A 133121-nucleotide genomic window follows, 5' to 3' on the forward strand; every position below is an offset into this window, starting at 1 on the left:
AGCTACCATTTCGACTGGGACAGCAGCACCAACATCCTGGGACAGGCCAAGCAGAGACAGGCACGGGAGCACCAAGGCGCCAGGTACTCCGTGAAGGAAGCCATGAATAAACACAGAGAGCTCGACCCCATATACACTCCACAATGAAGGAAACCCGGGAGTGAGGCAATCCAGCTCGACCGACACCAGAGTTTAAAAACCAGGCAGGAAAACATGCCAACGCTTCATCGGAGGCTGCACTGCAGATGTTACCCAGCAGGGTAATGAAACGTCTGTGAAACAACAAACCAGCTCAGTGATCCAACCAACCTCAAGACCCACAACCCAAGCTACAAATCAAAACTTTTGAGACGTAGGAGTATAATTAGGCCATTCAGCCCATCAAGTCTGCTCCATCATCCAAACATGGCTGATGTTTCTCAACCCCATTCCCCTGTCCTTGATTCCCTTAATAATCGAGAATCTACCTCTGCCTTAAACACACTCAATGTCTTGGCCTCTATAATCTTCTGCTGCAGTAAGTTCCACAGATTAACTCCCCTCTGGCTGAAGAAATTTCTCCTCTTCTCAGTTCTAAAGGGTCGCCCCTTCACTCTGAGGCAGTGCCCTTGGGTCCCAATCTTTTCCATATCTACTCAATCCAGGCCTTCCAATATTCTGTAAGTTTCAGTCAGGTCCTGTCTTATCCTTCTCAACTCCACTAGAACAGACCCAGAGCTGCCAACCACTCCTCATATGATGAGCCCTTCATTTCTAGCATCATTTTTGTAGACCTCCTCTGAATCTCTTGCAACATCAGCACATCCTTCCTCCAACACAAGGCCCAAAATTCTCACAATATTCCAAATGTGATCTGAGCAGAGTTTTATACAGACTCAGCAGTGCATCTCTGCTCTTGCATTCTAGCTCTCTTGAAATAAATGCTAACATTATATTTGCATTCCTAACTGCCAACTCAACCTGCATATTAACCTTAAGACAATCCTTGACTGGGACTCCTGAGTCCCTTTGTGCTTCAGATTTCTGAAACTTTTCCCCGTTTAGAAAATAGTCTGTGCCTCTACTCTTCCGACTTTATACATTCTCACCCAGTATCCCATCTGCCACATCTCTGCCTACTTTGCTAACCTGTTCAAGTCTTTCTGTGGCCTGCCAGCATCCTCTACGCTAACCTATTGCTCCACCTATCCTTACTTCATCTGCAAAGTTAGCAACAATGCTCTCAGTTCCTTCATCCGCATCATTGACATATAAAATGAACAGTTGTCCCAACACTGAACCCTGTGGGACTCCACTAGTCACATAGAACATAGAACAATACAGCGCAGAACAGGCCCTTCGGCCCTCGAGTTTGCGCCGACTTGTGAACTAATCTAAGCCCCTCCCCCTACACTATCCCATCACTGGCTGCCATTCTAAAAAAGACCCCTTTATCCCCACTCTCTGCCTTCGGCCAGTCAGTCACTCTTCTATCCATGCCAGTACCTTACCCCTAACACAGTGGGCTCTTATTTTGTTTAGCAGTCTCCTACATGGCATCTTGCCAAAGGCCTTCTGGAATCCAAATAGATCATCTCCACTGGTTCTCCTTTGTCTAACCTGCTCATTACCTCCTCAAAGATTTTTTTAACAGATTTATCAGACATGACCTCCCCTTAATGAAATCGTGTTGACTCTACCCTATTTTACGACGCACTTTCCAGTACTCTGCAATCTCATCCTTAACAATGGAATCTAAAATCGTACTAACGAAGGAGGTCAGGCTAACTGGCCAATAGTTTCCTGCGTACTACCTCCCTCCCTTCTGAAATGGAACTGTTACATTAGCCATTTTCCAGTCCTCTAGGACCCTCCTTGATATCAGTGATTCCTGAAAGATCACCACCAATGCCTTTTCAGAAGGTGCACGATAAGTCGACTCGGATTGGGCGTGGTGTTGCTGTGTAAGAAGCTGTGGGCAAGCACAGGGTCCCCAAGGTAGCTAGGTAATTCCAAAGGGTGAGATCTCCAAACATATTGCTTTTGTTTGTGGATAACGTGTCCCTGTGTGTGTGTGTTAATTGTGTAGGGTTTGTAACAATGAGCCACATCATGAACTTGGCTGGTTGTCTTCAACATGTTATAGGCGGTTACTTGTAATGATCAACCACAGGAGCCTGCACAGGGTTCTGATCGTTTATTTAAATATGCATAGAGACAGAGACCATTCCAAACGAGTTAGAATGGAAACTGGAGGAACAGAGGAAAATGCAGTAGCTTTGAATCATCTCCACCCATATAAGCATCCTGTTATCCAAATTCCAATCTCATTTCACACAAATTCTGAGCATTGGATTAAATTTGCTATTGTCTTCTTGCCCAATCAAGATTCCATTAATCTTTAGCTTGGCACTGTTATCCCCCATTCTACATCACTTCCCTCTTTCTACTTCCCTTGTGACTTCAAAGCCTCTGGGATTTTATTTTGCTAATAGTGGCTCTGTTTCGTACGATGTTCATGTGCAGAATCCTGCTGAAACTGGTCTTTAGGGTTTACGTGGGAATTATTCACTGCTACAGAAGAATAATTATTTAACCCCTGCTCCCCTAACCACAGTCATGAGTACCATTATTGCCACAGTTGGATTGTTCAACAAATGCTACTCAATTACAGAATCCATCACATTGTTTTTTGGGATTTGCAAGTATGGGCTGGTCGAGTACAGTCTGTGCTCTGCTAATTAGGAACTTGACTCAGTCAGCCAATTGCTGGGATGTATATTGGGAGTTTGGGAGTGTAGAGTTACTCGTTGCAATTGGTAATGTCATTTGAGATTTGGCTTTCTCATGTTTGTCCTGACGACTGCAAAGACCATGACCTTCGGCATTATCTGGTTTCAGTTCAATCCTTCCAAACTTCTTCCGTCTTTTCTGATTGGCTGTTGACACCTACAGGAAGCATCGATGTGATTGGCTCATTCGGGACACTGAGTACTTGGGTTACTCTTCTTGATGAGGTCATTGAGGAGGTCACGGAGCTTCCGCGAAATAGCAACCTGGAAACAAAGGAAGGACTTTCACTGTTGTGGCTCCCTTTCACACTGGGAGAGCATCCCAGGACCCTTCACAGCCCATAGGGTAAGAGCTGAGGCTCAACAGCCAATTTATACAAAGCAACCTGCCGTGGATAGCAATGTAACTGTATCATGACAGAGATAAACATTGACCCGGACACTCCTGTTTCGAGTTAGTGCTGCTGGCAGTGTCACTGTCCGGCTGATAGGACCCAGGGCTCTACTCCAATGTCCATTCTTAGTTCCTTCCTCATGAATGGCACAGGAAGCGTTGTCCTGGATTATATCCTCACGTGGAGATAGTATAGAGTCAGAGATAACACAGTGGGCCAGGCAGCATCAGAGGAAATGGGGTCTGAAGAAGAGTCCCGACCCGAAACGTCAGCTTTCCCGGTCCTCTGATGCTGCGTTTCTCCAGCTCCACACTGTGTCGTATCCTCGTGTCCCTGGAGTGGGAATCAAATCTATAGTTTACGGATTCCAGGGTGAGACCGCTAACCCACTGAGGAGCAACTAATCCAGATGCGGGTCATGGGGTCATTCCCCTACCACTGTGAGAAGTTTGGGAGTGAGCTTAAGAGGACCCCTGGTAAATAACCCCACCACCAGTTCTGGCTGAATTCCCATCTGCCAATACCCAAACCCGGAGTTTAAACTAGGGGGTGATCGGTGCCTGCGGAACAGAACCTGATAAAGGCCACATTTACTGTGAGGATCCTTCATTAACAACTGTCTAAAGTAGAACTTACAGCTGCAGGCTTCAGCTCTGACCTCATACCTGGTAGGGAACAGGATCCTGAAGATGCTTGTGTTTTGGAGCGAGGTTATCTAAGGAGTTCTGGGCATGCGTCCTGATCTCGGATGTTGTACAGAGGCTCTCAGAAAGCTAAATAAAACCCCAAAAACAGATGGTTAGGGATAGCCTGGATACTCGCGTGTTCCATCCCATTCATTTTACAGTCTCTTCATTGCAAAGCTAACCCAAAATCCATTACTGTTAAGGACAGCAAGGCACAGAGGCATAATCTACAGCACAGAAAAAGGACTTTTGGCCCATCACTTCTTGCCAGTCAATCCACTAGGGGTCAGAATTCAAGAAAAAGCCCTCACCCTGGCATTCCTTAAACAAAGGGATGGGCACACTATTCTTAGGGCATTTTAGGGGGCTCTTGCTCTAGATTGACCCAACGCTTTAGGTGCAGTGCTGTGTACGGTCGCGTACAGGGTGGGTTGTGTTTTATCACATCTGTAGCCCTCTCCCGCTGATTCCATTCACAATTCACTACATCAAGGTAGTGAAGAGGCACCTTGAGGAGTCAGGGGATGGGAGGTGCCAGGAAGATGCTGCTCTGACAACTCATCCACATCAAGGAAGACCGTGCATCTCAACAGTGGCGAAGGCTGTAGGGGGTGAGATGGTTCATTGTGAACTGACCCCCATCAACACAACCTGGTCACTAATCCATCCAGACTGAAGGCCCCAGTGTCCCCATCAGCCATAAAGTCAATGCTAACTTTCACCAGAGTCCATTTGCAAGGTCCACTGGCTGGGATGAACAGCTTTGGGGAGGGGATCATGAACCAGTGACTCCAGGTCAAGGGTCGGGACACAGGGAGAGAAGCATGAAGCTGATTGGATCTGTACTGGGACAGGGCAATTTGTCATGCAGCAGTATCTGTCATGGAGCATACCCTCTGCCCGCGCGAAATAGGGAAGGGGCTTGAAAAAGTGCTATAGAAATGCACTCTCTTCCAGGGCAGAGAATCCCATTCTGTGGGGCCACCACTGACACGGCCAAAGGAAAAGTTGCACATTTTGCAATATTAAAGCATCCCTGAATAATTTCTGGAATGACCATACTGTACCAGACGGATTATTGAAAGGCTCTGAACTGGCATTGTTAGCCTCAATGAGGGGAAAGAACAGTGGACTTCCAATAGCATCATTGCTATCAGCTCTTCTGCCTTGACCCTCAACTCCAATGAGGTCAAGGAAAGGTTCTAACCTGACCTTTGAACTCCGCCTTCCCAAAAGATGATGTTTCTTGGGAAGGGAGGGGTGGTAAATTCAGCGGGTGGTGGGACATGATTCCAATATCTGAGGAGGAACCTTCAAGGAAAGGTGAACACCATCAATGTGCCCAGCACTGCCTCAGTCTAACAGTGAGCTGTTTCAACAGACAGATAAGCCACACTGGGCCAGCCCAGATCCCACCTGTGTTACGTCATTGTTCATATCAAAGATCTAAATGTTGTCTGTATCACTCCAAACATGTGGGGATGATGGCTGCTGGATAGAACAACTTGTCCGATCAGTGACGAACAGGTTTTGTACACCTCACTAGAGGGGATATGGGTGGCTCAGTGGCTTAGCACTGCAGTCTCACAGCGCCAGGGACCCAGGTTCGATTTTAACCTCAGCGACTATCTATGTGCAGTTTGCACATTCTCCCCGTGTCTGAGTGGGTTCCCTCTGGGTGCTCCGGTTTCCGCACCCCCCCCCCCCCAACAACAGTCCAAAGTTGCGCAGGCTAGGCGCATTGGCAATGGGGGTTAGAGGTATATGGAAAGGAGCAGGGTCTGGGTGGGATGCTCTTCAAAGGGCTAGTGTGGACCGAATGGACTGAAGGGCCTGCTCCACACTATAGGGATTCTATGATTCTGATTAAGAAATGACCAGGCTATGACTATCACCAATAAGAGACAATTTAACCACCGCCCCTTGATAGTCAAAGGTGTTACCATCACTGAATCCCCCACTATCAACATCCTGGGGGTTATTGTTGACCAGAAACTCAACTGGACCCAACACATAAACAGTGACTGTAAGAGCAGGCCAGAAGCTGGGAATACTGCGGCGAGAAACTCACCTCCTGACCCCTCAACTCCTGTTCACATCTACAGCGGACAGGTCAGGAGTGTGATGGAATACTCCCCACTTGTCTGGATGGGTGCAGCCCCAAAAATACTCAAGAAGCTTGACACTGTCCAGGGCAATGCAGCCGCTTGATTAGCACCACATCCACAGCATTCACTCCCCCCACCACTGACACTCAGTAGCAGCAGTGTGTACCATCTACAAGATGCACTGCAGAAATTCACCAAAGACCCCCAGACAGCACCTTCCAAACCACTTGCATCTAGAAGGACTAGGGCAGTAGACATATGGGAACACCACCCCCTGCAAGTTCCCCTCCAAGCCACTTACCATCCTGACTTGGAAATATATCACCGTTCTTTCACTGTCGCTGGGTCAGAATCCTGGAACTCCCTCCCTAATGGCATTGCGGGTCAACCTACAGTAGTTGGACTGCAGCGGTTCAAGCAGGCAGCTCACCCCCACCTTCTCAAGAGACAACTAGGGATGGGTAATAGATTCTGGCCCTGCCAACGACACCCACATCCCGTGAACAAATTTTAAAAATGGCAAGATAACCCTGAATGGGCTGAATGGTCTCCTCCTGTCTGAACGGTCATATCGCGCCATGATCTGGAATTTGAGGCATGAACAGGGTGAATAGAAAGCAGGTGTTCCCCTTTAGTCAATAACAAGGAGGCATCATTTTAAAGTGTAAGGCAGGAGGGAATTTCACCCAGAGGGTAGTGGGGGATGGTCTGAGTGCAGTGCCTGGAAGGTTAGTTGAGGCAGAAAATCTCACAAAAACTTTAAAATGTATTCGGATGAGCTCTAACTTTCAAGGCTGAGGACCTAGTACAGGAAACGGATTAGTGTAGATTGTAGCATACTTCTGGTGGTACAGAATGATGGGCCAAAGGGCCTTTGCTGTACCTTCTGTATGAACCTCAGGGATTTGAGGATTGCTGTCTAATACAACGCTGTGAGCCATTCCCTGGAGAAAACCTCCAAGGCCTTTGGAAGAAACGGCCGCTGGAGGGGAAAGACTGAGTGAAATGGCTCAGTGAGGGAGTACCAGGAACAGCCTGTTGATGGGGCCATTGGTAGCTGGAGGTGGCCCATGGTACTGATCCCTCACCTGGCCGTGTTGGTAGTAAACCTGATGGAGGGTCCCCACTCGAGCAGCCGTCACCCGGAAACCAGCTTCTCTCCTGGTCAGAGCATGACACTCAATCTCCTCGTTGGCCTTTGGCTCAGGTTCCTTCAACAGAGTCAGGAGATCGAGGAAGGGGCTCCCTGAGGTGGGAGAGCGGGAGGACAAACGAGGGTGGGGAGAGGAGGAATCAAGGTTTGGGGGAGGGTGGGGAGAACAGGTGAGGGTTGAGGGGAACGGGGATAGTGGGGAAGGGGATGGGCATGTGGGGGTGACAGGAAAACAAGGGTAGTGAAGGAGAGAGGGAGGGGTGGAGGGAGGGAGGGGTGGAGAGAGGGAGGGGTAGAGAGAGGATGAGAAAGATGAGGTGGATCCATTGTTTTAGACTGATCGCTTATCATTCTCACTGTAAGACATTTCCCTGACATCAGTCTGGGTGTGACCGACATCCAGAAATAGAGACAGACAAGGCTGTACAGCTAACATAATGTTCAAGATTGAATATCTCTCTTCACCAAAAGGTACATTTATCCTTCTAAGCCCGTTGACCCCAGGTTTCTCTGTCTGTCCCTCTCTACAAACAGAAGTAGCAACTTGTCTCTTCAAGCCTGCTGCACCATTCAATAAGATCTGGGCTGATCTGAATTTAACCACTATTCCTTCTACGTTATCCCCTGACAATCTTTCATTCCCTCAGTAAACAAGAATCTATCTCCTTCTGCCTTAAAACTACTTAGAGATTCTGCTTCCACTACCTTTTGAGGAAGGGAATTCCAAAGACTCACAGCCCTCTGAGAGAGAAACATGTTCTTCGTCGCTGTTTGAAATGGGCACCCCCTTATTTTTAAACGATGACTTTTAGTTTCAGATTCTCCCATCCCAGCTGCTCAAGCCCCCTCAGGATCTCTCTGTTTCAGTCACCTCTGATTCTTCTGAACTCCTGAGGATACAGGCCCAGCTTTTCCTCTGACAGCTCGCTGAGGTTATGAGGACCAAGTGGAGGCAGTCTAGAGCCATGCTGTGCCACAGCAAGGTGCCAATGATGCTGGGGGGTGGAGGGAGGGGGGAATTTTCGGGGAAGCTGTTTCTTTCAGTTGACACCAGGTGAGTAGAGCGAGCAGTGACCAGGCTTCCTCTGTGCAACTGGGCTGCACTATGGCCTCCACAAGATTTCCGCCCTTGTTGTGGGAGGCGGCTGGATAGACAGATGGTGAAAAAGGGAGGGAGGAGGCTGTGCTTGGGGGGGGGGGGGGGTGGTGACCCTCACCCATTGCTCGGCGTAACCATTACTATCGTGGCATTCTAAATGCAAGTAAACGTCACATTTCCAATCAACCAATTCACCTGAGAAAATGGGAGTGCCGTTTCATTGAAGAGGTTTGGGAGTCTCTGGCCTAGAGGGCCCGAGGATATGAAGCTGCTCACTCGAATCCAGAACCCCTTCACATGGTTGATGTTTTGGGCTGAATTCTGCAGACTTGGTGGGGAGGGGGTGTCTGAGGATTATCCACTATCCCTGGCAAATCCCCCCCATATGCACCAGAGAATAGAATCCTGCACAGAATGATCCCAGTGTCTGAGAGAGCTGACCAAGAACAGCCTTGTACCATTCGAAATTCTAACAAGCTGTGGAGAGAGTCAAACCGGTTTAAAAAAAACATCGATCAGTGCATTTAACCTACATTTATCCCCCAACCCCCAGCTGCCGTTGCAGAGACCTGCAGCACAGACCTTAAACCCATCTGTGCTGGTGAATTAAAGCCAGCAAACCATCCCATGCACCTCTCACTTTCTCCTCAGACATCTGGGCAACATTTCGACTTGAAATGTTTCCCTTAATGTCAAGGTAAGAGGTGCAGCAGGTCTGCGTTTGATTGTACTGGGCTGTTTTTGATTGATGCCCACTGTGCTTAACTAGTTAAGCCTAGGGGTGGACTCAAAAGTTTAAAAAAAATCTGGAGTTGCAGAGATGCCGGTGGTGGACAGGGGAGACCAGGTCAGAAATCACACGACATCACATTGTAGACCAGCATGCTTATTTGAAATCACAAGCTTTTGAGGCATTGCCCCTTCATCAATTACTTTCCCTGACAAGGGAGCAATGCTCCGAAAGCCTGTGATTTCAAATAAATCTGGAGTTGCTGGAAGGTAGAGCTTCAAATGTGGACCAGACATTCTAAAACATTGAGGAATAAAATGTTGTTACGCAACAAAAAACTCGTGTTGGGTCAGTGTAACTCCATCAGGTTCTTCCAGCTACAACACTGGTATCTACCTGACAATGTGGAAAATTGCCCAAGTACGTCCTGTGAACAAAAAGTAGGACAAATCCAACCTGGTCTATTGTCGCCCCATCAGTTTCCTCTCGATCATTGGTAAAGTGATGGAAGGTGTCAGTAACAGGGCTATCAGGCAGCACCTGCTCAGCAATATCCTGCTCAGTGACACCCAGTTTGGGTTCCGCCAGGGCCACTCAGCTCCCGATCTCATTACAGCCTTAGTCCAAACATGGACAAATGAGTTGGGTTCCAGAGGTGAGGTGAGAGTGACAGCCCATGGGCGGTGGGGTGGGGCTACTGGAGCCAGTCATTATTCCCAGTTCCTCGGTCTCCTGACTCAGGCCTGTGCTGATTCTCACCGTCAGGGCCGTACAGTCTGTAAACGGCTTTCTTTCCCGGGAGAGTCATTTTCCCTTCGTCTTCCGTCACTTTGACCCGAGCTTTTCCATCGACCTGGCTCAGCTGCAGGGTAAAGAGCAGTGAGTGTTAGATCCCAGTGCAAGGGTCGGGACTTAGGGAGGTCCCAGATCCCAGATTTGTGTTTGTTAGGGAAGTGAACAGCTAAGATATCTGCCATCGGTCAGTGAATCCAAACAATGACAGCTCACAAGGGACAAATCTCTCTTAATCTCAAATCAGAGGAGATCTGTCACAGGGATCGGTCTGAGGACAGAGCTGCATCATGGAGATTGGTCTGAGGATGGAGCTCCATCGCAGGGATCAGTCTGAATCACAATTCCGTCATGAGCATCGGTCTAAGGATAGAGCTCCATCATAGGGATTGGTCTGAGGATGGAGCTCCATCACAGGGATCGGAATAGGGACTTAGGTCGATTACAGCCATCGGTCCAAGCAGAGAGGTCCATCGGTCTAGGTATGGAGCTCCATTGCAGGGACTGGTATGAGGATGGAGCTCCATCACAGGGATTGGTCTGAAGAGAGGCAGCTCAGTTACAAGAATTGGTCTGGGAATGGACCTCCATCACGGGGATCAGTCTGAGGACAGAGCTCCATCACAGGGATCTATCCAGGGACAGAGGTCTGTCACAGGGATCAGTCCAAGTATGAAGCTCTGTCATAGGGATCGGTCCAAGCAAAAGCTCCGTCATAAGGATCAGTCTGAGTGCAGAGCTCCATGGCTGGGACCAGTCTGATGTCATGTGACTCCAGACCCACAGCCATTGGCTGACTCTGAAAAATCTCCTGAAACAGGTGACCAAAGGGAAGATCAAAGGGCAGCCACACACGGACAGCAAACAGCGATTCTCATGCCCCGTATAACAACAATGGAGAGTGTAGGTTCCCACTCTTTTAATGTGCAGCATTCAACATCTCACTCTGTACCTTATAGACACAGCCCAGGGATGGCTGTAATGGGCACGTCACCAGGTTAGTGCCCACACCGATACAGTCCACTTCGTTATCCTGTAATAGAACAAACTGGGCAATTAATACATCAGGGGCTCAGAGAGATTAGAATGAGGGCAGTAGAAGGTGTCAGACTGTGCAGTCTCACTATTCCTTTGTCCCTGTCTCACTACTGCCCCTGTCCCTGTCTCACTCACCCCCCGTCCCTGTCTCACTCACCCCCCCGTCTTTGTCTCGCTCCCTCCCATCCCTGTCTCACTCACCCCCTGTCCCTGTCTCACTCACCCCCTGTCCCTGTCTCACTCACCCCCCCTCCCTGTCTCACTCACCCCCCCTCCCTGTCTCACTCACCCCCTGTCCCTGTCTCACTCACCCCCTGTCCCTGTCTCACTCACCCCCCCTCCCTGTCTCACTCACCCCCTGTCCCTGTCTCACTCACCCCCCGTCCCTGTCTCACTCGCCCCCTGTCCCTGCCTCACTCACGGCCTGCACCTGTCTCACTCACCCCCTGTCCCTGACTCATTCTTCCCCCGTCTTTGTCTCACTCCCTCCCATCCCTATCTCACTCACCCCCCATCCCTATCTCACTCACCCCTCCGTCCCTGTCTCACTCATCCCCCGTCTCTGTCTCACACACCGCCTGTCCCTGTCTTATTCAACCCCCCCCGTCTCACTCACCCACTGTCCCTGACTCACACTCACCCACTGTCCCTGTCTCACACTCCCCCTGACACTGTCTCACTCTCCACCCCCACCGTCCCTCTCTCACTCCCCTGCATCCCGTTATCACTCTGACCTGTTGCTGTAAGTCAATGAGATCATTCAAACTGATGCTGTTGCTGATGATGATGGGTACAGCTGCGAGCCAGGAGACCCCGAATCTGTGGACGAATAACCTTGTGTTTGTGAGCAGTTCATTGGAAGAGGCGCTGAGGTAGATTTGTGAACGACCATGAGAGGGTGTGGGGAGTGTGAGGATGAGACTTACTGGTTAGCACAGGTCCGTAGGCAGCCCCGTATCCTGAGTGACTGCTCGAGCAGGTCACCACTGTCCAGCCGCAGACCCCTCGCCCTGTAGCCCAATTCGTGGAGGGCCAGGGAAACAGCACAGAAGTTGGGCACTCCGCTGCTGTGAGGGAACAAGGGGAGAACTCCATGAGGAACTGACACTCTTCATCTTCACTACCATCCAGCCCAGAGTGAGCAGGACCCACACCCCATCAACCCCTCTCCACGTCAGGGGCAATGACAGGACTCACACCCCATTACCCTTGGCATATCAGGGCCAATGGTGGGACCCACACCCCATCACCCCCTGCATATCAGGGGCAATGGTAGGACCCACACCCCATCAACCCCTGCATATCAGGGGCAATGGTGGGACCCACACCCCATCAACCCCTGCATATCAGGGGCAATGGTAGGACCCACACCCCATCACCCCCTGCATATCAGGGGCAATGGTAGGACCCACACCCCATCACCCCCTGCATATCAGGGGCGACGGTAGGACCCACACCCCATCACCCCCTGCATATCAGGGGCGACGGTAGGACCCACACCCCATCACCCCCTGCATATCAGGGGCAATGGTAGGACCCACACCCCATCAACCCCTGCATATCAGGGGCGACGGTAGGACCCACACCCCATCACCCCACCAAACCCTCACAGGACAGGGGCAATGGAGAACCTGTGGAATTCTCAACCACAGAAAGAAGTTGAGGCCAAAAGCATTAAATATTGTCGAGAGAGTTAGCTATTGTTCTTAGGGCTAAAGGATCAAAGTGTATGGGGAGAAAGCAGGAGCAGGGATTGAGTTGGATGATCAGCCATGATCATACTGAATAGTGCTGCAGGCTGGAGGGACCCAAAGGCCTCCTCTCGCCCCCATTTTCTATATTTCTAATCCCAGCAGGTACTGGATTACAGGAGAAGGGTTGCACTGACACCATTAGTCAGTCAAATGCTTCTTGCACCGGGATCATCGGAACAGATTTTCCCAGCTTTCCAGGCAGAGGCCACAGATGGCAAGAGCTGGTGGAGAGCCAGTGCCACTGTGCTGCTCATGGACAGATGTCCTCTTGTCTGAAAGCCAATTGAGCCATGTGAGTGGGAATTAAGGGCATCTTCCCACCACCGTTCCCCTGTTGCCCTCTTCCCCGTGAGGTACCCCAGTACCAACTGTGAGTAGTGTCCATCCCTCACCATACTCCATATCTCTAACCCCTTACAGTGTATTCCCCCATGTAAGGACAAAGACCTGGTTAGGCACAGGAAGAGCCCATTAGAACCCGCCAGCCCGCACCAACTCTTTGTGGAGCTGTACAAATAGTTCCTGGATCGAGAGAGTGGGCGATTATCCTTGGCACGTCAAAAACTTCCTCATCTGCCTAGTCTCAGAATTAAGGGGCATTAATTTAAGACTGAGGTGAGGAGGAATTTCTTCTCTCGAGGGTGGTGACTCTTTGGAAATCTTTGCCACAGAGAGCCGTGGGGACGGAGTCCTGGCCAATATTTAAGTCTGAGACAGAGAGATTCGTGAACAGTCGGGGAATCAAGGGTGACAGGGAACAGGCAGGAAAATGGATGTGTATGGTTTAGGAAGCTGACTTCTTTCAGGGCCCATGAAGAATATAAAGAAAGCAGGAAAGAGCTCAAGCAGGGGATCGAGAGAGCAAGAAGGGGCCACGAAATGACCCTGGCAAGTAGAGTTAAAGAGAATTCCAAGGCATTCTATAGATACACTAAAAACAAGAAGATAAATAGCGAGAAGATTATAGGAAATAAGATTATAAGAAATAGGATCAAGAGTAGGCCATTCGGCCCATTGATCCTGCTCTGCCATTCAATAGGATCATGGCTGATCCAATGCTGTTCATGCCCATGTAGAACTCAAGGATAAAGGAGGGAACTTGTGTTTGGAGTCCGACAATGTGGGTGAGATCCTAAATGAGTGTTGTGCATTGGTATTCACCCAGGAGAAGGATATGGAGGGTAGTGAAATTTGTGTGCAGCGTGCTCATGTGCTCAGGCACTTTGAGATCAAGAAAGAAGTGGTGTTGGGTGTCTTGAAGAGCATTAATTTGGATAAGTCTACAAGGTCCGATGGTATCCACCCCAGGTTACTGAGACAGGCAAGAGAAGAGATTACTGGGGCCTTGACCAAGATCTTTGTACCTTTGCTAATCGCTGAAGAGGTCCCAGAGGACTGGCAAGTAGCTAATGTTGTTCCTCTGCTCAGGAAGGGAAATAAGGATAATCCAGGGAAATCCAGGCCAGTAAGTCTCATTTCGGTGGTTGGGAAGCTATTGGAGAGAATTCTTAAGGGTGGGATTTATACGCATTTGGGAAAGCATGGCCTACAATATGGCTTTGTGAGGGGCAGAACATGTCTTACTGAAATTTTCGAGGAGGTGATGAAGATGATCAGTGAGGGTTGGGCAGTGGATGTTGTCTACGTGGATTTTAATATGGCTTTCAACAAGGTGGGATTTCATAGGGGGTTCATCCAGAAGATTAAGCTGTGTGGGATCCACGGTGACTTAGCTGAGTAGATTCAGAATTGGTTTGACCGTAGAAGACAGAGTGTAGTGGTGGAAGGAGGATAACAAAGTGTGAAGCTGGATGAACACAGCAGGCCCAGCAGCATCTTCGGAGGACAAAAGCTGATGTTTCAGGCCTAGACCCTTCATCAGAAAAAGGGGGATGGGGAGAGGGTTCTGAAATAAATAGGGAGAGAGGGGGAGGAGGATCGAAGATGGATAGAGGAGAAGATAGATGGAGAGGAGACAGATAAGTCAAAGGGTTGGGGATGGAGCCTGTAGAGGTCAGAGTAGGTAGGGAGGTAGGGAGGGGATAGGTCAGTCCGGGGAGGATGGACAGGTCAAGGGGGTGGGATGAGGTTAGTAGGTAGGAAATGGAGGTGTGGCTTGAGGTGGGAGGAGGGGATGGGTAAGAGGAAGAACAGGTTAGGAAGGCGGGGACGAGCTGGGCTGGTTTTGGGATGCAGTGGGGGGAGGTGAGATTTGGAAGCTTGTGAAATCAACATTGGTACCATTGGGCTGCAGGGTTCCCAAGCGGAATATGAGTTGCTGTTCCTGCAACCTACGGGTGGCACCATTTTGGCACTGGACGCCCATGATGGACATGTCATCTGAGGAATGGGAGGGGGAGATGAAATGTTTTGCGACTGGGAGGTGCAGTTATTTAGTGCGAACCGAGCATAGGTGTTCTGCAAAGCGGTCTCCAAGCCTCCGCTTGGTATCCCCAATGTAGAGGAAGACACACCGGGTACAGTGGATACAGTATACCACATTGGCAGATGTGCAGGTGAATATCTGCTTGATGTGGAAAGTCATCTTGGGGCCTGGGATGGGGGTCAGGGAGGAGGTGTGGGGGCAAGTGTAGCACTTTCTGCGGTTGCAGGTGAAGGTGCCGGGTGTGGTGGGGTTGGAGGGGAGTGTGGAGCGGACAAGGGAGTCACGGAGAGAGTGGTCCCTCCGGAAAGCAGACAAGGGTGGGGATGGAAAAATGTGGTGGGGTCGGATTGTAGATGGCGGAAGTGTCAGAGGATGATTCGTTGGATCCGGAGGTTGGTGGGGTGGTACATGAGGACGAGGGGATTCTCTTTTAGCGGTTATTGCGGGGGCAGGGTGTGAGGGATGATTTGCAGGAAATGCAGGAGACATGGCCGAGGGCGTTCTCGACAACTGTGGCGGGGATGTTGTGGTCCTTGAAGAACGAGGACATCTGGGATGTACGGGAGTGGAATGCCTCATCCTGGGAGCTGATGCGGTTGAGGTGAAGGAATTGGGAATGGGGATGGCATTATTGCAGGAAGGTGGGTGGGAGGAGGTGTATTCTAGGTAGCTGTGGGAGTCGGTGGGCTTGAAATGGACATCAGTTTCAAATTCTATCCCCTATTCCCAATTCCTTTGACTTGAGTCAAAATGCCGTTGGGTGGGTTAGTAAGTTTGCAGATAATATAAAGATCGATGGAGTTGTGGGTAGTATCGAAGGTTGTCAAAGGCTACAGCAGGATATAGATCAGTTGCAGATATGGGCAGAGAAATGGCAGATGGAGTTTGATCCAGGTAAGTGTGGGGTGCTGCACTTTAGAAGATAAAGTGTTAAGGAAAAGTATATAGTTATTGACAGGACCTTGTATAGCATTGATGTACAGAGAGATCTTGGGGTTCAGACCCAGGGGAGGCAATGACCTAGTGGTATTATCACTGGAGTGTTAATCAGAGACCTAGATAATGTTCTGGGGACCTGCGTTCGAATCGCACCACAACAGATGGTGGAATTTGAATTCAATAAAAATATCTGGAATTAAGAGTCTAATGATGACCCTGAGCCCATTGTCAATTTTTAGAAAAAACCCATCTGGTTCACTAATGTCCTTTAGGGAAGGAAACTGCCATCTTTACCTGGTCTGGTCTACATGTGACTCCAGACCCACAGCAATGTGGTTGATTCTGAACTGCCCTCTGGGCAATTAGGGATGGGCATTAAATGCTGCCCAGTCAGGGACATCCTTATCCTGTGAATGAATAAAGGAAAAAGTAAGTCCATAGCTCCCTAAACGTGGTCACAGAAGCGGATAGGGTGGTAAAGAAGGCATATGGCATGCCTGCCTTTATTGGATGGGGATTTGAGAGTCAGCATGTCACGTTGCAGCTTTATAAGACTTTGGTTAGGCTCACTTAAGAGTATTTTGTTCAGTTCTATTTGCCACAGTACAGGAAGGGTGTGGAGGCTTTGGAGAGGGTGCAGAAGGGGTTTACCAGGATGCTGCCTGGTTTAGAGGGTCTGAGCTATAAGGAGAGGCTAGAAAAACCTCGGATTGTTTTCCCTGAAATGGCGCAGGCTGAGGGGAGACATGAAGTCTATAAAATTATGAGATGCCAAACCTTCTATCCAGAGTTGAAATGTCTAATACTAGGGGGCATGCATTTAAGGTGAGAGGGGGAAGTTCAAAGGAGATGTGAGGGGCTGTTCTTTTACACGAAGAGTGGTAGGAATTGGGAATGCGCTGCTGGGGGTGATGGTGGAGGCAGATACGATAGGGACATTTAAAGGGCTTTTAGATAAGCACAAATATGCAAGGAGTGGAGGGGTATGGACCGAGGGCAGGCAGAAGGGATTAGTTTAATTTGGTGTCATGCTAGACGCACCATCGTGAGCTGAAGGGCCCTTTCCTGTGCTGTACTGTCCTATGTTCTATGTTCCATGTTCTACATAGGCATGAACAGCATTGGATCAGCCATGATCCTATTGAATGGCAGAGCAGGATCAATGGGCCGAATGGCCTACTCTTGATCCTATTTCTTATAATCTTAAATAACCCCACCCTACTGCCTTTCCTCTATAACCCTGCATTTCCTCTCATCACCCCTTTGGGGAGCGGTTTACTGGATTAAATACGAGTTTTCTTTTTAAGAAAAGATAATGGAGAAAATGACCACTAAGGAGTGTGCAGAATGGGGGTGACACAGTGAGTCTGTGGTTAGCGCTGCTGCTTCACAGCCCCATGGAGTTTGCACATTCTCCCTGCGTCTGTGTGGGTTCCCTCCGGGTGCTCCAGCTTCCTCCCATAGCCCAAAGATGTGCAGGTTAGGTGAACTGGCCATGGGAAATGCAGGATTACAGAGCATAGGGCAGGGGAGTGAGGCTGGGTGGAATGGTCTTTGGAGGGTCAGTTTGGACTCGATGGGCCGAATGGCCTGATTCCGCACTATAGTGATTCGATGATGGTTCCAGGCCCAGGATATCAAAAGAAATAGATAGGGAAATTCTTGATATCCCAGTGATAATCTTCCAAACTGTCTCAATTCAGGAACTGCCCTGAATTCAATTAGAAAATCCCCAATCTCACTACAGTATTGGAGAACGGTGGGTGGGCAGGGAGCGGGGGAGCGGAACAAGAACTTTCCAGATCCATATGCTACTTATGGGCAGCTATGTATGAACTGGGAGCAGGCCATTCAGCCCCTTTGAGCCTATCCCACCTGAGGAGAAGATCATGGCTGAGGTGATCTGTGGCCTCAACTCCACTTTCCCATGATCCTCTGACTCTAATGCCCATCCCCACCTTAAATGTATGCAAGGAGCCCGCCTCAGGAGAAGGGAGTTCCATAGACTCTGTTTGAAACATGAGAAAGCTCCAACAGTGCAGAACAATGCAGAGTTGTGGAAGCATGGAATGCGTTGCCAGCAGCAGTTGTGGAAGCAAGGTCATTGGGGTCATTTAAGAGACTGCTGGACATGTATATGGTCACAGAAATTTGAGGGTGCATACATGAGGATCAATGGTCGGCACAACATTGTGGGCTGAAGGGCCTGTTCTGTGCTGTACTGTTCTATGTTCTAACTCCCATCAGCCTTGACTGTGGTTCCCCAGGCCGCAGAGCGGGCCCTGACCCCATAACCTTTGACCTCTGACACAGGACCCCCCCAAGCTTTAGGTGATGAGCTGGCCAGTCACCAATCCCCCAACACCGTGGTTACTGTTTGAGATGACCTGCTGTCTGCCCACCGCTGTAAGAGACTGTGCCCAGTGGATACCTCAGAAGAAAAATGACCAACTCCACTCTCTACCTCATTACGCTGTACGAGTCGACCAGGGCGATGAAGTGTCCCGGGTAAGTCATGGCGTAGGAGATGAAGGCTGCAAACTCCGAGGAATTGGTTCGATTCTGAGGCATTTGGAGAAGGTGGCAGACCTGAAAGAGCCACTTCTCGCACAGAGAGACAAAATTCACCTCCGGCTCTCCCTCAGATGCAGGTTTCAAAGTCTGTTAGCAGATGAAAGGGGACAAAAAAGTTGTTGTGAATTCCCACATTGGAAATGTGGTAGTTTTTCAGGCATGACACAGACTACTAAAGGGCCCAAGGTGTGGCCAACTGTAGAAATGCTACAGCCACGGAAGCACACCAATGCCTCTAATTCCTCAGGAGGTGAAGGAAATTCAGCATGTCCACAACTCATCAATTTCTATAGATGTACCATAGAATGCATCCAATCTGGATGCATCACAGTGATTTAGAACATAGAACATTACAGCACAGTACAGGCCCTTCAGCCCTCGATGTTGTGCCAACCTGTCATACCGATCTCAAGCCCATCTAACCTACACTATTCCATGTACGTCCATATGCTTATCCAATGACGACTTAAATGTACCTAAAGTTGGCGAATCTACTACCATTGCAGGCAAAACGTTCCATTCCTTTACTACTCTCTGAGCAAAGAAACTACCTCTGACATCTGTCCTATATCATTCACCCCTCAATTTAAAGCTATGCCCCCTCGTGCTCGCCGTCACCATCCTAGGAAAAAGGCTCTCCCTATCCACCCTATCTAACCCTCTGATTATTTTATATGTTTCAATTAAGTCACCTCTCAACCTCCTTCTCTCTAATGAAAACAGCCTCAAGTACCTCAGCCTTTCCTCGTAAGACCTTCCCTCCATACCAGGCAACATCCTAGTAAATCTCCTCTGCACCCTTTCCAAAGCTTCCACATCCTTCTTATAATGCGGTGACCAGAACTGTACACAATACTCTAAGTGCGGCCGCACCAGAGTTTTGTACAGCTTCACCATAACCTCTTGGTTCCGGAACTCGATCCCTCTATTAATAAAAGCTAAAACACTGTATACCTTCTTAACAGCCCTGTCAACCTGGGTGGCAACTTTCAAGGATCTGTGTACATGGATATCGAGATCTCTCTGCTCATCTACACTACCAAGAATCTTAATTTTGGCCCAGTACTTTGCCTTCTGGTTACTCCTACCAAAGTGCATCACCTTACACTTGTCTGCATTAGACTCCATTTGCCACCTCTCTGCCCAGCTCTGCAGCTTATCTATGTCTCTCTGCAACCCACAGCATCCTTCGTCACTATCCACAACACGACCGACCTTAGTGTCGTCTGCAAATTTACTAACCCATCCTTCTACGCCCTCATCCAGGTCATTTATAAAAATGACAAACAGCAGTGGACCCAACACCGACCCTTGCGGTACACCACTAGTAACTGGTCTCCAGGATGAACATTTCCCATCAACTACCACCCTCTGTCTTCTTTCAGCAAGCCAATTTCCGATCCAAACTGCTATGTCTCCCAAAATTCCATTCCTCCACATTTTGTACAATAGCCTGCTGTGGGGAACTTTATTGAATGCCTTGCTGAAATCCATATACACCACATCAACCGGTTTACTCTCATAAATGGGAACTGCAGATGCTGGAGAATCCAAGATAACAAAGTGTGGAGCTGGATGAACACAGCAGGACAAGCAGCATCTCAGGAGCACAAAAGCTGACGTTTCAGGCCTAGACCCTTCATCAGAGAGGGGGATGGGGAGAGGGTTCTGGAATAAATAGGGAGAGAGGGGGAGGCGGACCGAAGATTACAAGAGAGTTGCAGTGGGAGAGAGATTGCATCACAGTTTGGTATGACAACTGCTCTGTCCAAACCTGCAAGAAATTACAGAGAGTTGTGAATGTAGCCCAGTCCATCACTCAAACCTTCCATCCACTGACTCCATCTACACACCCCACTGCCTCAGGAAAGCAGCCAACATCATCAAAGACCCCTCCCACCCTGGTTAGACTCTCTTCCACCTTCTTACATTGAGCAGAAGGTACAAAAGTTTGAAAACACATTACAACAGATTCAAGAACATTTCTTCCCTACTGTTATCAGACTTATGAACGGACCACCCATGTATCAGAGTTGTTCCTTCTCTGCACGTTCTCTGTTGCTGTAACACTATGTTCTGCATTTTGTTCTATTATCCTGATTTACTTATGTAAGATATGAGATGGTACTGAAAAAAACATCGAGGAAGAACGATGAACAAAACCATTTGATATATCTAACTGAATCTTTTTAGCTCGGACAACCAGCAGATTATCTCATCAGAGAGAGGCTCTTCTTGAGCATGCAAGATCCTTTCATGAGAACATGTCTACTGTGAGAAGAGAAACATAATCTCAAACTATTGATACGCGCAGCATCCCTGAGCTTATCAATCGTCTGCTACCGCTCATTAATGGAGAAACAGATGAGGTTTTGCAATACACTGAGAGATATTCTAGGTCCAGAGAATAAGATGTTGAAAAACATCTTATTGCAGTAAAGCCAACTGAAAGACCAAGGCCAGATGTCCTCCAGCTCAGGCTGAAAGTCAAGGAGCTGGAAAAGACAGTGAACAAATTGCACTGATTGGATTAGCAGCATTGTGCCGCTGACAACATGATGCACTGAAGCTGCTGCAAGTTAAGGACACTGATGACGTGCTGACAGAGAACCCGTGGCTGTGTGGGGTGGCATCAAGAACACGCTGCTGAGGTTTCCTGGAGAGGGAGCTTAGCGGCAGCCTCATCAAAGTATGTTTAACTTTTAACTTTGTTCCTTTATTTTTCTAGTTTATATTAAAAAGGACCTTATTGTTAACTATTATATTTCTTCATTTTTCTATTTATTCTATGGAGGTAATGCTTACATTTTAAAAATTGTTTCATTTACTACTTTGTACCTAAAGGTTTTGTACGTAAGTACCTAAATAGCTCAGAAAGCCCAGTGGGTGGTGACAGCATACGCTTCACTGTACTGCTATACTTCTGTACTCAAGTACGTTGACAATAAAGTCTAAATCTAAAAAGCGAGAAAAGCAGAAACCCAGATTCTAACAAGGTGAGATGCAAGCAGAATCATAATTTTTTAGATTCGTGAGCTACCTTGCCTAATTTGCCCTCAGAGTATAAACTCATGGGCGAGCTCACTGCTAAGGATGTGCAATGGTGCTGGGGCACAGGACAAAGGAGCCATAGAGTCAGAGAGCCATGCAGCAGGGAGACCTGTTAGCAGATGAAAGGGGGCAAAAAAAGTTGTTGTGAATTCAGGCCAAATATAATCCCAGCCTAAACTAATTCCACCTGCCAGCATTTGACCCATATACCGCCAAATGTTTTCTATTCATGTACTTATCTAAATGTCTTTTAAATATTGTAACTGTATACACACCTACCACTTCCTCAGGAAGTTCATTCTACATGCAAACCACCCTCTGTGTAAAAAACTTGCCCCATGTCTTTTTCAAATCTCTCTCCTCTCACCTTAGAAATGTGTCCCCTACCCTTGAAATTCCCCCATTCTAGGGAACACTCACCCACCATTAGCCCTATCTATACTCCTCGTGACTTTATATGTGTCCAGAAGGTCACTTCTCAGCCTCCTACACTCCAATTAAAAAAAAAGACCCAGCCTTTCTTTATAACTCAAACCCTCCATTCCTAGCAACATCCTGGTAAATCTCTTCTGAATCCTCTCCAGCTTAATCATATCCTTCCTATAACTGGGTGACCAAACCCAGATATGACCTTCACAAAGCCAGCTCCGGACCAAGTTAGAGGCCCAAACCTACCAAACGGACTCCCATTGCCTACGGCGAGGCCTAAACAACATTATGGGATACAAAATGAGGCAGAGCAGGACACCGGACAAAGACACATCCCCTCCCAGTCGTGCTCATGCTTCCTATGCTGGGTTTGAGCAGAATGCCAGCGGGTATGGTGACTCCTGCCCCAACATACTGTTCCCTCTGTCACTGCTTTAGATGTCAGATTGGTTTTCCTGGGAATCAACCCAAGGAAAGTACAGGCCCAGACAATGTTCCCAGCCGAATACTCAGATCGTGTGCGGACCCACTGGTCGAGGAATTCACCGACATCTTCAACCTCTCCCTCCTACAAGGTGAAATCCCCACCTGCTTCAAGAAGACCACCATCATCCCTGTACCCAAGAAAACACATGCAACATGTCTTAATGACTACCGCCCAGTGGCTCTGACCTCAATAATCATGTAGCACTTCGAGAGGCTGGTCATGGCCCACATTAACTCCAGTCTCCCAACCTGCCTCAATCTCCTGCAGTTTGCCTACCGACATAACAGGTCCACAGTAGCTGCCATATCCCTAGCCCTGCACTCATCCCTGGAACATCTGGGCAACAAGGACACCTACCTCAGACTCATGCTCATTGACTACAGCTCCACCTTCAACACAATTATCCCCTCCAAACGGATCACAAAACTCTATGACCGTGGTCTCAGTACCACCCTCTGCAACTGGATCCTCAGCTTTCTGACCCACAGACTGCAATCTGTGAGGATGGACAATTGCCCTCACAATAACACTCGGCACTGGGGTGCCCCCCCACCCCGTCCCCCAGGGATGCATCCTCAGCCCCCTAATGTACTCCCTGTACACCTACGACTGTGTTGCCACATTCTGAATGAACACCATCTACAAGGTCCCCGACAACACCACCGTAGTGGGACGAATATTTAATAACGAGTCAAAATTCACAGGGGAAACAGACAGCCTGGTCACTTGGTGCAATGTAAGCAATCTGTCTCTCAATGTCAGCAAAACTAAACAACTGATCACTAACTTCAGAAAGAAAGGAGGAGAACACCTCCCCATCTACATCTGAGGCTGAAAGAGTGAAGAACATCAAGTTCTTGGGAGTGATGTTAACCGACGACCCATGCTGGATTGCCCACGTAAATGAGCCAGTCAAGAAGGCACAACAACACCTCCTCTTCCTCAGGCGGCTCAGGAAATTTGACATGTCTATAAGATCCCTCACCAACTTCCACAGATGCACCACTGAAAGCAAACTGTCCGGGTGCGTAACAGCCTGGTACGGCAACTGCTCTGCTCAGGGCTGCAAGAAACTACAGAAGGTGGTGTGCACAGCCCAGACCTTCAGAGAAGCCAACATTCCTTCCATGGGCTCCACTTACACAGCTCGCAGCTGCAGAAATATGCCCAACATCATCAAAGACCCATTGCACCCCAGTAATGCTCTCCTACGGCCTTTTCCGTCAGGCAGAAGATACAGAAGCCTGAGCACACGTACAAGTTGGTTCGGGAACAGCTTCTTTCCATCCATTTTCAGACTGTTGAATGGACTCCTGCTTCAAATAATGTAACTTGCAATGTAACCTGTACGCCTCTAAGTCTTTTTGATCTGTACATCCTTTGCTTACAATGATCTGCCTGTACAGCTCGTAAACAAAACTGTATTTCATACATGTGACAATCAATCTCAACATGGCCCAGAAATTGTTGACCCAGAAGAGACACAGAGTTGAAGCTAATGCTGAAATTGAGCAAACTACACAACGCGATACAACTGTCCAAGAGTAAGGAAGACAGATGGAAAGAATGCCTGAAAGCATCAAGGACACATGTGTTGCTCTGAGAGAGCATTTGGCACACCAAGACGAAAGGATAGGTGGCATCTTGTAAAAAAGGAAGGACGATCACTATCCTCAAGGAGATGAGAAAACAGATGGTGAAGTGCATCCATGCAAGGCACAAAGGAATTAAGTCTGAGGGCGGTAACAAAATGTTCAACTGGCCAGATATGAGCATTGAGATTTGGGATCACCACAGCCAGGATATTGTAGCGACACTGAAGAGACCCCCTCAATGATGCATGAGATCCCATACTGGCTATGGATGAAGCTCAGAGTGGGCACCTCTTATTGCTCACAACTGGTCATCTTGTCACCATCGATTACTACCCTGATAACTAGGAGCTGATGATAACAACAACTAGAGATTGTAGAAAGCCTGAACATACCCTTCAATCATTACAACATTCCAAGTACCATTATGAACAACCACATCCCTGGAGTCAGGGGCAAGTGAAAGGAAGCACTGACCTGAACCTTGACTTCTGACATTGAAGTGAAAGAAGTGATGTAAGAATGCGCCATGGATCCAAACAGTGGAATGCCATACAGTTTCCCAGCGATGACATTACTAGTGCCGTCAAATCCTAGCGACAAACAGGTACAAACAGAAAAATACACACACAAATCTGAAAGCCATTTTTAAAGGGTTGGAATGTAGGGTTCGTAACTGGAATTAGGATTGTGGTTAGTGGCATTGGGTTATTTAAGCTGTGATTTAGAATTAGTTTGGGAAGAAGCCTCAGTTGTTCACGCAGCTATATGTATGAGTCAGGAGCATGTATAAGCCACTTGGCCCATCAAACCTTCTCCATCATTCAGGTCATGGCTTATTTTACATGTCCTCCAATAATCTTTCACCCCCTCACATAACAAGAATCTATTGACTTCTATCTTAAAAATCTTCAAAGATTCTGCTTCAGCGAATTCCAAAGAACGTCAGTCTTCTCACCACTGTTAAAAATGGGTCATCCCCAAATCCCTTGTTCTAGGTTCTCCCATAAGAGGAAACTTCGTCTCCAGTTCTACCTTGTTAAGGGTCCCAGAATCTTCAGCGTTTCAATCAATTTACTTCTTAGTCTTCAACAGATATAACACCAGGCTGTCCCAGCATCCCTCAGAAGGTCAGAGAGCCATACACAGCTTATGACACAGAAAAAAAAGCCATTCAGTCCATAATATCTGTACCAGCCATTCTGCCCATTCCAGGCACTAGTCCAACTCATTTCATTGGAACACTTCCAATGGATTCATATTCTTTCTTAAATCTTGGGATTGTTCTTTATATTGGGATATTGGTTGAAATTAGGGTTGGGATTCGGATACTGGTTGGATTGGGATACTTAGCTGGGTTTGGAGTGAGGATTTTGAGTGGGTTGGGTTGAGTTTGGGATTGGGATTTTGGTTGGGATTGGAGCTCAGTTAGGACTTGATTGATGTTGAGATTGGGATATTGGGTTTTGGTTGGGATTGGGTCTATATGGATTACTGGTCAGGATTGGGGTTTTGAATAGAATTGGAGCTGTTTCTAATTGTTTCAAACTCACAACCTGCAACCCTTTGTAAGCTCACCTCCGCACGTTCACCGCAAAAGAGACTCAATTTCCGTGAACATACTCAATGACCCAGCCTTGACAGCCCTCTGTGGTAAAGAATTCCACAGATTCATTATCCTCTGAGAGAAAAAAAAATTCCTCCTCATCTCGGTTTTAAATGGATAACTCCTCACCATGAGATTTGTCCACTGGTCACTGACTCTCACACAAAGGCGAAGGAATCGCGTACCGGTTAAAGTCATGTGTGTGTGTGCCTCTAGTTAGACCTACATTTGTTGGGTTAAAATTGAGATGACGGCGGTAACTGTGAGAGGTACTTTCGTGGACAGTTTGTGTCCGGTGTCACTGCATGCACAGTGGGCTATCCAGTGTGATCTAACTGTTATACACTTACAGTTATACAGTGTTATACAGTTAAGAGGCAGCCACATTACTGTGGGTCTGGAATCACATGTAGGTCAGATCAGATAAGGACAGTCCCTCCCTGGACCCTATGTACGTTCATGACCATTTGCTAGTTCAATGATTGTTATGAATCAGACAAGTATCTGATTCCAAATGTATTATTTGATGGGATTCTAAACCCCCAGGGACTGTGCTGGCCTCTGGATTAAACTGCAATATCCCACCATCCCCAGGTCCAGACCCCACACTCAGAATTCCCATTGTAAACCTCTACATCCATCTGTAAGATCCTGTTTAAAATTCCACCTCTTCAACCAAACTTATGGAAACCTCATTCAATCATCCATCTTTGATTTTACATCCATTGTTTGTCCCAGTGAAGGGTCTTGGCAGATTTTCTACATAAAATCTGCTTTATTGAGACACTTTGCAGTGGCCTTTCTCTTTGCTGGTTGGGCTCAGATTTGGTTTAAGATTTGTGTTTAGTTTCCAAATGGGATCTGGTTTTGGGTTTGGCAATGGAAATCTCTTCAGGTCAGGGGCTGGATGGCGATTGAGAATTTGATTCAGAGATTGGGATCAGGTCAGGGCTGGGACACTAGATTGGCATTTGGATCAATTTTCGTGCTGGGGCTTGGTAAAGGAATTCGGGATTTGGATTTTCTAAAGAAATACAATTTTATATTAGGATTTGATTAGGGAATAGAATTTCAGTTTGGGATTCAATCAGAGAATTGGATTTGGGATTGGAATTTAGTTGGAGAATGGAATTTGGCGGTTGGGATTAGGATTGGGATTGGTTGGGGATTGGAGTTTAGAATAGGAATTAGATAGGGAATGGATCTTGGTAACGGAATGGGTTTAGGGATTTGGATTTGTTTAGGGAATGGGATTTGACATTGGAATATGACTAGCAGATGGGATTTAGTTAGGAAATGGGATTCAAGATTGGCATTTGGGATTAGGATTATGAATGAGAACGAAGCCTGTGATTGCAGACGAAGAATTTGAACATGGACATTATCACCCCAACTCTGCTACTCTGAAAATCCTGAAAAATACAGCAGTTGCCAAAATTTCGGCCTGAGAAACCCATCTGTGAGAAGCAGAGGGTGTGTGTGCTCGAGGTGTTGTGAATACCCCTGGAGGGGGAACAGAATGAGTACAGCCAGCTGCCTCACCTCCAATGTAGGAGTACCTCGAGGCTGAGAGGCCTCCGTCCGGGCCCTGTGCTCTCCTCAAGCCGAGTTCTAGCAGCCGCTTCCTGGGTCCAGCAGCCAGCCTGAACCTGGCTGCGTTGGTGGCCACGAGGCTGTAGAGACAAAGCAACGTCAGCCATTTCCAGCCCCTGCTCAGGAAACTGCTGACTCCCTCCCGGGACAGTAAGAACCTGAGACACACACACACACACACACACACACACACACACACACACACACACAAAACATACACACACTCACTCACACAGGATGAGGGTAAGTGACTGATGGCAGGAATAGCGTTTAAGTATGGATCATCCCTGGGATCGATTCCTTTGGAATACTGGGAAGACAGTATATGGTGATACAGGATAAACAAGAGAGCATGTAGAGCATGGAATAAAGACCTGACAGACACTGGGGTATAATTCCATTGTGATTGTTGTGTCTTTAGGGATGGAGATGGGTGAGGGATAACATAAATATTCCCTCTGAGTACCGGGAGTGCATATCTTCACAACAAAAAGAATTTACATTTCTCTATTAAATAAAAACTGGAAGAACTGTCGACGCTACAAATCAGGAACAAAAACAGAAGTTGCTGGAAAAGCTCAGCAGATCTGGCAGCATCTGTGAAGAAAAAAATCAGAGTTAATGTCTCGGGTCCGGTGACCATTCCTCAATTCTGGAAGGGTCATCAGAGCCAAAACATTAACTCCGATTTTTTTCATCACAGATGCTGCCAGACCTGCCGAGCTTTTCCAGCAACTTCTGTTCTTGTTTACATTTATCTAGCATTTTTCAAGACCACAAAATGTGTCAAATTGCTTTCTAGACACATTCCAATGTGCTGCAAATTCCCACAAACAGACACGTGCCAGTGATCATACATTCTGTGCTTGTAACGGTGACTCAGGGACAAACATTGTGTCAGATCCCAGGAGATCTCCCCTGCTTTCAGGCTGGGGTGTCTTTCCCATCCAGTCAAGGCAGGGGGTGCAGGGCTGTACTGGGAGAGGGTGAACCCACACCTTCATTGCCACCACACCCCTGTCTCTCCAGCCTGCAGGCCGGTTTGCTCTGGAGAAGGCCAACACTCTCCTGTAAGGAGTCACATTTTGCCCCTCAGCTCCTGCTGCACGGTACGGGTTACAGGTTAAATGGCTCGAGAGGCAGCTCCTCAGCGCCTTCCCAACGGTTAGCTAGGAACAGGCAATAAATACTGGTCCAACCAGCCCACACACGCTCCCAGGGTGGGAACAGAAAGGCTTGCCTCCAGGGAAATCCAAGGGAATGTTGGATTGTGGCCATAAGACTGTAAACATGTGGCCACTGGGGGCATTCGACATGTGACCAGGCAATGATGCGACAGGTGGATGTATTGTCATATGACTGTGTGATCACATAGCCAGGTAATCATGTGACTGTGTGATCATGTGACCAGACAATCACATGGGCGGGCAATAATGCGACAGGGACAGTATGATCATGTGAAAGTGAGCAAGTGACTGGGGGACTGTACCCCTGTCCATTGGGAGATGTCACAGCAGCCAGAGGGAGAGCACGGCAAACTCAAAGCTGTAATGACAGAGTGCAGGGAGTTTGCTCACTGACCTGGCGTAGTTCACCAAAGTGAGCAGTGGGGTTTCCAGTAACTGAAGAATAGCCAGAGGCCCCTCAACTTCCAACAGAGCAACCTGGAAAGAGAGAGAGGGTCACATATTAACACCCACAACAGTGATGGGAATGCCATTCAGCCCATCAAACCTGCTCTGCCATTTAGTCATGGCTGATCAAACATTTCCACACAACATTATCTCTACTCCCTAACTGTGTCCCCAGTTCTGGGCTCCCAATCAGATGAAACATCTACGCTGCTTCTACACTGTCTGTCTCCTGTATTATTTGGTAGGTTTCAATGAGATCACCTCTCATTGTTCAAAACTCTAGAGAAATATATACCCAGTTTGTCAAAACTCTCTTCTTCAGACGGTCCCATGGTCCCTGGGACAAGTCTGGTGAATTTTCATTGACTTCCTCTATAGTAATAACATTTTTGCTGAGATAAGGAAACTGAAACTATATTCCAGGCGCAGTATAAACAAGTAATAATATAACTGACGGAACACTTCACTACTCCTGACAGAAAGTCACACACTGGCAAAAATATAAAACAAGATAATGTTGGATGCTGCAGATCAGAAATAAAAACTGAAAGTGTGGGTGAAACTCAGCAGGTAACTCACACAAACTACAGTTGCACATTGATGCCTCACCCTCTGACAGTGCGGCGGTCTCTCAGCACTGACCCTCTGACAGTGTGGCACTCCCTCAGTACTGACCCTCCGACAGTGCGGGCCTCCCTCTGATAAAGTATTGGGGAAGCAATAATTATAAGTTTTGCTGAAATACCGATGTGTTCATAACAAGCTGAAGGTTGCAGCTGTTCTTCCCATGGCTGGGGCTGTTTCCTCTACTCAATGAAACATTGTTAACTACACTGCCTACCTGCTTATGACAACGTAAACAGTATGGGATGTGATAACATTTGGTCATGTCAGGTAGAGAAATATGTATGTTAATCACACAGGAGGGCTACAAATGTACTGCTTTTATGCTGTACACAGAGGTCTGATGAGAGTCCACCAAGTGGGTTACTCTGGTGTTGACTCCAAACCTCTCGCTGGCTAAGCTAAAATAAACAAGTTAGTGGAACTCTTGTGGGATCCAGATGTTTTTGAATCAACACCTCAGTACTGACCCTCCGACAGTGCAGCACTCCCTCAGTACTGACTATCCGACAGTGTGGCACTCCCTCTGCACTGACCCACCGACAGTGCGGCACTCCCTCAGCACTGACCGTCTGACAGTGCGGCACTCCCTCAGCACTGACCCTCCGACAGTGCAGCACTCCCTCAGTTGTGACCCTCCGACAGTGCAGCACTCCCTCAGCACTGACCCTCTGACAGTGCGGCGCTCCCTCAGCACTGACCCTCCGACAGTGCAGCACTCCTTCAGCACTGACCCTCTGACAGTGCGGCACTCCCTCAGCACTGACCCACTGACAGTGCGGCACTCCCTCAGCACTGACCTTCCGACAGTGCGGCACTCCCTCAGTGCTGACCCACTGACAGTGCGGCACTCCCTCAGCACTGACCCTCCGACAGTGCGGCACTCCCTCAGCACTGACCCACTGACAGTGCGGCACTCCCTCAGTACTGACCCTCCGACAGTGCAGCACTCCCTCAGCACTGACCCTCTGACAGTGCAGCACTCCTTCAGCACTGACCCTCTGACAGTGCGGCACTCCCTCAGCACTGACCTTCCGACAGTGCGGCACTCCCTCAGTGCTGACCCTCCGACAGTGCGGCGCCCCCTCAGCACTGACCCTCCAACAGTGCGGCACTCCCTCAGTGCTGACCCTCCGACAGTGCGGCGCCCCCTCAGCACTGACCCTCCAACAGTGCGGCACTCCGTCAGTACTGACCCTCCGACAGTGTGGCACTCCCTCAGCACTGACCCTCCGACAGTGCAGCACTCCCTCAGTTGTGACCCTCCGACAGTGCAGCACTCCCTCAGCACTGACCCTCCGACAGTGCAGCACTCCCTCAGTTGTGACCCTCCGACAGTGCAGCACTCCTTCAGCACTGACCCTCTGACAGTGCGGCACTCCCTCAGCACTGACCTTCCGACAGTGCGGCACTCCCTCAGTGCTGACCCTCCGACAGTGCGGCGCCCCCTCAGCACTGACCCTCCAACAGTGCGGCACTCCGTCAGTACTGACCCTCCGACAGTGCGGCACTCCCTCAGCACTGACCCTCCGACAGTGCGGCGCTCCCTCAGTACTAACCCTCCGACAGTGCGGTGCTTCCTTCGCACTCAAATTTGAAGTTTCTGCCTTAGAGTTAGCTTTGAACCACACAACGACAGACCTAAAGGTGCGAATGCACACACAGACACACACACACACACGTACACGCACACGCGCACACACACACACACACACACACACACACACACACAAACACACCCGCTCTGTTACCTTTGGAAAGACCACTGATCCCTCAGGTACAGCCCGCAGTGTAACCGCTGAAGTGTCAATGTTCCGCAGGTAATCGTAAAAACCAGGCTCTGTGGTTGGGGGCAGCACCTTCCGCAGGAAGTTGACGTCTGTGACAAAGAGCAGAAATGCACTGTTACCAGGATGAGGAATGTGTTGCTGGATCCTCCCTTCTTCCAAGTTTCAGGACCCATACAAAAGTGCCAAATTTCAGACAATCTCAACGTTCATACCAAGGGAGGAACAGGTGCTGATTGATTGGAAAGTCATCTCATGGTGAAGGGAAGGAAGATCTATAGGCTACAGGATAAGGCACAAGGCTTGGTCATTCCATGGTCACAACAATGTCAAGAGAACAACTCCCTCTCTCGGAGTGGACGTCACTTTGAGGAGTTACTCTGGATTTATTTCTGTTGAATTTCCTGTGAATGGCATCGGAGACCGAAGGCAGCAAAATCAAAGTGTGACCTGAGTGAAGAATTGAAATTGCAGACAATCTGAAGTTTGTGTTCTGAGCTGAAGCAGTGTGTAAGGAGCTCACTCAATTTCCCTGTTAAGTTCCAATTGATGTAGAGGTGCTGGTGTTGGACTGGGGTGGACTAAGTCAGAAGTCACACAACACCAGGTTATAGTCTAACAGGTTTACTTGAAATCACAAGTTTTCAGAGCGCTGTCTCTTCATCAGCTGCAGTGTTAGAGCAGAGCACGCAGAAACAGAATTTATGGGCAGTGGGATCAAAAGATCATACAACTGCTGTGAGTGGAGCGTTGAATACCATGTCTCTGCAACTAACCAAGAGTGTCAACAGCTGAATAACAAGTGAAGGATGATCTGTAATCTGAATAAATGAGGCAGCGAGATAATTACAAAATATTAAAAATAAAGTGGTGCTAGAGACAAACTAAATGACTGGAATAACATAATTCTTTACTCACACTGTCTGACTCTCTTGGTCACCTGCAGAGACATGTTATTCAACACTCCACTCACACCATTTGTATGATCTTTGATCTCTCTGCCTATAAATTCGATGTCTGTGTGCTTTCCTCTCACTTCACCTGACGAGGTGGGCTATGCTCCGTAAGCTTGCAATTTCAAATAAACCGGCTGGGCCGTAACCTGGTGACATGTGCTTTCTGAGATAATGGTAACTGCATATGCTGGAGAATCTGAGATAACGAGGTATGGAGCTGGATGAACACAGCAGGCCAAGCAGCATCTTAGGAGCAGAAAAGGTGACGTTTCGGGCCTAGACCCTTCTGATGAAGGGCCTAGGCCGGAATGTCAGCTTTTGTACTCCTCTGATGCTGCTTGGCCTGCTGTGTTCATCCAGCTCCACACTTTGTTATCTCCTGTGTTTTCTGATCTTGTGCACGTTATCACTCTTCTCAGGAAGAGAATATCAAAGAGGAATGATCCTTGAGTTGAGGCCCTTTGTCACATCCATCTTGTGTGGGGGTGGGGGTGGGCAAGACCCTTCCATTTTACCCAGTGCCTCCTCATTCTCGACCCCCCCTCAAGATGTAATACCCGCCCCTTCTACCCCGCTACCCCCACATCCCCTCAAGCCAGCTTTATGTCACTACAACTTTTTGGCATCAAATCTTATACAATTGTGTTCCTGGAAACCCTGGGGGAGGTTTTACTGCATGAAATGTGCTGGTGAATTACAAGCCTCCCCAGATGGCAAACACCAATGGATTTTTTTTGGGCAGACTGCAATGCCTCACATGGGAAATGAGCACAGTTGGAGACAGGATGCTGGGTCAGTTTTCCTTCTGCCATTGAGAGCCATTGGGCCTGTCAAGAGCCTATCAGAGGGCCAGTGCAGAACTCGATGGGCCAAGCAGCCTCTTTGCACACTGTAAGGATTCTATGATTCTAGTATCAATGGTTCTTGGCCTTGGTAAGAATTTGCTGGGGGGCACTGCAATGGGAGGTTTCAACACAGTGTTAGCCAGTCAAGAAAGTCTCCCGCTCCCACTGCCTGCTGTAGGTGTTTCAGAAGGATTTACAACAGACCTGATTGGCCACGTCACTTGGTGTCTGCGGTTAGCACCTCCTGGGGTGGGTCTTGAATCCAGAATGCCATTGCTAGAGGAAGGGACACTACCCCCTGCACTACCACGAGTCCAATGGTGACAGCATTCTGCACTGATCGACATGATGCTGTTTACAGGAGATACAGTCATAGAGTCATACAGCACAGATTCAAAGCCTCCAGCCCAACTCAACCAGGTTTCCTAAAATAAACTAATCCCATTAGCCCATATCCCTCCAAATGCTTCCTATCCATGTATCTGTCCTAATGTCTTTTAAATGCTGTAATTGTACCTGCTTCTATCACTTCCTCCGGCAGCTTGTTCCATACACGCACCACCCTCTGTGTGAAAAAGTTGCCCCTCAGGTCCCTTTTAAATCTTTCTCTCTCACCTTCAACCTACGCCTCTCTAGTTTACACCAAGGTAGTGCCTCTCCTCTTTTGAGGGCTATAATCGATCCTCGTGCCTGAAGATGAGCAGGGTCGGGGGATTGGTGGGGAGGCGGAGGAGGGGTTCCCCAGCATCCTGTCATCTATTTATCCCTCCCTCAATCAGTAAAAGATTGCATCATAAGGTAATGGGTTACCTTCACCAGAGTATCAGAGGCTGAGGAGTTGCCTGATGGAAGTATATAAAATGAGAAGAGGGCATGGATAGGATGGATAGTTGGCATCTTTTCCCCAGGGTAGAAATGTCAAATACCAGGGTCCAGGGGTTTAAGGTGAGAGTGAGAACATTTAAAGGAGATGCGTGAGGCAATTTTTCACCCAGAGGATGGTAGGTTCCTGGGACACGCTGCCGATTGGGGCATGGTTGAAGCAGATACGATAGCAATGTTTAATTGGCATTTAGACAGACATATGAACAGGTAGGGAATGGAGGGATATCGATCATGTGCGGGCAGATGGGGTTAGATTAGAATGACATCACGATCAGCACAGTTCTGTGTTCTACAAGAGCCCGTATTGTTAGTGTTGTATATCAGCATAGATAGAGAACTGGCTCATGGGCAGGAGACAGTGAGTGAGAATAAGGGGTTTGTTTTTAGGTCAACTACTTGTGACCAGTGGGGTTCGACAGGGATCAGTGCTGGCACCACAAGCGTTTACGATTTATAGAACATAGAACATAGAACAGTACAGCACAGAACAGGCCCTTCAGCCCACAATGTTGTGCCGACCATTGACCCTCATGTATGCACCCTCAAATTTCTGTGACCATATGCATGTCCAGCAGTCTCTTAAATGACCCCAGTGACCTTGCTTCCACAACTGCTGCTGGCAACGCATTCCATGCTCTCACAACTCTCTGTGTAAAGAACCCGCCTCTGACATCCCCTCTATACTTTCCTCCAACCAGCTTAAAACTATGACCCCTCGTGTTAGCCATTTCTGCCCTGGGAAATAGTCTCTGGCTATCAACTCTATCTATGCCTCTCATTATCTTGTATACCTCAATTAGGTCCCCTCTCCTCCTCCTTTTCTCCAATGAAAAAAGTCCCAGCTCAGTCAACCTCACTTCATAAGATAAGCCCTCCAGTCCAGGCAGCATCCTGGTAAATCTCCTCTGAACCCTCTCCAAAGCATCCACATCTTTCCTATAATAGGGCGACCAGCACTGGACGCAGTCTTCCACGTGCGGTCTAACCAAAGTTTTATAGAGCTGCAACAAGATCTCACGACTCTTAAACTCAATGCCCCTGCTAATGAAAGCCAAAACACCATATGCTTTCTTAACAACCCTGTCCACTTGGGTGGCCAGTTTAAGGGATCTATGTATCTGCACACCAAGATCTCTCTGTTCCTCCACACTGCCAAGAATCCTATCCTTAATCCTGTACTCAGCTTTCAAATTCGACCTTCCAAAACGCATCACCTCGCATTTATCCAGGTTGAACTCCATCTGCCACCTCTCAGCCCATCTCTACATCCTGTCAATGTCTCGCTGCAGCCTACAACTGCCCTCTATACTGCCAACGACACCTCCAACCTTTGTGTCGTCTGCAAACTTGCTGACCCATCCTTCAATCCCCTCATCCAAGTCATTAATAAAAATTACAAACAGTAGAGGCCCAAGGACAGAGCCCTGTGGAACACCACTCACCACTGACTTCCAGGCAGAATATTTTCCTTCTACTACCACTCGCTGCCTTCTGTTGGCCAGCCAATTCAGTATCTGGACAGCTAAGTTCCCCTGTATCCCATTCCTCCTGACCTTCTGAATGAGCCTACCATGGGGAACCTTATCAAATGCCTTGCTGAAGTCCACATACACCACATCCACAGCTCGACCCTCATCAACTTTTCTAGTCACATCCTCAAAGAACTCGATAAGGTTTGTGAGGCATGACCTGCCCCCCTCAAAGCCGTGTTGACTGCATTTAATCAAGCCATGCTCTTCCAGATGGTCATAAATCCTATCCCTCAGAATCCTTTCTAACACCTTGCAGACGACAGACGTGAGACTTACTGGTCTGTAATTGCCGGGGATTTCCCTATTTCCTTTCTTGAAGAGAGGAATTACATTTGCCTCTCTCCAGTCCTCAGATACGACTCCAGTGGAGAGCGAGGATGCAAAGATCTTCGCAAGTGGCGAAGCAATTGCACTTCTCGTTTCCCAAAGCAGCGGAGGACAAATCTGGTCTGGGCCTGGCGACTACAAAGTTCGTTTCTTTCGTAAAGACAGAAGCAAAAAACTCACTTAGGGCTTCCCCTACCTCCTCAGACTCCACACACAAGTTCCCTATGCTATCCCTGATCAGCCCTACTCTATCTTTGATCATTCTCTTATTCCTCACAAAAGTGTAAAATGCCTTTGTGTTCTCCCTAATCCGTTCCGCCAAGCCTTTCTCGTGCCCCCTCCTGGCTCTCCTCAGACCATTTTTGAGCTCCTTCCTTGCCTGCATGCAATCCTCTCTAGCTGAGCTTGACCCTAGCTTCCTCCACCTTATGTAAGCTACCTTCTTCCTTTTCACAAGAAGCTCCACCGCTCTCGTCATCCAAGGTTCCTTTATCTTACCCCTTCTTGCCTGTCTCAGAGGGACATATTTATTCATCACTCGCAACAACTGTTCCTTAAACAGTCTCCACATGTCTATAGTGCCTTTACCACGGAATAATTGCTCCCAGTCCATGCTTCCTAACTCATGTCTAATCGCATCATAGTTTCCTCTTCCCCAATTAAATATCCTCCCATTTTGCCTAATCCTCTCCTTCTCCATAGCTATGTAGAATGTAAGGCAGTTATGGTCACTATCACCAAAATGCTCTCCCACCATAAGATCTGATACCTGCCCCGGCTCGTTTCCGAGCACCAAGTCTAGAATGGCCTCTCCCCTCGTCGGCCTGTCAACGTACTGCGTTAGGAAACTCTCCTGAACACACCTTACAAAAACAGCTCCATTCAAATCTTCTGCTCGAAGCAGGTTCCAATCAATATTAGGAAAGTTAAAGTCACCCATTACAACAACCCTACTGCATCCACACTTTTCCAAAATCTGCCGACCTATGCTTTCTTCAATCTCCCTGCTGCTACTGGGAGGCCTGTAGTAAACCCCTAATGAGGTGACTACTCCCTTGCTGTTCCTAATTTCCACCCATACTGACTCAGTAGGCAGATCTTCCTCGACAATGGAAGCTTCTGTAGCTGTGATACCCTCTCTGATTAGTAGTGCTACACCCCCTCCTCTTTTTCCCCCCTCCCTATTCTTTTTAAATGTTCTAAACCCTGGAAGATCCAGCAACCATTCCTGCCCATGAGAAACCCATGTCTCTGTTATGGCCACAACATCATAGCACCAGGTACTGATCCATGCTCTAAGTTCATCACTTTTATTCCTGATACTCCTTGCGTTAAAGCAAACACACTTTAACTGATCCCTTGGTTCCTTCCCAGGAAAATCCTTCCCACTAGCTGGTCTACTTCTTGCTATTGCCTCACCTGCATCAACTCTCACCTCCGGTATACAGCTCAGGTTCCCACCCCCCTGCCATACTAGTTTAAACCCTCTCGAACTACTCGAGGAAACCTTCCACCCAGGACATTGGTCCCCTTCCAGTTCAGATGCAACCCGTCCTTCTTGTACAGGTCCCACCTTTCCCAGAAGGCATCCCAATTATCTACATACCTGAAGCCCTCCCTCCTACACCAGCTGCGCAGCCACGTGTTCAGCTGCGCCCGCTCCCTGTTCCTCACCTCACTATCTCGTGGCACCGGTAGTAAACCAGAGAACACTACTCCTTTCGTCCTGCTTTGCAGCTTCCATCCTAACTCCCTGAAATCACTTTTTATATCCTCAATCCTTTTTCTGGCTATATCATTAGTGCCAATATGTAACACGGTTTCTGGCTGTTTGCCCTCCCCTTTATACACCCGATCGGAGATGTCCCAGACACTGGCACCAGGGAGGCAACATACCTTCCGGGAGTCCCGTTCCTGACCACAAAATCTCCTGTCGATTCCCCTAACTATCGAGTCCCCTACCACGAGTACTTTTCTATTCTGCCTCCTTCCCTTCTTTGCCACAGTGTCAGGCTCAGTGCCAGAGAACTGACTACTATGGCTTTCCTCTGGTAGGTCATCCCCCCCAGCAGTATCCAAAACGGTATATTTATTGCTGAGGGGAATGCCCACAGGGGATCTCTGCACTGTCTGTCTGTCCCCTTTCCTCCCCCTAACTGTAACCCATCTATCCTCGTCCTGAGCCTTAGGAGTGACCAACTCCCGATAACTCCTCTCAATTACCCCCCTCTGCCTCCCGAATGATCCGTAGTTCATCCAGCTCCAGCTCCATTTCCCTAACACGGTTTTCAAGGAGCTGTAGTTGGGTGCACTTCCCGCAGATGTAGCCAGCGGAGACGTGTGCCATGTCACCCACCTGCCACATTCTGCAGGAGGAGCAAGCAACTGCCCTGGCATCCATACCCCACTTATCTGAACACCCATTTAGTACTAACAACATATTAATGACTTGGAGGAAGGAAGTGAATGGACTGTAGCTAGGTTTGCAAATTAGGCAGAAAAGCAGGTTGTGAGAGGGATACAAGCAGATAGCAGAGAGGTGTTGATAGATTAAGTAAGTGGGCAAAACATTAGCCCATGTGGAAAAATGGGAGTTGTTCATTTTGGAAGGGAGAGCAAAAGAATAGAATGTTATTTAACTGGAGTAAAACCGCAGAAAGATACAACAGAAAGGGACTGAGGGAGCTTGTACACAACCTCGACCATCTTCCTATGAGCCAGCTATGGCTCTGAGCTAGTGGAGATAGTTGCATTGATACACATTGATACATACTATCTATAGTCATGGTCTCCTTACTTGAGAAAGGATGTACTGGCACGGGGCGGGGTGCCGGTGGTGGGGGGCGTGCAGAGGAGGTTCACTAGGTTGATTCCAGAGTTGACAGGTTTGGCTTATGAGGAGATGCTGAGTAGGCTGGGATTACACTCATTGGAATTCAGAAGATCTTTTATAAACATACAAAGTTATAAAAGGAATAGGTAGGATAGAAGCAGGGAAGTTGTTTCCACTGGCGAGTGAAAGTAGAACTAAGGGGAACAGCCTCAAAATAAGGGAGAACAGATTTAGGACTGAGCTGAGGAGGAAATTCTTCACCCAAAGGGTTATGAATCTGTGGAAGTCCTTGCCACAGAGAGCAGTGGGGGCTGGGGAGGCAGAGTCCTTGTGTAGATGTAAGGCTGAGATAGATAGATTCTTGATGGTGGTAAATCAAGGATTACAGGGAAATGGCAGGAAAATGAACACGAGGAGCAGTTGGATCAGCTACGACCCTAGTGAATGGTGGAGCAGGCTTGAGGGCCTGAATGGCCTACACCTGTTCCTATTTCTTACGGTCTTATCACACCAGAATCAGTTATTATCATACTACTGATTGTGGGACGATACATCAACTAGAGTGACAGCATTGCCAAACCATTTCATTGGCTGGTATTGCACTTTGAGAGGGAATGAAAAGTACTATAGATCTGCAAGTTAATTCATGTGTAGCAAAAAGTCCACTAGATTGATTCTTGTAGTGAGGGGACTGTCCTTTCAGAGGACACTATTTTATTGACTGGATCTGGGGATTGCTGGTCCCTTGATGTCCTTCAAAAAGTGGTGGTTGAAATAATTCCACAGAGGTCGGTATCCCATCACCAATTCACCTTTTATTTACACATGTATAGTACTTGACACTGACCTATCTAGCACAGAACCAGCTCTCAGAGTGAACTGACACACCTGTTTATACCTGTCAGCCAGGGCTCCCTGATTGGACCAGGTTAACTGCCCCATATCTGGGAACTCAGGTTCTATAGGCATAAGCTGCCTTCTTGAACCGTTGCAGTCCATGTGTTGTAGGTTGCTGGAAATTCCAGAATATTGACCCAGTGATAGTGAAAGAACGGCGATGGATTTCCACATCAGGATGATGAGGGGCTTGGAGGGTGACCTGGAGTGAGAGTGCCTCCGTGAGTAGAAAAGGGTAAGTTTTCCTGAAGTTTAAAAGAATGAGGTGATCCCTTTGGGACATACACAATCCTTAAGCTGGAGGAGTCTAGAACACAGGACAATGGTTTGCTCATTTCAGTCTCAGATGAGAAGGAATCGCTTCACTCAGTGTGGCTGAATCTACGGGATGTTTGATTGTGGAGTATAGTCAAGTTGGGGAGGTTTCGGTGTTGGACTGGGGTGGACAAGGTCAGAAATCACACATCGCCAGGTTATAATCCAACAGCTTTACTTGGAAACACATACAGGGGTTTTTTTTTTATCTCAGCGAATGAACAGATTGTGTGGAAATCAAAGTGAAAGGACATCTATGACCTGGCTGAGGGGGGAAAGATTTAAAAGGGACCTAAGGGGTAACTTTTTTACACAGAGGGTGGTGTGTGTATGGAATGAGCTGCCAGACGATGTGGTGGAGGCTGGTATGACTACTACATTTAAAAGGCATCTGGATGGGTACATGAATAGGAAAGATTTAGACGGATATGGGCCAATTGCTGGAAAATAGGACTAGATTAATTTAGGATATTTGGTCAGCACGAACGAGTTGGACCAAAGGGTCTGTTTCCATGCTGTACAGTTCTATGACTCTATGACTGATTGGCACAGCAGGCTCAAGAGGCTGATCATTGTCTCTTTCCAGTTCCCATGCCTTTCCCTTTGTGGAAGTTGTATTCCTCAGCCCTGCCCTCCCAGGAAAGAGGTATGCAATGAAATTTAAATGATTTACCTTCCTCCCTTAGCTTGAATTTGGAGAGGAACAGCAGACAATCCTGGAGGCCAGCAAAGATGGTGAACTCTCCGCCTCGGGGGTTTTCTCTGAAGTATAACTCAAAGACAGCATTCGTCTGCTCTCTCCCACATTTCCAGTATCCATAGGCCATGGTGAACTGGTAGAGATCAGTGAGTAGAGGCTGTGCTGTGTACTCTCTCAACATTGTCTTGGCTGAGCGCAGGCTGAGGGTGAGCAGGGCAGAGCACTGCGCACTGAGCTCTCACTCACACACACACAGTCTGACACAAACTGCAAGCTCCTGACTGTGCCAGAGTTCAGTAGAAAAAGACATAGAAACAAACTCCACTGTGGCCCCTCACCGAGTTCTGGGAGTTGTCGTCCTCTCGTGGTTACAGGGAACATTGTCACTTTGTGAATTCTCTGAGACCGGAACAGCTCAAACAGGTTTTCCATTTTATGCCCGAAACCTTGGAGCTGCTTCCCTCCTTGATGAGTAACCATGAGCAACGGAGTGTGTGAGAGAGTATGTGCATGTGAAGGAGAGAGAGAGAGAGAGTGTGTGTGTGTACGTGTGTGTGTGTGAGAGAGAGAGTGTGAGTGTGTGTGAGAGAGGGAGTGTGCGCGTGAGTGTGTGTGAGAGAGGGAGTGTGAGTGTGTGTGAGAGAGGGAGTGTGAGTGTATGTGTGAGAGAGAGGCAGTGTGTGTGAGAGTGTGCGTGTGTATGAGTGTGTGGGAGAGAGAGTGTGTATGTGTGAGAGTATGAGAGTGTGTGTGTTTGTGTGAGAGAGAGAGTGTATGTGAGAGTATGTGACAGTGTGTGTATGTGTGTGAGTATGTGTGTGGGAGAGAGTGTGTGGTTGTGTGAGAGTGTGTGTGTCTGAGTATGTGTGTCGGAGAGTGTGTGTATGTGTGAGAGTGTGTGTGTGAGTGTGTGTGTGGGAGAGAGTGTGTGTATGTGTGAGAGTGTGTGTGTGTGAGTATGTGTGTGGGAGAGTGTGTGTATGTGTGAGAGTGTGTGTGTGACTATGTGTGTGGGAGAGAGTGTGTGTATGTGTGAGAGTGTGTGTGTGTGTGTATGTGTGAGAGTGTGTGTGTGTGAGTGTGTGTGTGGGAGAGAGTGTGTGTATGTGTGAGAGTGTGTGTGTGTGAGTATGTGTGTGGGAGAGAGTGTGTGTATGTGTGAGAGTGTGTGTGTGACTATGTGTGTGGGAGAGAGTGTGTGTATGTGTGAGAGTGTGTGTGTGTGAGTATGTGTGTGGGAGAGTGTGTGTATGTGTGAGAGTGTGTGTGTGTATGTGTGAGAGTGTGTGTGTGTGTGTGTGTGTGTGTGTGGGAAAGAGTGTGTGTATGTGTGAGAGTGTGTGTGTGTATGTGTGAGAGTGTGTGTGTGTGTATGTGTGAGAGTGTGTGTGTGTATGTGTGAGAGTGTGTGTGTGTGTGTATGTGTGAGAGTGTGTGTGTGTGAGTGTGTGTGTGGGAGAGAGTGTGTGTATGTGTGAGAGTGTGTGTGTGTGAGTGTGTGTGTGGGAGAGAGTGTGTGTATGTGTGAGAGTGTGTGTGTGTGTGTGTGTGTGTGGGAGAGAGTGTGTGTATGTGTGAGAGTGTGTGTGTGTATGTGTGAGAGTGTGTGTGTGTGTATGTGTGAGAGTGTGTGTGTGTATGTGTGAGAGTGTGTGTGTGTGTGTGTGTGTGTGTGTGTGTGGGAAAGAGTGTGTGTATGTGTGAGAGTGTGTGTGTGTATGTGTGAGAGTGTGTGTGTGTGTATGTGTGAGAGTGTGTGTGTGTATGTGTGAGAGTGTGTGTGTGTGTGTATGTGTGAGAGTGTGTGTGTGTGAGTGTGTGTGTGGGAGAGAGTGTGTGTATGTGTGAGAGTGTGTGTGTGTGAGTGTGTGTGTGGGAGAGAGTGTGTGTATGTGTGAGAGTGTGTGTGTGTGTGTGTGTGTGTGGGAGAGAGTGTGTGTATGTGTGAGAGTGTGTGTGTGTATGTGTGAGAGTGTGTGTGTGTGTATGTGTGAGAGTGTGTGTGTGTATGTGTGAGAGTGTGTGTGTGTGAGTGTGTGTGTGGGAGAGAGTGTGTGTATGTGTGAGAGTGTGTGTGTGTGTGTATGTGTGAGAGTGTGTGTGTGTGTGTGTGTGTGTGTGTGTGGGAAAGAGTGTGTGTATGTGTGAGAGTGTGTGTGTGTATGTGTGAGAGTGTGTGTGTGTGTGTATGTGTGAGAGTGTGTGTGTGTGAGTGTGTGTGTGGGAGAGAGTGTGTGTATGTGTGAGAGTGTGTGTGTGTGAGTGTGTGTGTGGGAGAGAGTGTGTGTATGTGTGAGAGTATGTGAGAGTGTGTGTGTGAGTGAGTATGTGGGTAATTGTTTGGGAGTCTGCTTTCAAACCGCTCATGGTTGTTCATTGACCACTTCCACCATGTTTTTCCGAGTGTTGTAATATCCTTTAATATTATGATGCAGAAATCACAGAGGGGAGGTGATCGCATTTGAGTTCCTGCTTTATAACTTCTGTCCTAACTCCTGAAAACCTGCGTATGCAAATGTACGTACAGGTTATATATCTATGTATAGGTGCACGTACATATGTATAGGTCATGTATGTATATACAGGTGCATGTATGTAGAGGAGTATGTATGTATGAGATGCATGTGTGTGCATGTCTGTACATTTGAGTGTATGGATGTATGAAGGTGTGGTTCAATGACAGTGTGTTTGAGAGTCAGAGCTAGGCACAAAACATCAGCCTCCCTGCTCCTTCCCCTCCTGCTTGATCTGCTGTGTTCGTCCAGCTCTACACCTTGTCATCATTGATAACGGGAACTGCAGATGCTGGAGAATCCAAGATAACAAAGTGTGGGGCTGGATGAACACAGCAGGCCAAGCAGCATCTTAGGAGCACAAAAGCTAGAAGGGTCCAGGCCCGAAACGTCGCTTTTGTGCTCCTAAGATGCTGCTTGGCCTGCTGTGTTCATCCAGCCCCACACTTTGTTATCTATACCTTGTTATCTTATGTTTGAGAGTCAGGTTCATTGGGTAAGTGTGTGATTTATATAGAGCTACCATCCTAGCAGTTTTAGAACTCCTTTGTTATATAATCTTTCTTCCAGCCTTTTAAACTCTTATCTGTCATTGATTAAATCTGGTTCTAATACTGGGAAAAAGTTATCCCCCACTTAAAATCTGTTTAAAATTAACCAGCAACTGACCTGTAGCTGACCTGGTTCAAGTTTAGTTCCTGGAATTCTCTGGACATATTGACAACACACCTCTGAACTGGAGTATAGGCCATACATCTCTGAACTGGAATACAGACCACACACCTCTGAACAGGAATATAGACTTCAGTTGTGGACCAGATCAAACTCTCTCAAAATATATTAAGAAGAAAGCCCAGGCCCTAACATTTTCTTAATTTAAAGGTAAGTATAAGGCGTTGTGTTCCAGATGTAATTTACTTGGTCATTTTACCAGGCTTGAAACAAAACACACTCTATTCATACACAATAATTAAAATACAGATGAAATAAAAATAAAAGATTTGGCTTAACTGTAACTCTATTGAAATGCTCAGCAAAAGAATGTATATATTAACTACTACAGTTGGTTCTGCTGTAACACGATGGTTGTGTTTCTATGCAACATTGTGTTATAGAAAATCGCACTATAGAAATAACTGCAGATGCTGGAGAATCCGAGATAACAAAGTGTGGAGCTGGATGAACACAGCAGGCCAAGCAGCACCTTAAGAGCACAAAAGCTGATGTTTCGGGCCTAGGCCGTTCATCAGAAAAAGGGTCTAGGTTCTAGGCCCGAAACGTCAGCTTTTGTGCTCCTAAGGTGCTGCTTGGCCTGCTGTGTTCATCCAGCTCCACACTTTGTTATCTAGGTTCTTGAGGGCATTCGCTTCCAGTATAAACCTGTCTCATCTAAACTGAAAATTTGATCAAAGTTGTAGCCTTCTTTGTCAATTAACTTTTTTACTTTGGGAGGAAGTGACATTGCATGCTTCTTGTCTGCACTGGCAGCTTCACTACGCAACTTTATGTTATAAATAGCATAACGGTTCTTAAAACCAACAAACAAGCCACAGCTAGCAGTAAAGGCAGGCACATCTGCAGGATTTTCAGCCTTTTTTTGTTTGATATTTATAGATCGATTGGGCTTCCTCTTTTATGGTGAAAAAGCCGGTCCCAGGTTGGTTTTTTGTTTGATTTTCCATCCACACCCATAGACGCTTCTCCATCTCCTCAAGTTCACTTTGCCTGTGACCTCACAGATCTGCTAGCGCTCAACTTGTTCCAGCAATACAGCTTGCTTCAATCTTTTCTGCATTGTCTCTGCTGGTGCATAACGTAGGCTCCTTCATTCCTGTTGCATGAAAAATATCACATGTTCTCTCATCACGCTCAAAACCCTATTGGGGTGGCACTGTGCCTCAGTGGTTAGCACTGCAGCCTCACAGTGCCAGGGACCCGGGTTCGATTCCTGCCTCGGGCGACTGTCTGTGTGGAGTTTGCACATTCTCCCCGTGTCTGCGTGGGTTTCCTCCGGGTGCTCCGGTTTCCTCCCACAGTCCAAAGATGTGCAGGTTAGGTGGATCGGCCATGCTAAATTACCCGTAGTGCTCAGGGGTGTGTGGGTTATAGTGGGATGGGTCTGGGTGGGATGCTTCAAGGGGCGGTGTGGACTTGTTGGGCTGAAGGGCCTGTTTCCACACTGAAGGGAATCTAATCTAATAACGTTAAGCTGCTCTTCCAGTGTTACAGCATTTCTTTTCATTCACCCGTGATTTTATCACCAGGACACTTGCTTGCTAACATTCTTGTCGCTTTGTCCTCGGGTTTTTGTGGGTAACACAGCTGAATTTGCTAAACAGAAATAACAGAGTGCTGTACCTCTCACAGAAAGCGCTTCACGACAAAGTCTGCAAAATGATCATGTGATGCCGATGCAGAGACTAACACAGCGCATGCTCAGGACGAAGGCCACGAAGCAAACATGATGATAACGTGTACTTCTTCGCGCACCGATGAAATCACATTACAGACAGCACAAGTTCGTGCTTCAGAAACAGCGTTCCCCTATTTATCAGTCACGTTATAGCCAATTTGCGTTGCCAGAACATGCATTATAGCAGAACCGACTGCACTAATGAACTGTTCCAATAAAGCAACATCCCATAAATACACTCTTGGTAAAGGCAAATTCAGTAAAATAGATGGTCTCACATGCAATTCTAGCAGCAGTAAGAGAACCCCAGCTTTTAGCTGTAACACAGAGAGAAATAAGAGCTTCCACACCCAGCTTCAAGACCCACCAACTACTGAAAACTAAAACTAAAAATCCTGCTTCTATGTGAGCTTGAACCCACCCGTTCAGGCTGCTTCTATTTTATTGGCTCAGAGCAGACTGCTCTGCACCTCTGTCTTAACCTTTCTTCACAAAAAAACAAGCCAGGACGAAAAAAAAACCCTCTTAAAGCCGGAGTATTTGTCACACTTCCCATCTTTGAACTGGAATCAGGCCACACACCTCTGAACTGGAATATAGACCACATACCTCTGAACTGGAATATAAACTACAGACCTCTAAACTGGCATTTGAACCACACACCTCTGAACTGGTGTGTAGACTTCATGCCTCAGAACTAGAACATACTCTTGGCATCTCTGTTCTGCTGTTTAGTTGATTAGATATTGGGCTTTGCCAAACCTCTTAGTTGTCATACAGTCAAGGCGATGATGCCAAGGCAGCTGCAGTCATTGTCAGAAAAACAAAGTTTGACACTAACTATCATTGGTGTGTGGTATGTGTTTTCTGATGTACTGTCCAATCAGGCAGCCTACAAATAGTATTTGGCTGCTGTGATTTTTGAACCATGAAGGTGTTGGTCCCATTTAGAACGTAGAATATAGAACATAGAACAGTACGGCACACTACAGGCCCTTCGTCCCACGATGTTGTGCCAAACTTTTACCCTAATCCTAAGGTTTATCTAATCTTCACCCCTACCTTATACTATCATCCATATGCCTATGTAATAGCCACTTAAATGCCTGTAATGAGGCCGACTCCACTACCCTCTCTGGGTACCCTCTGGGTACCCTCTTCCGCACCCCTACCACTCTCTGAGTAAAGAACCTACCTCTGACGTCTCCCCTCTATCTACCTCCGCTCACTTAAAAACCATGTCCCCTCGTAATAGCTACCTCCACCCTAGGAAAAAGTCTCTGGCTATCCACTCTATCTATACCTCTGATCATTTTGTACACCTCTATCAAGTTACCTCTCATCCTTCATTGTTCTAAAGAGAAAAGCCCTAACTCTCTCAAACTTTCCTCGTAAGACCTTCCCTCCATTCCAGGCAACATCCTGGTAAATCTCCTCCGCACCATTTCCAACACCTCCACATCTTTCCTGTAACGAAGTGACCAGAACTGGATACAATACTCCAGATGTGGCCGAACCAGGATTTTGTACAGCTGGAGCATAACGTCACAGCTCTTGAACTCAATCCCTCTATTAATGAAAGCTAACACACCATATGCCTTCCTAACAACTCTATCTACCTGGGTGGCAGCTTTCAGGAAACTATGGACATGAACCCCGAGATCCCTCTGCTCCTCCACACTGCCAAGAATCTTTCCGTTAACCCTGTATTCTGCTTTCAAGTTTGTCCTTCCAAAATGAATCACTTCACACTTTTCAGGGTTAAACTCCATTTGCCACTTCTCAGCCCAGCTCTGCATCCTATCAATGTCCCTTTGTAACCTAGAACAGCCCTCCACACTGTCCACATGACCAACCTTTGTATCATTCGCGAACTTACGAATCCACCCTTCTACTCCTACATCCAAATCATTTACAAAAATCACAAATTGAAGAGGACCTAGAACAGATCCTCGTGATACACCACTCGTAACTGAACAAATTAAACTCGTTTAGCTTCACTTGAGCTAAAAATGCATGTGTTTCATCATGTAACTAAACTTTGGATAAGATATTGAGTTATGGGGCAGGTTGGGGGATTTTTATAAAACAGTAAGGAAGGTCTTGAGGCAAAAAATGCCAGAAGTCCCTAATCTGGCCAACAGCCCATTCCCTAGCACCACTGTTTCCTACTTGAATTTATACCTTATACACTGGATCTACTGGTTTTCGGCTGAAGTCTGCCACTGGCCAGAGTTTCATTCCCTATTTCCCAATGCTTCTGTCTAAGCACCCGGCATATTTCACTTGTATAGCAACATCTCCTCTGGTGTATCTTCAGCACTCCACACCCTTTATGGACCTCGCTGTCTCTGCAAATTTATAAATGCTGCCACTTCCACATTTCACGTCAACTCTTATGACACCTTCCATCACTTTACAGATGATCGAGAGTAGACTGATGGGGTAGTAATTAGCTGGGTTGGATTTGTCCTGCTTTTTGTGTACAGGATGTACTTGGGCAATTTGTCAGGTAGATCCCAGTGTTGTAACTGTGCTGGAACAACTTGGCTAGGGGAGCAGCAAGTTCTGGAGCGCAAGTCTTCAGTACTATTGTTGGAATGTTGTCAGGGCCCATAGCCTTTGCAGTATCCAGTGTCTCCAACAATTTCTTGATAAATCATGGAGTGAATCAAATTGGCTGAATACTGGAATCTATAATGAGGGGGGCCACTGGAGGAGGCCGAGATGGATCATCCACTTGACCTTTCTGGCTGAAGATTACTGCAAAAGCTTCAGCCTTATCTTTTGCACTGAATTGCTGGGCTCTTGCATCATTGAGGATGGGGATATTTGTGAAGCCTCCTCCTCCAGTGAGTTGTTTAATTGTCCAGCACCACATTCACAACTGGATGTGGCAGGACTGCAGAGCTTAGATCTGATCCATTGGGTTAGGATCGCTCAGCTCTACCTCTTGTTGTTTTTGCTGTTTGGTGTGCAAGTAGTCTCGTTTGGTGGCTTCTCCAGGTTGATACCTCGCCTTCAGGTATGCCTGGTCCTGCTCCTGGCATGCCCTTCTGCACTCTTCATTGGACCAGATTGATCCCCTGGATTGATGGTAATGGTTGAGTGGGGGTATGCTGGGCCATGAGGTTACGGATTGTGATGCAGTACAATTCTGCTGTTGATGGCCCACAGCCTCATGGATGTCTGGTCTTCAGTTGCTAGATCTTTGGAAAGTCTGTCCCATTTACCACAGTGATAGTGCCACACGATGGAGCGTATTCTCAATGTGAAGATGGGACTTCATCTCCTCAAGGACTGTGTGATGGTCACTCTAATGATACTGCCATAGAAAGATGCATCTGCAGCTGGCAGATTGGTAAGGATGAGGATAAGTATGTTTTTCCCCTCTTGTTGGTTCCCACACCACCTGCCGCAGACCCAGTCCAGCAGCTACGTCCTTTAGGACCCAACCAACTGTACTGCTGCTGAGCCACTCTTGATGATGGACATTGAAATTCCCCAACCAGAGGACATTCTGCGCCCTTGCTACCCTCAGTGCTTCCTCGAAGTGTTGTTCAACATTGAGGAGTACTGATTCATCTGCTCAGGGAGGACAGTATGTGGTAATCAGCAGGAGGTTTCCTTACCTATGTTTAACCTGAAGTCATAAGACTTCATGGGGTCTAGAGTCAATACTGGGGACTCAGGGCAACTCTGTCCCAACTATATATCCACTGTGCTGCCATCTCTGCTGGGTTTGTCGTGCCAGTGGGACAGGACATACTCGGGGATGGTGATTGTGGTGGCGGGGACTTTTTCTGTAAGGTCTGATAACTACCAGGATATTGATAGTGGGGATTCAGTTCAATTTTCTCTTGTTGGGGATGGTCATTACCTGGCATTTGTCTGAGATGTTAAGAACTGCCCATGCTGGAATCAAAGCTAACACAGTGGTGGAGTTGGAGATACACAGAAGGCCAGGCAGCATCAGAGGAGCAGGCAAGTTGACGTTTCGGGTCCAGACCCTTCTTCAGAAATGGGGGAGGGGTAAAGGGCTCTGAAATAAATAGAGGAGGTTTGGGGCTAGGGAAGGTAGTTGGGATGGTGATAGGTGACTGCAGATAGGCTCTGGTGGGGAATGATCAGAGAGGTGCGGGGGCGGATAGGTGGGAGAGATGATGGACAGATCAGAAGACGGGGATGAGAGGGAGCCTTGGCCATGGAACGAGGCCAGGGGTGGGGAGATTTTGAAGCTAGTAAAGTCCACAGTGAGACCATTTGGGCTGTGAGCTCCCAAGGTGGAATATAAGGTGTTGCTCCTCCAGTTTTTGGATGTCATTGTTGTGACACTGGGAGTCCCAGGATGGACATGTCATCCAGGGATTGGGAGAGGGAATGGTTCACAACCGGAAGGTGTTGTTGATTGTCGCGAACTGAGTGCAGGTGCCCTACAAAGTGATCTCTGAGGCTCCTCTTGGTCTCCCTGATGTAGAGGAGGCCACATCGGGACCATCGGATGCAATAGACCACATTAGCAGATGTGCAGGTCTGTTTAATGTGGGAGGTTTTCTTCGTACAGGGATGGAGGTGAGGGGGGAGGTGCAGGGACAGGTGTAGCACTTCCTGCAGTTGCAGGGAAAGGTGCCAGGTGTGGTGGAGCTAGTGGGGAGTGTGGAGCAGATGAGGGAGTCATGGACAGCGCAATCCCTCCGGAAGGCAGATAAGGGTGGGGAGGGAAATATAACCTTGGTAGAGGGGTCAGATTGCAAATGGCAGAGAACGATGCGTTGAATCTGAAGGTTAGTAGGGTGATACGTGAAGACAAGGGGGATTCTGTCTTTGTTTTTATTGCGAGGAGGGGAGGTGAGGACAGAGGTGCGGAAAACACAAGGGATGCGGTCGAGAGCATTTTTGACCACTGATTTGGGGAAGGTGCGGTCCTTGAAATATGAGGACATGTTGGGATGTCTTGGGAGTGGAACGCTTCATCTTGGGAGGAGATGCAGTGGAATTGGGAGTAGGGGATGGCATTCTTGCAGGAGGGTGGATGAGAGGAGGTGTAGTCTAAGTAGCTGTGGGAGGCAGTGGGCTTCTCCTTCCAGGATCTCTGTTTCCATCTCTGGTCAAGCCACTGGAAGGTGTTGTCTCTTTTTGTGAACCAGTTCAACTCCCCCTCCCATTCCCTGGGTGACATGTCCATCCTGGGCCTCCAGCAGTGTCACAATGATGCCACCTGGAAACTGGAGGAGCAGTACCTCATATTCTGCCTTCAGAGCCTACAGCCAGATGGTCTCAATGTGGACTTTACGAGCTTCAAAATCTCCCCAACCCTGACCAACTCTCCCTCATTCCCGCCTCCTCGACCTGTCCATCTTCTCTCACCTATCCACCCCTGCCACGCACCAATCTGCACCACTGCCTACCTGCATTCACCTATCACCATTCAGCTACCTTCTCCAGCCCCCTACCCCTCATCTGTTTATTTCAGAGCCCCTTTCCCCCTCCCCCATTTCAGAAGAAGTATGCTGACCCGAAACGTCAGCTTTCCTGCTCCTCTGATGCTGCCTGGCTTGCTGTAATCCTCCAGCTCCACACTGTTATCCTTGGCATTTGTCTGGCTTGAATGTAACTTGCCACTGATCAATCCAAGACGAAATCTACTCGTATTTGAACATGGACTGCTTCAGTATCGGAGGAGTTGCAATTGGGGCTGAATATTTTGCAATCGTCATTGGCAAACATCCCTACTTCTGACCGTATGATTGAGGGAAGGTCGTTGACGAAGCAGCTGAAGATGGTTGGGCCTGGGACACTACCCTGAGGAACTCCTGCAGAGATGACTGATGTCTAACAGCAATCTTCCTACATGCCAGGAATGATTCCAAGTAGCAAAGTGTCTCCACCTTGGATTCCTATTGATTCCAGTTTAGCTAGAGCTCCGTGATGTCACACATGGTTGAAGGTTGCCTTACTATCAATGATGATCTTTCTTGCCACACTTGTGAAATTCAGCAGTTTTGTCCATGTTTGCACCTAGGCTGTAATGAGTTCCAGAGCTCAGAAGCATTTGCAGAACCCAAACTGGGCATCAGTCAGCAGGTTTTTCCTTTGCAAGTGTCACTTGATAGCTCCCCCTTCCATCACTTTGTTGACAATGAGTAGAGCGATGGGCTGTAATTGGCTGGGTTAGATTTGTCCTGCTTTTTGTACCAAGACATTCCTGGGCCAAGTATGGACAATGCTAGAGTTGTAACTGGACTGGAGCAGCTTAGGTAGGGACAAGTCTTCATTACTACTGCTGGAATGTTGTCAAAGCCAATAGCTGTTCAAGTATCTAGTGCCTTCAGCTGCTCATTGATATCATGTGGAGTGAATCACTTTTTTTTCCATTGACAGGATGTGGGCATTGTTGGCTAGACTGGTATCTGTGATGCTAGGGAGCACTGGGGATGGATCATCTGCTCAGAGTTTGTAACTGTAAGTGGAAGCAAATACTTCAGCCTTTTCTTTTGCAATGAAGGGGAGATGATGGCTCAGAGGAATTGGACTAAGAAATCCCAGAGACCCGGCAACATCTGGGAACCTGGGTTCAAATCTCACTATAGCAGATGGTGGAACTTGAATTCAACTTTACAAAAATCTGGAATTGATGATGAGCATGAAACCATTCTCGATGATTGGGAAAAGACCCATCTGGTGAGAAGGAACATGCCTTCCTTACCTGGTTTGGTGTACATGAGACTCCAGGTGCACAGCAAGAAACCAGCAACATTCACATCTCATGAATACATAAATGTGCTGGACTTGTGTATCATTGAGGGTGGGGATATTTGTGGAGCCTTCTCCAGTTGGTTATCTAATTGCCCACCACCATTCACAACAAGATGTGACAAGACTGCAGAGCTTAGATCTGATCCATTAGTTGTGATAGACAACGATGTGATCCCACTTGCTGGTTCTATGCTTAAGAGTATTGTAAAAGCTCCCCTTTTTTTTTAAGATCTGCCTGGTGCTGCTCCTGGAATGCCCTGTTTTGCTCAGAGGGCAGTTAAGAGTCAACCATGTTGCTGTGGGTCTGGAGTTTACAGAGACCAGGTAAGGATGACAGATTTCTTTCATGAACCAGATGAATTTTTATAAGAATTGCCAGTGTTCAGCACAAGGCTAGCTTTTTATTCCAGGCTTTATTAAATTCAAATTTCACCATCTGCTGCATTACATTTGAACCCAAGCCCCAGAATATCCAAATAAACCAAAGAACAGCTACTGGAGATCTGAAACACACAAAGCAAACATAACTGGAGAAACTCAGCAGGTCTGGCAGAACCTGTGGAGAGAGGCGGTTCTGAAGGGTTACTGGACTCGAACCATTGATGGTTTCTCTCTCCACAGATGCTGCCGGACCTGCTGAGATTCTCCCAACATTCTGTTTTTGCTTCAGGTTTCCAACATGCTCAGTTCTTTGTTGTACGTCCCCCTGGTTCAGTGGCATTATCAGCATGCCACAGTCTCTTCTTTGACGAGGGGTTGCTGCCCTGATCTGTTTGGAGATGCTGGCAGCCCTGCTGAGCTTTTCCACCAGTTTCTACACTGCCAGCATCCAGCCTGGCGCTCCCACAATTCCCAAGATTTATTTAGATACTTCTGTAAACACATTTTATATCAACCAGATTGGGATCCGGCACAAACCGGGAATTAGTGTATACAAAGAAATCCAGTAGAAGGCAGTCCAATAGAGTAGGCTGTCCAATAGAAGACAGAGGGTGGTAGTGGATGGAAAGTATTCAGCCTGGAGCTCGGTGACCAGTGGCGTGTCGCAGGGATCTGTTCTGGGATCTCTGCTCTTTGTGATCTTTATAAATGGCTTGGATAAGGAAGTGGAAGGGTGGGTTAGTAACTTTGCTGATGACACGAAGGTTGGTGGAGTTGTGGACAGCGTGGAGGGCTGTTGCAACGGGACATTGACAGGATGCAGAGCTGGGTAAAGAAGTGGCAGATGGAATTCAATCCAGAAAAGTGTGAAGTGATTCATTTTGGAAGGTTGAATTTGAATGCAGAATACAGAGTTAATGGCAGGATTCTTGGCAGTGTGGAGGAAGAAAGGAATCTTGGGGTACACATCCACAGATCCTTCAAAGCTGCTACCCAAGTTGATAGGGTTGTCAAGAAGTAGTATGATGTATTGGTTTTCACTGAGGGGAACGGAGTTTAAGAGCTACAAAGTTATGCTGCAGCTCTATAAAACTCTGGTTAGACCACACTTGGAATATTGTGTTTAGTTCTGGTCGCCTCATTACAGGGAAGATGTAGAAGCTTTAGAGTGGGTGCAGAGGAGATTTACCAGGATGCTGCCTGGACTGGAGGGCAGGTCTTATGAGGAAAGGTGGACAGAACTAGGGCTTTTTTCATTACAGCATAGAAGGATGAGAGGTGACTTGACAGAGGTTTACAAAACGATGAGGCATAGATAGAATGGACGGTCAAAGACTTTTTCCCAGGGCGGAAATGACTATTACGAAGGGGCATGATTTTAAGGTGATTGGAGAAAGGTATAGGGGAGATGTCAGAGGTAGGTTCTTCACACAGAGTGGTGGGTGTATGGAACACGCTGCCAGCAGCGGTAGTGGAGTCAGATACTTTAGAGACTTTTGAGCGACTCTTGGATAGGCATATGGAGGATAGTAAAATGTAGGGTATGTGGGGTAGACTGATCTTAGTAGGATAACAGGTCAGCACAACATTGTGGGCTGAAGAGCCTGTACTAACCTGTGTAAATCCCACGTCAATGCACAAACTAATCAGTGTAATCAATAACAGATTTAGGGAGATGGAATACACACAGACCACTCACCAGTGTCCACTCTGCCAATTTTATTTCTCTCACCAACATCACTATAACATTACTATAATATTCCTGTGCTTTTCATTTACCTGGCTGGCCGTTAAACTGTACCTCTCACCTACACAAGGTAGCATTTTCTACTTTCTAACCACTCTGCACAAAGTTATTTGCCTGATCTGCCTACTGGATTTGTTAGCATGCTCCTTGTTTTCATGGTCTCTTGGTTCCTACCACCACAACCCGAAAAGTCAGTTCGTCTCTTTCATAATTTTAAGAAGCTCAATCAGATCACCCCTCAGCCAACTGGAGAAAATAAACTGTATGCAGGAACAGAAAATGGTGGAACTGCTCAGTTGGTCAGGCACCACGTGCATTTCATGGGAGAATGTGTCAATGTCAGCCCTAAATATGCTGAACATACCAGTCTCAAAATTGTTCTACACAGAGGCTGAGCCCTTAAGTATATTCAAGGCTGAGAGACCTTTTAAAACAAAAAATCAGTAAATGAATCAAGGATTATGGGGAAACAGCAGCAAGGTGTTGAGGATTATCAGATCAGCCACGATCTCATTGAATTGCACAGCAGACCTGATGGGTTGAATGGCCTACCTCTGTCTCTACATTTTATTGTCTGTCTGCACTTTCCGTTCACCCATTTTGATTTGGATGCTGCACACATTCTGATACAGCTTTTACTTTTATGATCTGTTAGTTGACTCTTCAATTCACACTCTATATGCTTTCTTGTAGTGGGCTGTTTATCATTTCCTGTCACAGTCTTTGGCCTTGACTCTTATCTCCAATTTATCACACGTTCCCAAATCAGATCCCTTGCCCTGATTACGTAATTCAAGATCCTTTTTGTCCTTAATTGTGCAGTGGCTAAGAACATTGGTCCCAGCATTTTTAGATGTATGCTACCCCATGACTTAGTACGATCTGGGAGCCATTACAGACACATGGCTGCCGGGTGAAATGGACTGCAGCTGGAATTGTGAAGGGCATTGAAGAATACAGGACATAGAGAAGCAACTGGAAACTAGGGAACGGTGAAGGGGCAGATCTATTAGTTAATAAAACAATTGAGAGGAATGACCTCTGTCTGAAAGCAAAAATGACAGAACGGAGGAACGTACGTAGGCCATTCAGACCATTAAGGCTGCTCTGTCATATAATACAGGGATGACTGATCAAACAGTTCACTGCCTTTTACCCACAGCAGAGGGGCTCAGTGGTCAGCAGTGCTGCCTCACAGCACCAGGGACTTCAGTTCAATTCGAGCCCTGAGCGACTGTCTGTGCGGAGTTTGCACATTCTCCCCATGTCTGCATGGGTTTCCTCTGGGTGCTTCAGTTTCCTATCACAGTCCAAAGATGCGCAGGTTAGTGGGGATTGGCCATGTTACATTGCCCATGGTGTCCAGGGATGTGCGGGATAGGTGGATTAGCCCTGGGAACGCAGGGTTACACAGATAGGGCAGGGAATGGGTGCTCTTTGAAGGGTTGGGGTAGACTCAGTGAGCCGAATGGCCTGCTTCAACACTGTAAAGATTCCACTAACCCATTAACCCTATACGCCAGTGAAACAACCTATCCCTTACTCTTCTGAGACAGGAAATTTCAATGATTCACATTGTTTTGACTAAAGGTAATTCTCATCTTGATCCAAAGTGACATTTCCCCATTATTTTAAAATTATACCTCTTGGTTACAGAATCCCTGACCAGGAGGAACTATTTTGCAGAAGCAGATACAGACTAGCACTTAGGAAAAGAAAATTAGAGTGATGGACACGGCCTGAAGTTGCTGAACTCAATGTTGCGCTCTGGAGGTTGTGAAATGCCCTCACTGGAAGGTGAGCCTCTGTCCTTCCAGCTTGTGCCTGGCTTTACAGGAACGTTGCAGCAGACCCAGGATAGAAATATGAGCATGAGTCAAGGCTTAGTATTGAAATTGCAAGCGACCAGGAGGTCATGGTCATGCTTGTGGAGTGGGCAAAGTGGTCTCCCAGTCTGTTTGCTCTCTCCAACACGGGGGGGATGGCGTGGTGGACCATGAACACAACACACCAGGCCAAAAGTAGCACAAGTAACTCACAGCTTCAGCTGGAAGAAGTGTCTGTGACCTTGGACAGTGAGAGGGGGTAAAAGGACAGGAGTTCCAGCTCCTGAAACTGCGACACAGACACGGCACGATAGATAACTCAATCCTTTATTCCTCACTAAATGTGGAAAGATTCAGCATCTTTAGATCTTGTTAAAAGCAGCAATATCAACGCTTTGCACCTGAAAAAGAAGGAAGAAAAGTTGTGATTAGAAGAGCCAGCGATCACCAAGTTTACCACCAAGTTACTGAGGTAAAAACCTGCAGGAGCACACTCCAGAATGGACTTATAATGCAAATGTCAGAAGCCAAAGCATAACAATGGGGAACAAGAGCATTCTATCAGCATGGAGTCCAGAAGAAAGGCCACTGCTGGGCTGCATCTCCCTGGAGGATGGGGTAGAGTGCATGTTCATAGACATACCACAGCAGAGTCGATCTAATACGGAGACTCTTTGAGACATTCACACTCCCACCAGAGACTGTGGCATTGAGGCAAGCCTAGCATTAACTGCCCATCTCTGGTGTCCCCAAGGTGGTGACTACTTGCTGCTTAAGGCACTGTGATTTGTGCAATGCAGTTATTCCCACCAGGCCATTAGGGAATAAATTCCGGAATCTTGGCCCAAGGATGAAGAAGAAATAGCTGCTTTATGCCGTAGTTTGGAGAACATGCGAGGGAGACACTCTCTCCTGCCTTTGCAATTCTAACTGGCTCAGCTGAGCTCCCTCAGACCCTACGACTGCCAGCTTTACAGTTCAATACTCACATAATCCTCAAACTTGGTGATTTCTTCCTCCAGCTGATCTGTGCCGACCTTGTCATCCTCCACCACACACTGGATCTGGAGCTTCTTGATCCCATACCCAACCGGGACGAGTTTGGAGGCTCCCCACACCAAGCCATCCATCTGGACAGTCCGCACGCTCTCCTCCAGCTTCACCATGTCCGTCTCGTCATCCCACTGTATAAAATAGGTCCGCATCTCACTAGGGTGACACGTCAAACCCCATTTCCACACAAACAACATGGACTGACCAAAACCGCTGTTCAGCCTGAATGTGTCTACATCTTAGTTCATGCACCAGACCTCGCTAGTGTCAGCGATCTGCCTTCTGCAGGGAACACCTGCCCATTCTGACTGAAAGTTGTTGACAATTAACAAAATAGTTATTATAGACAATAAACAAAATCTCAGTTGAGGTAAGAGTTGGATTTCCTGTATGGGCTGTAACCAGGAAGTTAAACTCTACTGTGCATTCAGATTTCTGGCTGATATCATTAATGTAGACAGTAATTTAGAAACCACAGTCAGGCTCCAGGAAATGTCTTGGGATCGCATCACATATCCGTTACTTTAAATAATAATAATAAAATTTAAATTAGAAATTCATAGCATGGTTTTGTGAAAGCTTTTAATGATATTGGGACTAATCCTGGCTATTAAGAAATGCTTTTAAATCAACAGAAGTTACAAGACAGACCTTAGTAAGGTTTTAAAAGGCTAGAAAAAAACTCAGCACCAAAACACCAGACCTGCCCGCTGCTACTGGTTTAATTTATGGGACTATACCTTGGAGAGAGTATGTATTGGTAAATCATGTTTCTGTTTCTGGGGAATGGGAACCGGGTCAAGGTAAGATTCAGGGGTGGAGATTAAATGGCCAAAGGCACCCTGATGAAGGGAATTCCATGTTTCCGGGTGAACATATGCAGATGTTCGACTCTGAAATGTTTACAACTGCAATAAGGATGGAGTAAATGGGAGAAAAGGAGCGGGGTGGTGGTGAAAGCCGAGAGCTCTGTGTTGTAAATGTATGGCTTGTTATCAAAATAATGTGAAGAGTCCCCCCTCAGTGCCCCCCCCTCCAGGATGTCACTGATCAACACCCACAGCTTCATTTTTATTCGCAGCATTAACTGTTCACTCAATTAAATTGCAGTGAACAGTACAGTGCTGGGAGAAGAACACGAGCACACAATGTGCTTTCTTTGTAAAATTATACACGGTGGGTAGGGAAAAACTGTTCCCACTCATATGAAGGGGAACAGGCAAGCAGGCACAAATTGAAAGTAACTGGCAAAAGAAGCAATAGCAACACGAGAAATGTTTTCCATGCACTGAGTGGTTAGGGTCTGGAATGCACTGCTAGGGGCAGCTTCAATAGTGATATTCAGAATTAAAAGTTAAAGGAAGAATGTACAAGGTTATGGGGAGAAGACAGAGGAGTGATATTAAATGAACAGCTCACTGGGAGAACTGGTGACCTCCTTCTCAGCTGAAACAATTCTGACAAAGTTTTTACAGGTTCAAGTCTTGGTTTGACAGAATCTGAAAACACAGAAGGCAGGCATTTAGGAATGTGCCTTAGCCAGAAAGTGTTTCCCAATCAGTCTTGTCCTTCTGTACTGTTTTCCTTTGCATGGGGAGATCACATTGTGTGCACTCTGGGCATTATTAATCAATCTGATTTCACTCCACATCACAACTTTCAGTGCGAAGTCCAGTAACCGTCTGCTAGAACTGCTAGACCTGCTGTTTCTCCAGCACTGTTTTTGTTTCAGATTTCCCACGTCCACAGTTCTGTGTTTATTGTTATACTCATTCTGCCTCTGGTTCTTTTGTCAATTTCCTTCAATTGGTTTCTCCCTGGTTACCACTTCCCTGATTAGTGAAACATGCACTCTTTGCATACACCATGTCAACTTGTTGGAAAAGTTGTGGGATGAGCTGAAGGGAGCATCACTTACTGGTTTCACATCCAAGAGGATGGAGGACTTGGCAATGAGGGCAGGTTTCTTGGATTTCCTCTCTGCATACTGACGTAAGCGTTCCTCACGGACCCTATCTTTTTCTGCCTTCTCGTCTTCGTCACTGCTTCCAAAGAGATCAACGTCATCATCATCATCATCATCATCTTCATTCTTCTTAGCCTCGACCTTTGTTGTGCTGGGCTTTACCTTCATGAGGACAGCAATAGGTTTATAGATAAAAATCAGTGTGTAGCAAGACAGGAGAAAATCTACCAACCTCCTCGGTCTGAGAAAAAACCATTAAAGTGGTCATTTACAGGCAGCAACCGCAAGTTATGGAGTGGGTTTGGGAAAAAAAAGAGAGAGAAGGATGACAAAGGAGGGAGGAGGAGATACCATGACAATAACAAGGGTTGGGGGAGAAGACAGTGAGTTAGACAGCAAACTTCAAACTGTGTCATGGGGTTGCTGAACTTTTTATATCCATTCCAGAGAACTGATGGCCTGGGTTAACCTTTCACCTGGAAACAAGGGATCTGACAGTGTAGCACGCCCTCAGTAACAGTGTCAGCCTAAATCAGAATGTCTGCAGTCAACAGCTCTGGAGCTGTAGGATTACATTAATATGCTGTACGGGCCTGCAGCTACAGTAATCTCAGTTTAATTAGTAAATGTTTCACCATTGACTGTTAGCATTCCCTTATGCCTCACTAAATGGCTCCCTCTGCTAATCTCTGCATTTATAAGTCACTGCCCTGGCACCCCAATTCCCCCAATTAAAGGTCCAATCTCCTAATTGCTAATTTGAGCCTCGCTCTCCCCTAATTCATTCACAATCCCAGTAGGACAATGGAATTTTATGGAAAGGGACCTCTGGAGCAATGAGTTAGCCCCAGTTTTCCTGATGGTTCTGTGCATAAATTCACCATGTGCAACTCACCCTGGGGGCAATGTGGATGAAGTCAGACCCAACGTTGCACAATGCCCGTCATGGTACATCAGCACAATGACATTCTGGCTGCGAGGCAAGGTACTGAATCCATTCTCCAACATTGGGTCCAGCTCATGTTCTGGGGCAGGGAGCAGAGAGAGGGGAATGCACACACAGACAGAGACAAAGTGAGAGAAGAGGGTCAGAAGAGGGGAAGGTGAGAACGCGTCTTACCTCATTGTGTTGGGCTTGTGGGCAGATTGCAGGCTGTGCGGTGACCAAAGACTTCTCTAATATGGATACACGGGCTTCCAGCTTCGACATTGCCAACCGCAGGTCTTCCACCACTAACAAGGAATGAACAAGAAATGCATCAAATGCAACACACACATACAAACAGGAAGCAGTGCACCTCCCACTATCCAGAGCAACCCTGTTCCTCCTCAGTGAGTATAGCAGATTGGTGGGTTTTTGAAAATGTGTGTGTTACGGTCTTGTGTGAAGTAAAGGTTACATCATGGGCCACAGAAGTGAAGATTAAGTACCAAATAAACTTATTTCAAACTTTCTTGGGCCATGAAGTGGATGCTTTTTAGGAGGTAACCATGGTTAGCAGGCAGACATTTGGCTATAGGGCCTAGTCATGTGAGAATTCAGACAGATAAAAAACACAATAAAAATGGAACTACATGGATGATCTGCTCGAGTTTCTATTAAACTGAAGAACAAATAAAGTAGAATAAACTTCTCTCTTTCTAACATGAGAATATATGCCCAAGTTGCTCAACCTCTGACCGTTTGGGGCGGCACGGTGGCTCAGTGGTTAGCACTGCAGCCTCACAGCGCCAGGGACCCGGGTTCAATTCCAGCCTCAGGTAACTGTCTGTGTGGAGTTTGCACATTCTCCGTGTCTGCGCGGGTTTCCTCTGGGTGCTCCGGTTTCCTCCCACAATCCAAAGATGTGCAGGCTAGGTGGATCGGCCATGCTAAATTGCCCGTAGTGTTCAAGGGTGTGTGGGTTGTAGGGGAAAGGGTCTGGGTGGGATGCTGCAAGGGGCGGTGTGGACTTGTTGGGCTGAAGGGCCTGTTTCCACACTGTAGGGAATCTGATCTTTAAAACAACCCCAGATAAAAAGCAATCTATTGCCGATGCTGGAAATCTGAAACAAGCACAGGAAATGCTGGAGAAACGCAGCAGGTCTGACAGCATCTGTGGAGAGAGAAACAGAGTAAATCCTTTGAGTCCAGCATGACTTCGTCAAAACTCAATTCTGAGCAGAGCTCTGGGATGGTCTGCAGCGATTCAGCAGGACCTGAGCAGTTCTAGGAGTTCACCATCACCTTCTCAAGGGCAACTATGGATGGGCAATAAATGCTGGTCCGGCCAGTGACGCCCACATCCCATAAGAAAAAAACCAACTGACCTAGTGACAGTGAAGGAACAGAGATTTAGTTCCAAGTCACAGCGGTCTATGACTCACAGGAGAGCTTCACTAGCCCCCAGGAGGTACCACTCTTGGTGCCACGTCTTTCTCTAAAAGATGGAAACCTTCAAATTAACATCTCAATTATTCCACAACAAATCCGAAGGCACAGCTTGAAGAGCAGCAAGCGGATTGCCCACAAAGTTGTGGCCAATGCAAGCAGCTCACATCACAGATAGGAGTGACATCTCTCCCCATCTTACAGTCAAGGCACACTGATCAACCTGACAAACTCTTGAAAAAAACTCCCACTTACCCTGGTGTAAGCTCTGATTCTCTTTCTCTAGGTTGATGACCCGGGCACACATCTCAATATCTGAGCATTGCACAGCACTCTGAGGATAGAGCACAAAGGAATTAGCTTCACAGAAAGAGAGAAAAACATGCACATGTACAAACAGCAAAGAGTGAGCTCATTCTTCCTCCATCCCCTGCTCCCCATTTGCAAGAGACAGGCGGGCAATAGGCATTCTGGACGATGATAAGCTGCAACATGAGACTCTTACCAAATGGGTGCAACATAAAGAGAAACTGGGACTCCCCTGGACATAAATAGCAAGCACACACACACACACACACACACACACAAAGGGAAGGCAAAGAAAGGAAACCCAGAAATGCCCACCACACATCGTTGATTCATGCATTTGACAATGTAATTTCTTAAGAAATAACTGAGAAAGGCAATGTTTTTCAATGAAATAGAAAGCCAATTCAATGCTTTTGCATCAGGGGTTTTTCCCTCTGGGTCAGAAAGAGCTGTGAAGTTTGTACCATGCCATTGTTTTGTTACAGATCTGACAGTCTCCTGAGATCAGTATTCAATTACATGCCAACCAGACTAAATGGACTTTGCAGCAATGCTTAGGGTCAGCGCAGATACTTCACTCATTCCCATGACTGATCAGTGGACTGTATGTGGATCCACATTCCTGTCATTGGGAATAGACAGCCCACTCGGAGTAAGCACCGGGAACAGGGAAACAGGCTCTGCTCCATGGTCCAAACTCAGACACTGGCGAGGAAGTACTGTCATTTTTGGTGGAAGCAGAGCCTGAGTGCAGAAATCTACACGTTCATTCATCACGTTGGCATCACAGCTGACAAACATGACAGCACATTGTACTGTACGGAAAAGTTGAGGACATATGGGTGATTTCCAGGGCATTGTGCACAGTAACTAGCAGGATGTTGCAAACTCCACCTGGGACAGCACGTTCAGTTCTGCGCACTTCGCCTTGTGAAAGTTCTTTTGGCCCTGGAGTTGGGATAGCACAGACTCCGTCAGCATACTCAGGTTCTAAGTGGGTTAAGGACAGACCAGATTTGAAGGTCAAGTTGTGAACGAAATGACACTGGCAGACAGCAATCACAAACTGTTACAGGCCAACTTGCAGACTCACTGCATAGGGCTTACCATGAAATTAGGCAGGACCCTTACCCAAAAACCTGTTCAGAGACTGGGGACCGTGAATGGAAAAAAAACTGAACCTGGGCATTTAAATGCTTCCCCTAGCAGGACACACACCAGACAAATGATGAATGCATGGTTTGGCTCTGTCTGCAGCTGATGTGAAGAAGCTGTATTTTATATAAACAAAATAAAAGGCAAATTTGAAGAATCACACAGATGGGAGGACAAAGGACTCTCCACAGCAGGACACCCCACACCAAAAAAGCTGCAACACTGTACTTACATTCTGATGATTTACAAGCAAGACATTCTTTTCAGGAAACAAAAACAAACAAAAGACCTTTAGTTCCCTGTGAGCAGACATGATTAAAACTCTTTGTCTCCATTCCCATGCAGCTACAAAAACTAGAAACACAACTCAGAAACAATCACACGGTATGGCCCTTTCCAGTGAGTAACTGTGGGTGTCCATGGGGCTGTGTGTAACACAGTAGATCGTGAAGGTGAAAAGATGCAATGATTCAGCGGTCACTACTTTAACACTCCAGTGTTAATTACAATCCAACATAAAAGAGATCAACACCTCAAAGTGTGCGCACGCATACACAGTCAGACAGAGACAGAAAAGGATGGATTATGATAACAGGAGAGAGGAAAAATAGATGGGCATAGTCTTGTCTTTGCTTATAGGACTAAAGACTCAAGATAAAAATACAATGCACAGGTCAACACAATTCATTCCAAAATGTAAGGCTGTGTAATTTAGTAGTTTACAAACAGCATACAAGAAATAGGTATTAGTGGTGAAATTAGTGATGTGCTGGTAGAGGTCAGCATGCCACCCAGAATCTACGCTTGTCACAGAATCTCACGTGGCTTGAAGTGGGATCGATGTTATCCTGGACAGTTTCTTTGGAATTATCATCGGCCTCCCAAGCGGATTGGATCTGATCATGAAAACACATTCATACACTGTACTGTGGTAGTCTCACAACACTGCCACAAGGCACCTAACTTGCCTCCACTCAGTCTATAAAACACAGACTCATCTGGCACTAACTTAGCACTGTAATACAGGAATCCAAATCAGCTTTGTTATTTGCTCTTTTTGATCTGTTTTCATGAATTCACTCAAACAATATGGTCCAGTTTAACAGTGTGATGTCCAGTTAATTGTAATAGAAACCTTGATGTCAATTCAGTGAATTTTTAAAGCCTGATCTGAGGGTGGGTTTCATTTACTCCCTTCAGTGCACTTTGATTCTCTTATTTCATGGAAGATGTTTTTTTAAATCAAGAGAAGCCACCTCCTTAAACAGGCACCAAAACTTCCACTGGATCTTAATGGGGCAGTTCTCATTCCCACTGTTTTACTGTGCTTCAGAACACAATGTCAAGTTGAAGCAGTTATTTTCACATTGATTTATTTACAAAACACATTTCCTGATTAATTACAGGGAAGTATTCAAATCGCCAACATCAGCTGAACTACCCACGGAGGTGGGGCTATGCCTGATCAGTGTGTGAATGGTTACTCAGACATGAACTCAGTGTGGTCAGATGACAGAAATCCCTCTCCCAAATCCCTCTAACACAAACATGCACAGAAATAATTGGGAGGGAGTAGGCGGAAGAGAATAAAATATTTCATTTTAGAAAAACTACGTGTTTTAGTAAAGGACTGACTGAGATGGAAGCTATTTAAGATGCGGATCAGATATCTTCTCATTGTCTAGAAATATTAAGCCATCCAGTTGGCTCTCTCTATAGTGAATACATTCTGTGGAACTATTGTTTAGGAAGGTTCAAATCCCTTTCTCACAGGGCGAAGAATAATGTAGACCATCATGGATCAACTGTAGAAGACATGAAAATGCAGAAGGTAGAGGGGCTGAACTCCTTACATGGGAGACACAACACAGAAGCAGACCATTCAGTCTAACCAGCCACTTATGCTCCACTTGAAACCTATTAACTTTTTAGCCCTATTCCCTACTCTTTCTCATCCTCACCGGCCCCCACCAATCTCCAACTACACTCAGTTCTATATTCTGACCACTCTCAGCGTAAAATGGTTTTCTGAAATTCTCTATTAGATTTCTTGGTGGCTATATTGATAGCCCTTAGTCACACTTTTCTCCCAAAGAGAAAACATTCTCCCTGTTATCCACTCAATCAAAACCTTGCAGAATTTTTCAAAGACCTCCAACACCCCACTCTGAAAAGTTTTTAAAAGACCCTCTGCTGCTTCTAAATGTATTTGCTATAAGGCAATCAGAATTACATACAGTACTCCAGATTTAGTCTTGCCAAGGATGACTCCAAATGTAAAAATGTTTTATATTTCATTCTTACAAATAATCTTTGTAGTGGCATCACATATTGTGCACATCATTTTTGAGAGAATTTAATTAAAATTGTCATGAGAACATTGCAATGGGTGTTCAACGTACAGTAAGTTAAACCATCTAATGTCTGGTGTTTTCTCAGCTGCATCTGGAAGAATTAAAACATACATGTGCAACAGATGATTATCTCATTCAGATCATCGGGGACCTCTGCCCCAAGCCCTCAGTTCAGTACAGTCCAGAGGAATATCAAATAGTGTAAGGTGTAGATCACGCTAACTAACACAATGAGGAAGAGAGAGACACCTAATTCTATATATTAACTAGATCCAATTCCTCCTTCTGGAATTCAGAGTTAATAACAATTCAAACTGATGTGCACACAAAGTTTGGAATAAACAAGACTGACTCTTCTCTCTCTCTGTTCCCCCCACCATCCACGCCAAACAATTACACAAACTATGGCTGTTAGAAGGAGTTAAGGACTCTGGATGATTTAATAATTATCCAAGATACTAAGTGAAACAGCGAGGGTCCTGCTCTTTGCAGAGCCTAGAATGAAGGAATATGGCCTAAAAATTAGAGTTGGACCTTCTGGTAGTGAAATTAAGAAACACTCGTTCAAAGGGTGGCAGAATTTTGGAAATGTTGCTCACAAACAGCATCTGACTCTGGGTCAATAGATCAAAAGTAATGGCAATCCGTTAACCAATGGGTAAAGAAGGACATTCTGTATCCACAAGTTGGCATGTGAGTAACTAGGGGCCACAATTTCAGGACTGTCAGCAACAGAGCTGGGAGCGAGATCAAGAGAAACCTCTTTCGTCAGAGTTGTCAGGATTTGGAATATGCTGCCTGGGAGAGTGATGGAGGCGAACTCCACAGGAGGTTTCAAAACAGACCTCGATATATATTTGAAAGTGATGAATTGAGGGTTACAAAGGTAGGACTGGAGAATGGGACTAGCTGGGTAGCTCTTTTGGGAGCCAGTACAGACACAAGGGGTTGAATAGCCTCCTTCAGTACTGTAACATTCTGTGATTTTATTCTATGATATGAGATTAAGGTATCTGGGGACAAGGTTGGGTATATGGAATTTTATTGCATGTCAGAGCTCACTCAGTTACAGAATACGCTCAGGGGCTCATAAATCTCCTGTGGAATCTAGGTCTGGTCCCTTCCAAGAGTCACATCACCAGCCTCCCTCCACCCACATCAAGGATCAGATGCAATAGACATTACCCTTGGTTTACAGAGAAGAGAATCAAAAGCACACTGCCCGTTTTATATTATAATTCAATTGGAAAGTTACACATGATAATGATGGCAGCATTTTTTCCAACACTATAGTAATTAGCTACCACTGGGCTCAAAAGGGACGAATGGCCTATCTTCTGCCATTTCTTATACCAGAAATTTAATGAATTGCGTAAAGATTATTATGACTTTGTTTATTATTCCTTGAGTCAATCCTACAGTTTCATTTAATCTTAATTGGGGGTTAGTTTTGGTAATTAGCCATTTAGTTAAATGATGCTGCTTTATTACCGTGTCTCATGTTTAAGAAAGTTACTTTTATTTTAAAAAAATACTCAATACTATTCTTAGTCATGATGTGAAAAAACTACCAACTTGTACAGACAATTTAAAACAAAATGCGGTGCAAAAACAATCTAAACCATTGCCTAGCTTTCTGATAGCAAAAACAATTTATTGTCATTTTTGGGAAATTCTTTATATACAACTAAATGGGCATCTTAAGTCTGCGGCCAGCTACGAGGAGCGGGTACTCACTCCTGCCAGTGACTTCTGGATATTCTCCCTGGCTCTGGCAATGTCTCGAAGGATGTTACTTGCTCCATTCTCCTAGGTAGTGCAGAAAGAATTTAGTCAACAGCTTGATCTCTGATCAAATTACAGTAAAAATAAAAAGAAAAATCTGTGGGTTACATTAACTGGTTCTTGGGGAAAATTGCAAACCAGTAAAAATGCAAGAAACACGTAAGCTTAATGGACCCAAATCAGCTAACAGGAAGGATAGATAGAGACTCACACCCAATCCATAAGGCAGCGATTTCACAGCCACAGAGTAGCTCAATTCCAGCAAACCTGAACATCATGCTCTTAAACTACCTGAGCCCCTCAGCCCTGGAGCTTTGCTGTATTTGGAAGATGCATTGTACACCTGAGCATAGCTCCTCCCACCCACCTTAATGATGCAAGCCGAAAAAGAAAATACAGGCCATTTACAGGCACCGTGGCTGGCTCTGCTGTACAGAAGGTTTGCTTTTTTTTTGGGGGGGTGGGGGGAGGAGAAGAAAGAGTGTCAGGGTTATAGTCACAGGGGATTCGATTGTAATGAGAGTACGTATGCGGTTTTGTGGCTGAAAACGAGACTCGCGCATGGTATGTTACCTCCCAAATGCATGGGTCAGGGATGTCTCACATCGACTGCAGGACATTCTGAATGGGGAGGGTGAACAGCCAGCTGTTGTGGTGCATATAGGCACCAACGATATAGGTAGAAAATGGATGAGGTCCAGTAGAAATTAGGGATTTAGAAGTCAAGTTAAAAAGTAGGACCTCAGAGGTTGTAATCTCAGGATTGCTACCAGTGCCACATACTAGTCAGAGTAGAAATGAAAGAATAGGCAGGATAAATGAGTGGCTTGAGAGATGGTACAGGACGGAGGGGTTCAGATTTTTGGGACAGTGGGACCAGTTCTGGGGGAGGTGGGACTATTACAAATTGGATGGTCCACACCTGGGCCAGACTGGAACCAATGTCCTAGGGAGTCCTTTTGCTAATGCTGTTGGGGAGGGTTTAAACTAAAGTGGCAGGGGGATGGGAACCAAATGAGGAGGTTAGTGGATAGTAAGGAGATAGTAATTAAAGCCTGTAAGGGACTAGATAATGAAGTCAGTGTGACTAAGGGGAAGAGGAGGCAGAGAGCAGATGATGAATGCAAATGGACAGGTGATAGAACAGAGAACATAGAACAGTACAGCACAGAACAGGCCCTTCAGCCCACGATGTTGTGCCGACCATTGATCCTCATGTATGCACCCTTAAATTTCTGTGACCATATGCATGTCCAGCAGTCTCTTAAATGACCCAAAATGACCTTGCTTCCACAACTGCTCAACGCATTCCATGCTCTCACAGCACTCTGTGTAAAGAACCCGCCTCTGACATCCCCTCTATACTTTCCTCCAACCAGCTTAAAACTATGACCCCTCGTGTGAGCCATTTCTGCCCTGGGAAATAGTCTCTGGCTATCAACTCTATCTCTGCCTCTCATTATCTTGTATACATCAATTAGGTCCCCTCTCCTCCTCCTTTTCTCCAATGAAAAAAGTCCCAGCTCAGTCAACCTCTCTTCATAAGATAAGCCCTCCAGTCCAGGCAGCATCCTGGTAAACCTCCTCTGAACCCTCTCCAAAGCATCCACATCTTTCCTATAATACGGCGACCAGAACTGGACGCAGTATTCCAAGTGCGGTCTAACCAAAGTTTTATAGAGCTGCAACAAGATCTCACGACTCTTAAACTCAATCCCCCTGTTAATGAAAGCCAAAACACCATATGCTTTCTTAACAACCCTGTCCACTTGGGTGGCCATTTTAAGGGATCTATGTATCTGCACACCAAGATCCCTCTGTTCCTCCACACTGCCAAGAATCCTATCCTTAATCCTGTACTCAGCTTTCAAATTCGACCTTCCAAAATGCATCACCTTGCATTTATCCAGGTTGAACTCCATCTGCCACCTCTCAGCCCATCTCTGCATCCTGTCAATGTCCCACTGCAGCCTACAACAGCCGTCTATACTGTCAACGACACCTCCAACCTTTGTGTCGTCTGCAAACTTGCTGACCCACTGATCAAGTGTCTTAAACTCAACTCATCCCATTTGCCTGCATCGGGCCTATATCCCTCTAAACCTTTCCTATCCAGGTAGCTGTCCAAATATCTTGTAAATATTGTAATTGTACCAGCCTCCTCCCCATCCTCTGGCAGCTCATTCCATACACGCACCACCTTCTGTGTGAAAAAGGGTGCCCCTCATATTCTTTCTCCACCCCCACCTTAAACCTGTGCCCTCTACGTTTGGACTTCCCTACCCTGGGGTAAAAACCTTGTCTATTCACCTGATCCAAACGTCTCATGATTTTATAATGTCACCCCTGACACACCAGGGGAAAAAATTCCCAGCCTATCCAATCTCTGAGGTGCATTTGTTTTAATGCGAGAAGAAGTGTGGTAGTAGGTAAGGCAGGTGAACTTAGAGCTGAATTAGTACCTGGGAGTATGATGTTATTGCTATTACTGAGTCTTGGTTGAGGGAAGGGGAAGATTGGCAACTAAATATCCCAGGATATTGCCGCTTCAGGTGGGAGAGGGAGGTAAAAGGGGTGAAGGAGTTGCATCACTAGTCAAAGAGCATATCACAGCTGTGAATAAAGGAGGGCATTATGCAAGACTCGAGCAGGGAGGCAATATAGGCAGAGCCCAGAAATAGGAAGGGTGCAGTAACAATGTTGGGGCTGTACTACAGGCCTCCCAACAGCGAGCGTGAGATAGAAGTACAAATATGTAGAGAGATTATGGAAATTTGCAGGAGTAACAGGGTGGTGGTGATGAGAGATTTTAATTTTCCCAACGTTGACTGGGATTCACTCAGTGTTAGGGGTTTCGATAGAGCAGAATTAATAAGGAACATGTAGGAGGGTTTTCTAGAGCAGTATGTAAATAGTCCAACTCGGGAGGAGGCCATACTGGACCTGGTGTTGGGGAATGAGCCCAGCCAGGTGGTTGAAATTTCAGTAGGTGATTACTTTGGGAATAGCGATCACAATTCCGTAAGTTTTAGAATACTGATGGACAAAGACAAGAGGATCCTAAAAGGAACAGTGCTGAAGTGGGGGAAGATCAACTATAGCAAAATTCGCAGGACGAGGGGAATGTGGATTGGGAGCAGCTGTTTGAGGGCAAATCCACATATGATATGTGGGAGGCTTTTAAAGAGAGGTTAATTAAAGTTCAGGACAGACATGACCCTGTGAAAATGAGGTATAGAAAGGGCAAGATTAGGGAACCATGGATGACAGGTGAAATTGTGAGACTAGCAAAGAGGAGAAAGGAAGCATATATGAGGTCTTAGGCGACTGAAAATAGACAAAGCTTGGGAAGAATATTGGGAAAGTAGGACCAATCTGAAACAAGGAATTAAGAGGGCTGAAAGGGATCATGAAATATCTTCAGCAAACAGGGTTAAGGAAACTTCCAAAGCCTTTTATTGATTCATGAGGAGCAGGAGGGTAACTAGAGAAAGGATTGGCCTACTCAAGGACAAAGAAGGAAAGTTATGCGAGGAGTCAGAGAAATTGAGTGAGATTCTTAATGAGTACTTGGCATCGGTATTTGAGGGACATGACTGATGTTGAGGTTAGGGATAGATGTTTGATTATTTGATTACTCTAAGTCAAGTCAGCATGTGTGGTGGGGGGGGGGGGGGGGGCGGAGGGGGCGAGTGTTGGGCATTCTAAAAGCATGAGAGTGGACAAGTCCCCAGGTCCGGATGGGATCTATCCCAGGTTTGTGAGGGAAGCGAGAGATGAAATAGTAGGGCCTTAACAGATATCTTTGCTGCATCCTTGAGCACGGGTGAGGTCCTGGAGGACGGGAAAATTGCTAATATTGTCCCCTTGTTTAAGAAGGGTAGCAAGGATAAACCAGGTAATTATAGACCGGTGAGCCTGACGTCAGTGGTAGGGAAGCTGCTAGAGAAGATACTGAGGGATACGATCTATTTAAGTTTGGAAGAAAATGGGCTTATTAGTGATAGGCAGCATGATTTTGCGCTGGGAAGGTCATGTCTTACCAACTTAATACAATTCTTTGAGCAAGTGACAAAGTTGATTGATGGGGCAAAGACTGTAGATGTCATATACATGGACTTCAGTAAGGCGTTTGGTAAGGTTCCCCATGGCAGGCTGATGGAAAAAGTGAAGTCGCATGGGTCTGGGTGTACTAGCTAGATGGATAGAGAACTGGCTGGGCAACAGGAGACAGAGAGCAGTAGTGGAAGGGAGTTGGAGACCTGTGACCAGTGATGTTCCACAGGGATCTGTGCTGGGACCACTGTCGTTTGTGATATATGTAAATGGTTTGGAGGAAGGTATAGGTAGTCTGATCAGCAAGTTTGCAGATGACACGAAGATTGGTGGAGTAGCAGATAGTGAAGGGGACTGTCAGAGGTTACAGCAGAATATAGATAGACTGGAGAGTTGGGCAGATAAATGGCAGATGGAGTTCAATCCAGGCAATTGAGAGGTGATGCATTTTGGAAGATCCAATTCAACAGCGAACTATATGGGGAAAACTGATACATAGAGATCTGGGTGTTCAGGTCCATTGTACCCTGACGGTGACAATGCGGATGGATACAGTGGTCAAGACGGCATTCGGCATGCTTTCATTCATCAGATGGGGTATTGAGTACTAGTGTTGGCAGGTCATGTTACAGTTGTGTAGGACTTTGGTTCGATCACATTTGAAATACTGCGTACACTTCTGGTCATCACATTACCAAAAGGATGTGGATGCTTTGGAAAGGGTGCAGAGAAGGTTCACCAGGATGTTGCCTGGTATGGAGAGCACTAGCTATGAAGAGAGGTTGAGTAGATTAGGATTATTTACGTTAGAAAGATGGAGGTTAAGGGGGGACCTCACTGAGGTCCACAAAATCATGAGCAGTATAGACAGGGTGGATAGCAAGAAGCTTCCCCCCCTCCCCCCCCCCCCCCCCCCCCAGAGTGAGGGCCTCAATTACTAGGGGTCACAATTTAAAGAGAGGGGAAATGTTTAAGGGAGATATGCGTGGAACGTTCTTTATGCAGAGCGTGGTGGATGCCTGGAACACGTTGCCAAGTGAGGTGGTAGATGCGGGCACAATAGCGTCATTTAAGATGTATCTAGACAGACACATGGATGGGCAGGGAGCAGAGGGATACAGATCCTTGGAAAATAGGCGACAGGTTTAGATAGAGGATCTGGATTGGTGCAGGCTTCCAGGGCCGAAGGGCATGTTCCGGTGCTGTAATTTTCTTTGTTCTTTATTTACTACAAAGAAGCCACAGTTCCTCTCTTTGCCAGTCCCCAGCTGTTTAAGTCAGTGCGCCACTGAAGGTTACAGTCTAAAGGGACCTATGTGGAATTCATACATTAGAGGTTATATAGAAGTGGGGGGGGGGGGGGATATAGGAGATCAGCCAAGAAATTTCCTTAGTGAGACCTCACCTGCAGTATTATGTGCAGTTCTGGTCCCCCTATGAGGCAAGACATTCTGGCAATGGAGGAAGTGCAACAAAGATTTACCAGATTGATTCCTGGGGCAGTAGGGCTGATGTATGAAGACAGACTGGATCAGTTAGGGCTATATTCACTGGAGCCCTGGAAGATTGAGGGGGAATCTCATAGAAACAAAATTCTACAAGGTAAACACAGGAAGGTTGTTGCCAATGATTGGGGAGCCCAGAACCAGGATCACATTTTAAGGATATGGTAGGCCATTTAAGACTGAGATGAGGAGAAATTTCTTCATCCCAAGAAATGGTGAGCCTTTGGAATTCTCTGTCACAAAAAGGAGTTGAGGCCAAAACATTGAATGTTTTCAAGAAGAGGTCAGATATAGTTTTTGGGGGGTAAAGGGATCGTAAGGTTTGGGGGAAAAGTGGGAACAAGATACTGAGTTGGATGATCAGCCCTGATCACATTCAATAGTGCAGCATACTCAAAGGGCTACTCCCCCTCCTACTTTCAATGTCTACATGAAAATTGCAGGCTGTAGACAGAAAGGGTAGCCCCATTAAACAGTAGTCAGAACAAAATCGTGATTTGTTTATAGTCAATTTGCTTACTTCAACCAAATTTTATTCATCATCTAATAACTGAGACAAAAAAAAAGATCAGAACTATGAGGATCAGCACAGAGAAAGCAACACTGCAGATAAAGTGGAGCATTAAATACTAACATTTCTGTTATCTGCTATTTAAGTCTTACCCCCAAGTTAATAACATTTACAAGAGTAAGGAGTGCATTTCTAGGCACCAATACATTTTTTAAAACAACCATCTGATGATCTGAAATGCATTACCTCCAAGTGATATAATTGTAATTTTCAAAAGGATTTTGCACAGATAATGGAAAAGGACATGTCAGCAGCTCAAAAGCAAAATATTGCTGATGTCAGAAATCGTGTGTCACAGCTGGACACCAGCAGTATAGAAACTGAAATTACATTTACTGTGATAGTATGTGCAATAGCTTTTGGTGCTTGGGGAATTAGCTAGAAAATTCCAACTCTCAGAGAATGCTGGAGAAACTGAACAGGTCTGGCAATATCTGTGGAGAGAAGAAGAGAGTTAACATTTCAAGAGTAATATGACTCTCCTTCAGAACAACTGCATCATAACAGATTCAAAGCATTAACTCTGATTCTCTCTCCCAGACGCTGCCAGACCTGCAGAGTTCCTCCAGCATTCCCTGCATTTGTCTTAAAAGTCAGCAGAGTTTTTGGCAACAAGCAAAGGAGTCAGACCGAAGAAGGGTCTAGGCCCAAAACAGCAGCCTTCCTGCTCCTCTGATGCTGCTTGGCTTGCTGTGTTCATCCAGCTCCACACCTCGTTTTCTCAAGGAGTCAGACTTACTGGATAGCTCTTTCAAAGATAGGACAGACCAAACAGCCTCCATTTGTGCTCTTCCCTTCTATATTTCTAAAAGATGTTTACTGATGGCTGAAGAGTTTCTGCAGCCGAGACTGAAGGGGCTGTTCGAAGCAAACAGGCATCAGGTGGCTCCTGCTCAACCTCTATCCGTTGTCTCTCTCTCTCTGGCTTGTGATTGGGCTACAGGTTCACGGTCACTGGAGACTCCCCATGTACCCTGACCCAGTGATTACCCTTTGCTCACCATTTAATCAAATTCCAATAAACTGTGACAATGGCCAGGATTTACTTCTATTCTTTCCCTCACCAAAAGCTGATGGGAGTTCAGGGAGCAATTAAGAGTCTTCTACTCCAGTTCCTGGGCTCCTGCTGCTAACACTGGCAGGAAAATCAACTTTCAGAATGCCTGGACGATCTTTGGCTCAGTGTAACACAACATCAGGAAATCAGCACTTTTGAAATGTATTTTTATATAGGCATACCGGTTTCCTAGTAGTTTAAATTTATTCCAATATCTCCAAAAAAAACCATAAAAGGAGCGAGGCTACAAAAGGCCAAGCAGCATCAGAGGACCAGGAAGGCTGACGTTTCAGGCTAGGCCTAGCCCGAAACGTCAACTTTCCTGCCCCTCTGATGCTGCTTGGCCTGCTGTGTTCATCCAGCTCTACACCTTGTCATCTCAGATTCTCCAGCATCTGCAGTTCCTACTATCCCTGAGGTTACGAAAATTTCTGCTTTCAAATAAACCTGTTGAACTACAAACTGGTGTCATGTGATTTCTGATCTTGTCTAAAAAAATTAACTTCAGTACATTCAGCAATGAACTCAGGTCAATGTTTGATGTAACAACCGTGCTGTAGGGAGCCAGTCATTCCTACTTCAGTGATTCCTTTTGGCTAGGAACAATGTGGAACTTGCCACCATGTTTAAAGAGTCTCCACGCTGGGGTCTGGTGAAATTGACACTGATCACGTTTCCTGATATTTGGGCTGAGGACGGCTCACTGGACCCGAAACATTAACTCTTGTTTTTTTTGCTTCACAGATGCTGCCAGAGCTGCTGAGCTTTTCCAGCAACTTTTTGTTTTTGTTTCTTGGCACCGGGTTTGGAAAGCAGAGTTTTCTTCCACAGAGACCTCTCAATCTAGAGTTCTTTATTGCAATGTTATGAATGATCAAAAATTTAGAATACCTCCAGTGCTTCTTTGAGTTTAAAATTTCATCGGGTGGGTTTTATTTGAACGGTGATCGAGTGAGGGACCTGACCTTGACCAGGCCCCAGTGACAATCCCCACATAACTGCCAACTCAGCTGCTTCTAGTTCCAGGTAACAGACACTGCCATGGAGATAGGGCAAGTTTCACGTGTCCCATCAGAGGCTCGAGATCTTAAAACACAGCCTTACCCCTCCTCACCTCTTTGCCCCATGCACAACTGTAACAAGAGGTAGAAATGCCTCACAGGCTGAAAAGGGAGCACCACAATCATCAGGCTAACAGACTACAGTGAACCACCACCATCACACGTAACTCCACCCCAAACACCCTGGGAACATAGTATACCCTAGCAACTGTTACCAAACTGAATACAAGTGAGTGTTCTTACATCTTGTTCCAACTATCTTCCAGCCCCACTTTCACCCAGTGGATTTCAGCATAGAGTAAGGACTAATACACAAAAAGGACCCAAACATCCAAGTTTACTTTTGTCATTAAACCCAGGGCCAGACAGGGACTTTGGTCATGGCAAGTCCACTTCACAATCATCAGGCTGGAACCTGCCTCTCAGCAACTGACTCTGTCACAATTATTCAGTCATTCATTGACACGAAGTCAAAAATCTTGGAACCTTTCCCAAAATAGCAAAGGAAGCCTGTTTGCCTCAGGGACTGCTTGGGGTCAAAGAAGAATTTGTCCACCATCTCCACAGATGCAATAGGAATAGGCAAGAAACTCTTTCCACCAGCATTCCCTTTAATTTTCTAATCAGCTGTGTGGGCCTCAGAGGCCTGTGTACAGTAGTGGCTATCGCAGGTATAAGTTAATTCTGTGATTAGTGTGCCAATGCCCATCACGGTGCCAGAACGTCAAAGTGGCTGTAGGTAGCTTGGAGGGAATGTCGTTGACCACAGTGACTCCTGCATTATTACAATGATTAAAAATAACCACTCAATGTCTGGAAGTGCAATGAAAAAAGCTCTGCAGTCTTGCCCAGAGACTTTAACCAAGGAAAACCCTGAATCAATTATTACACAATCAGACTCACCAACTATGGGACATTTGTCAAAATACCTCTTTTTTGTTTAGAAACGTGACTGTGTTTTCACACCACCTCCGGTTCCTCTGTCTCAGCACTGGATACAGACAGAGTTGTATCAGACCGCACCCTGCCTGTTCTTCAGGCAGTAAACGCTTCAAAACTGAAACATGCACAATGTCCATCTTAAGACTCCAAGATTTCTTCAACACTAGATGTGCAGGGCGAACCCATGGTTCCAACAGCAATTCTGTCTGTTTTGAGGGGTGGGTACATTTTGCTCCTGCCCTGTTTGCGTACTTGCAGCTTTCACGTTGTCACATGCTTATGCAGGACCATCTCATCAACCTGAACTTTGTACGTCATGGGACCTGACCTCACATCGATCATGCCTCTTAGCATGCAGGGCCATTGTGATGGATCAGCAAACTTCACCCCATTAAGTAAACTCTCCTGCTTAGTGGAGTTGCGTGTCTGGCACTGCTTTTATTGATGCCGTTTCATCCAGATGCGGGAAAATCTGATGTAACCTGGTGTGGAGTCCTCTCCAACACTGCTAGAGCTATCTCTGCAGTTGCGCGAGGGGTGATCTGATAATCAAATAGGAACGAGGACAGTTGGCATCTAGTGAAGCTGTAGACTGTTTCTTTAAGCCTGCCTTCAATGTTTGGACTGCTCTTTCCGCCAATCTTTGGATGATGTATAGTACAGAGCTGTCCTTACATGCCAAATGTCATTCCACTTTAGGATATACTCAAATTCCCTGTTGGTAAATGATGGCCCGTTGTCTGTGACCAGGAGGTCATGTATTGAAAAAGTTGCTCACAGTTCGACTATCGTCATCCTCACACTGGATGGATGAATTCCGTGCATGTCCAGTCACTCTGAATGGACATTCACAATGACTAAGAACATTGAGTCCATGAAAGGACCAGCACAGTCAATGTGTGTAACTGAGTCCAGGGTTTACCCGGCCATTTCCACAAACATAGGAGAGCTGCTGGCAGTCACTTTTGTCCTTGTTGGCACTCAGGGCACTGGCCTACCAACACAGCTATGTCAGCATCCAATCCTGGCCACCAGACATAACCTCTCACCAATATCTTCATTTTGGAAACCCCTGGAGGAGTTCAGCCAGGATCTGAGGGTGGCCTTTGCTTGGGACAATCACTCTTGCTCCCCATAATAAAATGCCATCGTCTACAGTGATCTGATCTTGCCATGTCCAAAAATATTTCAATTCTAATTGTTTCCTTTGGTTTCCTCATCATCATGAACTGTTTTAGTTTTTCCAGGATTGGATCTTTTTGCATCCACAGTTTATATTGTCAGCATAGGCTGGAAGAGGGTCCAGAAAGTTTAAAACCAGAACGGAATCTTTCAGTGGCAGCACCACTGGTGGCATACCTGCTAGCATGAGGCAGTTCAAGGAATCCACAATTGTTACTTGGCCTCCCCGGACAGTGTTCCAATTTGTAATTACACACACATAGAATGAGAACCCATCGTTGAAGTCCACCTGAACTCTCTCTCAGCATCTCATTAAAGGTTAAAGGAAAGTCACATGCCTCTGCCAAGTATCTTAACCTTGTCAAAAATTCCGATACGGATTTCCCATGGTTCTTGAACTGCCAAGTGAAATCTCAGCATCTCAGAATTAGAAGAGACTTGGGGTCATAATATTCATTAACTAAATCTGTCAACTCTTGAAAGATTTTAGTATCTGGTGCCTGAGGACATGTGAGGCTCCAAATAGCCAAAAAAGCCACAGGTCCACAAACTGTCAGGAGAATTACCCGTTGCATTTCATCTGCCCGAATGTCATTTGCCCAGAAATAATAATGCATTCCTTCCACATACCTGGTCCAGTGTTCAACAACAGATTGAACATGTCAAGCTTCCCAAATAACAGCATGATGCTCCCCACTCACCTGCAACTCAAAGACCATGCTGAGAGAGAATTTCTTTAGGAGCATATTTTTCTCTCTCACTGCCACTGAAAAAACGCCACAGAGGCTGATATCCAGTAACCAAGTCACACTTTTCTTACACGTGCATAGTACTTGACACTGGTCCAGCTTCCCCAACTAACAGGGTCAACAGAACCTCTGACACTCCTATTTATATCGGTCAGCTAAGACTCCTGGATAGGGCTGTTAACCTGGTCCAAATCAGGGAGCACGACAAACCTCGTCATAGTCACGGCGTATTGTATGTTAGTTGTTAATCAGGGCAACAAGATACAAGGAAGTAAATCTACAGCCATCTGGTACAATCAACCAGTGCAGCTGAAACAACAGTCCTCATCCCCAACACTTGTTCTACAGCACGAGGAACACTGCAGTGGCAAAGCTGGAATTTGGTGTCAAGTTTAAACAGAAGATAGCAGTTATTTTTGAGGACGTGTAAAGTTCTTTACTATACAAAACAACTTTGTCTCATTAGCTCCTGGAGAAGGGACAGCAAGACAGTCCAAACATTACCACTGTGCAATTTGTTGGTGTGAATCATAGAGAAAAGTGCCACTTTAGGTTTGAATTCAAAGGAATTTGCATGCTTCTCCAGTCAATGAGATGAACAGAATTAGAAATGTAACTACAAGGAAGACAGGATTGTGTTTTGGACACTCCTGATTGAGTGCTGTTTGTCACAAAATCTAACAAAACGTTGCTGTGCAATCCATCAGTCCAATTACAGCCGAAACAGTCCTGAGCTCTTGGTGGCAGTCAGGGCTCCCAGATGTCTGACAGCAGGTTGGGAATGTTCTGATACCCCCATTTAAAACTTTGTCTTCTTTAGAAATCTAACTCTCGAGATCTAGTGATCAAAGCCAAGCTTTAGATCACCTGCTATCTGATATCCCATCTTGTGGCTTAGTAGAAAAGCTGCTTAATAGCTAGGTACTGTAGGATGTTTTTCTCTGTTATTTAGTGCTATTACATACAAGTTCTTGGTGTTTTACATCAAAAATGTTTGGGCTGTTGACATCTATCGAGCTTATTAATGCAGTCAGACCTGCTGGGGATACAGAGAAAGTTTTGATAGGAAATAAAAAGCAGTAAATTTGGAAAGCAATGCAGAGCATCCAGCATCCAATAAGAAAAACATAAGTTATAAGCTAAAGTATCAAGCTGTTCATCTTTAGCCACTGACTGATGTGCTGTGCGTGTTTCTGCTTTCAATCAAAACAGCCACATTTTGACACTGCCTTTTTAACAGTGGTATATGGATCAGTATATCAAAGGGTCAAGTCAACTCTTAGAACAGAAAATATTGACAAGCAGTGGCCCAAGAAGGCAGCTCACTACCACCTTCTAAAGTGCAACTAGGGATGGGCAATAAATGCTGGCCAGTTAGCAATGTCCACGTCCCATGAGTGAATACAAAAACAGCCAGACATTCACTACTTGAAGGATTAATGAGTTTTGAGAAGATTTGTAGCTCAGGTTGAGGTTCTGGATGTGAGTTTGCTCACTGAGCTGGAAGGTTCATTTTCGGACATTTCATCACCATTCTAGGCAGCATCATCAGCAAGCCTCCAACAAAGCGCTGGTGTTATGCCCCGCTTTCTATTTATCTGGTTAGGTTTCCTTGGGTTGATGATGTCATTTCCTGTGTTGGTGATGTCATTTCCTGTTCTTTTTCTCAGGGGATGGTAGATTGGCTCCAAATCAATGTGTTACACATTGATCAACACATTGGCTCCAAATCAATCTACCATCCCCTGAGAAAAAGAACAGGAAATGACATCACCAATGCAGGAAATGACATCACCAACCCAAGGAAACCTAACCAGATAAATAGAAAGCGGGGCAAACACCAGTGCTTTGTTAGAGGCTTGCTGATGATGCTGCCTAGAATGGTGATGAAATGTCTGAAAATGAACCTTCCAGCTCAGCGAGCAAACTCACATCCTGAAGGATTAATAATGTCAATCATTGACTAAACAAGGTAGGCTTCTAAAACAATGTCACAAGACTTAAGGGGTTAATACTAATGCTTTATAACATACCTGCACAGCTGGTGAATTCAGTACTTTGCTGGTGACTGGACTGTTGAGTTTAACATAGTATTGCATCTCAGCATCATCATATTTGTATTTATCGAACCAGATCTTTTCCTCAGCAAGAAAGTTAACTGCCATTGTTCTGTAAGGTGGGAAGGCAGACAACAAGTACAGTCAGGCACAGTAAAGATGAACTGTTCACAACATTTACACTTCACTATCAACAGACTGGAAGATGACAGCTGAAGGAGTTAAATTATAAAATATTTGATACACGATTATATACTGTCTCCTTGACATCAAAACAAAATGGTGGTGAGATGGCATACACAGCTCACCTCGTAAGGTAGCTCTGTACCTCTACAGTGAGCTTTATAACAGAAATGACAGGAGCTTCCAAAGACCTACCATCAAGTACCACATCCCCTTGAGTAGAGAAAAGTCTGACTTGACCTAGCTCTTACTTTATTTGTGTGGATTCCACTCTCCTCAGAACCTTGTAAGGGGTCAGTTTAGCTCAGATAGCTAGTTTGCAATGCAGATGGACACCAATAGTGTGGGTTTAATTCCTACAGTGGCTACCATGAAGGACTTTCCTGCTCAGCCTCTCCCCTCATGTGAGGCATGGTGACCCTCATGTTAAACCACCATCAGTCGTCTCTCTCTAATGAGGAGAGTAGCCCTACAGTCTGGTGAGAGTATGGTGACTTTACCTAACACCTCCACCCCACTCCCCTAATCCAGCAAGATGCTAAATCAAAGATAACAAAGTGTGGAGCTGGATGAACACAGCAGGCCAAGTGGCATCTCAGGAGCACAAAAACTGACATTTTGGGCCTAGATGCTCTCTGATGAAGGGTCTAGGCCCAAAATGTCAGCTTTTGTGCTCTTAAGATGCTGCTTGACCTGCTGTGTTCATCCAGCTCCACACTTTGTTATCTTGGATTCTCCAGCATCTGCAGTTCCCATTATCACAGATGTCAAGTCACACTGGCTCTGCAAGAATGATCACTTCCCCTCACCCCATGTTTCCCTTTATAAAGCAGGAACAAAAGAAAAACTAAGCAGTGCTTAAAAAAAAAGCCAAGAATCATGCAAGATGCAGCTGACATACATGAAATTAGCAGCAGAAAGCTCGTGCTCTAGGCTATCCCCAACAGCCTGTCCTGGGAGTCAGGAACACCCCGCCCTGGACATGTAGTCCTCTTCACCTCCCCACTCCCAGAAAATACCAACGCAACATCTTCACTTGCTACAGCAACACAACTGAGCCGGAGACAAACACTCTACCTCCTCTGAAACAATGCTCACGCTCATTCCTCTCAGCCCGTTTAACTGAGAGAGAGAGAGACAGGGGCTTGGGAGAAGTGGTTAGCGAGAGAGCATACTGTTCAAAGCATTATTTGAATTATAGGAAGTTCAATGTGCCTGTTAAGTAGACATCAGCCACCTGTGGGTCAAAGCAATCACTAAGAGATGCTCATTTTAAAATTGCCAGGGTGAGTAATTTTGGTTGCTGTACCGAGGTTACGGCTGGAGGGAAAAGGTTTAGACAAATTTACAGACAGTAACAGTGAAGCCATGCAATATTTAAAGTAATTCACAAAATGAGGAGCAGAACAAACGGGATTCCATTTGACAGGAATGGGATGAAAAAAGGACTGAGGGTATTGGAAAGGGAGACTGGGGTAACATTTTGGGCTGTGTCCTACATCAGAACCTGTTGAAGGCACTGCTGGGCTCTGTGTTGTCTTTCTATTCCTTGCGCCACTAACAGTCATCCCTTGATGAATGAATTGTCTGCTGCCAGTGGGTTTATCATACAGAGCATAGATATTGGTGTGAGCGCACATATGCAGATGCAGGGGAAAAGAACAAGGCAGCACCAACAAATATGCATTCCATTCATGGGCAGCATGAGCCAACAGGCTTCAGCCTGCAGGAAAGGCCCGAGGTGGTGGGGTATTAGGAAACAGAAATATTACTCAACTGACATAATTGAGGACCAAAAGCACTGACTAACAACAGGTAGGGCAAATTCAGTTTCAAGAATCCCTGGCATAAAGTTACAGGACGATAGGATGGCAGATGTTTGACTCATCTAATGTGATTTGCATAGAGGGTATCAGAACAATGATTGTCGGGAGGTGGACAATTACCAAAGGAGGAGGATCGTTTTTCAAAAGAGTTGACATAGACCAAATGGCCACATTCTGCACTTTTTATTAAATTCTTTGGACAGTAGTGCACTGGTCATGCTATTGAACCACAATGTAGACTGATCAGTCAGAGGTATGATTTCAGATCCAACAAAACAAAAAAATTTTATTCGGGCCTAAACAAAGAATAGTGCTCTATGTACAAGTGACTGGGAAACTGTCCAATTATCCTAACTATTCAACTGGTTTGCAAATGCACCTTTAGGAAAGCAAAGTTACTGTCCTTACCCACTCTGTCTTAGACAAGGCTTTAAAAAATTAATTCACAGGATATGGGCATTGCTAGCTGGGCCAGCATTTGTTACACCACCCCTATTTGCCCTTGACAAGGTGGCAATGAGCTGCCTTCTTGAACTGCTGCAGTTCATGTGCTGTAGGTTGACCCACAAAGCCCTTCAGGAGAGAATTCCAGGATTTTGACCCAGCGACAGTAAACGAACCGCAACGTGTTTCCAAATCAGGATGGTGAGTGGCTTGAAAGGAGGCTTGCAGCTGGTGGTGTTCCTACGTACCAAACCACTTCCACTCCTCCTCCCATTCTCTAGATGACATGTCCATCATGGGCCTCCTGCAGTGCCACAATGCTGCCACCCGAAGGTTGCAGGAACAGCAACTCATATTCCGCCTGGGAACCCTGCAGCCCAATGGTATCAATGTGGACTTCACCAGTTTCAAAATCTCCCCTTCCCCAACTGTATCCCTAAACCAGCCCAGTTCGTCCCCTCCCCCCACTGCACCACACAACCAGCCCAGCTCTCCCCCCCCCCCCCCCCCCCCACTGCATCCCAAAACCAGTCCAACCTGTCTCTGCCTCCCTAACCGGTTCTTCCTCTCACCCATCCCTTCCTCCCACCACAAGCCGCACCCCCATCTACCTACTAACCTCATCCCACCTCCCTGACCTGTCCGTCTTCCCTGAACTGACCTATCCCCTCCCTACCTCCCCACCTATACTCTCTCCACCTATCTTCTTTACTCTCCATCTTCGGTCCGCCTCCCCCTCTCTCCCTATTTATTCCAGTTCCCTCTCCCCATCCCCCTCTCTGATGAAGGGTCTAGGCCCGAAACGTCAGCTTTTGTGCTCCTGAGATGCTGCTTGGCCTGCTGTGTTCATCCAGCCTCACATTTTATTATCTTACTATGTACCTGCTGCCCCTGTCCTCCTAGATGGAAGTAGTTATGGTTTTGGACAGTGCTGTCTAGAAGGCTCCAGCCCTCCCACCACATGTGGGCACATCAAATAGCAGTTCAGAAAAACCCACCAAAACCCCTCAAAGCAACCAGGGCTGGGATGGAACTTAAATTCAATGAATAAATTTGGCATTACAAGCTAGTGTCAGCGATGGTGACCATGAAACCATCATAAAAAAACCCCTCTGATTCATTAATGTCCTTTAGGAAAGGAAATTTGCCATCCTCACCTGGTTTGTCTACATGTGCCTCCGGATCCACAGCAATGTTGGCTCTTAACTGCCCTCTAAAATGGATATTTTAGGAATATACAACAAATTCTGGCAATTGTTTGTTATGCCCACACCCCACTGAAAAATGCACCACAGGGCAGCAATAAAAATAAAATTAATGGCATGTAGGAGCACTACATTAAGAAAACATAAGAACGCATGGAATTAAAGGTAGCACAAGCAACAAATCCCCTACCGAACTTGCCATTATTTTAGAATATAGCATGACCGCCCCCCTACCTGCATCCAATGCAATGGCAAATGTAAAACAACTGGGCTTCACCCTCTTTACTCCATTACAATCTGAGTCCCTAGGCCAGATCACTCCCTCACAAGTGACCCAAGGCTCTCTCAACCTCTTAGTGCAAAGACCAGAAACTTAAAAACTAGCAATACCCACATTCTACCTCACAGAAAATTCACCTCACAACCAACGCATATGACTGCCTCTGAATTCTATTACACACCCCAATCCCTGTGGTGGATCTTCACGTGTAGGTCTGAAATGACCATCCAGAACCCAACCGCCACACAGATCCAGGATAATAAAATGTGAGGCTGGATGAACACAGCAGGCCAAGCAGCATCTCAGGAGCACAAAAGCTGACGTTTCGGGCCTAGACCCTTCATCAGAGAGGGGGATGGGGTGAGGGTTCTGGAATAAATAGGGAGAGAGGGGGAGGCGGACCGAAGATGGAGAGAAAAGAAGATAGGTGGGGAGGGGATAGGTCAGTCCAGGGAAGACGGACAGGTCAAGGAGGTGGGATGAGGTTAGTAGGTAGATGGGGGTGCGGCTTGGGGTGGGAGGAAAGGATGGGTGGGAGGAAGAACAGGTTAGGGAGGCAGAGACAGGTTGGGCTGGTTTTGGGATGCAGTGAGTGGAGGGGAAGAGCTGGGCTGGTTGTGTGGTGCAGTGGGGGGAGGGGACGAACTGGGCTGGTTTAGGGATGCAGTTGGGGAAGGGGAGATTTTGAAACTGGTGAAGTCCACATTGATACCATTAGGCTGCAGGGTTCCCAGGCGGAATATGAGTTGCTGTTCCTGCAACCTTCGGGTGGCATCATTGTGGCACTGCAGGAGGCCCATGATGGACATGTCTTCTAAAGAATGGGAGGGGGAGTGGAAATGGTTTGCGACTGGGAGGTGCAGTAGTTTGTTGCGAACTGAGCATAGGTGTTCTGCAAAGCGGTCTCCAAGCCTCCGCTTGGTTTCCCCAATGTAGAGGAAGCCACACCGGGTACAGTGGATGCAGTATACCACATTGGCAGATGTGCAGGTGAACCTCTGCTTAATGTGGAATGTCATCTTGGGGCCTGGGATAGGGGTGAGGGAGGAGGTGTGGGGGCAAGTGTAGCAATTCCTGCGGTTGCAGGGGAAGGTGCCGGGTGTGGTGGGGTTGAAGGGCAGTGTGGAGCGAACAAGGGAGTCACAGAGAGTGGTCTCTCCGGAAAGCAGACAGGGGATGGGAAAATGTCTTGGGTGGTGGGGTCGGATTGTAGATGGCGGAAGTGTTGGAGGATGATGCGTTGTATCCGGAGGTTGGTGGGGTGGTGTGTGACAACGAGGGGGATCGTCTTGGGGCGGTCGTGGCGGGGGCGGGGTTTGAGGGATGTGTTGCGGGAAACGCGGGAGACGCGGTCAAGGGCGTTCTCGATCACTGTGGGGGGAAAGTTGCGGTCCTTGAAGAACTTGGACATCTGGGATGTGCGGGAGTGGAATGTCTTATCGTGGGAGCAGATGCGGCGGAGGTGGAGGAATTGGGAATAGGGGATGGAATTTTTGCAGGAGGGTGGGTGGGAGGAGGTGTATTCTAGGTAGCTGTGGGAGCCAGTGGGCTTGAAATGGACATCAGTAACTAGCTGGTTGCCTGAGATGGAGACTGAGAGGTCCAGGAAGGTGAGGGATGTGCTGGAGATGGCCCAGGTGAACTGAAGGTTGGGGTGGAAGGTGTTGGTGAAGTGGATGAACTGTTCGAGCTCCTCTGGGGAGCAAGAGGCGGTGCCGATACAGTCATCAATGTACCGGAGGAAGAGGTGGGGTTTGGGGCCTGTGTAGGTGCGGAAGAGGGACTGTTCCACGTAACCTACAAAGAGGCAGGCATAGCTGGGGCCCATGCGGGTGCCCATGGCCACCCCCTTAGTCTGTAGGAAGTGGGAGGAGTCAAAAGAGAAGTTGTTGAGGGTGAAGACGAGTTCAGCTAGGCGGATGAGGGTGTCGGTGGAGGGGGACTGGTCTGGCCTGCGGGACAGGAAGAAGCGGAGGGCCTTGAGGCCATCTGCATGCGGAATGCAGGTGTATAGGGACTGGACGTCCATGGTGAAGATGAGGTGTTGGGGGCCAGGGAATTGGAAGTCCTGGAGGAGGTGGAGGGCGTGGGTGGTGTCATGGACGTAGGTGGGGAGTTCCTGAACCAAAGGGGAGAAAATGGAGTCCAGATAGGTGGAGATGAGTTCGGTGGGGCAGGAGCAGGCTGAGACGATGGGTCGACCAGGGCAGGCAGGTTTGTGGATTTTGGGAAGGAGATAAAAGCGGGCTGTGCCGGGTTGGGGAACAATGAGGTTGGAGCCTGTGGGTGGGAGGTCACCTGAGGTGATGAGGTCATGAATGGTGTTGGAGATGATGGTTTGGTGCTCGGGTGTGGGGTCATGATCGAGGGGGCAGTAGGAGGTGGTGTTGGAGAGTTGGCGTCTGGCCTCGGCGATGTCGAGGTCAGTGCGCCATACGACCTCTGCGCCACCATTGTCTGCGGGTTTGACGGTGAGGTTGGGGTTGGAGCGGAGGGCTGCCGTTCAACGCATCATCCTCTGACACTTCCGCCATCTACAATCCGACCCCACCACCCAAGACATTTTCCCATCCCCACCCCTGTCTGCTTTACGGACAGACCACTCTCTCCGTGACTCCCTTGTTCGCTCTACACTGCCCTCCAACCCCACAACACCCGGCACCTTCCCCTGCAACCGCAGGAAATGCTACACTTGCCCCCACACCTCCTCCCTCACCCCTATCCCAGGCCCCAAGATGACATTCCACATTAAGCAGAGGTTCATCTGCACATCTGCCAATGTGGTATACTGCATCCACTGTACCCGGTGTGGCTTCCTCTACATTGGGGAAACCAAGCGGAGGCTTGGAAACCGCTTTGCAGATCACCTCCGCTCAGTTCGCAACAAACAACTGCACCTCCCAGTCGCAAACCATTTCCACTCCCCCTCCCATTCTTTAGATGACATGTCCATCATGAGCCTCCTGCAGTGCCACAATGATGCCACCCGAAGGTTGCAGGAACAGCAACTCATATTCCGCCTGGGAACCCTGCAGCCTAATGGTATCAATGTGGACTTCACCAGTTTCAAAATCTCCCCTTCCCCAATTGCATCCTTAAACCAGCCCAGTTCGTCCCCTCCCCCCACTGCACCACACAACCAGCCCAGCTCTTCCCCTCCACTCACTGCATCCCAAAACCAGTCCAACCTGTCTCTGCCTCCCTAACCTGTTCTTCCTCCCACCCCAAGCCGCACCCCCATCTACCTACTAACCTCATCCCACCTCCTTGACCTGTCCGTCTTCCCTGGACTGACCTATCCCCTCCCTACCTCTCGACCTATACTCTCTCCACCTATCTTCTTTTCTCTCCATCTTCGGTCCGCCTCCCCCTCTCTCCCTATTTATTCCAGAACCCTCACCCCATCCCCCTCTCTGATGAAGGGTCTAGGACCGAAACGTCAGCTTTTGTGCTCCTGAGATGCTGCTTGGCCTGCTGTGTTCATCCAGCCTCACATTTTATTATCCTGGAATTCTCCAGCATCTGCAGTTCCCATTATCTCTCACCACACAGATCCAACAAGGTTTGGCTGGAACTCGGTGATACTAAGTCTATGATCGACTAGCGAGTTTTGAGAAGATTTGTATGATTTTTATGATTGACTAGTGGCAGATATGATGCCACGCACTTCCACTGGACTTAACAGAGTTGGCCCTACTTCATGAGAATTTACTACGGACTCAAAGCCAAATCAGATCCAATGCATGCTGAAGGATGGCTCAAAAGCAAAACCAAATGCATGGCTAAAAGCAGGGGGAATGGTTAGGAAATATTTAATGAGTCAAGCCTACTTATCGTGGAGCCTCAGACGACGAGGCGCAGGCGAAGCTCTCTCCACTGGTGGTGCCTGCAATAGCTCAAGGTTCTGAGACTGGTCAGCAGCTCTCTGGATTCGAACCAGGTGATAGCGCAACTCGGCATCATCATACATGGGTTTACTGAACCACACTGGCTCATTGTCCTCATGAACAAGGTGCCGGGCAGCTGCCAGAGGATCCTCATTTATTGGGGGCAGCAAGCATTGTGTGGCATTCTGATGGGCATTAGTAAGGCTTGGGGCAGCGGGCCTTTGTCCCATTGTCTGGGGACAGCCTTCTTTGGCTGCAGCCGGGTCACCATGCAGCCTTTCACGGTAGAGTCGCTCGGCATCATCATACAGTGGCTTTTCCAGCCAAAACTGGAGTGCCAATGGGCTCGGGCTGGCACGTGGGAACATGCCATTGACCAGAGAACTAGGGTCTCCTCCAGTGGGGAAACCAGGAGTGATAGGTGTGGCACTAACGTAACCTTCGTCTGGAGTTGCCCACAGCTTCGGAGCTGCACTGACCCCAGAGGTTGGGATGTGGAGGGTTCGTGGGATGCTGTGGCCTTGTGACTGTATGATGAACAGACGTTCAGCCTCATCGAAAATGCTTTTGTTAAGCCAGACACCATGCACCAGTTGATGCCAGGCGATTAGAGAGCGTGTCTCACGGCCGAGTATGATATCCCTGCCAACTGCTTTGGTGTTGGTTATTGCATCCTTCACTGGCTGTGGACCAGAAGCTTCAGGCAGTGCCTTCATCTCCAGCTGGCGTGAACTCTCCACCTCTGCTGGCCAGCCACGTGGAGATCGCTTCCTCAGCTGCTTCTTTCCCAACTCTTGCTCTTGCTGACCATCCTCCACAGCCCCAGCCCAGGTAAGTGATACCAACTCAGCCTCCTGTGCAGCCTGTATCACAGCATTAGCATCAGAGGCCTGCTGGCCCTCATGGAACAGTCTCTCGGCCTCGTCAAACTTGTACTTGTCCATCCATACAGTCTCCAGCAGGTAGGGATGCTTCCTGATCTTCATCGTCTGCAGCGTCCAGTACAACGTGGGAGAGGGGAAAGAAATAACACAGTAAACAAGGAAATAAACAGAGATGGCACAGTTCACCAAGCGGTTACTGACTAATGATACAGCCTGGGTGAACCAGGCAGGAAAGCCCTGGTAGAACAGCTTTCGGTAAAACAGCAGAGCCTGCGTTCAGACAACCTGTGTTTCAGATATCGCTGCTATGAGGGTAACCATTCAACCTAATGTAATCTCCTCTGTATACAGTGTGACCAATTAGCATTTATAAAAGATCTTGAGGCTCTGAGACTGGTTACACACTATAAATAGTTCTGGAATAAACAGTGCATTGCCTCGAGTTGGGGAGGCTAGACAGGGGACCAATGGCAGAGTCAGGGAGCCCAAAGGGGACAAGCAGGAAGGCTGGGCGAGCAGTGGGTATTGTATTTGGGAGAGGCGCACACACTGAAATTTGCCTGGACAGCAGCTTTGTGCTGGAAGCCACACTCAGCCCACTATGATCTTACGGCACAAGAAACAAGTCTCGCTTCAGCATCATGTACAGTGCAGCTCCATGAGGGATCAGAGAGACCTTGGCAGCAACTAGGAAAACCAACATTTGGCACACCCAGCTGCGTAGTCTCCATATGGTCAGCCAAGCTTTAGCACTGGTCCATGCCCTGGGACTGTTTCATTCATACTTGGTCTAACAGGCAGATGCTGCGAGAGCACATGGTTCAACCTGACAGAAAAATCCGGGCTGCTCAGAGCTACAAGGCTCTACAGGAGGAAACCTGCAAAAACTGGGTACTTTGGAGAAGACCCTGAAAGGTAGGGAGGTTCAGAGATAGGAGCTAAAAGAATGCTGTATAATGATAGGTACTCACCTTGTTATCCTACAATTGACAGCATTGAAGAAAAGCGAGAGAGAACAGTTAAAAAATGATTGCCACACAATACAAACATACAGTATTACTGCTCACCACCTGAAGGACAGATTAAAAAGCAGTGACAAGGGACAAGACAGGCTCAGGTGCAAGTTATAGAAATGGGTGGTGTGAAATCCGAGAATAGAATACAGTTGTTAAAACTTTATCTTCCCCAGCTACAGCTCTTGCTAATTTCTCTCCCCGACTATACATGGTTCATCCATGTTGAGTAACTCATTACTATGCCTATGCAGTAAGGGTCGGTCAGCAATTCCAATGCTGAGGCTTAGCTAAGATTGAACAAGGCCACTGCTTGCGTGTACAGCCTGATTTGATTGTGGAAGTGGGCCTTGGCTGAAGCTGAAGACCCTCTCTGGTCCAATTCAGCAACACTGAGATCAACTACAGTCCCTGCAGGAGTCACAACTAGCGACAATTGGAAGGCATGCTCTCCCAATCTGATCTCACAGTTACAGCACTGAAGATAACTTAGCCATGAGCAAGCAGGCAGCACTCACACAGACCTGAATCAGAAAGTTAGAGTCTCATTTCTGACCAAACCAACTGACGAAGCTCTGCATTGTCCAGGCACCATCTGTCCAGTGAGATGTCAAACAAAGGCATGCTTAAAAGATTCCATAATGTGATTTCAAGGATCAGGGACGTGCGTCACTTAATCAATATTATTAGAAAAGATCACCTCCTCGATATGTTGGCCTTTGTGATCTTTCTGATTCCCACATTCCCACACCGTAACAGGGACTTCATTTCAAAAGTACTTTAAAATTAGCGGTAAACACTTTGGGATATCCTGAGGTCATGGGGGTCACTACATAAATGCAAGTCTTTCATGTTGCAGCCCTCTTATTTGCTGACCAACAGTATTCTGATAACACATACACTAATCCACTGTGAGCCCTTTGCATTAGGAAGCAGCAGCTGTACTGAAATGTACCATTGACAGGCGCTGGCATCAAACAATCACACAATTCTCAGCAAGCAAGAACCTCCTGGTCCCATAGTATCACCAACCTAGCCGTCAAAACACGCTCCTATTGTACAACGCTGACAAGTCTGACAGTGCAACATTGTACTTAGTTTGATTCAGCTCTCACCATTCTCCGCAAACTCAGACAAATTTTTCTAAGGTTATCTGTTTTGTACAAGGGCCCTCACGGAATCAATCATAACTGTAAAATCACTGTCTGCTCACAGGCACACCACCCTTGATGACAGTGAAAAACCTGCACTCTGAAATACAGAAGTAGACATTCAGCCTGTCGAATCATGCCTAGAATTAAATGGAATGTACATCGCAGAAACAGGTCATTCAGCCCCACGGCTGGTGCCAGAGTTTATTGTCCACACAATCTTCCTGCCACTGTGTGTATTCCATGTAGTGGCATCAAATAAATCTCTGCAGGGTCACGGTCAGGGGAAGCGCTGTAGGTTCGCCTGAATGCAATCAGGATGCAGTCAGCAACAGTGAAAGACAGCCATTGCCACAGACCTGAAGCAGACATTGAGACAGTGGGGATATGCTCCTTGCAGATTTGGCACTTTACAATCCAAACTTTTTGTACCCATTCCCCGCATTAGGAAGGGAAGGAGACCATTTAGCATAATCAGGTTTGTTTGACTGTTTTGTAAAATAACAATGATCTGTGGCCTCATACCTGGAGCCATATCCTGCAATCACTTTATGCTAAAACTGAAGAGAGACTATTCTTACTGGCCAATGGCACAAAAGATACTGTGATGTGAGGAAGAATCTTCACTGCTGCTCTACCCTTCCCAGTCCCCCAACAAGTTGTAAAACGAAAACTTACAAATTATTTCAAAAGGAAACTGGATAGTATCTCAAACAAAAATAAACCAACAGGAATGAAACAAGCGAACACAACTGACTGGATTGCTTGAAAGACAGTATGGACTCAATGGGTCAAATGGCCACTACTTGGGACATAAATACACTTGCCTCACTGAGGTCACAATGACACACCCACAGCCATTCAGCTCATCCCACTCCCTACCCAAATGTTTGGCTTTCAGACGCGTTTCCAATTATTTTATCTAAAAGAACAGAAATTAATTTAACAACTGATTGAAGAAAATATTTTTAAATCCTCTCAATGTCAGGATTAAAATTAAGACCTAATTAACTCCGTATTTTATGGAGGAAGATTTAAACTTCTCACAGCCTTTCAGTACTGCTGTCCTTTGCAGTAAAACACCTATGAATTAGGAGGGTCAACGAGACAGCCTTGCTCCTGGCAGCAGCAAAATGCTTAGAATGCTGGAAATCTGAAATAACGCAGGAAATACTAAAAACCTTCATCGACTCTGGCAGCCTGCTTGAGAGAGAGAAAAACAGAGCAAACCTTGCTTAGTCCTCACGTGGTTATTCAACAGGACATTTAATTTATTAATTTCAGATTCCTAACATAGGGGTTCAAAGACTTAAAATGTTCAGTTTCTCTCTCCATAAATGCAGCCAGACCTGCTGAATTTCTCCATCATTAGATTAGATCAGATTCCCTACAGTGTGGACACAGGGCCTTCAGCTCAATAAGTCCACACCGCCCCTTGGAGGATCCCACCCAGACCCATTCACAGATAACCCACACACCCCTGAACACTACGGGCAATTTCGCACGGCCAATCCACCTAGCCTGCACATCTTTGGACTGTGGGAGGAAACTGGAGCACCCGGAGGAAACCCACGCAGACATGGAGAGAATGTGCAAACTCCACACAGACAGTCGTCCGAGGCTGGAATCGAACCTGGATCCCTGGTGCCGTGAGGCTACAGTGCTAACCACTAAGCCACCGTGCCGCCCCATTTTAAGCATTTAATCCACAGTACTTTGCTCCTACATTTTTCTGCAAGGTCTGCTTGCAGTAATGCCACATCATTGTAGAAACATAGAAAATAAGGGTAGCATAGGCCATTTGAGCCCGTAAGTCTGTTCCACCATTCAATTTGATCATGGCCGACGATTGAACTCTGCACCCTGTTCTCGCTTTCCCTCCAGTTTTTGAGCCCTTCAGCCTGAAGAACTATGTTGACAACTTTCTTGAAATCATTTAGTATTTTGGCCTCAATCACATTCTCTGGCAGAGAATTCCACAGGTTCACCATTCTCTGGGTAAAGAAATTTCTTCTCAGCTTAGTCTTCAATGGCTTACCTCATATTTTTAAGGCAATGACCGCTGGTCATTGGGATCATTCTTCTTGCGTTTAGATATTTTCCAATCAACCTCTTTAGAGATGTTATGACAAATCTCTGGGAACAGGACAGGCACGGACCCAGGAATAAGGTGGCAAAAATATTAACTATCATTGTGACAGGGTGGAATACCAGAGCAGGGATGTACTGCTGAAGCTGCTCACACTACAAATGGAATATTGAGAGTACCTTCAGGCCCTGTATCTGAGGAAGGATGTGCTGGCATTGGAGGGGGTCCAGAACAGGTTTATAAGAATGATCCTGGGGATGAAAGGCTTGTCATTTAAGAAGCAGTTGAGGACCCTGGATCTGTACTTGATGGAGTTTATAAGAATGAATGGGCGCGGGGGGGGGGAAATCATGGTGACTCAGTGGTTAGTACTACTGATTCACAGTACCAGAGACCCAGGTTCGATTCTTGGCTTGGGTGACTGTCTGTGTGGAATTTGCACCTTCTCCACGTCTGCATGGGTTTATGCCAGATGCACCGATTTCCTCCCACTGACCAAAGATGTGCAGCTTAGTTGGTTTGGCCATGTAAAATTGCCCATAGTGTTCAGGGATATGCAGATTATGTGGGTTACAAGGGTAGGGGGATGGGAACGGATGGAAAGCTCTTCAGAGAGTCAGTGTGGACTTGCTGGACCAAAGGGCCTGTTTCCACACTGTAGGGATTCTATGATCTTTAAGACTTACAGAATACGGAGTCCTGGACGGATAAACAAATGTTTTCATCAGTTGGAGAGGCTAGGACCCACAGGAACACCTCAGAGTGAGAGGATGATCCTTTAGAACTAAGATGAGGAGGAATTCAGCCAGAAGGCAGTAAATGTGTGGTACTATGTGCCACAGAAGGCTTTGAGGCCAACTCACTGAGTGCTATTAACTCAAAGATAGATAGGTTCTTGATTAGTAAGGGGGTCAGAGGGTATGGGGAGAAGGCGGGAGGATGGGTTCGGGAAACTTATCAGCCACGATCGAAAGGTGAAGCAGTATAGTTGGGCCGAACGGCCTACTCCTGCTCCTATACCTTACGGCCTTACGGGCTCCTAGCTTAGAGGTGGAGACCATTGCACCACAAGAGCTCTCGTTCAGGACCTTCCTGGGTATGAGTGATAATGAGAACTGCAGATGCTGGAGAATCCAAGATAATAAAATGTGAGGCTGGATGAACACAGCAGGCCAAGCAGCATCTCAGGAGCACAAAAGCTGACGTTTCGGGCCTAGACCCTTCATCAGAGAGGGGGATGGGGTGAGGGTTCCGGAATAAATAGGGAGAGAGCGGGAGGCGGACCGAAGATGGAGAAAAGAAGATAGGTGGAGAGAGTATAGGTGGGGAGGTAGGGAGGGGATAGGTCAGTCCAGGGAAGACGGACAGGTCAAGGAGGTGGGATGAGGTTAGTAGGTAGATGGGGGTGCAGCTTGGGGTGGGAGGAAGGCAGGGGCGAGAGGAAGAACAGGTTAGGGAGGCAGAGACAGGTTGGACTGGTTTTGGGGTGCAGTGAGTGGAGGGGAAGAGCTGGGCTGGTTGTGTGGTGCAGTGGGGGGAGGGGACGAACTGGGCTGGTTTAGGGATGCAGTAGGGGAAGTGGAGATTTTGAAACTGGTGAAGTCCACATTGATACCATTAGGCTGCAGGGTTCCCAGGCGGGATATGAGTTGCTGTTCCTGCAACCATGTGGTATACTGTACCCGGTGTGGCTTCCTCTACATTGGGGAAACAAAGCGGAGGCTTGGGGACCGCTTTGCAGAACACCTCCGCTCAGTTTGTAACAAACAACTGCACCTCCCAGTCGCAAACCATTTCCACTCCCCCTCCCATTCTTTAGATGACATGTCCATCATGGGCCTCCTGCACTGCCACAATGATGCCACCCGAAGGTTGCAGGAACAGCAACTCATATTCCGCCTGGGAACCCTGCAGCCCAATGGTATCAATGTGGACGTCACCAGCTTCAAAATCTCCCCTTCCCCCACCGCATCCCAAAACCAGCCCAGTTCGTCCCCTCCCCCCACTGCACCACACAACCAGCCCAGCTCTTCCCCACCACCCACTGCATCCCAAAACCAGTCCAACCTGTCTCTGCCTCCCTAACCGGCTCTTCCTCTCACCCATCCCTTCCTCCCACCCCAAGCCGCACCCCCAGCTACCTACTAACCTCATCCCACCTCCTTGACCTGTCCGTCTTCCCTGGACTGACCTATCCCCTCCCTACCTCCCCACCTATACTCTCCTCTCCACCTATCTTCTTTACTCTCCATCTTCGGTCCCCCTCCCCCTCTCTCCCTATTTCTTCCAGAACCCTCACCCCATCCCCCTTTTCTGATGAAGGGTCTAGGCCCGAAACGTCAGCTTTTGTGCTCCTGAGATGCTGCTTGACCTGCTGTGTTCATCCAGCTCCACACTTTGTTATCCTTCCGGGGTATGAGTAGGCTTTTTGGAAGATTCCGTGCAGTGCAAAGGATTTTAAAGCAGAGCAGAGACTAGGAGCTTCCTGTGCCCCACGTGGGCAGTGGAACGGTGCAGTTCGGCGCCGGTGCCTCTAGGGGGAGAAGGCGCAATTCCCAACCCCGAAAATAAGCTCAAACTCTTCAAGTTAACAATCACCCGCAGGAGGAGTCCTCTTATTCTGCACCCCGGGCCTGTCCTCAATGTGGCCCAGGGATGTAACGCCGAGTTTTCGGTGCCCAGCCGGTTGCTGTCCCGGGTACTCACCGCGGTATCTCCCTCGCCGCTCAACGTCACCGCTTTCACCCAGAGCCAGAAAAACCGCGCCTGCGCTTTCACGTGCCCGCCCCGACCGGAGACGCATGCGCCAAATTGGACTGTACCAGCATTGAAGGAGGTCCACATTCCTCCCCCCGTAATTACTGGAGCAAGTGGTATCGTCGCAGTGGGGCATATACTCATTGAATGAATGAATAGCGCAGATTCATGGCACAAGAACACAGAACGGCACAGGACAGTACAAGGACAGTACAGGCCCTTCGGTCCACGATGTTGTACCGACCTGTTGTCCTGATGTCATGCTCACTGGTCTGTAGTTCCCTGGCTTGTCTTTGCTATCTTTCTGAAACAATGGAACAACATGAGCCACCTTCCAGTCTTTCAGAACTACACCAGTGGTTAAAGATGAAGCAAAAGTCTCTACAAGGGCCTCTGCAATGTCTTCCCTAGTCTCTCAGACTTCAAAGAATGGACTTGATCAGGCTGAGGGGGTTTATCCACCTTAATGCACTTCAAGGCTGCAAACATCTCCTCCCTGGTAAAGTGTATGCGGTCCAAAACATTCCCACTTGTTTTCCTTATTTCCTTAGCATCCATGATTCTCTCCTCAGTAAACACTGAGGAGAAATATTTGTTAAAAATCTCCTCAATCACCTGTGGCGCCACACTCGGACTGCCATACTGATGTTTAAGGGGACCTATCCTCTCACTAGCTGCCCTTTTACTCTTAATATAGCTATAGAACCTCTTGGGATTGTCTTCAACCTTGAAGTTTTTGACAAGATTTGTAGCTCGTGTTGTGGACGAGGTTGTAGACTTGCTCGCTGAGCCAGTGTGTTTGGTTGCAGACATTTTGTCACTCTGCTAGGTAACACTGTCAGTGCACCACCGGTGAAGCATTGGCGTTCTGTCCCGCTTGTTATTTAAATGCCACGGTTTGCTGGGGTGGTTGACATTACTTCCAGTTCAGTATTTCAGTGGTTTGTATATTGGGTGCAGTTCAACATGTTTGATGGAGTTCTGGTTTGAATGCCAGACCTCCAGGAATTCCCTGGAATGTCTCTGTTTAGCTTGTGTTATTATGGATGTTGTCCCAGTTGAATTCATGACCTTCCTTGTCCGTGTGTATTGAGACCAGTGAGAGTTGGTCATGTGTCTTGGTGGCTAGTTGGTATTTGTATATCCTTATTGTCAGTTTTCTTCCAGTTTGGCCTGTTACGTTTCTCGCAGTCCTTGCACAGTATTTTGTATATTATGATAGTATTATTAGTTGTGGATATGGGATCCTTTACGTTCGTCAATAGCTGTCACAGGATGGTTATTGGTTTGTGGGCTACCCTGATACCTGGGGTTCTCAGTAGTTTTGTGGTCATCTCTGAAATGTTTCTAATGTACAGTAGGGTGTCTACAGTTTCTGGCTGTGTTGTGTGTTCTTGTTGTGGTCTGTCGCGGAGATAATGGCAGATTTGGTTTTTGGGTATCCAATCCTTTTAACAACTCTGTACAAGTGTGCCTGTTCTGCTTTGCACAATTCTGAATTGCCGCAGTGTGTTATGGGGGCCCACTTAAATAATGTTCTGATGCAGCTCCATTTATGGGTGTTGGGATGGTGCTGGAGTAATTAAGTATCTGGTCCATATGTGTGGTCTTTCTGTATAGGTTAGTCTGGAGTTCCCGATTGTTCTTACATTCTATCGTTATGTCTAAGAAGGGTAGTTGGTTATTGTTCTCTTCTTTTGTGAATTTTAGTCTGGTGAGGATGTTGATTATGTGTTGACGTGTTTCTTCTAGTCTGGTGCATTTGCTAATGATGAAGATGTCATCTACATAGTAGACCCAGAGTTTGGGTTGTATAGTGGGGAACGCTGTTCATTCTAACCTTTACATTACCACTTCTGCAATCAGTCCTGATATTGGGAATCCCATTGGTATCCCGTTGATTTGTTTGAACATACGGTCGTTGAAGGTGAAGTGAGTTATGAGGCACTGATCCAGCAGTTTCAGGGCGATGTCCTTGTTGATGCTGTCGATGTCGTGGAGTGCCTGCCTTCCTGATTCGTCCAGCACTGTGACAATTGTCTCTTTGGCTAGGTCGATGTTTCTGGATGTAAATAGTGCTGTCATATCGAAGGATATCATCATCTCGTCCTCTTCTATCCTGGTGTCCTTGATGTTGAGGAATTCTTGGGAGGACTGGATGGAATGGATGGTGTTGTCAACTAAGTATTTCAGTTTCCATTGTAGTTCTTTGGCTAGTCTATTTGTTGGCGTACCTGGCAGTCAGACAATGAGTTTGAGGGGGGAAACCCGTGGCTTGTGTACTTTGGCGAGTCTCACTACTAGGCATGCTGTGTCAAGAGATGATCTCCATGGGGCAGGAACAGATGAGTCTGCTTGGGCAATCCTGTTGTGGATTTTAGGAAGGAGGTAGATGTGGGCTGCTGTGTGTGTGAGCCTGTCATGTACACAATATTCTGATGTTCGATGGTAGTGTCATGGTCCAGGTGAGACAGGAGGTTGTGTCCGAGAGCTGGTGATCACCGTTAGCAATGTAGAGGTCAGTACACTGGCAAAAGACATCTTTGTCAGCAGGCTATTACATCATACAAGATTCTTAGGGGACTCGACAGACTGGATGCTGAGAAGTTGTTTCCCTTTGTGGGACAGTCTGGAAGCAGAGGACATGAGCTTAACGTAAGGGGCCACAAATTTAAGACAGGGATGAGAAGGAATTTCTTGTTGTAGAGGGTAATGAATCTGTGAAATTCTTCAATACAGAGGGCTGGTGAGGTAGCAAGGTGTGGAGCTGGATGAACACAGCAGGCCAAGCAGCATCTTAGGAGCAGGAAGGCTGACATTTCAGGCCTAGACCCTTCATCAGAAATGGAGGACAGGAAGAGGGTTCTGAAATAAATAGGGAGTGAGGGGGAGGCGGATCGAAGATGGTTAAAGGAGAAGATAGGTGGAGAGTAGACAGACAAGTTAAAGAGGCAGGGATGGAGCCAGTAAAGGAGAGTGTAGGTGGGGAGGTAGGCAGGAGATAAATCAGTCCAGGGAGGATGTACAGGTCAAGGGGGTGGGATGAGGTTAGTAGGTAGGAGATGAGGGTGCAGCCTGAGGTGGGAGGAAGGGTCAGGGCCTGGTGAGGTTGGATGATTGAGTATATTCAAGATTGAGATGTATTTTTTAATCAGTAAGGAAATCCAGGGTTATGGGGAAAAAGGGAGTTGAAGATAATCGGATCAGCCACGATCTGATTGAATGGCAGGTCAGACTCGACGGTTGAATGGCCTACTTGTGCTGCTATGTCTTATCGACCAGAGGATGATGCACACTGAGACCATCCAGATGTTGCAGATTATTGAAGTAGCAGGTGGTTACAGTTAATACCTCACTCAACCCACAGCCACACATTTCAGAATGTTGCCAATCTGCTCTCAGGGCACAGTGGACAATACCATGACATTCGAAAAGTAAAGAAGCCCCTCCGTTAGCTCACAGAATCTTCATTTTCTCAAATATTGTCCAACTATTAACAAGAACAAGACTCACTATTTCTACAATTAGATTAATAGTGCGCTGGATCAAAATGGTGAAGCTGAATTGCTGAGTTCTGGATCTTTGTCAGTATCTGGTAAACATCCTGGATATCAATCTGGATTTGCTGTCAGATTATTGTTTTCATGCAGTGTGATAGTAGCCCAGGTGGAGTCAATGTGTGCCAAATACATTGAGTTCATCCTCATGACTCTGGAAAACAACACCTATCAGATCTGCTTTTGTGGGCATTACTAATATTTTAACGTTTCTTCTGGTTACTTAAGTTTCTGTTGCTATATATGTAATTCCACTATCCTTGTTTTCAGTAAAACTTGGTTTACTCCTAGCAGACAGGAATCACTACCTGAATGAATGAGAAAATCTCCCTTAAAAACCAAACTGTTTTAAACTCCTGTTTGTCCTTTCCGTCACACAGGGATTTAGCCACCTATGGGTAGCACAGGGGTTGGCACTGCTGCCTCACAGCACCAGGGACCACGGGTCATTTTCACCCTTGGGTAACTGTCTGTGTGGAATTTGTATATTTTCCATGTGTCTGTGTGGGTTTCCTTTGAGGGCTGCGGTTTCCCTCCCACAGTCTAAAGATGTGCAGGCTAGGTGAATTGGCCATGCTAAATTGCCCCATAGTGTCCAGTTATGTGCAGGCAAGGTGGATTAGCCACAGGAAGTGCAGGGTTACAGGGATGAGGTGGGTTGCTCTGAACTTGATAAGCTGAATTGGTTTACTTACACAGTGTAGGGATTCTATTTCTCCCCTGATTGTGGCAGGAGTGCTTTTATGTTTCTCTCATTCTGAGTTACCTGTCCAACAGATGGGCCAACCAATATTTATTGTTATTCCTCTTGTATCTTTTTGAACAACTTTAACAATTGTGTGGCTTGCTAGGCCATCTTAAATGGATCAAAGAGTCACATAGACGAGTGACAATAGCCAATTGTTTTTTCTTCAATGGTGTTACTGAACCAGTTTGTGCAACAATCTGATAGTTTCGTGGTACTGTTACTGATTACAGCCTTTTATCAGAGATTAAATTACCTGGAAATGTGCCGAAACTCGGGAGGAACTCAGTTCCAATCTACTGAATGCCTTGGTGGGATTTGAATGTACACCTCCTGATTATTAGTTCAGCCTCTGGCTAATCAACTCAGTAACATTATTACTGTACTACCACACCTGAGATTAACATGATGAGATCAGATCCTAGAGAATTAAAGATGTAATCATTTTAAAAGAAAAAAAAGGAACAGTTTATTTTCAATGACACAGAAATGGAGATTCTGGGCAACGAACTTTCAGACCATTGAGGGCTGATCAGGAAGTCATACTAAGCTGTAGAGATCATTGAAAGCTAAGATCTGAGGTTATCTGTTCACTAGGACTGTAAAAGCAACTGCCTTCTAGAGAATGGCCTTATTTGGAGCAGAGTTCTGGGCTGGTTTCAATTGCCTTTGGGGATTGAAGAGATTTCCTAGAAATGGTTTCTCCCCAAGTCAGGCTGACGTTTTGGGCCTACACCCAGACGGGTCCAGGCCCGAAACGTCAGCCTTCCTGCTCGGCCTGCTGTGTTCATCCAGCTTTACACCTTGTTATCTCAGATTCTCCAGCATCTGCAGTTCCTGCTTTCTCTCCCCAAGTAACCTTGGTTTTATAATATTTATATTTTCTCTCCTCCTGAAAAGGAAGCATCTTGAAGGAACTGGGAAGACGTTTTATTGTAAAAAGAGTTTTAACATAAAAACTTTGTATTCGTAAACAGTTACTAAAGCAATTTGGTTGTGTATAGCTTCTGCATATGAAGAACAAACAAACATTGAAGTCTGACTTTCCCTGCAGTTGCAACAAAACCAAAAACATTTCTTATTTAGAGATAATGGGAACTGCAGATGCTGGAGAATCTGAGATAACAAAGTGTGGAGCTGGATGAACACAGCAGGCCAAGCAGCATCTCAGGAGCACAAAAGCTGACGTTTCAGGCCTAGACCCTTCATCAGAAAAAGGTCTAGGCCTGAAACGACAGCTTTTGTGCTCCTAAGATGCGACTTGGCCTGCTGTGTTCATCCAACTCCACACTTTGTTATCTCGGATTTCTTATTTATGCAAGATACGATTTATACATTTGAAGCAAAGGGAACGACAACTTAACAAACCCCCATTGTAGACTGTGGTCATTCCCCGCTGTGCCTTGGTAGTAGTTGCTCCCAGCTTTGATCTCCAGGTGAAGTGGTAGATGGCTAGGGTGACTGCGGTGTTGCAGGCATGGAGAATAGGCCAGACATACACCACATACAGCATTAACAGTACCCACACCTGATGGCCACGTTTTCACCCACAATGGAGAAGAAGCAATGCTCCCATTTGCCCAGTTTCCGTCTCAGCTTGGCAACACGTTCCTCCCAAGTTTAGGCACATGTCCAGGTAATCTGTCCTCATGGTGAAAGGGATAACGGATCAGTTGGTCCAATTGCCAAAGAACATGGCCTTACTCTTGCCTTGATTTGCCTTTGCACCCAGGGCCAAACAAACTGGGGATGTCTGCACTGTATATGTTAATACAGGACAGTGCAGCTCAATGGAACAGGCTGAATAAACCGGAACGGTTTTTCCTGTCCATTATCTTCCAGATGTTCTTATCTTTTCAGGGTCATGTTATTTCAATGGCTTAAATGTGAAACATTTCAGGATCCAGGAATAAACATGGAAGGAAAGTGAACCAGCTGCATGTTTACTCTGCTTTATTCTCGGATCATACCAAGGGACAGAAGATGAAGAGATGAGTTCAGACTGGGGGAGTTTAATATGGGAACTGACACTGGGCTCAGCCACTGATTGGGTGAAGTTTCTGAGCCAACATAACAAGCAGGGCCCGTATATATAATCCACACATGTAAACATACAAAAGAATTGGCAAAGAATCATGTCAGAGATAATGGGAACTGCAGATGCTGGAGAATCTGAGATAACAAAGTGTGCAGCTGCGATAGAGTTAGGGTTAGGCCAATTGGCCTGCTGTGTACATCCAGCTCCACACTTTGTTATTTGGCAAAGAATCATACTCAGTCTACACAGTAGGTAATATCACTATGGAGACTACTGTCCAAACCCCTTATAATACGGCCTCTGGAGATGGATCAGATGATTTCTGAAGGGTCCTGACCCAAATTGTCAGCTTTCCAGCTTCTTTGGTGCTCCCTGCCTGCTGCGTTCCTCCAGCTCCACACCTTGTTATCTCAGAGTCCAGCATCGGCAGTTCCTACTACCTCTGATCAGAAACATGGCCACTTCAACTAAATCCTCCACAATTCCTCCTCCATTCCAGAGGCTCCAGGAGAGTCACAGGACATTTCAAATTCACCATGATGTCTCTGTAACTGGCCGTGTTCACAAGAACTTTTCAAGTTCCTTCGAAGAGATTGTCAGAGCCTCAAACTCGCCACTCATTGCAAATGTTTGATTGCGAGCATGAAGACTCTGTGACCAGCCATACTGTCAGGTATCTGTTGGCCCAAGGTCCAATCTCACTGACCATTCCCACGGCAAATAACCACAGTGTCCAAGCCCTTCGTATTTTAAAAGCATCAATTATATCACCTTGCAGCCTATACATCAATAACCTCAAACCTCATGATTTATCCTAACTAAGGTTCTTTGAAGACTTTAAATTATCCTATTTCCTCCCTGTGGATCATCTCCAGTACCTCAATATCATGGATCAATGAGGGTATCAAAACTTCAAGTAGCCTTAGTGTAGAATTCACCACTTTCCCTCAGTAGACCTACTAATACAAAACAAACTAATTTCACTTGTACCGCACCTTTCTTCTTCCATAGTCCTCTGCCTGTAAGATGGGTCCACCTCACCAGTTACTAGTGGTGTACCGCAAGGGTCAGTGTTGGGTCCACTGCTGTTTGACATTTTTATAAATGACCTGGATGAGGGCGTAGAAGGATGGGTTAGTAAATTTGCAGACGACACTAAGGTCGGTGGAGTTGTGGATAGTGACGAAGGATGCTGTAGGTTACAGAGAGACATAGATAAGCTGCAGAGCTGGCAAATGGAGTTTAATGCGGACAAGTGTGAGGTGATGCACTTTGGTAGGAGTAACCAGAAGGCAAAGTACTGGGCCAAAATTAAGATTCTTGGTAGTGTAGATGAGCAGAGAGATCTCGGTGTCCATGTACACAGATCCTTGAAAGTTGCCACCCAGGTTGACAGGATTGTTAAGAAGGCATACAGTGTTTTAGCTTTTATTAATAGAGGGATCGAGTTCCGGAACCAAGAGGTTATGGTGAAGCTGTACAAAACTCTGGTGCGGCCGCACTTGGAGTATTGCCTACGGTTCTGGTCACCACATTATAAGGAGGATGTGGAAGCTTTGGAAAGGGTGCAGAGGATATTGCCTAGTATGGAGGGAAGGTCTTACGAGGAAAGGCTGAGGGACTTGAGGCTGTTTTCGTTAGAGAGAAGAAGGTTGAGAGGTGACTTAATTGAAACATATAAAATAATCAGAGGGTTAGATAGGGTGGATAGGGAGAGGCTTTTTCCTAGGATGGTGACAGCGAGCACAAGGGGGGCATAGCTTTAAATTGAGGGGTGAAAGACTTGAATATAATGATGAGTAAAGTAGAGCTATACATTTTGGCAGGAAGAAAAGGAGCTGAATATTACTTTAATACAGAAGGACGCAGCATAGAGGGGTTTGGGTGGACTCGTGGACTCATGGACTAAAACACAAAAACTAGCATCCAGATTCAACAAGTAATTGAATTTGAATTAGGTTTATTGTCACAGATACTCACGAGTACAGCGAAGAGGATACAAGTTGCCATTTTACACTCTCACCCCACTCCCGTCCGCCTTGGGCTGCCTGCTCCCACTCTCACCGGTGCTCAGGATGACAGCCATTGACACAGGGGACCTCTCTCATTGTCACGTTGGGTTCGCCCTCCCATTAGAAAGGCAAATGGAATTTTGGGTTTAATTCAAAGGCAATGGAGTATAAAAGCCAGGAGGTTTTACCAAAACTATACAAGGCACTAGTCAGACCATATCTAGAATACTGTGAAGTTTCAGACATCTGTCTAAACAAAGACATGCTGGCTAGGCAAACAGGAGGCTGGAAGATGGCAAGCCAGGCAGTATCAGTCCAGTCCTGAAGAAGGGTAATACCTAAAACGTTGACTGCTCGTTTCCTCCAGATGCTGCCTGGCTTGCTGTGTTCTGCCGTAGAGCAGACTCAATGGGTCAAATGGCCAATTTCTGCTCCCAAGTCTTATAGCTTTATGACAAGGAGACAGGTCCTGAATTCACTTCAGTTAGAATGGGTTTCAAACCCTTTGTTGATATCAATTTGATATGCACGAGCTGTCTAGCCAACTTTTGAAAACATTGATTATTTTTGCTCCCTTTCCTCATATTTCACCTGCATTTCTGTTCAAAATGTGAAAGCTGTGTTGTGCAGTCTCAGTATCATTAGCTAATTGGCAGTTTCTCCTTGTCTAACCACATGTTGCCTGTCATCATCTTGTATTCTTCAATCATATCTCCCCTCAATCTTCTCTGTTCCAATCAGAATAACCCCAAGTGTTTCAATTTAATCTTGTAACTACGGATTTAATCTGGCAAATCTTCTATGCAATCTCCCGAGGACTTTCATATCATTATCATCAAGATTTGGTGACTGGAATTGGACACAATACAGAGAGTGGGCCTCATCAGAGCTTTACAAAGATAATCTTTTCACTTTGACACACGATTTCTAAAGCCCAAGATCCAATATGTTCTGTCCCCTTGAAAAACATTTCAGTAATCTCGCACTTTTCAGCAATATTGAAGTTCTGTAAAACAAAGTGACAACTCTTAAATATTCCAATGTGGGGTTTCTGCACCCATAAATGTATACACCTTGTATATCCTCAAAAGGTTCCACCCAAACACTTACTCTTTACAAGCTGGTAAATAACTTTTTACTTTCCTTATCGTCACTACCATTATATTCTCACATTCTCTCTGTGCCAGCTTTATTTCTGTCTCAACCTATGGCACTGGCCTCATTTAAATTCAATGGACATTTACTAACCCTATTAAATATCCTCTTCTTTTTTGTCCCATTATTTTTTCTATTGCTCTCATTTCCCCAGGAGGCCCTGCTTTGGGTTCTCTCCCCATTCAGATTTAGAAATACATCTGTTCGTTCAGGGTCACTGGGTCAAAACCCTGAAACCTCTTTCCTAATCATACTGTGGGACTATCAATACCAGATGGACTCCAGTGGCTTACAAAGGCAGCTTATCACCATGATCTTAAGGGCAATTCTGAATGCACAATAACTGCTGTTCCAGCCAATGTCACCCACATCCTGTGATAGGATGAAAAGTCAAACCACTTCCCCACTGACATACTCTATCATACTTATGATTTGTGCCACGTAGCTAGTGAATAGATTTGTGCATACTGATAGGGAGCAATTCATCATAGAATTTTCAGCATCTGACCTACTCTGTGTAGCCACAGTATGTAGATGGTGAAGTCAGTTAACATTCCATTTGATGATAACCAGCATGATGTTGACGCTGATGATTCAGTGATGGTAATGCAGTTGAGCATTAACAGGTGTTAGTCATTGTTAGAAATGTCATTGCTTGACACTTGCGTTACACAGTCAGTGCTTACCACCTACTGGCCCAAGCCTGGAAGTTTTCCTGATATTTCTGGGTTTGGACATGGGCTGCTTCTGAGCAGTCACAATGACTAGCATGCATCTATTAGCCAAAACTGTCACTTTATAAATCTTTTATGGGATGTGGATATTGCCAGCTAGCCAGCATTTATTACCCATCCCTAATTATCCATTCCTAATTACAGTCAACCCCATTGCTGTGGGTCTGGAATCACATGTTGGCCAGACTGGCAATGACAGAAGATTTCCTTCCCAAATATACACTCAAACGAGTGGATGTTTACAACAATTGGCAATGGTCATATGGTCACCCCTGTCCCACAGTATTAGACTGGGGCTCTGGACTACTGGCCCTGTGACATTACCATGTGACCATCTCTCCCCACTGAGCTTCATTGATGAAGCAGCTGAAGATGGTTAAGTGAAGAATGATGTCATAAATGTACAATTAAGACCATAAGTCATAGGAGTGGAAGTAAGGCCATGCGGCCCATCAAGCCCACTCCACCGTTTAAATCATGGCTGATGGGCATTTCAACACCACTTCCCTGCACTCTCCCTGTAGCCCTTGATTCCTTCTGAGATCAAGAATTTGTCGATCTCTGCCTTGAAGGCATCCAACGTCCTGGCCTCCACTGCACTCTGCGGCAATGAATTCTACAAGCCCACCACTCTCTGGCTGAAGAAATGTCGTCTCATTTCCGTTTTAAATTTACCCCCTCTAATTTTAAGGCTGTGCCCACGGGTCCTTGTCTCCCTGCCTAACGGAAACAACTTCCTAGCGTCCACCCCTTCTAAACCATACATTATGTTGTAAGTTTCTATTAGATCTCCCCTCAACCTTCTAAACTCTAATGAGTACAATCCCAGGATCCTTAGCCGTTCATCATTCGCTAAACCTACCATTCCAGGGATCATCCGTGTGAATCTCCGCTGGACACGCTCCAGGGCTAGTATGTCCTTCCTGAGGTGTGGGGCCCAAAATTGGACACAGAAAATTGTAAACATAGAAAACCCCATCCATTTGCTTGGAAGATTAACTTGAGGAACTCCTCTAAAATAGAAAATTGGTGCTCCTTCGTGACTATATATTGGTGATTCAGATTAGAATGGTAATGATACAGTTTGCCCAACGATGCATCAGGTATACAAGAGAACAAAGTGTGAAGCTGGATGATCACAGCAGGCCAAGCAGCATCTCAGGAGCACAAAAGCTGATGTTTTGGGCCTAGACCCTTCATCTGAGGTCTGATGAAGGGTCTAGGCCCGAAACGTCAGCTTTTGTGCTCCTGAGATGCTGCCTGGCCTGCTGTGTTCATCCAGCTTCACACTTTGTTCTCTTGGATTCTCCAGCATCTGCAGTTCCCATTATCTCTGATGCTTCAGGTATATTTTATTTTACTTTAACCCAGTAAACCTGTTCAGCAACCCGTCATATGGAAGCAGAAAAAAAAAGAGGTTTAACATGCAAATCTAAGTAGCTTCTGCTCTTGCCCAGATTGGCTTGAAGGGTTATTGGACGCAGAACGCCGACTCTGCTTTCTCTCCACAGATGCTGTCAGTTGTGCTGAATTTCTTCAGCAATTTCTGTCTAATATTTCACATTAGAAGTTGGTTTATGCACGATATCTTTTAATGCTGGATTTCAGATGTCCCTTGAATCCCCACCAAACCCCACCCAAAGATGAATTAGTCTCTCTCTTTAGTTCCTTTTGGGCTCCAGATATTGATGGCCAACATTGTAAAGCCCATGGAAATTTGGAACGGTTCTAGGAGCATGTCCTACAACCATTGTGCTTCCTACTTTGCGGAAACTAGTTTTTACCAAGTTCACGGGCTCGGTTTGTTGCAGCTTCCACCGCGTTCATGACAGTGCAGCGTAGGTTTCCCTTCTCCAGCTCATACAGGCCGTGGATGGTGGTTCCACCTGGTGTACATACATCACTCTTCAGTTTCTCCAGGTGGTCCTCAGACCCCATGATCATCTTTGCAGCTCCCTGAGAAGTTAGCATACACAGAGAAGAAATTATTAAAAATGTTCTTGAGAATTTATCATCTATATAGTAGAAGGTTCAGCAGTAGGGCTGGCAGCATCTGAGGAGAAACAGGGTTAACACTGAGTCCAAGTTCAGGCACTGAAGATCAGACCTGTCCCCACTGTAAATGGATACCTCTCCCTTTCTCTGCTTTGACCAGCAAGGAGGGATCATCTCTTTCTGCTTCATCAAGATCTGGACATTTCCTTTCTCCCTGTTCCCACAGCTATATTTCGCAGTTCCAAGCAAACAAGTTCACCATAATTTTATATGTCCATGCCCAATATTTCGCAGCCTCTTTCCCAAACTCAGCAACTCACGTGCTTCAAAGTTTTTCCACCATCTACAAGGCACAAATCAGGAGTGTGATGGAATATAGTCTACTTGCCTGGATGTTTGGCACAACATCCATTATCTTCAACATTTACTCCCTTTACCACCGACACTCATTAGCAGCAATGTGCCATTCAATTGTATCATCTACAAGATTCAGTGCAACAATTCACTAAGGCTCCTGCGACGGCACTTTCCAAACTCGCCACACTTCCACCTGAAAGGACAAGAGATACAGATATATGGGGATACTACCTCCTGCAATTTTCTTGCCAAGCCACTCACCATCTTGACTTGGAAATATATTGCCGTTCCCTCTGTGTCACTCGGTCAAAGACCAGGAACTCTCTTCCTGTCAATACTAAGAGTGTCCCTACACCTGTGGACTGCAATAATTGAAAACGACTGTGCACCACCATGTTCTCCAGGATGATTAGGGACAGGCAATAAAGCTCAGTCAAAACTCATGACCCACAGGTGCATTGAAAAAAAGTCCTGGTAAGCCACTCATTTGAATAATCCTGCTACAAAGTCTAAGAAAAGGAACCAAACAGGATGGGCCACCAGCACCGATCTAAGGACTGACGCCAGTGACACACACACACAGCACTGGTGACTACAAATCTCCTTTATTAAATCTGGGACCTTGTGCCAAAATTGGGAGGGTTGTTCTGCAGGCTAGTGAAGCAGTAGAATGACATATCCATATACACAGAAAGCTACCTTACAGACAATGTCCTGATATCACCATCTCTATTTCTGAGATAAATGTCCTTCTCAAAAGCCAGATAAACCCACAGGTTAGGTATAACGGTTGGGAAGGAGGTGCCTTGGGAGTCCTCAACACTTTCTCCGGACTTCATGAATTCATTGGTAAGGAAAACTCCTGCTGATTACTATTTATTGGCCCACCTTGGCTGATGAAGCAGCCCTCTTCCACGTTGAAGTGGAAACAGCATTAAGATACAAAATACTCGGTGGAGAACTTCAACATCCGTCACCAACAGCGGCTAATTATCACTGCTACAGACCAGGCTCACCTGGTCCTAAAGGACGTAGCTAGGAGACTGAGTCTACAGCAAGTGTTTAGGGAACCAACGAGACTGAAAATGGACTTGATTCTGTCCTCACTAATCTACCTGTCCATGACAGTATTGGTAGGAGTGACAACCACAAAGGTACTGGTGGAGATGAAATCCTGTATTCATATTGGGGATAACCTCCACTGTGTTGTATGGCACTATCATGTCAAATTGAACAGATCAAGCAATTCAAAGCTTGGCATTCATGAAATGCAATGGGCCATTAACAATAGAATTAAAACCAACCACAATCTACCTTTATTATCAAACTGGGAGATCAATCCTGGTTCAATGATAACTGCACAGGGTCAAGCCAGCAGCAACATCAGGTATGTATACCTGAAAGTAAAATAGTAAGCTAGTGAAGTTACAACACAGGATTACTTGCATGTGATAACACCAAGTGATTCCACGTGCAGCAGATCAGATCTGACCCCTGCAGTTCAGAAATTCAACCATGAATGCCAGGGGAATTAAACAACTCACTGCAAGAGGCAGATCCACAAACATGCCCTGTTTCAGTAGCAGGGGAACCCACTATAAAACACAATGCTGAAGTTATCTGCATCCACCTTAAGCCTGAAGTACCCAGATGATGATTCATCTCAGACTCATTCTAGGATCTCCAGTATCAAGGATACGAGTCTTCAGCCAATTTATTTTGTTCCATTTTGCTGACATCAAGAAAAAGCTGAAGACACTGGATACTACAAAGGCGATGGGCCCTGACAACGTTCCGACAATGATGCTGAAGACCTGCGCTCCAGAACTATGAGCAACACTAGCCAAGATTCCTGGATAGCAGGACTAACGCACGCGGTGTGACTGGATTAGTTCAGGTTACATTCACTAAAATTTAGAAGATTAGACGGGGTTGCTGCAGGAAGCATACTCTCAATGACCAGGGAGTCCAGAACTAGGGATCACAGTTATCACAGCTTCAGGATGCAGTGTAGGCCTTTTAGGACAGACATTAAGAGAAATTTCTTCACTCAGAGCAGTGAGCCTCTGGAATTCTTTGCCATAGATGCCAAAACATTCAGGACTTTTAAGATGTAGATACACTTTTTCAGACTAAAGGTATCAAAGGATATAGGGAGAAAGCAGAACAGGTTACTGAATTGGGTGATCAACCACAATCATATCGGAAAAGTGCAGCTTGCTTGAAGGGCCAACTAGTTTACTCCTGTGCCAATATTCTACATTTCTAGTAAAGCTATAACTGGCATCTACTCATCAAATGTGAAAAATTGTTCAGGTACACAAAAATAAGAACAAATCCAATTTAGACAACCACTGCACTAACAATCTACACTCAATCATCAATAACGCAACGGAAGGGACTGCCAACTGTGCTAACAAGCAGTACTTGGGAAGAATAACCTGCTCACCGACACCCAGTTAGGCTTACAATCAGGGCCACTTAGCTGCGAACTTCATTAACCCCGTCTTAATCCAAATAGACAAGAGTTAAATTCCAGAAGTGAGATATGAGTGACTGGTCCTGATACCAAGGCAGCATTTGACTACTACATTAAAAGCAAACCAAAACACGATCTATCAAACCAGCTTTTAGCCTCGGATGTGACTTGTCCAGTAGTAACATCAGCTGCAACCATAACAGCTGATAAATGGCGAGTAACACTGATGCCACACAGGTAACAGGTAATGACTATCACCAATAGGAGAATCCCTAATCACTTGTCCCTGATACTCTACGGCATTACAATCACTGAATTCTGCATTATTGACATCCTGTGGGCTGCCATAGACCAGAAACTGATTTGGGCCAGCCATACAAATACTGTGGCTAAAACAACAAGTCAGAGGCTAGGAATTCCGCAGCAAGTAACTCATCTGCTGGTAACTCACTTCATTGAGATGTCATCCCAAAGTCTGTCCACCATCTACAAGTCACAAGTCAGGAGTGTGATGAAATTGTCTCCAGTCACTTGAATGGGTGCAATGTCAACACTTGAGAAGCTTGACACCATATAGGGCAAAACAGCCATTTGATTGGTACCACATTTGGCATTCACTCATGAGGCTGTCACTGGCTCACTGACTAGGCCAGAGGGCAGTTAAGAGTCAACTGCATTGCTGTGGATTTGGAGTCACATGTAATCCAGACAAGAAAAGGATGGCAGTTTCCTTCCCTAAAGGACATCAGCAATTCAATACACTCACTTCACTACCAAAAAAGATGTAGCAATATTTTCTACAAGATGCAGTGCAATAACTCACCAAGGCTCTTTCAACAGCAGTGTCCAAACCTGTAATTTCTACTTCTTAGTAGGACATGAGCATCAGTTACACAGGAACACCACCACCTAAAAAGTTCCCTTTCAAGCCAGTCACCATCTTGATTTGGAAATACATTGCCATTGCTTCATTGTTGCTTGTTTAAAACTTTGGAACCTACTTTCTAACAACACTACGGATATCCCTACACCACCAAGGACTATAGAGTTTCAAGAAGATGGTACGCCACCACCTTCTCTCAGGCAATTGGGGATGGACAATAAGCTTTTGCCTTGCCAGTAATATTTTCATCACACGAATATTATTGATCATTATTTTATTAGAAAAAAAAGACATCTTTAATTCAAAAGTGCCTAATGCTGTGTCACCTACCAGTAGTGTCTGAGCTACCATCTTCTTTGACAATTCATATGGCATTCCCATCTTAACACCCCCTTCTGCCAGAGCTGCAGCAAATAGGTAAACCTATAGAATAAGAAAGAAGAGCTTGCATTTACATAGCATATTTCACAAATTTTATCTTCCAAATACTCTTGACAACCAAGGAAGTAGTTCTGAAGAAGTTGCTGTAATGCTGGGAACATAGCTACCAACTTGCACTCAGCGAGCTTCGACAAACATAATGTGAAAACAACTAGATGAATCAGGTTTTTGAGGACATTGGTCAAAGATTAAATGATAGCCAAGTACCCGAGAGAACTTTATTGCTCTTTGCTGAAACAGTGTTGCTGTATCAGGGAAGGGAGGTGAGTTCTACCAAAGAAATGGCATTGATGATTGGCTGAATGGCCTCTTTTTGAGCTGTATCATTCTGTAGTTCTAGTTTTTGACCATGATACAGTTAATAAAAATTTTGGAAAAAAATATGGTATTGCTATGATGCTCCATGAAGTTGAATTACTGACACTTATTTCTAATGCTAGAGAGCATGGATGTGAGTTTGCTCGCTGAGCTGGAAGGTTAGTTTTCAGACGTTTCGTCACCATTCTAGGTAACATCATCAGTGAGCCTCCGACGAAGCGCTGGTGTTATGTCCCGCTTTACCAATCCTCTCAAAACTCGCTAGCTAGAGAGCATCTAACACGTCAGCGTGGAGGTCAATAGCTTCATGAAAGGAACGAAAGGCTGGGCTTATCTTTTCAGACATTGACCAGGCAATGCTGTGCTTTACTAAAGTCCATCAAGCTGCACATTAACAATTGGAACCCTTTGCTTCTTACAACACCTACGTATGCCACTCCACTCCCACTGATCCCTGTGTGGATGTCTATATAGGATTCCAGAGTTTCTTCACACAGTCCACAGGAAGATACGAGGCTCTTCAGTACAGCACCATCCTGCTCCATGGCACAGCTCCCGCGACAAAATACCATCGAGCCCTCCTGCACCACACACGGGAGGTTCGGCATCATTCGTAACACCTTGGTGCCCACGGGCAGCAGCTGACAAGACAGACACACAGAACAGGGTATGAGAAATATCTCAGAGAATTTAAGAGTTATGGCAGCAGAGGTGGAGCCCATCAAGCACACACACCTCATTAAAATATATCAGAGGGTTCTAAAGTTTTGGAGTAGATTTGTAGCTCGGGTTGTGGGTGTTGAGGTTGGTTGGCTCGCTGAGCTGGTTTGTTGTTCCGCAGGCGTTTCGTTACCGAGCTTGGTGACAGGCTCAGTGCAGCCTCCAATGAAGCATTTCCTGTCTGGTTTTTAAACTCTGGGGTCCGTTGCAATGGATTGCCTCACTTCCAGGTGTTCTCCTTAATGGAATGTATATGGCGTCGGGTTCAACGTGTTTATTAATAGCATGCTTCGTGGAGTGCCATGCTTCCAGGAATTCCCGTGCTTGTCTCTGCCTAGCCTGTCCCAGGATCAAGGTGTTGTCTCAGTCGAAGTGGTGGTTCTCCTTGTTCATGTGGATTGAGATGTGTGAGTATTGGTCGTGTCTTTTTGTAGCCAGTGATGTTCAGGTACTCTTGCTGCTAGTTTCCTTCCTGTCTGTCCGATGTAGTGTTTCCCACAGACTCTGCGGGGGATCTCGCAGATGACATCAGTCCTGTCCACGGTGGGGAGTGGGCCTTTAATTCAGGTGAGCATACACAGACCAGATACTGAATTTTAATAGCAGCCAACCCAGCACACACAAACGAAGCTGCGTGCGAATGCTATTTAAAAGGGCAACAACACGGAACTATGCCAAGAAGAGGAGGAATACCTCTTCCAAGTGTTCAAGAATAATGGATATTCAAAGAACTGGGTTAGGAGATGCCTACAGGAACAGCATCAGAAAGATTCTACACGCCCCGACACACTCATCACAATAGACAATAGGTGCTGGAGTAGGCCATTCAAGCCAGCACCACCATTCATTATGATCATGGCTGATCATCCACAATCCGTATCCTGTTCCTGCCTTATCCCCATAAACCTTGATTCCTCTATCTCTTTCTTAGAAGTATCCAGAGAGTTGGCCTCCACTACCTTCTAGGGCAGAGCATTCCATATATCCACCATTCTCTGGGTGAAGAAGTTTTTTCCTCAACTCTACCTTACCCTACATCAGAACTCACCACGAGACTCCTACGACCGCTGGGCAGCAGAGTGACATATAAGCCCACATCTAGCCTACGACAAGTGCTCACCCGAATTAAAGACCCACTCCTCGCCATAGACAGGACCGACGTCATCTATGAGATCCCCTGCAGAGACTGCGGGAAACACTATATCAGACAGACAGGAAGGAAACTAGCAACAAGAGTACCTGAACACCACTGGCTACAAAGACACGACCAATACTCACTCATCTCAATCCACATGGACAAGGAGAACGACTTCAAGTGGGACAGCACCAAAATCCTGGGACAGGCTAAGTGGAGACAAGCACAAGAAGTCCTGGAAGCACGGCACTCCATGAAGCATGCTATTAATAAACACATTGAACTCGACCCCATATACATTCCATTACAGAGGGATCCTGGAAGTGAGGGGATCCATCACAACGGACCCCAGAGTTTAAAAACACACCGATGCTTCATCAGAGACTGCACTGAGCATGTCACCAAGCACAGTAACGAAACGTCTGCGGAACGAATCAGCTCGGCGAGCTGACTAACCTCAATATCAGAGGGTTTACATTCATACACATCCACTCTATGAAGTGATCATGATGGGAGTGCAAAGCACTTTTGGTAGGAGTGCATTGGCCTAATTTGCTTTCTTAGTGCTCAGCAATGAGAGTTCAGTGAGAATGAGATAATTTGCTGAACAATTTTCTACAGGGAACTGTAGGGCCCAGTGATTGAGGATCACTTACTGATAGTTAAGTTGGTGCTCGTGGTATAGGAGAAGGAGAGTTTGTTAAGCCCTCCGCTGGTGAAGGGTGACTGTTCTCAGGGGCTGGGTAGGGAAAGAAAGAGAAAATTCTACGTTCTCCCACTGGGCTGAGGTTCTTCAGTTTCGGGTGGAAGTCTAATCGTTCTGACTGTCACGACCAACAGACGTTGGTGTTTGGGAGAACAATGCTTTTTCATAGCAACAAATGTCCTTCACTTTTAATGTCCTACAGGAAGGAAACTTCCGTCCTTACTTTATCTGGGCTACATGTGACTCCAGGCCCACAGCAATGTGGTTCACTCTTAACTGCCCTCTGGGATGAATAAGGAACACTGGCCTAGCTAGCAATGCCCTCGTCCCGTGAATGAATGGAAAAACAAAAAGCTGAAAGGTTTCGGCCTGAAAAATTGGCTTTCCTGCTCCTCGGTTGCTATCTGACCTGCTGTGATTTTCCACCTCCATGTTTATTGACTCTGTTAACAACTGCATGTTGGTGGTTCCTTGCTAATCAGTGAATAGGTACAGTAAACCTCAGTGAGGCCAGAGATAGCTTTGTGGTCCCTCAGATTGTTGTGCTCAAAAGCTGAATGAACCAAAGTACCATAAGAAAGAATCAGATGAGGAGACAGAGGAGGAGATATTAGAACAGGTCAGATTTATGGAGAATCTTAAAAAATTAGTGACAGAGATTAGAGTCATGGGTATGCCAGAGGACTGGCGGGAGCCTCTATTTAAGAATAGTTCAGAAATCACACAACACCAAGTTGTAGTCCGAAAGGTTTATTTGAATAGTGTAGGTTAGATGGGCTTGAGATCGGTATGACAGGTCGGCACAACATCGAGGGCCGAAGGGCCTGTACTGTGCTGTAATGTTCTATGAAATCACAAGCTTTCATAGCACTGCTCCTTTGTCAAGTGAAGTGAAGAAAAACCTTTAACAATGTACCACATGATATGATCTAATTTTACTAATTAGCCTATGGGATTCAGGGAGAGCTCACCAACTGGATACAAAATTGGCTTGACAGTTGGAGACAAAGGGTGGTGGTGGAGGGTCGTTGTTTGGAATGGAGGCCTGTGACCAGAAGTGTTCTGCAGTGATCAGTGCTGAGTCCACTATTGTTTGTCATGTGTATAAACAATTTGGATGAGAGTTGAGGAGGATCATTAGTAAGATTGCGGTTGAGACCAAAACTGGTGGTATAGTTGACGGTGAAGCAGCTTATCTCAGATTACAAAGAGATCTTGATCAATTGGGCTAGTGGATAAAGGAGTGACTGATGGAATTTAACTGGATAAATACAAGGCATTGCATTTTGATAAAATGAACTAGGGCAGGGCTTATACAGATAATGGCAGAGCCCTGGGTAGTGCTGTCGAATAGAGATACCTAGGGGTTCAGGTACATAGTTCTTTGAAAATTACATCAGAGGTACACAGGGTGGTTCAGAAGGCCTTCATCAATGAGACCATCGAGAACAGGAGTCGGTATGTCACTGGTTGAGATTGTACAGGATGTGGTGACACCACTTTTGGAGTAGTGTGAACAGTTCTGGTCAGCCTGCTTTAGGAAGGATATTATTAAATTGGAGAGGGTACAGAAGAGATTTACCAGAATATTGTTAGGGCTGGAGAGTTTGAGTTATGAGGACAGACTGGGACTTTGTTCATTGCAGAAGGGGCATAGATAAGGGGAATAGCCTCCCTAGGGTGGAGGAGTTCAAAACTAGGGAGCATACTTTTAAGGTAAGAGGAGAAAAATTTAAAAGGAACCTGATGTGCAACATTTTCACACAGAGGTTGGCTCATACATGGAACATATGAGGTAATAGTAGACGCTGGCACAGTTACAACATTTAAAAGACATTTGGATAGGGGTGAATTGGAAAAGTTTGGAGGAATATGAACCAAACACAGGCACGTGGTAATAGTTTAGTTTGAGAACTTTGGTCAGCATGAACAAGTTGGACCAAAGGGTCTATTTCTGTGCTGTATGATTCTATAAATTTCAGAGCTTAGAGCTTGGACAGCTGAAGGCATAGCCAGCAATGGCAGGGCAAAGAAAATCAGAAACTTCCAACAGGCCAACACTTTGCAAAAGGTACCACACTGTGGGATTGTGTTCAATATCAACTGAGATCAGTGAGTGGCAAAAATAGCCTCTTTACTGAGCATCTGCAGTGGCACAGTTCAGGGGTGGGGGCAATGGAATCCAAAGTACAGTTTTATAGTAGCCTCTTCTATACATAGTTTTTACATACATTTAATTTTTAGCACAATGGTGTCTCACATTTGTATCTATGTACACAAAGTTTGCATGACATCGGTCCTGGGGAAGGAGGTAGTTTAAACACTTGCTAAATGCTGGCTGTTACTCTTGATGGGATTAGAATGTCTGCCTGGTCTGAGTGTGCATAATTAAGAGGTGTCTTCAAAAGTTAGTAACAAAAGGAGTAACGTTAGTAAAATTACTATACCTATATGATCTCAGCAAGTGAGAAATTACACATGTACTAAATAAAACTTGAGGATATTAAACTGATCTCCCCCAGCTAGGTTGTGAGATTTCATCTACCAGTTTTTGACAGTTCCTACACATTCATTCATGCGGTTTCACAGAAGTGTTGTTTTGATAGTAAGTTTCTTAAAGGGGGCAGCAGCCCTATTTAAGATGTACTTAAAGTATAAATCTGTACATTTGTACAAGATAATAGTCCCAAATAAACATTAGAAATAGGTAGTACAGTGTTATAGAAGTAGGTAGTGTATAAGGAAATTTCAAACAGAGATAAAATTCAGCTACCTGTAGGTACAAGTTGGTGGAGGAAAACTGCGATGTCCTGCAGCCTATTCAGGTCCCGAGAGATGGTTACTAAGTGCTAATTAATATTACAATCTTTCCATAGTTTTGAGTGAGTTATGGAGACACGACAGCAGGGATAGTATTCTGAGCCGGTTACACTTATTCCGGCTTAGCCTTTGATATAGAAATAGGTCTAAACATTGCTTGCATGATGGGGCTGATAAGAATTGAAAGGTGTAAAGAAACAGTAAGTGGGTTGGCAGCCTAGGAAGGGATGTTTAATTTAGTTTATCTTGTAAGAGTAAAACGTACTACAAAATGCGGTTTTATGAACGAATGAATGGAAACACAGCATAGTAAACACAGAGCGCTTGTGAGTGAGTTAGTACAGAGAATCATGATACATTCATGATTCTCACAACACATTAGGCTACTTGATAAGAGCCCATGGTGTTGGCATAGAATATTAGAATGGATAGAGGATTTGCCAAGTAATAAAAGACAAGGTTTGGATTGGGGGTTATTTTCAATATGGCAACCTGTTAACTAACGGTGTGCTGAAGAGATTAATGCTGGGGCCACACAATATACATGAAAGAATTGGATGAGGAACATGAATGTACTATTGTACATGAATGTGGATGACACAAAAATAGATGGGAAGATAAGAGGTGAGAATTTCAGGAAGAGGCTGCAGACGGATATAGAGCACTGAAGCAAGTCAGTAAAAAATTTGATAGATGAAATATAACGTGAGAAGGTGAGGAGTTATGCACAGCAGAATGAAGAATAGACGAGTTGAATATTGTTTAAATGGAGAAAGACTGCAGAAAGCTATAGCATAAAAGGATTTGGGAGTCCTTGTGCATAAATTACAAAGAAAAATTAGTGTCCAAGTTCAATAGATAAAGGTGGATCAAAAAAAAAGGAAGGTCAATCAAATATTGACCTTTATTTCAAATAGAATGGAGGATAAAAGAAGGGAGGTCCTGGTAAAATTATATAAGGTATTAAGAAGACCACAGCTAGAATATTATGAACAGTTTTGATCCCCTTATCCAAGGATGGATATACTGGGATCAGAGGCAGCCCAGAAACGGCTCTCTAGGTTGATTCAAGGTATAGAACATAGAACAATACAGTGCAGAACAGGCCCTTCAGCCCTCGATGTTGCACCAACCTGTGGACTAAAAGGAACTATGGAGGGACTGTGTTCTGAGGAGAGGTTTGGCAGTTTAGGTTGGTACTCATTGGACTTAAGAAGAATAAGAGGCAATCTTATTAAAACACACAAATTTGCAATGTTACGTATACTGAAGCATTCTATGTCCAAATGCAGCAAGACTAGGTCTGGGCTGGCAAGTGGCAAGTAACATCCGTGACACATAAGAATCAGGCAATGACTATCTCCAACATGAGAGAATCTAACCATTTCTCCCTTGACATTCATTGGCACTATCATTGAATCCCCCCTACATCCTGCGAGTTACAATTGACAAGAACCGGAAATGGGACAGACATATAAATACTGTGCCTACATGACCATGTCAGACTAAGAATACTGTAATGAATAACACACTTCCAGACTTCTCAAAACCTGTCCACCATCTACAAGACAGAGTCAGGAATGGGATGGCAAGGCATATTCCCCACACATCCAGATGAGTGTAGCTCCAACAACAGTCAAAAAGCTTGATGCCATCTAAGATAAATCCTTGTTGGCATCATATCCACCACCACCAACATTCACTATCCTCAAAACTAACGAAAAATGGCAGCAGTGTTACCAACAGAAGATGCACAGAACCAAATCGTCAAAGCTCCTTTGAAAGCATCTGCGACCTCTATCCTTAGAAGAGCAAGGACAGCAAATACAGAGGATACCTCAACTCTCAAATTCCCCTCCAAGCCACACACACATTCTGACTTGGAAATATATCATCACATTCCTTCGACATCACTAAGTCAATATCCTAGAACTCCCTATCAAATAGCACGATGGTGTTTTATTTATTCACTAATGGGATGAGGGCATCACTGGCTAAGCCAGCATTTCCTGCCCATCCCCAAGTTCCCAGAGGGAAGTTAAAATGTTAACCATACTGCTGTGGGTCTAGGGGGGCATGCAGGCCAGGCTGGGTAAGGACAGCAGATTTCCTTCACTAAAAGGACATTAGTGAACCAGATGGATTTTTACGACAATTGACATTAGTTACACGGTCACCATTGGGTAAGTAGCTGTTCCAGATTTTTACTGAATTCATATTTCACCATAGTGAGATTGGAGAACATTAGCTTGAGGGTCTGTGTCACTAGTCCAATGAGATTACCATTAACCCACCACCTCCCCCTCTGTTCATGCAGGCAGCTCACCAACTTTACAAAGACACTTGGTCATGGGCGATAAATGCTATACCACCCAATAATATTCCTATCCTATGAATGCACAAATTTTAAAAAAATGTTGGTGCTCATCTGTTGTCCTTATACCAAAAATATTTAAAAGTTTTATGCAGGTAATGCATGTAGTTAGGTAGGCAAAAGGTTAGTTTATTATAAGGGGTTGGAGCTCAAGGGCAAAGAAGCCTTCCTGCAATCGTTCAGGATTTTGGCGAGATTACACACAAGTTTTATTCACAATTTTGTTTTCCATTCCAATAAAACATACACTTGCCTTAGTAGGGACACAACAAAGAAATTTACCAGATTAATTCCTGGGTTAAAAGGGCTGCCATGTGAGTGCAGATTACATAGAATGAGTCTTTACACACTGGAGTTTAGACGAAGGAGAACTGTTCTCAGTGAAATAGATGAGCATTTGAGAGAGTGAAATGCTGAATGGTTTTCCTGGTTAGGATACCTAGAACTGGGGCGCAGTGTTAGATAAAGGGGTGGCCATTTTGGTCTGAGATGAAGAACGATTTCTTCACTCAAAGGGTAGTGAATCTTTGGGATTCCTGTCTCAGAGGACTGTGGATGCTCAGCCGTTGAGTTTATTGAAGACTGAGATCGATAGATTTCTTTGAAGTTCAAAAATTTAAGAGAAATGGGAGCAGAAGGGAAAGTAGAGTTAAGATCAAGAATCAGCTGTGATCTGAAGGACTACTCTTCGCCTGTTTCTTATGTGGGAGGGAAACAAAAACGGTTAATGGTTATAGCATTAGAGGACAACTAGTCAGTATGACAATTTTCAAGTGAAAAGTTCACAACTTCAACAGAAGAGAAATAAAAACAGTTGAAAAATATTCACCTCTAACAGCTCCTCTAGCTGACAGGAGATCTATATACTTACTTTTTCTAGAGTTTCTATGGTAACCCCAGCAGCAACAGAGACAATGAGGTGTGCTGGTGTGACAAATGGTGCAATTTCTTTCAGGACTCCTGGCAGCAGAGAAGGCTTGACGCTCAGAAAAAGGACATGGCAGCTCTCCACCACTGAGGTATTACAGTGTGTTGTCTGCATCCCAGCTTCCTGCAGAGCAAGGATCAGAGGGAAAGCCGGTTTTGAGAAAAGGCCCATATCAGCAGCAATCTTAACCCATTCCTCATAAAGCCCCATCCTGAACGTTATATCAGGGAAATCTGATTAGCTTCTTTCTTCCCCCATGGACTGCAGTGGTTCAGAAGGCAGCTCACCACCACCTTCTCAACAGCAACAACAGATGGGCAATAAACATTGGTCAGCCAGTGATGCCCATGTCCTGCAATACAATTAAAAAGAGACTCCCAGCATCAATCTTGACATTTTTCTCTCTGACTCTTTTCTGGATATAGCTGTTCAAGCTTAGGTACAGGCTCAGGTACTAGGCTATTCAGTTGTGGGACACTTCACCACCCAAGTATGATTCCGTTCTCAATCAGCACAGAGGAGGGTGGCGCTGGACAGTGATTAGCTGCAGCATTTTCCTTTTCCTTAGCCCAGGGGATATTCAAGATAACTTACATCTAGCAATTACAGCTGGAAACCATCTGCAGCAACTTAGTAACGCCACAAAGCAGCCCTGTAATCGATGAAGCCAATATGTGTGTGTGTGCATGTCTATATTGGGGTGGCTCAGCTATTTGTTAAACAGGTTCCATGGTTCCAGCTGCTTACCCTCGCTAACCCTCATTCCCCATCACGAAGTTTCATACAGCTATAATGCAGAGAGAGTACCTTGAACTTATACAAGTTGTTGTTTGATGGAGCTGAAGCTATCACCTTCTCAGGTTTCACATTCCCTAAGGAGTAGAAAAAGATTTATTTTAAAAATTTACTTTGCACCTTACTGCTCCCTCACCTCCTCAGACCCTGGTAACACAAGAGGAAGGTGGTTTGAAAAGTAATTTCCGACATGGACCGACTGGGCCAAATGGACTATGCGTCCCATATAATCTGCTTCCGCTTAAGTTTTTGAAAAGAGTTGTAGCTCGAGTTGTGGATGAGGTTGTAGACTTGCTCGTCAAGCCAGTGAATCTGATTGCAGACAATTTGTCACCCTGCTAGGTAACACAGAAGATAGGAGGAGGAGGCCATTCAGCCCTTTGAACCTGCTCTGCCATTCTTCACGATCACGGCTGATCATCCAACTCAATAGCCTAAGCCTGCTTTCTCCCCATAACCTTAGATCCCATTCTCACCAAGTGCTATATCTAGTCACCTCTTGAATAGATTCAATGTTTTGGCATCAACTACTTCCTGCAGTAATGAATTCCACAGGCTCACCACTTTGGGTGAAGAAATGTCTCCTCATCTCCATCCTAAATGGCATTCCCGAATCCTCATGCTGTGATCCCTGGTTCTGGACACACCCACCATCGGGAAAATCCTTCCTGCATCCCCCCTGTCCAGTAGTTAGAATTTTATAAATCTTCATGAAATCCCCCCTCATTCATCTGAACTCTAACAAAAACCATTTGAAACTAGTCAATCTCTCCTATGTCAGACCTGCCATTCCTGGAATCAACCTGGTAAATCTTGGCTTCATTCCCTTGAGAGCAAAAGCATCCTTCCTCAAAAGGAGGCCAAAACTGCACAGAATATTCTAGGTGTGGTTTTACCAAGGCCCTGTACAACTGCAACAACACATCCCCGCTCCTATGCTCGAAACCTCTCGCAATGAAGGCCAACATACCATTTGCCTTCTTTACTGCCTGCTGCACCTGCATGCTTACCTTCAGCGACTTGTGCACAAGGACACCTCTGGCTGCACACTCCCCTCTCCCAATTTACAGTCATTCAGGTGGTAATTTGCATTCTTGTTTTTTGCTTTTGAAGTGAACAACCTCACATTTATTTAAATAATACTGCATCTGCCATTAATTTGCCCACTCACCCAACCTGGCGAGATCATGCTGAAGGATTTCTGCATCCTCACAGTTCACCCTCCCACCCAACTTGGTATCATCTGCAAACTTGGAGATGTTATATTTTGATCCCTCATCCAAATCATTAATTATATATTGTGAATAGCTGGGGTCCCAACACTGATCCCTGTAGCACCCCCACTAGTTACTGCCTGCCAATTTGAAAAGGACCCATTAATTCCTATTCTTTTGTCTCTTCTCTGCCAACCAGTTTCCTATCCAGCTCAATACACTTTCCCCAATCCCAACTGCTTTAATATTGCACGTGAATCTCTCATATGGGATTTTAACAAATGCATTCTGAAAGTCCAAATATACTACAGCAACTGGCTCCCCCTTGTCAACTCTACTAGTTACATCTTCATGGAATTCCAACAGATTTATCAAGCATCATTTCCCTTTCATACATCCAAGGGGACTGTGTCTGATCCTGCCTCCACTTTCTAAATGCTCTGCGATAAAATCCTTGACAACGGATTCAAGAATTTTCTCCACTACCACTGTTAGGCTCACTGGTCTATAGTTCTGTATTCTCTTTACCTCCCTTTTTGAATATTGGAGTGACATTAGAGACCCTCCAATCTGGAGGGACTGTGCCAGAGTCTATAGAATCCTGGAAGCTAACCGCCAATGCATCCACTTTTTCTACAGCTACCTTCTTAAGTACTCTGCAATGTAGATGATCAGGCCCTGGTGGTTTATCAGCCTTCAATTCCAATGTTCCCAGCTCCCTCAGTTTTTCCCTGTCACTAAATCTTGCATCCTCCAACAAATCTGGTATCTGATTTGTGCCCTCTTTTGTGAAGACAGAACCAAAGTATGCATTCAGTTCCTCAGCCATTTCTTAACAAACTAATGAAAAACAGAAATGGAAGTGATGCCAACCACCCCAGCAAACCTAGGCATACAAATAACTTGTGGGACAGAACCACAATGCTTCACTGACTGTGCAACCTAGCAGGGCGAGGGAGCATCTGCAATTAAACAGACTGGCTTGGCAAGCAAGTCTACAACCTAATCTGCTTCCATGTTAAATCAGTGTTACTACAATATAAACTGCATGACTGAGATGCGATCCCCATATTAACCCCGTATGAATGGTTTCACTGCAATTCTCGAAGTCCCTTTCCAAAACCAGACATACACTCCTCAATGATTAGCATGAATCTCCACAGCTTTCAATGTAACTGCTTTTAGACAAAACGTTAAAACTGAGACTACTTCTGCTCCCTCAGGTGGGTGGAAGGGATCCCGAGGTATTATTTCAAAGAACAGTGGAAAAATTATAGCTGATGTCCTGAGCAATTTTTAAACCTCAATCATAATTAAAACAGGCTAGCTGGTCATCAAACAAAACAAAAACTGAAAGAACTGCAGATGCTGCAATTCAGGAACAGAAACAAAGTTGCTGGAAAAGGCTCAAAAGGTCTGGCAGCATCTGTGAAGAAAAAAAAAATCAGCGTTCTGAGGAAGACTGAGGAGACTTCTGAAGAAGGGTCACTGGAACTAAAACATTAACTCTGACTTTTTTCTTCACAGATACTGCCAGACCCACTGAGCTTTTTCAGCAACTTTATTTTTGATCATTATCAAGCTTCTATTGAGACATCATGTGCAGATTTGCTCAGCATTTCCTATGTTACAACAGTTCACTCCTCAAAAATATACCATTGCTTGTGAAGCAATTGAGATACTGGTGGTCAAGTTAGGCATTATAAAAATTCAAGTGTTTTTGTACTTTTCTTTTGGATGGAGCTTTGCTGCTTTTTCGGCAAGTTGGGAATCTCACAAATTGGTCAAGATTCAGAAAAATATAAAACCTGACATCAACACACCACTCTGCTCACACTCACCAAACCCAAACCCAGACACATTTTTCCCCACAAATCACAGGCACACCTGCTTCAAACCCAGACTCTCTCTTCTCCGCCCTCCTCTCCCTCTTCCCATTGAAGATACAACTCTCTCTAGCTTAATAATATTCTTCCTACAACAGGGTAGCTGAAACTTGACACAGTATTCCGGAAGAAACCTCACCAACATCCTGTCCAACCTCAACATGACTTCCTAACTCTCATACTCAACCATCTGAGCAACAAAGGTATGGTAAATACCTTTTTAACGACACATATGTGACACAAAATTCAAAGAATTACGTAACTAAACCACTAGGTCCCTCTGTTCTACAACATTACCCAGGGCCCTACCATTACTTTTATAAGGAAGGGTCTGAGGAAAGGTCACCAAACCTGAAACATTAACTCTGTTTTCTCCTTCACAGATGCTGCCAGACCTGCTGAGCTTTTTCAGCAACTTTGTCTTTATTACTTTTATAAGCCCTGCCCCTCTTTTTTTGTACCAAAATGCAGTACCTCGCATTTACCCAAACTGAACTCCATCTTCCATTTTTCAGTCCATTGAACCATTTGACCAAGATCCCTTTGTATTCTTAGAAAACCTTCACTGTCTACTATGTCACCAATATTGGCATTGTCTGCAAACTAACCACACCTATTTTCCTCACACAAAACTTTGGTGACTACCCCGAATCAATTTGTGTCTTTCTAAATGTTCGTAAATCCTACCTTTCGGAATTACCTCCAACAACTCCTCCCTCTCCCTTTACTTCCCCTCCTTCCACTCTCTAGTCCCTCTCCCACTTGTCTGCAAACTAACTAACCACACCTATGTTTTCATCCAAATCATTTACATAAATGAGAAAAGGTGGGGACAGAACTAATCCCTATGGAACACCACCGGTCACAGGCCTCCAGTCTGAGAAACAGCCCTTCACCTCCACTCTTTATCAGCTGCAGTTAAGGCAATGTTGGATCAAATTGGCAACCTCTCCCTGAATACCATGTAACCTAACTTTACTAATTAGTCTAACGTGCAGAACCTTGTCTCAGGCTTACTCAACTCCAAGTTGGGCAACATCTACTACACTTGGTAAATTAAAAAAAATCAATCATGTTTGTGAGACACGACTTTCCTCACACAAGACCATGCTGGCTTTTATGTGCAGTGTGGTGGCTCAGTGGTTAACAGTGCAGCCTCACAGCACCAGGAACCTGGGACTGATTCCAGCCTCGGGTGACTGTCTGTGTGGAGTTTGCATGTTCTCCCCATGTCTGTGTGGGTTCCTCCCACAGTCCAAAGATGTGCAGGGTAGATGGATTGGCTATGCTAAATTGCCCATAGTGTTCAGGGGTGTGTGGGTTATAGGGGGTTGGATCTGGGTGGGATGTTTTAGGGCGCGGTGGGGGCCGAAGGGCCTGTTTCCACACTGTAGGGAATCTATGATACCCCTAATCAGTTTGTGCCTATCTAAACATTTGCAAATCCTGTCTTTTAGAATTACCTACAAAACCTCTCTTCACTCTCCAATCCCCCATCCCTCTTTCTCCCTTGCCCCCCACAATCCATCTTTCATGATTAAAGCTTCTCCAGAGTTTGTTGACGTCTGACCTGCTCCCTGAGGACCTTTTCCTGAAGAAGGGTCTAGGCCCGAAACATCAGCCTTCCTGCTCCTCTGATGCTGCTTTGACCTGCTATGTTCATCCAGCTCTACACCTTGTTATCCCTGAGGACAGCGCCGTTTCTCTTTACCTGACAGCAGCAGGCCGCTGGCGATGCCGAGGGCCATTTTCCCGGCTCCAATGAAGCCCACCATCAGCTCGCCCGCCATTGCACACCAGGCCGACAACTCAGGAGTTCACCCCACTGCAGCTGGCCGACCGTCAAAAGAGCCGGGGTTCACCCCACTGCAGCTGGCCGACCGTCAAAAGAGCCGGGGTTCACCCCACTGCAGCTGGCCGACCGTCAAAAGAGCCGGGGTTCACCCCACTGCAGCTGGCCGACCGTCAAAAGAGCCGGGGTTCACCCCACTGCAGCTGGCCGACCGTCAAAAGAGCCGGGGTTCACCCCACTGCAGCTGGCCGACCGTCAAAAGAGCCGGGGTTCACCCCACTGCAGCTGGCCGACCGTCAAAAGAGCCGGGGTTCACCCCACTGCAGCTGGCCGACCGTCAAAAGAGCCGGGGTTCACCCCACTGCAGCTGGCCGACCGTCAAAAGAGCCGGGGTTCACCCCACTGCAGCTGGCCGACCGTCAAAAGAGCCGGGGTTCACCCCACTGCAGCTGGCCGACCGTCAAAAGAGCCGGGGTTCACCCCACTGCAGCTGGCCGACCGTCAAAAGAGCCGGGGTTCACCCCACTGCAGCTGGCCGACCGTCAAAAGAGCCGGGGTTCACCCCACTGCAGCTGGCCGACCGTCAAAAGAGCCGGGGTTCACCCACTGCAGCTGGCCGACCGTCAAAAGAGCCGGAGTTCACCCACTGCAGCTGGCCGACCGTCAAAAGAGCCGGAGTTCACCCACTGCAGCTGGCCGACCGTCAAAAGAGCCGGGGTTCACCCACTGCAGCTGGCCGACCGTCAAAAGAGCCGGAGTTCACCCACTGCAGCTGGCCGACCGTCAAAAGAGCCGGAGTTCACCCACTGCAGCTGGCCGACCGTCAAAAGAGCCGGAGTTCACCCACTGCAGCTGGCCGACCGTCAAAAGAGCCGGAGTTCACCCACTGCAGCTGGCCGACCGTCAAAAGAGCCGGGGTTCACCCCACTGCAGCTGGCCGACCAGAACCTCCCTCTTCCCCGCCCACCTTCCACCAAATCTGCGGCATACTGTCCGATATCACGCAGTGCCTGGCCAGATCGCCACGACTGCATTCAGATGCTGTCTGACCCATTGTGTTTTTCTACCTCCACATTTACTGACTCCCACATCCAGCATCTGTGGTCTTTTCTGTCTCCAAAAAACTTGCCCACGGTGGCTGTGCTACTGATGCTGATTGGGCAGCTAGGAACATAGGGACAGGATTTGGCCATTCCGCCCCGGAGCCTGAGCACCATATGATCTGTGGTCATATGCTTGCCTTGTGCCCATATCCCCTGATATCATTGTCTAATAATGGTGGCAATAACAGAGTTAGCTCAACAAAAGGCATGACTAAGCATGAAATATTTGTATTATAAGGTGTTCAGCAAACATAGGATTGATAGGAAGGAGGAAGGTAACAGTGTTGATTAAAGAGATAGTAGGAACTGCAGATGCTGGAGAATCTGAGATAACAAGGTGCAGAGCTGGATGAACACAGCAGGCCGAGCAGCATCAGAGGAGCAGGAAGGCTGACGTTTCAGGCTTAGACCCTTCTTCAGAAACGATTTCTGACCTGCTGCTGTCGCCACTGTATATATATGGCAAATCCAGCTCAGTTTCTGGTCAATGATAACTCCCAGGCTGCTGGTAGTGGGGCATTCAGCAATGTTAATGTCATTGACTATCAAGGGGCAATGATTAGATTGTCTCTTATTGGAGATGGTCATTGCCTGACACTTCGGTGGTGTGACTATTAATTATCATTTCTCAAAATTAGTTATCCAGTTATTAGTTAGTTTAGTGCATTTGGACACAGCGTACTTCAGTATCTAGGAAGTAATGAATGGTGCTGAACATTGTGTTAGGAAGCATGGACTGGGAGCAGTTGTTCCGTGGTAAGGGAACTATAGACATGTGGAGACTGTTTAAGGAACAGTTGTTGGGAGTGATGAGTAAATATGTCCCTCTGAGACAGGCAAGAAGGGGTAAGATAAAGGAACCTTGGATGACAAGAGCGGTGGAGCTTCTAGTGAAAAGGAAGAAGGTAGCTTACATAAGGTGGAGGAAGCTAGGGTCAAGTTCAGCTAGAGAGGATTACATACAGGCAAGGAAGGAGCTCAAAAATGGTCTGAGGAGAGCCAGGAGGGGGCACGAGAAAGGCTTGGCAGAAGGAATCCGGGAAAACACAAAGGCATTTTACACTTACGTGAGGAATAAGAGAATGATCAAAGAAAGAGTAGGGCTGATCAGGGATAGCATAGGGAACTTGTGTGTGGAGCCTGAGGAGGTAGGGGAAGCCCTAAATGAGTTTTTTGCTTGTGTCTTTACGAAAGAAATGAACTTTGTAGTGAATGAAACCTTTGAAGAGCAGGTGTGCATGCTGGAATGGATAGAGATAGAGGAAGCTGATGTGCTGAAAATTTTGTCAAACATTAAGATTGACAAGTCGCCAGGCCCGGACCAGATTTGTCCTCAGCTGCTTTGGGAAGCAAGAAATGCAATTGCTTCGCCACTTGCGAAGATCTTTGCATCCTCGCTCTCCACTGGAGTCGTACCTGAGGACTGGAGAGAGGCAAATGTAATTCCTCTCTTCAAGAAAGGAAATAGGGAAATCCCCGGCAATTATAGACCGGTAAGTCTCACGTCTGTCGTCTGCAAGGTGTTAGAAAGGATTCTGAGGGATAAGATTTATGACCATCTGGAAGAGCATGGCTTGATCAAATACAGTCAACACGGCTTTGTGAGGGGTAGGTCATGCCTTACAAACCTTATCGAGTTTTTTGAGGATGTGACTAGAAAAGTTGATGAGGGTCGAGCTGTGGATGTGGTGTATATGGACTTCAGTAAGGCATTTGATAAGGTTCCCCATGGTAGGCTCATTCAGAAGGTCAGGAGGAATGGGATACAGGGGAACTTAGCTGCTTGGATACAGAATTGGCTGGCCAACAGAAGACAGCGAGTGGTAGTAGAAGGAAAATATTCTGCCTGGAAGTCAGTGGTGAGTGGTGTTCCACAGGGCTCTGTCCTTGGGCCTCTACTGTTTGTAATTTTTATTAATGACTCGGATGAGGGGATTGAAGGATGGGTCAGCAAGTTTGCAGACGACACAAAGGTCGGAGGTGTCGTTGACAGTGTAGAGGGCTGTTGTAGGCTGCAGCGGGACATTGACAGGATGCAGAGATAGGCTGAGAGGTGGCAGATGGAGTTCAACCTGGATAAATGCGAGGTGATGCATTTTGGAAGGTCGAATTTGAAAGCTGAGTACAGGATTAAGGATAGGATTCTTGGCAGCGTGGAGGAACAGAGGGATCTTGGTGTGCAGATACATAGATCCCTTAAAATGGCCACCCAAGTGGACAGGGTTGTTAAGAAAGCATATGGTGTTTTGGCTTTCATTAACAGGGGGATTGAGTTTAAGAGTCGTGAGATCTTGTTGCAGCTCTATTAAACTTTGGTTAGACCGCACTTGGAATACTGCGTCCAGTTCTGGGCGCCCTATTATAGGAAAGATGTGGATGCTTTGGAGAGGGTTCAGAGGAGGTTTACCAGGATGCTGCCTGGACTGGAGGGCTTATCTTATGAAGAGAGGTTGACTGAGCTCGGTCTCTTTTCATTGGAGAAAAGGAGGAGGAGAGGGGACCTAATTGAGGTATACAAGATAATGAGAGGCATAGATAGAGTTGATAGCCAGAGACTATTTCCCAGGGCAGAAATGGCTAGCACGAGGGGTCATAGTTTTAAACTGGTTGGTGGAAAGTATAGAGGGGATGTCAGAGGCAGGTTCTTTACGCAGAGAGTTGTGAGAGCATGGAATGCGTTGCCAGCAGCAGTTGTGGAAGCAAGGTCATTGGGGTCATTTAAGAGACTGCTGGACATGTATATGGTCACAGAAATTTGAGGGTGCATACATGAGGATCAATGGTCGGCACAACATTGTGGGCTGAAGTGCCTGTTCTGTGCTGTACTGTTCTATGTTCTATTGTGCATCATCAGTGAACTGTATCTCCAATATCCTACTGCCCTTTAATTATAGTCTGTTCTGATGTACAGTTACTGTATCTCTGATATATATTTACTGTATCTCTGATATACAATGAAAGTCACTATTTCATATTCAATCACTGTATTTGATATATAATTACTGAATTTTCAATATATTGCTACTGTCTCATTCTGATATACTACTACTGTGTCTGTTTGATATACAATAACTGTGTTTCTGACATATGTTGACTATCTGATATGTAACTGCCATGTCTCTCTGATATATATTGTATCTCTGATAAATAATTACTGTATCTCTCTGATATATAACAGCTGTCTCTTAAAATATATTTACTGTCTCTCTGGTATACTACTGTCTCTTTGATATATAACTACTATATCTCTCCAATATATTACAATCTGTCTGATACACACTTACAGCCCAGTACAAATTACTGTGTCTCTACTGTATAACTGGCTGTTGCATAATGATTGTCTCTTGATATATGTAACTACTATTTTTCCGATATGTAACTATTTTGCATAGAACAATACAGCGCAGAACAGGCCCTTCGGCCCTCGATGTTGCGCCGACCTATGAACTAATCTAAGCCTCTCCCCCTACACTATCCCATCATTATCCATATGCTTATCCAAGGACTGTTTAAATGCCCCTAATGTGGCTGAGTTAACTACATTGGCAGGCAGGGCATTCCATGCCCTTACCACTCTCTGAGTAAAGAACCTGCCTCTGACATCTGTCTTAAATCTATCACCCCTCAATTTGTAGCTATGTCCCCTTGTACAAGCTGAAGTCATAATCCTCGGAAAAAGACTCTCACTGTCCATCCTATCTAATCCTCTGATCATCTTGTATGTCTCTATTAAACCCTCTCTTAGCCTCCTTCTCTCCAATGAGAACAGACCTGAGTCCCTTAGCCTTTCTTCATGGGGCCTGCACTCCAGACCAGGCAACATCCTAGTAAATCTCCTCTGCACCTTTTCCAATGCTTCCATGTCCTTCCTGTAATGGGGCGACCAGAACTGCACGCAATATTCCAAATGAGGCCGCACTAGCGTTTTGTACAGTTGCAGCATGACATCACGGCTCCGTAACTCAATCCCTCTACCAATAAAACCTAACACACCGTAAGCCTTCTTAACAGCACAATCAACCTGGGTGGCAACTTTCAGGGATCTATGTACGTGGACACTAAGATCCCTCTGCACATCCACACTACCAAGAATCTTTCCATTGACCCGGTATTCTGCCTTCCTATTATTTTTCCCAAAGTGAATCACCTCACATTTATCCGTATTAAACTCCATTTGCCACCATCCAGCCCAATTCTGCAGTTTATCCAAGTCTCTCTGCAACTTGCAACATTCTTCCACACTATCCACCACTTCACCGACTTTAGTGTCATCTGCAAACTAACTAACCCATCCACCTATGCCTGTGTCTAAGTCATTTATAAAAATGACAAACAGCAGTGTCCCAAAACAGATCCTTGAGGCACACCACTAGTAACCGGACTCCAGGCTGAATATTTTCCATCAACCACCACTCGTTGCCTTCTTACAGAAAGCCAGTTTCTAATCCAAACTGCCAAATCTCCCTCAATCCCGTGCATCTGTATTTTCTCCAACAGCCTACCATGTGGAACCTTATCAAAAGGTTTTACTGAAGTCCATGTACACCACGTCAACTGCCCTTTCCTCATCCACATGCTTGGTCACCTTCTCAAAAAACTCAATGAGGTTTGTGAGACACGACCTGCCCTTGACGAATCCATGCTGACTATCTCCAATCAAATTGTTGCTTGCTAGATTATTATAACTCTTATAATCCTTTCCAAAGCTTTCCCTACATCAGACGTAAGGCTCACAGGTCTATAATTACCTGGGTCATCCCCTACTGCCCTTCTTGAACAAGGGCACAACATGTGCAATTCTCCAATCCTCAGGTACTAAACCTATACCTTTGACATATAACTACTGTATCTCTGAAATATAATTAATTCCTCTCATATATAATTCTTG

At 46.1% G+C, this 133121-nt stretch overlaps 3 protein-coding genes across 10 annotated transcripts; all 3 read right to left on the reverse strand.

Annotated features, from left to right (window-relative positions):
- Positions 1-2161: 2161 nt before the first annotated feature.
- naprt (nicotinate phosphoribosyltransferase) lies at positions 2162-41009 on the reverse strand. Its single transcript, XM_059642232.1, has 13 exons — positions 40492-41009; positions 31193-31320; positions 28765-28847; positions 27133-27263; positions 24462-24577; positions 18316-18512; positions 11699-11839; positions 11507-11591; positions 10687-10767; positions 9702-9804; positions 7049-7206; positions 3832-3939; positions 2162-3035 (listed from the first exon to the last, which is right to left on the reverse strand). The coding sequence occupies exons 1-13, from the start codon at positions 40697-40699 to the stop codon at positions 2955-2957; spliced, it is 1620 nt and encodes a 539-aa protein (XP_059498215.1). The 5' UTR covers positions 40700-41009; the 3' UTR covers positions 2162-2954.
- Positions 41010-56463: 15454 nt separating this feature from the next.
- On the reverse strand, positions 56464-96106 carry eef1db (eukaryotic translation elongation factor 1 delta b (guanine nucleotide exchange protein)). 7 transcript variants are annotated; one of them, XM_048558071.2, is made up of 10 exons: positions 95996-96106; positions 80304-80439; positions 67100-67171; positions 63830-63904; positions 63241-63267; positions 61800-61878; positions 60294-60406; positions 59126-59335; positions 57144-57338; positions 56464-56555 (listed from the first exon to the last, which is right to left on the reverse strand). In XM_048558071.2, exons 2-10 carry the CDS (start codon positions 80433-80435, stop codon positions 56517-56519), a joined length of 942 nt encoding a protein of 313 aa, XP_048414028.1. In that variant the 5' UTR covers positions 80436-80439; positions 95996-96106; the 3' UTR covers positions 56464-56516. The 7 variants fall into 7 exon arrangements, with proteins under 7 accessions (XP_048414028.1, XP_048414036.1, XP_059496380.1 ...); XM_048558079.2 differs by having other exon boundaries at positions 95888-96003; XM_059640397.1 differs by lacking the exon at positions 95996-96106 and adding an exon at positions 88096-89159.
- Positions 96107-107560: 11454 nt separating this feature from the next.
- Positions 107561-127258, reverse strand: pycr3 (pyrroline-5-carboxylate reductase 3). 2 transcript variants are annotated; one of them, XM_048547652.2, is made up of 6 exons: positions 127050-127254; positions 122251-122315; positions 121387-121566; positions 113189-113401; positions 112332-112424; positions 107561-108243 (listed from the first exon to the last, which is right to left on the reverse strand). In XM_048547652.2, the coding sequence occupies exons 1-6, from the start codon at positions 127126-127128 to the stop codon at positions 108061-108063; spliced, it is 813 nt and encodes a 270-aa protein (XP_048403609.1). In that variant the 5' UTR covers positions 127129-127254; the 3' UTR covers positions 107561-108060. The 2 variants fall into 2 exon arrangements, with proteins under 2 accessions (XP_048403609.1, XP_048403620.1); XM_048547663.2 differs by lacking the exon at positions 113189-113401 and having other exon boundaries at positions 127050-127258.
- Between the last annotated feature and the right edge of the window lie 5863 nt (positions 127259-133121).

The sequence above is a fragment of the Stegostoma tigrinum genome, chromosome 2, assembly GCF_030684315.1.
Source record: "Stegostoma tigrinum isolate sSteTig4 chromosome 2, sSteTig4.hap1, whole genome shotgun sequence".
Taxonomy (NCBI): Eukaryota; Metazoa; Chordata; class Chondrichthyes; order Orectolobiformes; family Stegostomatidae; genus Stegostoma; species Stegostoma tigrinum.

What these genes read in the sequence shown, in the direction of transcription:
- pycr3 (XM_048547652.2), bottom strand. Translation starts at nt 127,128, where the DNA reads ATGGCGGGCGAGCTGATGGTGGGCTTCATTGGAGCCGGGAAAATGGCC. An exon ending in ACAACTTGTATAAGTTCAAG is followed by an intron (nt 121,567 to 122,250) that starts GTACTCTCTCTG and finishes CTTGCTCTGCAG; the next exon opens with GAAGCTGGGATGCAGACAAC. An exon ending in TGGTAGCTCAGACACTACTG is followed by an intron (nt 108,244 to 112,331) that starts GTAGGTGACACA and finishes CTAACTTCTCAG; the next exon opens with GGAGCTGCAAAGATGATCAT.
- naprt (XM_059642232.1), bottom strand. Translation starts at nt 40,699, where the DNA reads ATGTTGAGAGAGTACACAGCACAGCCTCTACTCACTGATCTCTACCAG. An exon ending in GAGGTACTCCTACATTGGAG is followed by an intron (nt 24,578 to 27,132) that starts GTGAGGCAGCTG and finishes GTTTGTCGCTAG; the next exon opens with GATTTGACGGCACTAGTAAT. An exon ending in TCATTGACTTACAGCAACAG is followed by an intron (nt 10,768 to 11,506) that starts GTCAGAGTGATA and finishes GTTCTATTACAG; the next exon opens with GATAACGAAGTGGACTGTAT.
- eef1db (XM_059640397.1), bottom strand. Translation starts at nt 89,138, where the DNA reads ATGAAGATCAGGAAGCATCCCTACCTGCTGGAGACTGTATGGATGGAC. An exon ending in TGAATTCACCAGCTGTGCAG is followed by an intron (nt 67,172 to 80,303) that starts GTATGTTATAAA and finishes TGCACTACCTAG; the next exon opens with GAGAATGGAGCAAGTAACAT. An exon ending in GAATCAGAGCTTACACCAGG is followed by an intron (nt 60,407 to 61,799) that starts GTAAGTGGGAGT and finishes ATTCCTTGTTAG; the next exon opens with TGGTGGAAGACCTGCGGTTG.